Source organism: Strongylocentrotus purpuratus, unplaced genomic scaffold (genome assembly GCF_000002235.5).
Source record: "Strongylocentrotus purpuratus isolate Spur 01 unplaced genomic scaffold, Spur_5.0 spur5_scaffold_20, whole genome shotgun sequence".
Lineage (NCBI taxonomy): Eukaryota > Metazoa > Echinodermata > Echinoidea > Camarodonta > Strongylocentrotidae > Strongylocentrotus > Strongylocentrotus purpuratus.
In genome coordinates, this window is record NW_022145606.1 from 31,714,356 (window position 1) to 31,854,131 (window position 139,776).

The 139,776-nt window shown below is 38.3% G+C and overlaps 4 protein-coding genes across 6 annotated transcripts; 3 read left to right on the forward strand and 1 right to left on the reverse strand.

Annotated features, from left to right (window-relative positions):
• Nucleotides 1-4,211: 4,211 nt before the first annotated feature.
• On the reverse strand, nucleotides 4,212-30,860 carry LOC586792 (monocarboxylate transporter 7). Its single transcript, XM_030993198.1, has 4 exons — nucleotides 30,510-30,860; nucleotides 17,433-17,573; nucleotides 8,555-9,562; nucleotides 4,212-4,911 (listed from the first exon to the last, which is right to left on the reverse strand). Exons 1-4 carry the CDS (start codon nucleotides 30,703-30,705, stop codon nucleotides 4,772-4,774), a joined length of 1,485 nt encoding a protein of 494 aa, XP_030849058.1. The 5' UTR covers nucleotides 30,706-30,860; the 3' UTR covers nucleotides 4,212-4,771.
• A 19,575-nt stretch (nucleotides 30,861-50,435) lies between these two features.
• On the forward strand, nucleotides 50,436-56,589 carry LOC115927691 (ankyrin-3-like). The gene is made up of 7 exons (XM_030993859.1): nucleotides 50,436-50,770; nucleotides 51,924-52,101; nucleotides 52,538-52,614; nucleotides 53,286-53,447; nucleotides 54,715-54,936; nucleotides 55,535-55,628; nucleotides 56,339-56,589. The coding sequence occupies exons 1-7, from the start codon at nucleotides 50,528-50,530 to the stop codon at nucleotides 56,587-56,589; spliced, it is 1,227 nt and encodes a 408-aa protein (XP_030849719.1). The 5' UTR covers nucleotides 50,436-50,527.
• Nucleotides 56,590-58,938: 2,349 nt separating this feature from the next.
• LOC589219 (transient receptor potential cation channel subfamily A member 1 homolog) lies at nucleotides 58,939-81,230 on the forward strand. The gene is made up of 17 exons (XM_030993199.1): nucleotides 58,939-59,130; nucleotides 59,895-59,992; nucleotides 60,760-60,909; nucleotides 61,702-61,816; nucleotides 63,341-63,486; nucleotides 64,224-64,339; nucleotides 65,669-65,812; nucleotides 67,021-67,133; nucleotides 67,622-67,723; nucleotides 74,728-75,048; nucleotides 76,294-76,449; nucleotides 77,092-77,200; nucleotides 77,523-77,614; nucleotides 78,124-78,336; nucleotides 78,929-78,997; nucleotides 79,487-79,672; nucleotides 80,425-81,230. Exons 1-17 carry the CDS (start codon nucleotides 58,963-58,965, stop codon nucleotides 80,611-80,613), a joined length of 2,487 nt encoding a protein of 828 aa, XP_030849059.1. The 5' UTR covers nucleotides 58,939-58,962; the 3' UTR covers nucleotides 80,614-81,230.
• Nucleotides 81,231-87,876: 6,646 nt separating this feature from the next.
• LOC574702 (CCR4-NOT transcription complex subunit 4) lies at nucleotides 87,877-109,361 on the forward strand. 3 transcript variants are annotated; one of them, XM_030993200.1, is made up of 21 exons: nucleotides 87,877-87,940; nucleotides 90,279-90,423; nucleotides 91,237-91,305; nucleotides 91,928-92,040; nucleotides 93,200-93,289; nucleotides 94,055-94,115; nucleotides 94,522-94,614; nucleotides 95,662-95,826; nucleotides 96,631-96,698; nucleotides 97,667-97,882; nucleotides 98,831-98,989; nucleotides 99,585-99,798; nucleotides 100,650-100,869; nucleotides 101,535-101,669; nucleotides 102,650-102,802; nucleotides 103,574-103,746; nucleotides 104,570-104,723; nucleotides 105,571-105,681; nucleotides 106,484-106,606; nucleotides 107,325-107,426; nucleotides 108,194-109,361. In XM_030993200.1, exons 2-21 carry the CDS (start codon nucleotides 90,397-90,399, stop codon nucleotides 108,199-108,201), a joined length of 2,454 nt encoding a protein of 817 aa, XP_030849060.1. In that variant the 5' UTR covers nucleotides 87,877-87,940; nucleotides 90,279-90,396; the 3' UTR covers nucleotides 108,202-109,361. The 3 variants fall into 3 exon arrangements, with proteins under 3 accessions (XP_030849060.1, XP_030849062.1, XP_030849063.1); XM_030993202.1 differs by having other exon boundaries at nucleotides 104,600-104,723; XM_030993203.1 differs by lacking the exon at nucleotides 105,571-105,681.
• Nucleotides 109,362-139,776: the final 30,415 nt, after the last annotated feature.

A 139,776-nucleotide genomic window follows, 5' to 3' on the forward strand; every position in this document is an offset into this window, starting at 1 on the left:
GGGTTTATGAAAAACTTTTTTGCCTAGTTTTCTGATAATGTAGGCTTATTATCATGAAATTTACATTATCTTTGTTTATTCTATTTTGTAAACTGTCTCAGCCAATAAAAAGTTAAACACATGAATATATACTTGCCATATTACACACAGCACACACTCATAACAAGAAGCTGTATACAGAAAACTGCAGAAACTGCCTAGGAAATGTGGTCGAATTTTTGCTGAAGTGTAATATCACTGGATCCAAAATGACACTCTGTTACTTTATCCTTTTCAACTCATCAAATATTGTACAAATATCACACTTTTCGTGGCATATTCAAAATATATAAATGCAAATACCAAGATATGCCTAAGATTTCAAATGTTTTGTTTATTTGGTGGTGGACTCGGTTATGTCTGAGTATTGTAAAATGGTTTGCTGATCTTAAAGCCCCACTGTCCTACTTGTAGCTACTTGCTCCCTCTATATGAAAAACTTCCCCAATCGGTGCCTGTTGGTCCCCCATGATCCTCTTTTTTTATGTTAGTTGAGAGCTGAGTTAATAAGAAAGCCACCTGTCAGTGACCTTGATGTGGTCTAATCCCTTCTGGGCCAGTAGTATTGGCGGTCTTTAAGATAGGTGAAGGATACACCTTGTAGGGGTGTTATCCGTGTTTAACCCATTGCTTACGGGAACCTGGTGGTCCCTGTGTTAAGCCTATGGGAATAAGATAATTCAGTAGTAAACGGGTTTAATAATGTGTGATTGCATCAGCAAAGTGTATCTTTAGGGGAAGTGTCTTTGGATCCATAGGTGACTGATATTCATCAGCTTATCATATCTGATTAGACCTACAAAAACAGAGGTACAACAAATATATATGTAATAACAAAAAATGGGGGGGGGGGCTGGTAAAAGAGAAAAGGGGAAAAAGTTGAGGGAGAGAGATTAGAGAAAAACAGAGAGCGACAGAGATAGAGAGAGAATGGGGAGAGGGTGGCATGTGAAATAGAGAGGAAGGGGGAGAGGGAGAGATATTGGGGAGAGCGAGAGAGAGAGAGAGAGAGAGAAAGAGAAGGAGAGAGAAAGAGAAGGAGAGAGAAAGGGCGTGATAGGGAGATATATATAGAGAGAGTGAGAGAAAGAGAGAGAGAGAGAGGAACATAAATATATAACTGGTATATTTATGTAATACGAAAGAACAATTTCATAGAAAAAGGCTTTACGTTCAAGTTTGTGGAAATGCATTTCAAAGTAATTTTTTTTTTTAAAGCTTATCTGCCGTAGTTTACAGGAGGGATTAGACTGCCCTGCAAGGTCACTAGACAGGTGGTTATCTCATCGACTCAGCTCTCAGTTAACATAAGAAAAAGAGGATCATGGGGGACCAATGGTCACCGATTAGGCATTGTTTGTTATATAGAGGGCGCAAGTAGCTACAAGTAGTGCAGTGTGCCTTTAAACTGAGGGGAAATGCATTTCTGCATCACTATTGCAGACATCACCTCCAAATGGCTAGTTTTTATGTTTTGAAAATTTGTCAATGATTCCAATAATATAGAACTTGTAAACATATATGATGAAAGAAAGCTGTTGTACGGGATATTCATGTTTAATTCATATATAATTGGCGGAATGACAAACAAATATATTATACAAAGGCAACCATAATTGTCAGATAAACAAAAAGCCCTAACTCAACTGTGTATATTTCATTGTGTAACAGTGATTACCAATAATCCCAAGTAATCTTTTGAAAGAAATCAGAATTTCCCTCTTATCTGGAATCCCTCTCAATATTACACTAAATTGAATGCACGTAGTAGGAAATTGATCACCAAAAAATGAAATTGAATGCACGTAGTAGGAAATTGATCACCAAAAAATGAAATTGAATGCACGTAGTAGGAAATTGATCACCAAAAAATGAAATTGAATGCACGTAGTAGGAAATTGAGCACCAAAAAATGAAATTGAATGCCCTGGACGGGCTCATCGTGAGCACCGCGTTAATTTGAATGCACGAAGGAGGACATTTTACGAACTTTCGTGAATTTGATTTCACCGAAAATGAGAGTGCCGACAAATTAAATTGATTGCTCGGATTTTAATTTGAATGCCCGAATTCACCTGCGAGCAACCTCTATGTGAATTTGAATGGCCGTCCACGAATTTGAATAAAAAGAGTGTGAAATTGGCCGCAAAAACCTATATATAGATACCCCCCCCCCCCCCCCCCCATTTCCGTTTTCTCTATCACAAATTAGAAGAAGAAAAAACATTCAGATACAAATTGATTCCTGATATCATACAAATAATCAAGTTTGAGATTAGGAGAACCGGTTTACAACATTTAAAAAACAGAGTTCTTGGAAAATGGAATATTAAAAGACGTTTACGGCAGGGGCGGCTGTAGGATTTTGCAAAAGATAAGCGCGGACAAAATTGAAAAAAATTGGAGATATGCAAGCAAGGCCAAGCAAAACGAATAATAAAATAAAACAATTGTTCAGGTACTACAGGAATTAATATAAACATGAATAAACAAATAATATAAAACCGAAACCTAAAAGGAGGAGGATTAATGTTTAAACTTAAAATTTAACTTTAAAATCCTTATTTAAGACACAACATATTTGTATATTTAATAACAAATAATTATCAAGCAGACGCCAAAAGGCGGCGCCAAAGTATAACAATTTCCAAAAACATAACCACAGTGATATTGGCGAACACTAAATATTGGCGAACACTAAGTCAATAGCCGATGTGTGTAATATAAGTCTAGCGCCACCTACAGCACAACATTGTACACTGTTAGAACAAGTATTACAATTTTTAATCAAGTTGGTTAAAATTTTAATCAACCACGGATTACCAGGTGAATCACACAATCGTTGGTTAAACTTTAACCAACAGCCTGTTGATTAAAATTTAACCTGTGGTTGATTAAAAATTGTAATCAATTATTGGTTAAAAAAAATTGCTCAATGTTGGTTAAAATGGTGTTGATTAAAGTTTAACCATTTGTTGATTAAAAATTTAATCTTTTGTTGGTTATTTATGCTTTGTTTTGGGCTGATTCACATGATGTTGGTTAAACTTACATGTGTCGTTGGTTAAAATTGTAACCATTGTAGGTTAATTCTTTTTTGATTCACACGATGTTGGTTAAACTTTAGTGGGTTGTTGGTTACAGTTATAACCACTGTTGGTTAAACTTACGGGGGTTTGGAGGTCTTATCCTCGTGTTTGCAGGTAAGAAATTGTTTAATATGATTATCATCAATGCTAAGATTGTAAGGAAGAAGTGAAATAAGGTTCTTGCTCAAATTAAAAACGCTTTGTGTCCCGGCCCGTAGGTTGTAGCTCAGCCAGTAAGTATAACGGATGAACTACCCAAATTGCATGCATAAAGACGTTTCACTTTATGATGACATCTTATTTTATATTTAATTGTTTTAAACAATTAGATACAATTAGATTTTAAAAATAAGATTATTATTCATGCATGCAATTTGGGTAGGTGATCCGTAATAGGCCTACACTTCTCCTTCTGTAATTGGGTCTGCCTCCTTCACGGTTGAAGATTCTTGCAGACTGATGAGTGTGTGTGTGCTTACGAGAGAGCCAGGTGCACGGTGCAAGTAAAATGTTACTTATTGGTTGAGCTACGTACAGCCTAGGGGACACAAATCGTTTTTGATTTGAGCAAGAACCTTATTTCACTTCTTCCTTACAATCTTAGAATTGATGATGATAATATTAAAATAATTTCTTTCCTGAAAACACGGAGATAAGACCGTCCAAACCCCCATTTCTCAGGTCCTCGCGACAACCTCCATTGTTAATTTTGTCGCACGCGTAAACTGCATGTACTTTGCATGTACTTTGTATGTCGAGCGATCGCTAGCTACGCGCTTCGATATCGTTCCGTTGGGTCACGTGACCAGTACTTTAATCAACATCGATTAAACTTTAACCGGAAGGGGAGCTATCATTACTGTCGGAATTTTGTTTTTAATCCATGCTGGGTTACAATTTTTGCCAACGACTTAGACTTAACCAACACAGGTTAAAAGTAATAATTTTGATCAACACTGTTTTTAACCAACGCAAGATTAAAAGTAATTTTAATCAACACTACATTTTTAACCATGGTTGAGCGTTTTTTAATCAACAATTTTTTAACCCGCAGTTTTTTAATACTTGTTTTAACAGTGTAGTAGCTCTACACAGAGCGAATTTATTTTTCATTTCTTTTCACATAATATAAACAATGACAGATAATAATAAATGTAATGTTATAACAAAAATGAGCATTAAAATACTGTTTACAATGTTTTTGGTCACTGTAATGCAAAATGATTTGGTTACAGGAAATGAAAATTAAAAGGGGGTAACACGATGAACATGACGGACAAAGAAAGTGGACAAAATATACAGTTCCTCATTCTACCCTCAACAGTTGTTGTGGTAGACAAAGGAACATCTCTTCACTGCTATTATGTAAACATGAGTAAAACAGGTGTCACATTCATATTCATCTGTTCTACACAAATTTGGCCGATCGGTATTTCGTTTCTTCAGCTTTTTTGGGTAACCCATTACCACAATTTTTCTTTTTTATAAAAAAAAGGGGGGGGTCCTCCAAAACACACACATAAAAAAAAAAAGGGGGGTCAACTCCTCCCCCCCCCCCTCCCCCTGCGTACGCACCTCATCTTAGGTTCCCAAAACAGAGGTAGTGGGGATGTTTTACCCCCTCCCCTAAATCGCCCTTGTGTTCAAACTAAAAGCTCATTTCTCATCCGTCGTCTCTTGATGAGGATCGCTACGATGAAGAGATGGACGACCATGACGGCCCTGATGAAGCCGCCGATGACGAAAACCTTCGTGAACGACTGGGTGACATCAAACAGATAACCTACAAAGTGATCATAAAAGAATTAGAATTATCAGTCAGGGAGTTCTAATGTTAAATGACAAAGCATACTAATATACAGTTTGATCATAACCTATGAAAACATGCGTATAGGGGGAGCGAATATACATGTAGTTTATAATATAAACTACATTTATGAGTTTTATTATATTATAATAAAACTCTTAAAGGAGCTACACAAAGACAATTCACTAACAACTGATAATTAGAACAAATTACATATGGATGGAAAGATTTTCTCTTGAAATGAGCGAATAATTTGTTTAGAAATCATATAGATATCATGGAAAGGCGTAAAATGCAATTTTTCAAGACCCTTCTTAGACCCCTAAGCGCCCCCGAACGTAAGCCAAACACACGAGCGTAACGAGCTCTGAATTGTGACGTCACACACTGGACAAACAGCTCAGTGCCGTGTAGCAGTATGCAGCTAGCCAGCCGTGTCCCGTGTGTGACGTCACAAATATTGACGCTCTACAAAGGATCGCTGAAGGCAGAAAATCTGGATCTCAAAACTAACATTTTTGAGAGTTGATTACTGCGGGCCCCAAACATATTTTGAAGAGGAGAGTTGTTGTATTTGATCAGTAAGGCTTCCCCTTCGCAATGATATGAGTTTTGCATCAATTCCAAACATTTTTGCTTCTTAGTGTGATTCCTTTAACAGTTTCCTGCTAGGTTAATCTTTACGACAGGGTACGAACTATCAAAGGCTGCACGAGTTGCCTGACTAAGTACGAGCTACTTCCTTAAGCAGGGCTTTCACTTAGCCGAGTTGGAACCTCGAGTTGTGGCGAGCTGGCGTGATCTTATGGCTAGCAGTTTTATCATTAATACATATTTCTTGATATCACGAAATCAAATTCTTGATATCAAGAGTTACCATTGCTTTACAACATAAAATTATTTCTTGATATCAAGAATTGATTTATTGATATCAATTAATAATAAAACGGCTCGCCATAAGATCGCGCCAGCTCGCCACAACTCGAGGTTCCAACTCGGCTAAGTGGGAGCCTTCTTTAGACGCATCTTGCTCAACTGGCTATGATTTACATAAAGAATCTCGGTCGAAGATAAATCCTAAAACCCGAGACTCATAAAAGTCAGAGTGCAACACAATTTGCCTTTTGACTGAGTAAAAGTAAATAAATAATACCAGAAGACATGGATTGAAGAAATAACAATCTGATCTTATGATTACAAAGAACTTTGAAATATCACGCTAAGAAAGGGTAACTAGCCTCGTGCTTTTGATATGTGTGTGTAGGTCTAAAAGATATTCTTTCTATGTCTATTTACTTGGAAGCGGTTGGGTGACAATGAAATCGACCTTGACACACTGGTTTCTCCATAACTTTCTGTCATCAGCATTTCTAGTTAGCTGCTAAAAAGCCATTCCAGTACGCTGCTTAATGTTGTCGGTCAATACTCCGACAAAAATTTATAATGGAAGTTCATGCAATGGGACACAGCCGGTGAAGCAGGGGGCGTGCAGGGGTCAAAGCCGCCCCAACACTTTTTCAGTTCCCCTAAAGTGCCTCTCTTTACGTCAGGAAGGTGCATCCATTTACTTAAGATAAGCTCCCTCATTTTATTTCTCATAGGTGCCCGTTCCATGGTCTTTTAAGTGCCTCTCACCACCTCTAGTAAGTGCCCCTTCACCGATTATAATTGCCCTTATTTGAATTTGAGAGATGCCCTTTTCTTTTGTAATAAGTGCTTTTTCCCCTTCTGATCGGTGCCCCTTTTCATATTTTATGATTGAACCTTCTCACCTCTCATAAGTGCCCTCTCTTTTTAAACGCCTCTTTTCATTCTGATAAATGCCTCTTTTCTTTTATTAATAAGAGCCACTTCCTTTTCTCATAAATGCCCCTTCTCACACGTCTGGTAAATGTCTCTATTAAATTTCATAGGTGCCCCTTTCCTTTCGACAAGTGCCCATTTCTTTTGAAATAAGTGCACGTTTCCAATCTCAGATGAGAGCCCCTTTTCAGGTACAGAAATTCCTCTAACCACCTCAGATAAGTGCCACTTCACCAGGGCTCAAATTAATTTTTTGTCCACGGGGGCTCTCCCCCCCCCAAAAAAAAGGCTCACGGGGGCTCTTTTTTATACAAATATCCATTGAATTGGTACCTATGATACTCCTCAATTGTTTGCTATTTCATTATTATTATTTTAATCAGCGTTTTCCCTCTTTCAAATTTACAAGCTACATAGCTGTTACTCACTTTCATCCCCTGATGACATTCTCTCGATTTTTTCCCGTTCTGCACATTATTTCCTCCTCATTATTCGGAGCAACCTTTACATTCTTTCTTTACTGAGCCGCGTAGCCGCGAGGCGATTTTGTGTGTGTGCTATTTTGGACAGGCGCGGATCCACGGGCCGATTCTACCGGCCCGCCCCCCCCCCTAACCTCCCAAAACGGTAAAAAAAAATAGAATAGTAACGTAAATTTTACCTTAAGAAATAAAATTAAAAAACGCCCCCCTGACCTGCCAGTGACACAAATGCGGCATCAAAATATTTGTGCTTCTCTGACCGTAATTAAATGCCTAAAACCCTTAAGCCCCCCCCCCCACCCCCACATCAATTTACGCTCGCTACCCTCTACCTGATCGTAAATACTTTAGCCCCCACTTTGATAAACGTTCCGCGGGGCCTGTGCATATAAAATATACGCATACAGCACTGATCTTTATGATGTCTTTAACGTGACATATCTTCTTCTCCCCTTGCAAACGAGAAAGAAAACAAAGTCATTAAAAGGGATTAAGCGACATATAATGATTGTGATTCAATTTAATACAAATATTTGTTTAAATAAGCACTGCTATTCACCCGAATCTTCTTTTTAAAAACAACTTTTACAAATCGCAGCCATGCTTACTGAGTTGAGACCAGGGCTCAAATTATTGTTTTGTCCACGGGGGCTCTTCCCCCCCCCCCCCCAAAAAAGAGCCCCTTCTCACGGGGGCTCTTTTAGTACTGACGGGGGCTCTTTTTTTATACAAATATCCATTGAATTGGTACCTATGATACTCCTCAATTGTTTGCTATTTCATTATTATTATTTTAATCAGCGTTTTCCCTCTTACAAATTCACAAGCTACATAGCTGTTACTCACTTTCATCCCCTGATGACATTCTTCTTGGGGGGGGGGGAGATTCCCTAGTGGACAAAAAAATAATTTGAGCCCTGGTTATAACAGAAAAGATAATCTTTATTTTATAATTCCACGGGGGTGATTTTTAATTTTGCAATCGCCCCCGTGAGCAACCTGACGGAGGCGATTATGTAGCTCACGGGGGCGAATTGCCCACCGCCCCCGTGTATTTTGAGCGCTGCCCTTCACCTATTATAATTGTCTCTATTCAAATCTGAGAGTTGTTCCTTTTATTTTGACAGTTGTTATTGCCTCTTTTCATCTCCGGTGATTGCCCTTATTAAAAATGAGAGGTGCCCCCTTTGAGCACCTCTTTTGACCTATGATAAGCGCCCCTTCTATTTTTACACATTCCCCCATCCTTTCTAGTGGTGTATTGTCCTTGAGTTCATTTTCAGAGTTTCTTGCGATCACGTTTGAAGATAACAAGTAGACTACAATTTACGCACCTGTGAATGTCCCAGCACATGTCGCCCCTAGTCCTCCCGTAAAAACACTGAGAGCTATGGCCATGTCAGCATTTGTCTCGTCAAAGACTGCATCCTTGAATAAACTGGTCGGTATGTTATCCTCGACGAAAAAGGAGAACCCTTGGACAAATGCTAAGGTAGCTAGCACCTCGTAGGCAGAACTGATAAAGTCTAACAGAAAGGATATCGTGCATATGAGACTTAAGGCGATGTAGATAACATAGACGTTGATCCCTTTGCGGACGAGGATAATAAAAATGGTTCGACCGATGAAGCCACCTAAACCGCCGATTGTGGAGAGGAAGATTGCTTTGGAAGGAGGGATGCCAAGGTGTTCAGCGTGGGGGACCAGAAAAAGCATCCATGCATAAATGCTGTAATATTGCAAGAAAGCAATAGGCAAGGAGAAGAGAAAGAGAGGTTCGTTTAGGAGTCCGCAAGACCCGTTACAGGTCTGAAAGAAGGGTGTGGTCCAGGATGAGGGTGCATTCGCTGATGTCTCATGCTTACTTTTGCAACGGCTATCGGTTTGAATCAAACCTCTTTGCTCCGAAATGCACTCTCCACTATCCTCTTCCTCCTCCTCCTCCTCCTCCTCCTCCTCCTCTCGTTCATCCCCTTTCTCATCCTCATCCTCCTCCTGTTTATAAATCCTGTCTTCCTTTATCTCCAATAATTCCTTTTTAGAATGGCACTTTCGTTTCTCCTTCACTTCATCATGAATTTCGCCTTCATTCGTAGCTACGTTTCTTGATGACTTGCGTATCGCTGCACCGCAGGCGACAAGGTTCAGAGCGATACCACCAAGGATAATAAACGCCCCTGCATAGCCATATGCTTCAAAGGACCTTTCCGTTACAATAGGGAGCAGCATGGATCCGGCAGTGTAGCCATATAACGTGAATGTGTTCACCAAAACGAATTTTTCCCGGAAGAAATCATTCAGTGCAATGAGTGTGGGCATGTAAGTCATTGACAAGCCAGCACCTGTGGAAAAAATAGTGATGATGAATATTAACAATATTACTAGTAATCATTGGTTTCAGTATTGTTCGTCTTTAAACTGTTTCATATTTCATTTTTACTTTTTTCTTAACTTCATGATTCCACACAGTAAAGTGTAAAAAAAGAAGAGAGAATATTGCAACACTTAATATATGCAGTTGCATTATGACTATTGAAATACTATAATTCTTATCAGGTGAATGAAATAATTTGTATTGAGGCACTTCACAAAGACGTATGCATTAAATTTGGTTACATTACGAAACTGGTCTATTGCTGTGGGAGAACATCCCTTCACTGCTATTATGTAGAAATGTGTAGAACAGGTGAATATGCATGTGACACCTGTTCTACACATTTTTACATAATAGCAGGGAAGGGGTTTTCCTTTGTCTACCTGAGGAACTGTATATTGTATGCGCACGCGGCATATACTAGTACCGTACTAGATTTAGGAAAATCAAGGTTTACGCATTCTCGATCGCCGACTGAGACGACGTGACGCATGCGCAGTGCCTTAAAATGACGTCACACGTTACAGTCAACGCTGTTAACGTGGCAAGTTACTTTGCAGCTAGGCAGGAATCTTTTGTCTACATAATCTGCAAGGAAGATCCAGTTAAGCTCATGCGTGACATATTTTCAGAGAATACTTCACACCTGTGTGCAATGCTTGTGTATAAAGAATAGTGAATACATAACTTTCATGACACGTTTATGGTCTTTGTGTATTCAGGGAGGTGACATAATAACCCCTTGGTGTTTTTCATAATCTGGTCTGCAATGACCTTTATCTGCTCATGCTCAGACTGCAACCGTGAACTGGCTTATAAGAATACCGAAAGATTTCGCGATGCCAGTTTCAATCAGAAGTACCACGAATTGCAAACAACAATAACAAAGAAATACCACACGCTAGAGCTTGCTTTGACAGGTTTACTCTTGACGCAGAAGTATGATTATTCCAATCCAATCCAATGTATTTTACAGTTTAGGCCTAGCGCTCTTAGTATATAGAATGTGTAACAGGCGACAAGGTCCTATTACGCAATGGACGCCTTATAACATCATCTTTACCTAATGTGTGACGTTAAATTGGGGCACTGGTCGGATGGGGTTGACAGACGTGCCTTAAACTGTACATAATATATAGTCAGGTTAATATACGGTAAAAAAACACCCCAACCCCAAAAAATTGCAACAAAAGGTTTCTCAACGGTTTCTAATAGTATTTGACCTCAGGAATAACAAACTAAAAGTATACCAAAATCGACGTTTCAGAAAGGTGTTATTTTCAAGATGGCGTCCAAGATGGCCGCCGATACCTAGAAATGGCCATAAATCGCTTATTATCCATCCTAGAGACATAATGTTGGTGTCTATCCCATTGTTACGGGGGTCACAGGATCCACTAGGATAAGTTAGAACGTTTAAGCAGTGGTTAATTCAGGAACCACGAAATCCAATATGGCGTCCAAAGGGCCACAGGGTTTGTGATGGTCTAGGAAACCCCAAAATCCAAGATGGCGTCCAAAATAGCCGCCATAACATAAGAATGGCCGTAAGTCACTTATTATCCATCCGAGAGACATAATTGGGGTGTCTATGCTATGGTTTTGGGGGTCATAGAATCCACTAGGATAAGTTAGAACGTTTAAGCAGTGGTTAATTCAGGAACCATGAAATCCAATATGGCGTCCAAAGGGCCACAAAACCACTAAGATTTCTAAATAGAGGGCGCACTTTATAAACAGGAAATGAACTTGTAATGTTTTTCTCTCACCCTTATGGTGTCACCGCGACCCCCTCCCCCAGAAAAAGGGTCAATTCAACTAATGACAGGTCATTGTCAACACTAAGGGAGGGTTCCGAGAGAGGGGGGGGGGTGACAAAAACAAAGTAACAACTTAATGATAATATCTAGACACACATTCATTATACCTATCATACAATTAAAAATGTTTAAAACCTCGTGTTGTTCATGTCATCTTATAGCGAATACACATTTTGATGAAGAATGTACTTTAGGAAGGAAAAATCATCTTCTGCTTCACTATCAAGTGCCTCGTGAAATGGATTGTGGAATACATCAAGTTGGCAAGGTCCACACGGTAATCCGTAACATCTGCAGGTATAGCGAGGAGTGCTACAAGCAGTACAAAAGTCGCAATGAATCAACTTAAGAAGATTACTAGGTGCAGCCTCCGTATTTGACATTAGTAAAACCAGATGATTGTCCTCTAATTTCCAGCCCTAGTCTTTGACGTACATGTCTTCTCACTCGTCATCCATGCCATAACTTGGTAGCCCGGGAGGGGGGGGGGGGGTAGTCACGTGTGCCGCTCTAATGAGTCACCTTTTCACCAAGAATCCCTAAACATGGGTCCCATTGTTAACAAAAATATCCCTAAACATGGGTCCGTGTTTTCAAAATTTCCAAAATTTTCGGGTGTTTGCATTGTGAAAAGTTGGCTTTAATACTTCGAAAAAATGACCCCCTAAATATAGGTAGGGGTTTCTAATCTAATTCACCCCCCCCCCCCCCCACCCCCACCCGGGCTTGGTAGTATGTTCTGAGCGAGAGCATTTGGTGGAGGCTGACGTAGGAGGGAGTTGCTAAGGCAATTTTCTTGACGAAAAAGTTGTATCGTAATGATGCAACTGTGTCATTACAGCGGCCACCAAACATGACAGACATTGCTTTGATACCAAGTTCCTCTAAGTTAGTTACTTTGGCTGTATTGGTAGAAGGAAAGTACTAGCACAGGATTCCAAAGTGAGGTTGCTTTTCACAAGCTTCTGGAAGACTGCTTTCTTCCCTATTCCGAACATCCGGGAAGTCGAATCGCAATCATTGTAGGCATCCAGAAAAAGTAGTTGTGAGCACAGATCGCGTACCAAGGTCCACTTTCAACTGCTTACAGTTCTATATCTTTGGAGCCTTAGCTGCATTGTAAGAGTGGAAGTATAGTTCCCTGTTATCTATTCTAAGGATTTTGCGAAGTCCTGTTCCTTTCATGAGGGTACCGATTGCTTTCAGCAAAATCATGAAGGTCTGGAAGCAACTTAATTGCAAGTCAATCCCTTTCAGTGGTCTATTGTACATCGCTGATTATAGCTCAGCGGCCTTCCAATATGCTATTTTAATAGTCTCGTTCAAAAGGGAAGACAAAGCTAAGAATCTGGGAGAGATTTCGAAAGTACAAATTGTACCTAAACAAAGCATGAATGCGGCCTTGCTTTGATTTTTCAACAGTTCCTGGTAGTTTAAAAAACAAGGGAACTTGAGGTAGCAGAGGTGATGAGTTTTGAGGTCAGTCTGTTCCTACCTACACTTTTCGAGGCTATGAATTTATTTCGGAAGGCTGAGAAGCCTCAGCTAGCTCATGTTATAACCGATCATGGAAGGTAAGTGTCGGGTGAAGCCGTGAAAGAACATAGATGGTATGTCCTTGATGGTGGTTCATTGGTGCATCGGATACCATGGAAGACAGGAGACAGCTTTGGCAGAATAGCACGATCATATCCTGATTTCACACCCCCCCCCCCCCCTCTCTCTATATGGTTCTGTAAATGTAGTTTTTGACGGCTATGGTGGAGGGCCGTCAATTAATGATAAATACATAGGTACCGATTCAATGGATATTTGTATAAAAAAGAGCCCCCGTCAGTACTAAAAGAGCCCCCGTGAGAAGGCTCACGGGGGCTCTTTTTTTTTGGGGGGGGGGGGGGAAGATCCCCTGTGGACAAAAAATTAATTTGAGCCTTGGTTATAACAGAAAAGATCATCTTTATTTTACAATTCCACGGGGGCGATTTTTAATTTTGCAATCGCCCCCGTGAGAAACCTGACGGGGGCGATTATGTAGCTCACGGGGGCGAATCGCCCACCGCCCCCGTGTATTTTGAGCGCTGATTACGATATAACTTGTTTGTCAAGAAAATTGCCAATGCGACTCCCTCCTACGCCAGCCTCAACCGAATTCCACTCCCTCAGAACATACATCCAAGTCATGGCATGTGTGGAGAGTGAATCGTAAGACATGGCAGGGGCTGGAAATTAGAGGAAATGTATTGAATACGGAGGCTGTTTTAATAATCTTCTTAAGTTGATTCATTGCAACTGCTGTACTGCTTGTAGCACACCTTGCTGTACCTTCGATGTTACAGACTACCATGTAATAGTGTGTGTGTGGACCTTGCCAACTTGATTTTCAGGTGTATGCCACAACCATAGAACAAGTCACTTGAAAGTGAAGCAGAAGATGATTTTCTTTTCCTTAGTACATTCCTCATCGAAATGAAGGAATATGAAGATCTGCATGTGTATTCGCTATAAGATGACAAGAACAGCACGAGGTTTTAATTTTTTTAATTGTATGGTAGGTATTATGAATGTGTGTTTAGATATTATTATTAAGTTGTTACTTTGTCTTTGTCACTTTCAAGTTCATTTCCTGTTTATAAAGTGCGCCCTCTATTTAGAAATCTTAGTGGTTTTGTGGCCCTTTGGACGCCATATTGGATTTCGTGGTTTCCTGAACCACTGCTTAACTTTCTAACTTATCCTAGTGGATTCTATGACCCCGAAAACCATAGCATAGACACCCTAATTATGTCTCTCGGATGGATAATAAGTGACTTACGACCATTCTTATGTTATGGCGGCCATTTTGGACGCCATCTTGGATTTTGGGGTTTCCTAGACCATCACAAACCATTTTTAATGGTCTCAATGGATTCTGTGACCCCCGAAATCATGGGATAGACACCAAAATTATGTCTCGAGGATGGATAATAAGTGATTTATGGCCATTTTTAGGGATCGGCGGCCATCTTGGACGCCATCTTGAAGATAACACCTTTCTGAAACGTCGATTTTGGTATACTTTTAGTTTGTTATTCCTGAGGTCAAATATTACTAGAAACCGTTGAAAAATCTTTTGTTGCAATTTTTTGGGGTCAAACCATATCTTGACCTAATAGGGAGCGGATTACATGAAAAATCAACGTAGGGAAAGGATAGGAGTAAGCCATTGTCATGTTCGCTCATTTCCAAAGGTGACCCTGTAAGGGGCTTGAAATAGATAATATGGCTTCTAGCTGTTGGGCAAAGGACTTAAAGGTAAAGGCCAGTATTGGAAATGCCCTAATTTCAAAAAATGAAATGGAAGCTCTTATTACCAATCATGTGAAAGAATATGTTTTGAATATTACATGACGATACAAATTTTGACGGGGAACCGCCTACTAATTGATATATTTGGTAAATTAGTATATCTATATACTGTTGAGAGATACAAATGCACGTGTCGCGCACGTGTGTGTAGTCCCATATACATCTTTCTATGTACAGTGCTTCTAACTTCACGAAGACTTGGCCACATTTCTTATAATTTTGATGATTCAAGAACCTTGCAGTACATCTATGCTAGATGATCAACCTTTTCTGATCGATTTCACAACGTTTCTTTCACTATGCAATTGCATGACCATAACTGGTCTTTAGCTTTAACTCCGTTTCGTTGACGATCAGCAATGCACAAAGAAGACGAAAGACTTGGTGCATAGCTGATCGCCAACGAAACTCAGATACCGTCCCCAAAATGACTTTTTGGTATCCTTTCTTCAAATTGATTTTAATCAATCATGCGTGGAATATGCACCATATGAGCAGCACAAAGTGAAAGAGGAGGATCTAAGCTTTACGTATATTAAGTTATGATAAAACATCGATAATTCTCGGTGTTTTTTTTTTCTGAGACGCACTATATATATATATATATATATATATATATTGTAACGAAACCGGAGCTCTGTCGAATACTCCCCAGCAGCTTATCTTGTCAGGATGCCTTCTGCTGGTATGTTTTCCTAGTCCGGTACCAATTTCGCCGTGGATCCGTTTGGCAGAGATATACTGCCCCGTTGACCTTGCACCACCTCTCGACCACCGTCCAGTCGACACTACCAGACCGTTTACAGGTCTGTACTTCACCACCGTCTTCTACCAACCGTTGTACCGTCGTGTACCACCAGCCGACTAAACCAGTCCGCTGCTGCACCTTTCAAACGTCTATACTAGTCTGCTTGTGCATGCAACTCCAATTGGCCGCACCAGTTTGCTTCCTGCACCTTTCAGACGTCTATACCAGTCTGATTGTGCATGCAACTTCCATTGGCCGCACCAGTTTGCTTCATGCATGCACCTTCAAACAACCAGACCGTCTGTCTTTGTACAGTCAGCTTACTCGACCATGCCACTGGCTCTGCTACGCAGTAAGTCCCTACTAGCCGTCTACTCCAGACCACCGAAAGAGCAATCCCTGGTATCGTCTAATGCTAGAACGCAAAAGACCCAACAAACACAACCTAGATCCTAACCATGGTCGTCACCTAAGATCAGAAATGAATCTTAGGCTTCCTCATGGAAAGACATGCAAACGATCATTTCAATCATTTCGTTTGCACGCAACATTTATTGGGCAAATATCCAAACATAGTCTGATCACCTTTGCCCGGTGGGCGACGGCAATCATGTAGACTATGACAGGAAACTCCTCGCAACGTGAGCCACTTGATTTACATACACATTTCTTAGACATTTGTTATTCTCGTTAGGTTTCCAAGAATTACATAAACATTGATATAACTTCTTTTTCCAATATCAGATTGAAACAAACCATATATCAAATGAAAGCACTAGTTTTAATCTATAAAACTAAACAGAAGAAAACAAGTAATTATTCATGGTAGAAAAGTAATTAGACTAAAACTGTCGAAAACATGCACGATCAAACATTCTTGAAATTTACACGTGACTATTTTTTTTTTTTTTTTTTTTAATGATATTTTATTTCCTTCCTCATAATTTCACATAACAAGAAATTCACATAACAAGAAATTATCATTTTTTTTTTTTTTTTTTTTTTTAAATGATATTTTATTTCCTTCCTCATAATTTCACATAACAAGAAATTCACATAACAAGAAATTATCAAATTAAGCAATATAAAACAAGATCTTTGATACAAGACATTTCATGAGTTACATGAATCAATGAACATAGAAAAAAAAGGGGGAAAAAATTCTTGCATGTAACAGTGTATAATCAAAGTAACCGTAGAGGAAGGTTTAAAGTGTAGATTTTTTTGTTTTAAATGATATTTTATTTCCTTCCTCATAATTTCACATAGCAAGAAATTCACATAACAAGAAATTATCAAGATAAGCAATATAAAACCAATTCTTTGATACAAGACATATCATAAGTTACATTAATCAATGAACTATAGCATCGTTTATTTAACTTGAATTACGCCATCTACGCCGAAATAGCTATCTACGAAATGAAACCAATTTCGTGACAATATATATATATATATATAATAAATTGATAGATAATATGAGTCATATAGCTATTTTTCACCATTGCAATTTGCCGATGTGTGTCGTCATGAGTCCAGTTTTGTATGCATTGTACACGTGGGACTATGGTGATGTCCAGGGTTCAAACGGAGTATGGTCACACACATAGAAAACATATTTCCTAGCTCAAAAATCCTCTCAAATTCACTTTAGGCAAGTATGATGATGATAGTTCACTGATCTGAGCCATGTTGCATAAAACTTACCACTGATGGTAACTTTGCTTTCGATGACAACTACCCTGGTAACAGGGCTCAACAGCCAATCAAAATCAAGGTTCCCAGGGTAGTTACCATTGATGGCAAAGTGACCATCACTGGTCAGTTTTGTGCAACGGGGCCCTGGCTCTCTACCAGGTATGGCACAAAATGAGCTACATATTAATATTAAATTACATAGCTAAACTATAAAATATTTAGCTTACCTGATACAGCGAAACAGACTCCTACAGTAACTGTGTTGTTGAAGAAAGCGCTTGCAATAATAAATGATCCACACAACACTCCGCCTAACATAGCGACAAAACGATGGTTGATCTTCCGCAGAACGAGTGTTACAATTGGACCTGATACATTGACAAATAATGAGAACAAATACAAAATACAAATATGAAAACAAATAAGGTAAGCACGTGTAGAAGGACTGTTTTCAGAAACGTTCACGAATTCCCCATCATCTAAATGTTAGAATTATGCTGCATTAAAATACGATTACACCCCTCTATTGTATCCTTCCTTCGCTATTTTCGTCGATCGTCGGTACTGTGAGTCTGCCCAAGTTCCATAAATTTCTATAGGTCGTTGGTGTTCTTAAATTTTGTCAAACAGATTTTGCTGCCCGAATATAAGGTGACGATTAGCAAAGTGTATTATGGGGAATTCAAAATTCAAGGTGGAAGAGAAGGAGTGCAGGGAAGAGGAGGGCCAGGATAAGGAGGATGAGGATTGGAGAGGAGAGAAAGGGAGAGGTTGATGAGAGACGGGGGCGGTAAATAGTAGTCAGGTGGGGTCTGCTCGCTATTTTTTTTTTCTCTTATCCTCAAGCGAGGTTTTTATTTCCATAATAGTAATACATTTGTACATTAATAACTCAATGATTGAGTGGAACATAACATAGGCTAAAAATTAAAGTACATTCAAAAATTCTTCCAGCTTAGTATTATTTTCTTTGCTAACACATTCATATCTTAACAATAATCTTATCAACGACTTGAATTAAAAAAACAAAGTATGTGGGTAGTAAACAGAACCATTAACAATCTTCTTAACGTAACATTTATAAATTGCATATTGCGCATAATTTAAAATAACATTCAGAAGTGAATATTTCTTGTTTCCAATATCCTTACCTACAACTATTATATTCTGGTTTATTTGTGTTTCTATTTGGAATAGATTAAATATCAAATTACATATTATTTTCCAAAACAAAGTCACATCCTTGCAATATAACATAAAATGAAAAGTTGAGTCAACTTGTCCACAAGAGTTGCATAAATTATTATTAATAAATTGCCATTTATATAAGTTTTCTTTTGAGGCAATAAACCTATGAATCATCTTGAAATTAGATTGTTTAACTTTATTATTACGAATTTGCTTTAATTTAAATAAAAATACATCCTTTCCAAACAAAGTCATTATCCAAATCTAAAAAGAAATTCCAAAAGTAAATGATATTTGATTCCTTTGACTTTTTACTTAATAACAAACGATAGTAATCCTTCACTTTCATAACAAAAACATTCACTTTATCCCCTGTTTCTATTTATATCATATTCGAAATATCACATTCTTGTTCAAATTCATATCTTAATCTATCCAACCAACACTGTGGAAATGCTTTCTTTAATTTTGTATATTTAAAATCAAATAAGAGCTGGTGTGCTTTCACCTTTGTATTTAGTATTGTAGAATCATTCCAAATACCATTTGTAATCAAATTGTGAATTTTCAATAAACCGGCCTCTTGCCATCCTCGATAAAACAGTATTTTTTTTTTAAAGGTGATGTTACTATTTTTCCAAATAATTTCATTTGGAATATTTCTTACTTTAAACATATCAATGAATTTTAGTTCTGACCAAGTACAAAAAAGATCTACATAGAATTCTGGCAAATTATGTTTAGAGCATACACTCTAAACAAAAAACTGCTCAATTTGAGTCAAAATGTTACTCTTTTGGGTGGTCAAAAGGAAACCACCCGACTTTTGAGTAAACTTTACTCAGCATGTGTTGAGTAACAAATCTACCCATCTGTTGAGTAAAAATATTACTCAATAAAAGACTAAATCTCTACTCAGTTTGAATGAGTCAACCTTTACTCAATATTTACTCTTTGTTTAGCGGTTTCCTTTTTTACTCAGTACTGGGTAGAAACGTAATCAACTCATGTCGAGTAAGAATTTAACTGCTCATGAGTTGAGCCAAATTTTACTCAATTAACGAGTACATGTTTTGACTCAAATTGTTTGAGCGATTTTTTTTGCTCAAATATTGAGTATGTTTTCTGGGTAACGCTTAAGCCCTAGTCCCATATAAAGCCGGACCAGCACGGACCAGCACGGACCACTCCGGACCATCCCGGACCATGGTCTGGGGTGATCCGGGATGGTCCGGGATGTTTTGTTCAAAAAAGTGTGATGCTTTTAAGCTACAGTCCCATATACGTCCCGGACCGTCCCGGACCATCCCGGACCCCATCCGGGGTGATCCGGGATTCGGTCCGTGTTGACACCGTGTTGGCACCGGGGTGGTCCTGGATGGTCCTGGATGGTCCTGGGCGGTCAATAACTCACTCCCGGACTGCCACGGATCAACACGGACCGCCCCGGCGCCACTACGGATGACCCCGGACCCAGCACGGTGGCTACACGGATCACCCCGGATCAAACTATTGTCCCGGACCGTCCCGGACCACCCCGGCAGTTTTTGACCGTCAAAAACATCCGGGGTCGACTCCCGGACCGCCCAGGACCATCCAGGACCATCCAGGACCATCCAGGACCATCCAGGACCACCCCGGTGCCAACACGGTGTCAACACGGACCGAATCCCGGATCACCCCGGATGGGGTCCGGGATGGTCCGGGACGGTCCGGGACGTATATGGGACTGTAGCTTTAAGACCAGTAATGGTCATGCGATTGCATTGTGAAAGAAACGTTGTGGAATCGATCAGAAAAGGTTGATCATCTAGCATCTAGCATCTGCAAGGTTCTGGAATCATCAAAATGATAAGAAATTTGGCCCATTCTTCGTAAAGTTACAAGCACTATACACAGAAAGATGTATATGGGACTACCCTATCTCTCTCACCAGACCATGAGAGAAATAAGTTTACCAAATATATGAATTAGTAGGCGGTTTCCCGGCAAATTTTTTATCATCATGTATTAGTCAAAACATATTCTTTCACATGATTGGTAATGAGAGCTTCCATTTCATTTTTTGAAATTGGGGCGTTGCAAATCATGATAAATGTATTTTTATGTGAACACGTGGAAAGTAATCATGAATATGCATGCAAAATGCAAACTTTTATTTTGCACCCTCTTTTGGTCGATAGGGTTCATTTTTGTGGGAAGGGTGCAAAATCTTATATTGCACCCTTTTTTTAACCCCTTTTCCCTCAATAGGGTTCATTTTTATGTAAAGGGTGCAAACTCTTATTTTGCACCCTTTTTTGCACCTTTTTTTAAAGAGTGTATCTCAGTTCTTTCGCATCTTTCTGCACGCGCACATGCATGCACGAGACATGCACATGACGGACAATGAAAGAGTACAAAATATCCAGTTCCTTAGGTAGACAAAGGAACATACAGCTGCTATTATGTAAAAATGTGTAGAACAGGTGTCACATGCATATTGACAGCTAGTTGCACTTTCCATCGATCCAACTTTCACTCGCACCCGAGGTAAATTCGGGTAAGAGATCAATGTTGATTTATTTATCACCTGCCGCAGCGTAATACCCAACCGTAGTTTACTCAAAATTGATACAAACGAAATTCGTACTCAATGTTGAGTCATTGATTTACTCTTTATCGAAGGTAACAAATTACTCGGGTGACGAGTACCACTAAAATCAAGGTCTTACTCCAGCTTGAGTACTGAATTGCTCATTTTGTTACTCAACTTGTTTTACTCGGCACAATTTACTCGCTGACATTAAGAGTGTAATAAATTCATATCCTTTATGTTACAATTGAAATGTAAACATAGTGGCAAACCCCCTATTTTGTCGGACCATTATCTAAACATATTTTTCCAATAAGAGCCATTATCATTAAAAAACGAGATATCCATGCCAAACGAAGTGAAGATATTTTACTAGCAATATCAATAATATTCAATCCACCATTTTCAATATCACTTATAATTACATTACGTTTAAATTTATCTTTTTCGGAGTTCCATAAGCAGGGCTCAAATTAATTTTTTTGTCCACGGGCGCTCTTCCCCCCCCCCCCAAAAAAAAAAGAGCCCCCGTGGGCCTTCTCACGGGGGCTCTTTTAGTACGGCCGTCAGATGGTAAAACGGTCTATCTAGAAAATCGCAGTTTTGAGAAAAATGACTTTGAAGTTTAGAGGTTTGAGCTTTTTTAGGAGATGGGTATAATCCATGTTTAGCAATGGAACAAGAAGACGCATACTAAACACTGATAACTGAAGAATTTTGTGCTTATTTGGGATTTTTAATTATAAAATAAATGAGATATTTGTGCAGATAGACTGTTTAACCACAGCACATGACTACACTCCCACTACACATCATAAAATGGTAAAATGGTCTATCTTCTAGATAGACCATAAACACTATTGCCATACTACTAACTCGAAGGTAGACCATTTTACCATCTGACAGCGATGATTAAAACATCTCAGTTAAGAAGGTAAAAAGGTTTATGTAAAAGATAGCTCGTTTTACCCCAAAACGATATTACCGGCAATGGGCTAACTCAAAGATAGACCGTCTTACCATCAAATCTGAAGGAAAAATTAAAAAAAAGTACCAAGATAGCGGAAATTATCTCTAAAAGAAGACACGATGGGATTTTCTCGATAGCAACGTTAAAAAGAGTGCCCTCACATTACCCGGAAAGTGAATTTACCTCAAAAAGCCAAATTTTCGAGTTAGACCGTTTTACCATCTGACGGCCGAGTACTGACGGGGGCTCTTTTTATACAAATATCCATTGAATTGGTACCTATGATACTCCTCAATTGTTTGCTATTTCATTATTATCATTTTAATCAGCGTTTTCCCTCTTTCAAATTTACAAGCTACATAGCTGTTACTCACTTTCATCCCCTGATGACATTCTCTCGTTTTTTCCCGTTCTGCACATTATTTCCTCCTCATTATTCGGAGCAACCTTTACATTCTTTCTTTACTGAGCCGCGTAGCGGCGAAGCGATTTTGTTTGTAAGCTATTTTTGGACAGGCGCGGATCCACGGGCCGATTCTACCGGCCCGCCCCCTCCCCCCTAGCCTCCCAAACCGTTAAAAAATAGGATAGTAACGTAAATTTTACCTTAAGAAATAAAATAAAAACGCCCCCCCCTGACCTGCCAGTGACACAAATGCGGCATCAAAATATTTGTGCTTCTCTGACCGTAATTAAATGCCTAAAACCCCTGAACCCCCCCCCCACACACACACACACACACACCAATTTACGCTCGCTACCCTCTACCCGATCGTAAATACTTTAGCCCCCCACTTTGATAAACGTTCCGCGGGGCCTGTGCATAATATATACGCATACAACACTGATCTTTATGATGTCTTTAACGTGACATATCTTCTTCTCCCCTTGCAAACGAGAAAGAAAACAAAGTCATTAAAAGGGATTAGGCGACAAATATTGATTGTGAGTCAATTTGAGGCGAATAGTTGTTTGAATAAGCACTGCTATTCACCCGAATCTTCTTTGTTAAAACAACTTTAACAAATCGCAGCCATGCTTACTGAGTTGAGACGTTCCATTCAATGTAAAATACTCATTAAAGAATACACTTCTCCTAATCTGAAAGTGATCTTACAACACAGTGGCAGATTTGCATGGCTGTGATTTGTAAAAGTCGTTTTTACAAAGAAGATTCTGGTGAAAAGCATTGCTTATTAAAACAAATCATTGCATCAATTTGAATCACAATGATTATTTGTCGCATGATCCTTTTATTAAATAACCTTGTTTTCTTTTTTGTTTGCAGGGGGAGAAGAAGCTATGTCACGTTAACAAATCATAAAGATCAGTTGTATTATGCGTATATACATTATGATACCAGAACAAATGTTGATTATCAGAATGTCATTTTGGAATACCTCTATACAAATACCACATTGTCTTAAGCCCGTATCAGTATTAGTATGATCCAATATAAAGCTATTATTCTTTATTCAGTTCATTATAATGCTTTTCCTCAAAAATAGTTTTGCTATTTTTTTTAGGGTTGAGACGCTAAGAAATGGTTTCAAATGTACATTACACAAACCCTGAACCATTGCAAAATGATGGTGGTTCCCTCTCTCTCTCTCTTTTTATTTTAATCATGCATAATCAACTACATATAAAGCAGCAACCAAAAACTTAGGGTTATCTGAGATAGGTGAAAGTAAGAGTTAGAAAGAAAGTCATGCTAAAACGGCGCTTCACTTCCACCCCCCCCCCCGCCCACCGCCCCCGTATATTTTGAGCGCTGTCCATAAGAAACAAAATAATAGTCTGTTCAATATCTGTGAAACATGTTTTGGTACTTGTACAACAGTTGCGGTATATACATTTTGTGACGCCGCTAACATTTTCAAAACAATTATTCTGCCATAAAAAGTAAGATCTCTCATTTTCCACATATTTAATACATTTCGAATTTTATTTATTTTTACATTCCAGTTTAAATCTTGTAACAATTTCTTATTTTCGCCTACATATACTCCTAGATATTGTACAGATTGATCAGTATATATAATGGCATTATCATGAACAAAGTTATCTACAGTATTCAGTTTCATAACTTCTGTCTTATTCCAATTTATTTTCGGACCTGCATAGTCTCCAAAATCGTTAATTTCATTCATAATATATTGTATATCATTAACAGATTCCACAAATAATGTTGTGTCATCTGCATATTGGGAAATTTTTAAACTATCAATACCTAAATCAACACTGAATATATCAATCCCTTTAATGTTTTTATTTTGTCTTATTTTGCATGCTAATATTTCCACTACTATGTTAAAAAGTAATGCCGATAATGGGAAACCCTGGCGAACTCCTCTTCCAATAAGTAACTTTTCTGAAATCCATCCGTTATTCATTACACGACCGATGGCGTCAGTATAAAAGGTCTTTATCCAGGATATAAAAGATTCTTTAAAATAGAATTTACGTAGTACATGAAATAGGAAAAAATGAGATACATTGTCGAATGCTTTTTTAAAATCCAAAAAGAATATAATTCCCGAACTATTGGATGTCTTTAAAAAGTCGATTACATCTTGTACTAAACGTATGTTTTCTGCTGCGGATCTTTTCTTTATAAAACCTCTTTGATCAGTTAAAATGATACCTGATAAAACACGTTGAAGTCTTTTAGACAGTACTCTTGCCGCAATTTTATAATCATTATTTAATAACGAAATTAGTCTCCAATTGTCTAAATAACCCCTATCCCCTTCTTGAATAACAACGTAATAAGACCCTGCCTTTGGGAAGAAGATAATTTTTGTTTGTGATACCCCTCATTTAAGCTTGCATTAACTAAATCTTTAATTTCTAACCAAAAAACCTTGTAGAACTCAGCACTAAGACCATCACTTCCAGGGGCTTTGTTATTACCCATACATTGCAATGCGTCTTTACATTCCTTTTCACTTAGCAACCCTTCACACTTCGATGCCTCTTCATCGGTCAGAGTACTAATAATTAAATCTTTGAAATAGTTATCAACATGAACATTCGTGCATTCCTTAACATACACTTTTTCAAAATATTTCTGAATTTCCTGTAAAACCTTATCATCATCCTTAATAGTTTTTCCATTCATATATAAACTTTCTATTTCTTTTTTCTGCCCATTGCGCTTTTCCAACTGTAAAAAATATTTGCTTGCCTTCTCACCCTTTTCAATCCATTTTGACCGCGATCTTACAAACGCCCCTTTACATTTATGTGCTCGCTATTTATAAACACAACGATTTATAAAAGACAGCTATTCATTTAGTCGTGCGTTATGATTTGATTTTATTGTATTTTATTTGCTTAATTGGTTTCTGTATCATATTTCAAACAAACATATTTTAAACATACATAAAGATAATGTCCATCCACTGACTTATTCTCAATTCCATACAATTAAGTGAGTTATAAATGTTCGTAATATCACATGATTTTCAACAAAATGGTCATTAATTGGCCTTAGTGGCCACTAACAGTAACGCTAGTAAATAACCGTATTTCCAGTTTAGCGAAAAATCTGGATACCCGTATGTCCGGTCTGCGTATTTTTTTATTTACACGCTAGCGAGGGGAATTTTTTCGATTAATTCCAATGAAACCGCTCGCGAAAAGCCTGGACTGTATTTTAAACCTTTACACGTACGTACTGTACTGATAGTTTGATAATGTACTGAAATTGTTTTGTCGGTGGGTGTTAATTGTGTGTACATGTGTGTGTATGTTCACGCTCGCTGCGCTGATTTCAGCTCTCATATTCAACAGCAAATTGGAAAATAAATACCAATATTTTTGTTTAATATCTGTAACTGCTCGGAATCTGTTATTGTGTTCAAATGGTTTGAGTGGTATGGTATCAACTATGAATAACTTGTTTCAACCATACTTTTTCCACAGGACGTCCCTCCCTTCTCTCTCTCTCTCTCTCTCTCTCTTTCTCTCCCTCATAACTTTTTCATCTCTTTCTCGATCTCTCTCTATCTCCCTACTCTTTTATTTGGATGAATCGCTATGACATTTGAATATATATATTAATTATTGAGTGGGCTTATTGTGCTTTCTAATGGATCCCTGCAACATGGCAGATCCACTGAGGGGCCTAGCAGAGCAGAATCCCAGGATGTTCTCGAGTTTATTTGACTTTCAAGAGAGAATTTTTTTTTTTTTAGAGAAAAAGAGGTTATTTCTAAAATAAAATTAAAGGGCTCTTGAAAGTCAAATAGCCCTTTCATTTCCTTTTAGAAATAACCTCTTTTTACCTCTTAAAGACAATTTTATGAGATGGAATGTTCAATCTGAGGGCTTGTTGTGCTCTTCGAAAAGAGCACATAATGGGGGCAGTGCAATGTGAACTTCAAGGGATGGATTATATAGTTTTTATCGCTCTTGAAAGTCAAATAGCCCTTTCATTTCTTTTTAGAGAGAAACTCTTTTCCATCCCTTGATATTTAAATTGCACTGCCCTTATTGTGTGTTCTTTTTAAAGAGCACAAAAAAGCCCTCAGATTCGGCGGCGTATAGCAGAAAACGCCCTTAATAATGGACTCAACATTCAATGGAATGACGCCCACATCATTGAGTTTGAAACGCACTTCTGGTCAAGAATGGTAGAAGAATCATCTGGATAAAAAGGATAGGGATTATTACTATACATTGTTACCTTTCTTCGCTCCAGTGAGCTCGAGGCAGCCGACAGCAACGCATTGACATTGTGTAAATAATAAAAGGTCCAACGGAGTGGTTGTTAGAAGCTTTAACTACATAAAACTCACACTCTCTCCAATTTTTGACAACAAAAGGTTGTCTTGGGAACCACTTTGATCTATCTTTACGGATGGGGAGCAGGGGGGGAGCCTTTGCCGACAGTCTTGGGGCGGAGCCCCAGGAAGTTCTTGAATTTTAAAAATATTAGGAAATTCAAATTAGTCGTCACAAGCGATAGAAATTGTTAGTTCCTCCTTGAAAGTCACAAAGCCCCTTTTCATTTCATTTTAGAAATAACTTCTCTTTCTCTCCTAAAGACAATTTTATAGAACTTCTGTTTTCGTATTGTTGTACTTTCGTCCGCACATGTCGAGCCAACTCATCTGAAATGTAATCTGTAAGGGTAAATTTAAGGTTCATGTTCTTCCTTTTTTGTCTTTCTTTTTTTCTTCTCTCCCTCCCTCTCTCTGTCACTCTCCTTTCCCTCCATCCTCTATCTTCTTCTCTCTTTAAATTATTCTCTCTTTCCCTTCTCATGTTTTCCTTTTATCGTTCTTTCTTTTTCCCATTTCCATAAAAGAATACAATTTTCTGACTTATGATGGCAAAGCCATATCATTATGGCTATGTCATCGTGAGTGACATTACATATGGCATGTGTTCGTAGTTTGTTATGGGCGATATACTTTTACTTGTTAGTATGTCCCCCTGTGAATAAATATCTGTTCCATTATTTTAAAAATCCAGACAAATCGACATTTCGAGTTATTGTGTGCACAAATCAAAAGGGAGTTACCCTAAGAGTGTGTGACATGCGTTACGAGTACGTGTGACATCGCATTTAAATGCCAGTTGGAGATTCCCCATCTTATTACATGTATTGATCTCAATAAAAAAAATATATAACTTTCTCATCAATTCTATATCTGATTTTTCTAATACTTACACTAATTTCCAATTTTAAAAAAAAGAGAGAAAGAAGGTAAGGGCAGTTTAGTTGCGATTTTCGCCGCCAACAAGGTATAGATCGGGGGGGGGGGGGCAATGGCGTACTGATTGGGGGGGGGGCTGGGGGAGATACCCCCCAAATACAATTCAAACGTGGTTTATTTCTAATTCGATACCGGTGATTTACAAATGTTGATGAAATGACATAATTTTCCGAGATCTTTCCTCAATCTTTAGTAAATTATACTTTATATGCGTTTGTTGGGAAATGGCAAATTTCTAAATAGAGAAAGAAAGAATAGTGACCTGCCTTTATCACAATTAAATTCAAACGTGGTTCATTTCTAATAAGATACCGGTGATTTACAACTGTTGCTGAAATGACATAATTTTCCGAGATTTTTCCTCACTTTTTAATAAATTATACTTTTTTATGCGTTTGTTGGAAAATTACAAATTCCTAAATTTACAGTCAGACAAGAAATATGCTTATTTAGAGGCCTACATGGCAGGGCCCGCAGAACGACGGGGCTCCGGGGCCTCGAGCTCCGCCCCCACTTTTTTTTGAAAAAGTATACTAAAGAGAAATAGAAAGAAAGAAAAAAAAATAGTGACCTGCAAGTGTCACAAAATAATGAGGTATCAAAATATGCTCATCTGACCGTGATTAAATGCCTAAATCCCCTGAGCTTCCGGGGGCTCCGCAACTGGACCCCACGCCAATTAGTGACCTGCCAGTGTCATGAATAAGGTATACAAATATGCTCATCTGACCGTTATAAAATGCCCCCCAAAACCCTGAGGTTCTGGGGGCTCCGCCCCCTGGACCCCACGCCAATTAGTGTCCTGCCAGTGTCACGAATAAGGTATCAAAATATGTTCATCTGACCGTAATTAAATGCTTAAAACCCCTCAGCTTCCGGGGGCTCCGCCCCCTCTACCCCACCAGGGGGCCTAAGGCGGGCCCCTGAATGCTCAATGACCGTTATAAAATGCCTCAAATCTCTGAATTTCAGGGGGCTCAGCTCCCTAGACCCCACGCCAATTAGTGACCAGCCATTGTCATGAATTAGGTATCAAAATATGCTCATCTGACCGTAATTAAATGCCATACCCCCTGAGCTTTCGGGGACTCTTGACCCCTGCCGGGGCTTTGCCCCTAGACCCCACGCCAATTTACACTTCACTCTACCTGATCGTAAATACTTTAGCCCCCCCCCCCCCACCTACTTTGAAAAACGTTCAGCGGGGCCTGCATGTTGTTGTTGTTGTAGGTAATAGTTTAATGGCGTTCATTCAGTATACGCCATATCTTTAATTTTATAAGAAAATCAATTATACATAAGGAAATTGAGGATAAAGATTTGTAATGATATAATTAATTAATCAGTAACGCAATTTATTAGGAGTCTCTGGATGGTTTGCAACTTCGTGTTTCTGCTTTTTTTAAGTTTAATCTAGTCAGCCCGGTTTCGATTGCATTAAAACTAGCTTTGCTCGATTTGAAACGGGCTTCTCGGCTACTCGGCGTACGTGCGCAGTGATCTTTTAATTTTGTAACGCACGGTGCCTAGACCACTCAGAAACACAGAAACACTAAATTGATACACATCGTACAGGGGCCTGCATTTAAGAGTGGGGTGATGTGGATTTTTTTTGTCTGCCAGCCCCCCCCCCCCCCCCCCCAAAAAAAAAAAAAAAAAAAGCACAATTTCAAAGCACAATACATGATACTCATACTGTATAGAACATAGGCAATATATTGGAAAACATTACTCATTTTACAATTAAAGAGAAGGTTGAGTTCTGGGAAGAGGTGAAAATAATTTGTGAGCGTTATCATTCTTATTATGCAAGTGTGGAAGAACATCAGATAAGACATGTTCCCTGAAAAGCATGGCTCTTCAAAATTTAATGCCTTCATATTCTAAATATGTCTTGTAACATCGTAAAAATCCAGGGTCGGATTTTTACACCACATGTTCGTGTAGTCCCATATACATCTTTCTGTGTAACTTTACCAAGACTTGGCCAAATTTCTTATCATTTTGATGATTCCAGAACCTTGCAATACACACAAGTTCTTATATGCTAGATGATCAACCTTTTCTGGTCGATTCCACACCGTTTCTTCCAAAATGCAATCGCATGACCAGAACTCAATTTCATCTTTAACATGATAAGGGAGGGTACAGCGTAATCATGAAGCTTGAAATGCTTGCAGCCCTCGATTCCCGTAAAGAAACGTAAAAAGCCAAAACCGGCCAATAAAGGTCCTAATGAACAGGGGTCCTTGTGGATAGCGGGCTTGACCCGACCAGGTAAACCCCACCCAGTAGAACGATTGATGATGAGGAGGATGATGAGGAGGATGATGAGCATGTATTATATATATTTTAAGATAATATAATAATGTCCTTTGGAAAGATATCAATTTACATTTGCCACCCTCCACCAAAGTAATTCGTGGGTACCTGATATAATCAGGTTATATAATCAGAATGAAATATCCGTCGTCATGTTTTCCATATTAGCTTGCAATAACCAGTTTAAGTCACTATTATAGCCCTACTGATAATGTAGGCAAATGCTACAGCAAGAAAAGCAACAAACATAGGAACATCAACCAATATACTCCTACTACTACCATGCAACAACAACAGCTACAGAATGTACTATGGATATACTGTTAATGTTGACCAACGATGATGATGTTATTGGTCTTCTTAATCAGCATTATTATTGTTATCATGATGAACTTCATGGGGATGATTATGATCACATCATTGGTAGAAGTTTAATTATCATTATCATCATTACTACTAGTAGTAGTAATACATATTACAACTACTCCCAAAAGTTTGTTTATAAAACAAGTTTACTTACATAAGAGGTACATAAGCGTTGCAGGCGAGCTACATATATATCCGATCGTGGCATAATCTGACTCCAGACGCTCAACCATTGTAGGAATCAGAACACCGAAAGATTTCGCCAGGCCAGTGTCAATAAAAACTACCACGAATTTGCTCACAACAATGACATAGCCCCAAGACCACACACTAGATCTTATTATGGCCATTTTACCCTCAAAGTAGAAATATGGTTCATCCAATTCCAATCCAATCCTAAAAAAGCATTTGATGTGTCATCATTGTAGTGATTCAGCCCGAGCCCGTATGGCTCTGGCGCATATACGCGCGAGTACCGCATTCGGCGGCACTCGCAGATAGTTTCCTGGCTATATATATCCCATACTGGATATGGTAGATTTGAACTGAGACAGCAAGCGTGCAACACCAGCCGTCTGCCCTTCTCATTGGATCTCGAAGCAACGTAGCTTCAAGTGGAGCTCCACACGTCGCACAGTGGGCCAGGGAGGAACCAAAGTGCGCCAAAACTAAGTTTGGGTGATTTATTTTTTTCAATTTTTTTCTTGCCCAGTTAAAAGGTAATACATAGAGGAATACCTCAGTAAAATATTTAATTCGGGTATGCACAATAAGGGTATAAATTTACTACTTCAAACAGCAAAATCCTCCATATTCACAGTTTTAGTGCAAAAGTGACTTATTTTATAAATCTTTCAATTCAACATGAATTTTTTAAGTTATTGATATGAAATTGCTCTCACATATTCCTGATGGTTCATTTCGTTGAATGAATGGGTTAAAATTAATAGAAACACAATCTTCATGACATATTATAGGGTAATTCACTGAAAAATTGACTAATTATCCATGTTTTTTATAAATCCAGAAGAAATGTTTAAATCTCCGCGGTGTACCGCTTAAATTTTAATATCACCATTTTTTCTGATGTCTAAGCTTCAAGTTGATACCAAATTTGGCTGCCCGATCTTGCCCGTTATTATGTTAGATCCGATTTCCCTTGCCACATTGCCCCGAAAAATGTGGGTTTTCGGGGTCCGCGGCTGAATCATGAAGGATTCGTGGTCATAAATCACGGCGCGAGGGGGCGCGTGACACTTGTTCTGACACCGCGGACCAAAATAAACACATTTTTCGAGGCAATGTTGCAAGGAAAACGGCTCTAACATAATAACGGGCAGAATCGGGCAGCCAAATCTGGTATCAACTTAAAGCTTAGACATCAGAGAAAATGTTGGTAATAAAATTTAAGCGAAAATCCCAGGAAATCCAAATATTTCCTCTGGATTTATAAAAAATAAATCCCCAAACATGAGTTTTGGCGCACTTTGGTTCCGCCCTGGCCCACTGTGCGACGCGTTGTCATGTCTAATGTCTTAATGGAAGGGCGGCGTTCTGCTTTCTGCAAGACCCTCCGGTCAAATTTAGTCCGCTGTTTTAAACCACCCTTCTGAGCAGGTTAAAAATATGACGTAATATGACGCGATTTAGCCTGGGTTAAATCTAAACTTCCTTTGTGAATACCAAAATAATGACCCATGGTCTAAAGCTCGGGGTTATGACGTATTATGACGCGATTTAGCCTGGGTTAAATCTAAACCTCCTTTGTGAATTCGGGCCATATTGTGTATCTCAAACACTCTAAAATATAAGATATCTATGTATTTCTAATGCATGTATGTTTACCGTGAATGTAGCCACGTAAATACAAAAAAATTATCAGTACACATATAGTTACAAGCTAATCTTCTCTATATAAGTAATACGCTAAGGCTCCGCGGGGGGCGCGACGTCTCGGCGAGCCTTTGTATTCTATTGTTTTTTAATGAGATCGCCGACCGAAGTTGGTGCGGCTATCTCCTCCTGAACCCTCCCCTCGGGGTACCCGTGCCCGGTGCCATCGTCCGCGGGAGAGTCTACTCTGTGGAATTGGCTATACTCCGACCGAGGTCCTCCTCCGTGTCGACGTCCAGGGCGAAAACAGACGCGACATGCATAATGCAGGATATGCGTGACGACAGAGATACCTCATGGATATTCAACATGACATCCGTAGACACACGACCGATGACCATCCACTCACATTAAGTTGCGTATTAAATGCACTATGCACAGGGTCGGGCTTACCCGAGTAAAGCATCTTTCTATAGGATATCCTTTGTAGTAGCTGCACAAGCCACAGAGATACACACGAAGCTTCCCGTCCACGTCCAAACTTAGAGACCTATTTCCATCATTATTGCCGCGATTTGTATATGTTTTCGTGAATGGAGGTATGAAATCAAAGCTTATTTTGTGATTATTACGGCAATGTATACTAAAATTTGATTATCATTTTCTAAAGGAATGTTTTCACAAGAAAACCATTGGACTGACAGTTTAGTCGCAAGCTGCCTTCAGTCAACACAAAGTGCAGTGCTGCTGTGTAGTGTGTGTGAGTTGCGATGAGCTTGCAGGAAGCTCCAACACCCGCACCGCGCACCGTAGGCGTGCGACGCCTGCGGCCTGGAGTTACGCTGCAGTGTGTGTGAGTTCACCTAAGCTTGAGTCGAAGAGATTTGACACTTTGAAATTGTTATCTGTTGGTTTGCATCATTATTGCCGCGATTTCAATATAGTTTCGTGAATAGATTTACGAAACCTGAGCTTAGAATTAGTAAAAGTATTACTAATGTCTACGTTTTTAAACGACTGTCTGATTTTCTTGTGAAAATTTTACTTTGAAAAATGATTATCGAAATTAGATCTAATGGTCAGATATAATCACAATCTAGGGTCTATTATGTTACAGTTCTTGCGTCAAATCAATGCATGAAAAATTAGTTATTGAACTAGAAAAATGTTTTTTTTTTAAATAGGCAATTATGAAGTAGGAAGCCTGAAACCTTAGCCTACTAAACAAATCTCAACAAAGTGTAGGCCTATCCTTTTATGAATTAATGAAAAAGTAGCCCCAGAAAAAAGAGCCCCCGAAAGTTGAAAAAGTAGCCCCCGAAAATTTCCCAAAAATTTGAAATGGAGCCCCCGAAATGAAAAACTTAATTTTTTGCCTGTGCCCCCTCTAGAATCCCGTGGATTTCCACGGGTCCTGAGTTGCGTGTATATATAATATAGGTGTGGGGTCCACGGGTTTCAAGGGGCCATAAACCCCCAAAAGCTCGGGGGTTACGTTCTTCAAAGTTGGGGGGGGGGAGAAATCAGATCGCAGCGAGTTGAGTGTATATGTAATATAGGCGTGGGGTCCACGGGTTTCAAGGGGCCATAAACCCCCGAAAGCTAGGGGGGTTTAGGCTTTTAATTAGGGTCAGATGAGCATATTTTTAATACTTTATTTGTGACACTTGCTGGTCACTAATTGGCGTGGGTTCAATACGTCGAGTTGCGTAGTGTTGCGTACCAACTACGCTGGCCTACGTTACTATATGCTGAGGGACGGAAAGGGGTACGCAAGGTGAACGAAAACAATTCAACATGTTTAATTTTTTTTGTGACTTTCGGCGTAGAAACTTGACGCAGAAATTACGCCTTTTTACGCAGAAAGTCCGCCTTTTTACGCAACAGTACGCTACCCTACGCCAGATCGACTAAGCAGTAAAAGCTTTCCACACAGTAAGCCTACGCATAACCTACGCAGGGACTATTTTCCTATTAATACGCAGCCTAATTTCTGCGTAGTCGGTACGCCACACTACGCAGTTCCAGTGGCTTAAAGAATAACTACCGGTACAGTTGGATTGTTTTTTAAATTTAATAAAAGGCCAAATTAAAAAAAAAACATGCTTATAGCGTCCTGTTTTTTTGAAAAATGGGAAGGAGGAGGCACTTTTTTTTTTCTTCTTTTTTCTTTCAAAATGGCCGCTCCGTACATTTTCCCTGGCATTCGGGCTATTTTTCAAGATGGCGGCCGACAATTTTTTTTTTTTTTCTTTTTTAAAATCAGAAATAAATTTTAGCAGTGCTTTTCATGTTTTTTTCTTTAAAAAAAAAAAAAAAAAAAAAAAAAAATAGGAGGCGGCCCCCAAAAAGGAAGCAGGCGGGGACGATGTTTTTTTTCTTTCAAAAAAAAAAAAAAAAAAAAAATCAAAAATCAAAAAAAAATAAAATAGAAGGCGGCCCCCAAAAAGGAAGCGGGCGGGGACGCTAAACATGTATATTTTTTAATGGCCTGAATGGCAAATAACGTTCTTGGTGGTTTTAATTTAGACATTCTCTATATATCTATTTACACCCCCCGCCCCCTCTAGAATCCCGCGGATTTCCGCGGGTCCTGCTAGTCAAGTGTATAATGGTATTATAAAATATACAAATCGTGATTTCGTATGAAATCATACTAAATATTTTCGACAACACTTTAGTACAACCTAACAGATTAATAGTGAAACCTAAAATTTGTAGTAGAGACTAGTAAAGCAGAAATGAGAGTAGTATTATTTATGCCATTCTTGCTTCCTCGCCTTCTTCTCTTCTTTGTCTTCTCATTCTTCTTCTTCTTCCCTTTTCTCCCTTTTCTTCTTTTTAGTTGTAGAAGCAGTAGTACGTGTAGTAGATATAGTAGTAATTGGAGTAGGAGTACCGCTACCGCTACCGCTACAGTAGTAGTGCCTATGAGACCGGTAATTTCGGTCTTGTGGGCTTTTGAACCACTTTTCAGAGTGTTCGCTACACAGACAGCCCACATTGCCAACATCTTTCTGTCGTTTTATTTTTCCCCATCTTTTCTATTTTTCCTGCGGGGGGGGGGGGGGTGGTTGTTTAATTTGGGGTTTCCTTCGGTCCGATGGTCCCCTGGGCTGTTGCGCAAGTGACAGCTTGTGGACCTTTTTGGAACTTTTTCTTTTATACATTTAATTTCAAAACCTTGAGCTGTCCGCCTCGTGGAACTTTTGTCATTGCGATCGATCTCATGGGCTGTCGATCTACTGCGACGGACCCCGGCCATCGTCATTACATTTATATATTATAATGTTTAGGAAACTTATTAACTACTTCGTAGATAACATAATGAACATGGGCAGATAAAGGTCTAATGTACCAAGCTATAAAACCCATCGAAAAGGATACTATATTATGTTCGTTCATAAAGTCAATGTTCTGATTACTTATTATTCGCATATGTAGGATCGTACAGAGCAGTAAGAAAAGCGATGTTGACGGTCGAGAATCGTGAGGAGAAAATGATGAGAATACACCAGTTTACAGTTGTGTGCGCCATTTCAAACAAAGCCAATGACCTAGAGGTCATGTATTTATGCGTAAATTAAGATTGCGCCCATGCAAATTTTGATGATATCACTGCCTACGCGCTGCGTTGTGCGCGCAAATCATTATTTGCATGGGCGTAATCTTAATTTACGCATAAATACCACTGGTCAAAGATTATTGCAAGAGAGATAAATTAGTATCGATGGAGATTAGTAAGAACAAAGAGGCACTCACCGAATCTGATTTTATTTTATTTTATTTCTGCATTTTTCCAAATATAATTACAGAATAACATATAAACGTAAGGTATAATACAAAATATACAAACAATGATAACTTCATGTCTATTTTTTTTTTTTTTTTGTACATAGGCCTATGTACATATAATAACGAAACTTAATATTTCTATAACATATTATTATAAATTTAAGGTATTATCCAACTATCAGTTGAAAAAGTGCAGGAGACCGCAATCATAAGCGAAGGTTGACTAGGATGGCGGCCGGCCTCAAAAAAAAAAAAATAATAATCTTAACCCTAAAAGAAGCGGGCTATTTGAGGTCGATTTTAAATTTTGTCCCGCATGTACGCGTCCACCGTGACGCGCCCAAACGTTCATCTTATCGTCGTCTCTTGATGAGGATCGCCACGATGAAGAGATGGACGACCATGACGGCGTGGAGGAAGCCGACAATGGTGAACACCTTCGTGAATGACTGGGTGACATCAAACAGATAACCTAGGAAATGATCATACCATAATTATAAGAATTTGTCAAGGATTTGTAATGTCTAATGGCAAAGCGTGCTAAGAAACAGTTTTGACAATAACCTATATAAGCATGCGTATGGGGTGCGAATATCGTTTAAATAAAGAAACTCTAATATTTTCTTCCCAGGTAAATCTTTATGACAGGGTTCGAACTGTTTTAAGGCTTCATCAGTTGACTGACTTAGTACACGCAACTGCCATTGGTTATGTAGAGGTGTTGTGGCGTAGTGGATAAGTCGTCGGACTGTGAATCACAGGGTCCGCGGTTCGAGTCCCGCCGCGGCACTAATGTCCTTTGGCAAGACATTGATCTACACTTGCCACTCTCCATCCATGTGTTAAATGGGTACCGGTAGGAAGGAATTCCTTGAAATGCTGTGAGCGTCGAAATTGGCAGCCTAGCATAGCCGGGTAATGTTGGAGCGCCTTGAGGACCTTGCAAGGTCGATACGTGCGCTATATAAGAATCCAATATTATTAATATTATTATGACCCAATTTTTAGAATCTCGGTCGAAGCTTAATCTTAAAACCTAAAACTCACGAGAGTCATAGCTACTTCAATCTAAACCTCACCCCCCCCCCCTTATGGAATTACGCCGGTCGTCTCGATATCCATGTATTCACTATGATGCGATTTGCCTGTTGACTGAGTAATAGGGTATAAATAATAACACTGAACATGAATTTAAGAAAAACAAATCTGATCACATGATTTAATACAAATAACTTCGAACTATCAAGCAGAGATAATTTAACTAGGCTTGTATGTATTCTTTTGAAATATGTGGGTGTAGGTCTAAGGACATACTGTATTCTGTATATGTGCCTTTACTTAGAGCCCGGCCCCCCCCCCCCCCCCCCCCCCCACTCAGGTTTCGGAATGACCGCATGCGTGTTGCCAAAATGTCCGGTAAAGGGGTACTTTTCGTGCGACAAAGTCCGGCCCGAGAATTGTAAAAAAAAGGGGTGTATTTGACTTTTCACCCGGATATTTCTTTAAAAAGGGGGTGTTTTTTTTTCTTTTCTCTAATCTCTTCGGACTCCTAAGAAATTATTCCGAATTTAGGGGGGTACATTGAGCATTTTTTCTGATTTAGGGGGGTCTCCAAGGCAGGAAAAGCCCGCAAAAAGCCCGCGAAAGGGGGGTTCGGAAATGTTGGCTGTCCTCAGATAGGGGGTACTTTCAAAAAGAGGGAACGAGCATATGCGTACCCTAAATAACACTGAGTGGGGGGGGGGGGCCGGGACTTAGAGGCCGTTGGGTGACAAGAAAATTGACTTTGAGACACTGGTTTATAACAAGTGGACTATAAATTACGCACCTGTAAATGTTCCTGCACATGTCGCCCCTAGTCCTCCCATGAAGTTACTGAGAGAAAGGGCCATATTAAAATTTCTATCGTCAAAGACTGCTTCCTTGTTAAAAGTCACCGGAATTGCATCCTCGATGAAAAAGGAGAACCCTTGGACAAAGGCCAAGGTAGCACGCACCTCGTAAGCAGAACTGATGAAGTCTAAAAGAAAGGATATCGTGCATATGAGACCTATGACGATGTAGAAAACATAGACGTTGATCCCTTTGTACACGAGGATGATGAAAATGGTTCGACCGATGATGCCACCCATACCGCCAATTGTGGAGAAGAAGATTGCCTTGGAAGGAGGGATGCCCAGCTGTTCAGCGTGGGGGACCAGAAACAGCATCCATGCATACATGGTGTAAAATTGCAAGAAAGTTATAGGCAAGGAGAAGAGAAAGAGAGGTTCGTTTAGTAGTCGGCAAGACCCTTTACAGGTCTGAAAGAAGCGTGTGGTCCAGGATAAGCGTGCCTTCATTGACGTTTCATGCTTACTTTTGCTACGGCTCTCGTTTTGAATCAAACCTGTTTGCTCCGAAATGCACTCTCCACTATCCTCCTCATCCTGTTCATCCCCTATCTCCTCCACCTCCTCCTTCTCTTCCTCCTCCTCCTGTATATAAATCATGTCTTCTTTTTTCTCGAATAATTTCTTTTCAGAATGACAATTTCGTTTCTCCTTCACTTCATCATGAATTAATTCGCCTTCATTCGTAGCTGCGTTTCTTGATGACTTGCATATCGTTGCTCCGCACGCGACAAGGTGCAAAGCAATACCGCCAAGGATAATAAACGCCCCTGCATAGCCATATGCTTCAAAGGACCTTTCCGTTACAATAGGGAGCAGCATGGATCCGGCGGTTAGGCCATATAACGTGATTGTGTTCACCAAAACGAAATTTTCCCGGAAGAAATCATTCAGTGCAAGGAGTGTTGGCATTAAGGTCATTGACAAGCCAGCACTTGCGGGAAAAAACAATGATGATAATAATATTAGCATTACTACTAATAGTGATTAGTTTCGGTACTGTTGGTCTTCATACTGTTTCATATTTCACTTTTAACATTTTTAAATGATTCCTTAAAGTAAATGGTACAAAAGAAGAGTGGAATGTTGATGGACCTATGGTGAAAGCTATGCTTGTGAGTCATAGGGCCCGTAGGGTAGCTAACTTTGTAAGAGTCTTTCAAAATAGTGGGAACGAGTAATTGATATCAATCACAAAAATAGCATTCGGATTACATGTTTTTTAAGGCTACGATAGAGTAACTTTTTTATATAAATACATTTAAATATTTACATTTATTTAATTTAAATAAATTCGCATTGCCTTTATAAACTGGCATTACATTTACGCTTTGGACTAATTAGAACTTCCAATTTAAAACTAACCTGAAAACGAAAGGGCTTGGGAAAATACCGACCATTAGTTGTCGAATCGACTTTAGTGATTGCAATCCATTTAGTAATAGTCTGATTTTCAGACCCTTGTACCGAATAGTCGTACGTTTTGTGCTGCGTAGAGATTCAATCAGTTTAATTTTGGCCATTACAAGAATTAGGTTATTGATGTAGACAAAATAGTGCTCATATGCCCTTTACAGCTTATTTTATGTATGTTATTACCAAAGAAAAAAGAAATCAGTCAGTCACTCAAAATTGACTCAATAGTGTCTGACAATGGAATCTAGAAAGAAAACCGGTTTCCTTGCATAATCTGAATATTAGGACCAGGAGCAGCGATCCCGGGGCAAGTCCCCCCTCAAAATTTGAAAAAGTGCAAACATAAACAAATGTATAGCAAATTCTGACTAAAGACTGCAACACACTTCTGGGCTCTGGAGGGCCCAAGAGTGCAGCGTTTAGACAAATAAAAAAAGGAAAAATCTTCGCATTTGGTAGCTTCGCTCCCTCGCATAATATCCTTCAAAATGTACAAGTAAATACCGAAAAAATTGAAGTGTGAAAAAGTATATTGCTTGTTTTTATACTATAGTTTTGCTAAGGACTGGAATTTTTAAATAAAACAAAATTTCAAAAACCTGTGAGGGGGTAGTCACTTCCGTCACCTTCAACCCTGTCATTTACCATGCTCCCTCGCACTTGCGTACTGATGGGGGTAGGGGCTTTGTGGCAGTTCCCCCAAATTAAATTCAAACGTGGTTTATTTCTAATTCGATACCAGTGATTTAAAAGTGTTGTTGAAATGGCCTAATTTTCCCTGAGCTTCCAGAGGCTCTGCCCCTAGACCCCACCAAGGGCCCTTAGACGGCACCTGGATGCTCATCTGACCGTAAATAAATGCCTAAAACCCCTGGGCTTCATGAGGCTCCGCCCCTTGACTCCCGCCTGGGCTTTGCCCCTGGACCCCAAACAAATTTACGCTCCACTTTGCTTTGCTCTACCTGATAGTAAATACTTTAGCCCCCCCCCCCCCCTACTTTGAAAAACGTTCCCAGGGTCTGCGTAAAATGCAAGAGTGGTGGTGATGCAGATTTTTCCTGCCTCCTTCCCCCCCCCCAAACGTTTTTGCTCATTACGCCACTGCTCCCTCGTCCCTCGCATTTCGTCCCCGCCCCCCCCCCCCACCGGTTATGAAAAGAAATCACCGTCCCTGATTAGGACGTTACCAACGTTAACAGTTCACAGATAGGACAGACATGATACATGTATATTCAAAATTCCTGCAAAGTTCTACAGAATTTGATGTTGGCTGCAAAAGGAACATAATACATTTAAGGGCAATTTCAATACCCTTTTATATTTCCTATAGAAATCGAATCGGGAATACGCCCAGGCGCGGATCTACGGGGGGGTTTAGGGGGTTTAAACCCCCCCCCCCCCTTGGGCGGCCCAAAAAAAAAAAAAAAAAAAAAAAAAAAGGAAAAAAAAAAAAAAAAAAAAAAAGAAAGAAAAAAGAACGCACGCTGGAGAGAAACCCTTTCAAGTGCAAATATTGTGAGAAGATATTCAACTCATCTGGTAACTTAACCAAACACATGATAACTCTGGATATAACTGTGTATTTACTGTTACTTGATTTAAAAAGACGTTATCATGCACTGCTTTTTATGGTCTCCATTGTGTTAATAGATGCCAGGAAAACATCACTTACGGAGTTCAAATAAACACCCCAAAAAAAATCGGCTCGCCGCTTCGCGGCTCGTGGACGATGCTCCGCATCGTCATTACTTTGGTCAAACCCCCCCCTTAGCAAAAAGCTAGATCCGCCCCCTGTACGCCATTGTCAAGTTTGTAGGTTTTGACACTGAGGTGACCTTATGGGGCTCAATATAGATATACGGCTTGTGTAGGGCAAACTCTGAGAATGTATGGCTCTTCACCTACCAGGTACGGCACATAATGAAATAATCGATTACATAGCTGAACTACGAGATATTTAGCTAACCTGATAAAGCGAGACAGACTCCTACAGTAACAGTGTTCTTGAAAAAAGCGCTGGCAATAATACATGATCCACATAACACTCCGCCTAGCATAGCGACAAACCGGTGGTTGATCTTCGGCAGAACGAGTGTTACAACGGGACCTAATATATTGAAAAATAATGAGAAAATATACTTAATTAAAGATGAAAAATATGAAATCACATAAGGTAATCACGTGTCAAAGTAAAAACTGTTTTCAGAAACGTTCTAAATGTCAGAATAATACACACATGGAAATATGACTATACCACATTGCTGCCCGAATATGAAATGGCGATAACCAAAGTAAATGATGGAGAATTCAAAATTCAATGTGGAAGAGAGGTAGGAGGGAAAGGAGGACAAGGGGGGAGTGCCAGGAGGATGATTAGAGAGAAACAAGAGAGAGAGAGAGAGAGAGAGAGAGAGGGAGAGAGAGAGAGAGACAGACGGGGCAGTGAAGCTTAGGTAGGCCTACCCCCGCTAAGTAGTTTGATGATCAAATCAAATCATTTATTCACTCAATATAAAAACAGATACATAGAATTGCGAATTAAACGCATACATGTATAACAAATATTAAAAAGATGGACATAGTAAAATCAGTAGTTGACAGCACAAGTAACATAAATTGAGTGGAGATCAGGTTGAAGATTTATTTAAAGATCTTGTGAATTTGACCCCATTAGTATAAATTGCATTGTATACTGTTGCATGTATAACAACAAGAGAGAGAGAAAACATAAACAGCTGGGTCAGAGAGAAACAAAATAAGGAGATAGAGAGAGAGAGAGAGGGAGAGAGAGGAAGAGGAAGGAATATGGAAGGAGAGAAAGGCAAGATGAGAAGTAAAGCTAATACGATGAAATTAGACCCAAGCAGAATAATAATAAATACAAAATACAAAATACAAAATAGAAATAACAATTTTAAAAAAACACATAAAAACCAGGGATATAACAATTAACATTGACATAGACAACAAACAACAGGTGACTCAATGTGAATAAGATTGTAATAGCCTTTCTTTGTATTGTCTCTTGAAAACATTTTGAGAGCATGCATATATTAGATTAGGTGGCAATGCATTCCATAGTTTGGGACCTGCATAGTAAATAGTATTTTGAGAAACTGAAGTTCTTGCATATGGGATATGAAAATCTGCATTTGATCGAGAGTGGATTGAAGAGTTAATGGAAAAATAGCGTGTCAGGGATAATGGCAAGATCTGTCTCTGACAAGAGAACATAAATATGGCCAGTCTAATTTATACTAATCGAATACATTCAAGAGTTTTAATTGAGTAAATAAAGGTATAGTGGAGGCAAGGAAAGGCATTTTACAAATTATTCTCACTGCTTTTTTTTGCAATATATATATGGTCTCAACATTTTTTCTTGAGAAGCTGAGGCCCAGACAATATTGCAATATATAAGAAAAGGGTAAATGAGGGTATAGAGCAGGCCTTCTCAACTTGCGGTCAGTCGGAAAGGCGCGCGACTGTTGCAACAAAAAAAAGGAGGACAAAAAAAAAAAGAACAATAAAATTGTATATTAGAATTAAAAACTCAGCAAAATCAAAAAGACCCAGTCGAATTTGAACCCAAAATGTCTACTTAACAAACAAGGAAAAAGGGTTATTTAACCTTTTTGAACTATTCTATACGACTCTTAAACTATCCTGAGCTCTAAACAAAAATAAGCTGACGATGTGCTACCAATAATTATTTTAACATTGCCAATCTCTGGAAAAATCTTGTTTCTGTTTGTTTGATTTTCACTTAATTTGGACAATTCCTGTTTGTATTGCACCGAAATAACTACATATAAATTTACCTCCAGTGTGAATGTACCCAGGAATTGTAAAAGAAATAGAGATCGAAATATTTTGGAATAAAAAAGGTGTTAAAATGCCACATCTGGACCTTTAGAAAGCCCTAAAAATCAGCTTCAGGGGGCTTTGCTCCCTGCACCCCCTTTCGTTGTCGAATCGGTCGCTACGCTCCCTCGCAGCAAAATCAAACATACAGGTTGGCACTTCAACTTAAAATTCTTTTCGTTTTGGCACTTCTAATAAACTAGTTGAGAAGGCCTGGTATAGAGATAACAAAATATTTCTAGGCAGATAGTTTAGTTTGTTCATTACACCAATATTTCGTGAAATTGTTGTACGTATGTAATTTACATGGTCATGCCAACGCAATTTGTCATCAATTTGAATTCCTATAAATTTTGTGTTAGATACTATTGTGATTTCAGAGCAATTTAGATATACCTTATAGTTGGAAATATCAATATTTCCTGTGGTGAAAATCATAATATGAGTTTCGTTTGCATTAAGTAATAGCTTGTTAAGTTTGAACGAATGGACGACATGTTCTAGTTCATGGTTTAGAGTTTGAATGAGGGTTTCTTCATCTTTGTTTGATAAAGAAATTGTAGTGTCATCTGCAAAAGAGGACATAACTAAGTTTGGAAGAACATTTATGAATATCATTTATATATATTAGAAAAAGTAGAGGACATAGAATTGACCCTTGCGGAATTCCGCATGATATTTTTTGCATATCAGATTGGTTTTTATTGTAAACAGTGAATAGACCAGTTCACGGTTAGCACATTACTGCAATGACCCCGAATGTCCACAGATCTTCAATACATGAAGAGGTCCCACTTTGAACATTTTAAAATAATCACTCCTACAGCGATGGAGGTGCCATATAAATAGCCTTTGGTTCACCTTTTCATAGAATACTTCCGTCTGTGTATCATGGAGTGCACTGAATGTGCATAAATGGTATGAGCAGGGATATGACTGGTATGAGCACGTATCCAGTATTTTGTCTCCGTGTATTTCAAAATTTGTTCTGCAATGACCTTTATCTGCTCATGCTCAGACTGCAACCGTGATTTGGCTTAATAAGCCAGTTCTCTGAAACCATTTCAAAGGGGTACATAATGATGCCTAAACAAAATAGTTTTGCTAATAATAGTTCATGATTTTAATAATCAAATGATGATGATGATGAAGATGACGATGTATTGAATTATTTTCCTATCAGCTATAGTAATGTCCTTTGGCAAGATATCAATTGAAATTTGCCACCCTCCATCCAGGTGAAGTTGATGGGTAACTCATAGTTATATAATTCATAGAATAAAATATCATTCGTCAATCATGTGTTCCATTACTTGGAGTAACTATTTTAAGTCGCTATTAAATCCCTACTGGTAATGTAGGCCTACAGCAAGACCATCAGCAAAAGCACAAATAACACCTACCAGTACTACTACTACTACTATTACTACTACTACTACTACTCTGCAGCAGCAACAACTACTATGGTTTTGCTGTTGCTGTTGACCAATGTAAATGTTGATGATGATGTAACTGGTTTTCTTTTTATTAGTATTATTAGTAGTAGTGTTATTAGTATTATTATCATGATGATGTTAATGGGGATGATGATCATCATTATCATTAGTAGTCGTATAATTATCGTTATCATTTTTATTACAACAAATACTCCCAAAAGTTTGTTTAGAACACAAATTTACTTACATAATAAGTACATGAGCGTTGCAGGCAAGCTACATATCAATCCGATCGTGGCATAATCTGACTCCAGACGCTCAACCATTGTAGGAATAAGAACACCGAAAGATTTCGCCAAGCCAGTGTCAATAAAAACTACAACGAATTTGCTAAAAAACAATAACATAGCCCCGATACCACACGCTAGAACTTGCCATGGTCACTTTATCTTCAAAATAGAAATATGGTTCATCCAATCCAATCCTGAAAAAGCTGCCTAGCTCCCGAACGAAATAGAGAGTACGTGTAACAATTCGGTGACATCATCTTCACATTCAATTTTACGTTCAACTGTTGGACCTGGATATATAGGAGTGGAAGTCACGGGGCAGACAGGCCATGTACAACTGGAACCGTGCAAACAATTAGCAGCTAGGGAGCAGATTGGGTGAAAAATATAAATATCCTATTGTATGTCCCATACAAATATGTTTCGGACTGGGCCATTATTATGTTCGCAAATTGGTACCCCTGGCAGTTTTTGATACATGTTATGAGTTGCTGGCTGGTTGGATTTTGGGCGTTCAGTCAAATTTGACTATCATACTTCTTGTCCATTTCTTAAGGTAGTCGCCCGGGGGAGGATATGGTTTGGACGGGGATGTGCCGCTCAAGCCTTGAAATCCCTACCTATTATTAGGAGTCATTTTTCTCGACAAACAAACAACTTTCCACAATTTTCGGGTGTTTTTCACCCGAAATTTTTGCAAATTTTTGAAATACCTGAAAAATACCCATTTTAATGTGGGTTTTTTTGGTTAAAAGTGAGACCCATGTTACACAGTGTGCTGCAATACGATTGAGCTCCCTTGAGTTCCCTTGTTTTGGCCGATGTCGTTCTGTCAAGAACGAGCAGAGCACATAACACATAACAAAAACAAATCATTCACACTTATGCACAGAGTCGACACCGCCACAATGTGTTAAACCACACAGTATTCATATTGTGAAATTCAATTTTACAGTGTTAATGTACCCGCAGATAATGTGAAATTATTTCACAATGTGGCTACTCTGTGGAAAATATTTCATAGTGGAAAAATAGAATTCGCGTTGTGTCCAGACTGTGGTCAATATTTCACAGTGTGATGCTTCTATCAGAAGTAAATGACTCCCAACCAAGGCAAACAATGGAGTATTTAAAGAAAAGAGACGCAGGCATACAAAAGGCTAGTGTATTACGCCTGGTTTTGATAACAATAGACCAGTTCACGGTTAGCACATTACTGCAATGACCCCGAATATCCACAGATCTTAAAAACATGAAGAGGTCCCACTTTGTAAATTTTGAAATAATGACTCCTACAGCGACGGAGGTGTTACATAAATAGCCTTTGTTTCCCCTTTTCAAAGAATACTTCCACCTGTATATCATGGAGTGCATAAATGAATAATGATTACATAACTTTCATGAGCACGTTTCCAGTATTTCGTCTCCGTGTATTTCACAATTTGTTCTGCAATGACCTTTATCTGCTCATGCTCAGACTGCAACCGTGAACTGGCTTATTAAGGGTTGGATTGAGGGATGGATGATAGGAGATGATCATACTGAATATGTCACTTAGAGAGAAAGGTCAGCAAGTCTCGAGCGTAGGCGGGAATTGTAGTGAATTTACTTTATTTTCAAAGTATAAGCTTGAAATTATGAAGTTACTTTAGCCATAAGTACATCGTACACTTATGAATATCAAAAGTTTGCTGCACTATGAATAGCTAACAGTGACAATGTGTTATTTGTACAGTGTAGGCCTACGCCTGCTGCAAGCACAAAGGAATTGCTCAATGAGTGCGAATTCGCTCACATGTATGGAATATTTGACTCTTTGAATAGATACTTTGATTTTGTATAGTAAGATGTGATATGAAGAGTTTAATTCCAAAAGGACCTAAATCCATTTTTGTAACTGCAGAGAAAATAGAAATAGTTTACGAGATTTTGTACAGGCGTATATAAAGTCGAAGTCGTAGCTATCAGCTATATAGCTTGGTGTAGGCCTATAATGGTGCACAAATTCGCCAATTCAGAATTATCTCGTTTTAATGAGATAAATATGTCGTTTTGATAAGAAAATTATCTTATTAAAATGAGATATTATCTCGTTTTAATGAGATTAATATAAGATTAATATACATTTTATAGGCCTAACGTAATGTGCTAAGTAATCATTAATTGGTATTAGTGATTTATTGAAAATAAATTATGATTCATGCTTATTTTCTACCATTCCGCATCGTGCGCGTCGTTCCAGTGCTGCGCATGCGCACATCGAGCGCGCAAAGCGACGCGGCTAGGGTCTTTTTGTAAACAACCTAACGTACCGTACCTAGCCTAGCCAAGCGCTGCGCTGCATATTAATTTGAATAGGGGCTAGACTCTAGATCTAGGCATAGGGGCCTAGATCTAGACCTATATGAATATTTGCGTTGGTGGTACGGATCAAAAATTAAATCGGCCAGATTCTGGACATAGCCAGTGCTCGGTAGGCTAGACCTGGACTAGCTATGTCATTCGTTTACGGTAAGCCACCCGATTTCCTCGCAATGTCATTCAAAATCAAATTTAATTTAGTCTAAAAAGTTAGACCTAACAGTTAACGTTAGATCTAGGCCTAAGATCTAGACCCTAGTCTAGAGGTCTATTTGTAATTTTGTATGAAATTAGATCTAGGCCTATTTGATACATTATCGCATCGGATTCTGTGTGCGTGCGTAGATCTAGATCTAGATCTAGGCCTATCTAGATCTAGACTATCATGAATAGGGTCTATTTGGCCCGTGTTCTGAAGTCAGATCATTTAACACCGGTCTAGATCTAGACTAGATCTAACCTAGGTCTAACTTGTTAGGCCTAGATCTATACTATTATTGTGCAAATACTGTTTATGTAGAGTAAAGGAGCCCGTTTTCGGCCACTTAAGACAAAATCCTATTTTTACTTATTTTAGGACTCTTTACTTCCTATTTAGATCTATTATCATTTCTTGTTCAAATCATGAAGCAAATATTATTATTATTTAAACAAAAAAAGAATCCCAGAAAAAAATCACGAATTGCCATGACAATATTCATTTCAATTTTCACTGTTTTGGAGCCCGTTATCGGCCGAGCGTTTCAGTTTACGGCCGCATGTACAAAGTCAATAGGAAGCGCTCGCGCGCACCGTGCGTTTCCGCGCTGATGTACAGCACAAGCGGGCGGAGCAGGTATCCCACGCCGGAGCTCCCTGATGCTCGCCTGGCCGAAGACAGGCACAGCGGTGATCGGAAGTTGGAATCTGAATTAGACAGAGATATCGTGTGTGCGTCGCGGTGTGCGGCTGCATTGATTTAATACATGCGATGACATACTTTTGAGCTTGCGACTAGCACAAAATCGGGCTCTAAATCTGAAAAATACTCGAAATAAAGCTCATTTTATGGTACCCATATTTCTTACAGACACGCGTAAGATACTCGATTTTTCAGATTTGGGTAGCGGGACCGGCGATTACATCGCTAAAATGTGATATTTTAGGATATATTTTCCATTGCAAATGTGGTTCTTCAGTGACACTGGCATGGTATGGTATGTGTGGGATATGTGTTATGCTATTATGCGATGTATTTTAGAGTGATTTTACCTTGCATCCAACCAATCGGCCGAAAACAGGAGCTGGCCGATTACGGGCTCCTTTACTCTATGTCGTGTAAAAGAAAATTAGTAAAGGAAATGGAAAACTAGAATTATTTAGGGTCTATTTACCCGCAGAACCTTTTTTTTTCATTCCGAACTTCGGACGCACTTGCCAAACATCGGACGTTCATGTATAGCGCACGTATAGCGCATGCGCACACGCTAAAGTGGAGATAGAGTAAAGGAGCCCGTTTTCGGCCACTTAAGACAAAATCCTATTTTTAGGACTCTTTACTTCCTATTTATTATCATTTCTTGTTCAAATCATGAAGCAAATATTATTATTATTTAAACAAAAAAAGAATCCCAGAAAAAAATCACGAATTGCCATGACAATATTCATTTCAATTTTCACTGTTTTGGAGCCCGTTATCGACCGAGCGTTTCAGTTTACGGCCGCATGTACAAAGTCAATAGGAAGCGCTCGCGCGCGCCGTGCGTTTCCGCGCTGATGTACAGCACAAGCGGGCGGAGCAGGTATCCCACGCCGGAGCTCCCTGGTGCTCGCCTGGCCGAAGACGGGCACAGCGGTGATCGGAAGTTGGAATCTGAATTAGACAGAGATATCGTGTGTGCGTCGCGGTGTGCGGCTGCATAGATTTAATACATGCGATGAGATACTTTTGAGCTTGCGACCAGCACAAAATCGGGCTTTGAATCTGAAAAATACTTGAAATAAAGCTCATTTTATGGTACCCATATTTCTTACAGACACGCGTAAGATACTCGATTTTTCAGATTTGGGTAGCGGGACCGGCGATTACATCGCTAAAATGTGATATTTTAGGATATATTTTCCATTGCAAATGTGGTTCTTCAGTGACACTGGCATGGAATGGTATGTGTGGGATATGTGTTATGCTATTATGCGATGTATTTTAGAGTGATTTTACCTTGCATCCAACCAATCGGCCGAAAACGGGAGCTGGCCGATTACGGGCTCCTTTACTCTAATACGCATTCATCGGAGCGGAGGTTTGAAACAGGATCAAAAATCGTAAAACGGGGGTAATTTTGACTGCGTTGATTTCATGAAAAAAATATTATTTTCTCGTGTTTGGTAGATTTAAGTTAGGTAGAACTATAAGAAAGCTGTTTTCACAACACTCGCTCAATATTTTGGTGCTAAAATCTTACGAAAGCGCTATTTTTTCGTAGAGTAAAGGAGCCCGTTTTCGGCCACTTAAGACAAAATCCTATTTTTAGGACTTTACTTCCTATTTATTATCATTTCTTGTTCAAATCATGAAGCAAATATTATTATTATTTAAACAAAAAAAATCACGAATTGCCATGACAATATTCATTTCAATTTTCACTGTTTTGGAGCCCGTTATCGGCCGAGTGTTTCAGTTTACGGCCGCATGTACAAAGTCAATAGGAAGCGCTCGCGCGCGCCGTGCGTTTCCGCGCTGATGTACAGCACAAGCGGGCGGAGCAGGTATCCCACGCCGGAGCTCCCTGGTGCTCGCCTGGCCGAAGACAGGCACAGCGGTGATCGGAAGTTGGAATCTGAATTAGACTGAGATATCGTGTGTGCGTCGCGGTGTGCGGCTGCATTGATTTAATACATGCGATGAGATACTTTTGAGCTTGCGACTAGCACAAAATCGGGCTTTAAATCTGAAAAATACTTCAAATAAAGCTCATTTTAGGGTACCCATATTTCTTACAGACACGCGTAAGATACTCGATTTTTCTACAAAACCAAAAAGGGGTAATGATGTTCCCCAATTTTTCCGTGGGAGAAAAAAATAAAAGAAGATTGTTCGTCCTACATAGTACATAAAATGTTCCCATCCTAATCAAATGAATCGTGCCCTCCCTGCCCTGCGATAAAAAAATAAAATGACCGCTAATCTGCTCTTTTTTTTTTTTTTGCTTTTTCTTTTTTTTTAAAGGAAGAATTGTGTAGGCGGGTATTTAGTCTATTTTTTGGAAATCGAATTGCTGATCTAGCCTAGAATAGTGGACTTGAAACATGGTGAAGCGACGTTCGAGCCACTTCAACAACCACGTAACATGGGAACAAACCCCGTCTGACGATGATGATGATGATGAATCGAGCGACAGTGACTCAGTCAGGCCCCGGTCTCCCACCTGTACAGACGAGGGTTCGGGTAGCGAGGAGGAGGGTTCGGAATCGGAATCCGAGTCCGATGTGTCATCAGGAGGAGGGAGTTCTTCCATGGCCCGCCGGATTCGGGGTACCTCTTTGATAAAGGTAGTTCTGTGTAAGGAATAGTCTATTATAAACAATCAAATGAACAAAAGACAACGAAAATATGCAGTAATATCCCCCAAACAAAAGAAGAACTAGATGGAACTTCGACTGCGCGCAGTCGAAAATGATGCCTCCGTCATAAAGCAATTTTTCAAACCAAAACAGAAGAAAATTTTCAAATTCATGTTTAATTGTAATCCATTAACAGGTTCTCAGAAAATCGTGATAACAAGCAATTTCTCATATACATATATGACTCTTTGATCTTTGACCTCACGACCCTAAAATATACTCAGTTCATTGGCTCTGCAAGATGTCCTGATTTAAATAGTAATCCATCTGTCTGTTCTAATGATAATGCGATCACAAGCTATTTTTGCATACATAGGGAGCCGCATGACCTTTGACCTTTAATTTATGACCTCAAAATCTAATCAGTTCATCGGCTCTGCAAGTAACATACAATAGTCATGACCTAAGTTTGGCAGGAATCCATCAATCGGTTCTTGAGATAACGCGATCACAAGCTGTTTTTGCATACATAATGAGCCCTGTGACCTTTGACCTTTGACCTCGTGACCCCAAAATCTAATCGGTTCATTGGCTTTGCAAGATACATACATGACCAAAGTTTGGCAGGAATCCATCAATCGGTTCATCAGATAACGCGATCACAAGAACGGGACGTACGGACGGACGGACGGACAACTCGAAAACATAATGCCTCCGGCTACTTCGTAACGGAGGCATAAAAAGAAATTACACACACACACACCAACACGCGCCCACAAAAATCGGCGTACAAAGTTTGAAAAGAAATATATATTTGTCAACACGATTGAGCAAAATTTCGGTAACTGCATAGTCTACATGAAATTCCGCACCAGAAAGTTTTTTTAGGAAATTTCATCGCTTGATTATTTCAATATTTGTCAGATTATTGATAAGGTAGATTATAGAGTTATGAAATTATGAAGATCGTAGTTGGTAGTTGACACTTGATAGCCTGTTTGTTTTCATTGTGATGTGTCACAACAAATTCCATCCATCTTTTTTCGATTAAGGGAATGACACTTTGAAATGCTTGTCCAGATTTTCAGAGACAAATTCCTTCATGTTTTCTTCTTCTTTTTCTTTTCTTCTTGAATCTTAGCTGGTGACCTCTAAATATCCCGGTGTGAAACAAGCCAGGATTCTCTTGGGTGCTCTCACACCGGGTGAGATTGATGGGGAGCTGAGGGCTACAGACGGACGAGGCAACAGCGTCATCCACTATGTCTGCATCAAAACACTCCTACCTTGGCTTGAACTCATCATACAGCACGGTGGAGGTACGCCGATTTATGATGGTGAAATCGACCTCTTAAAAAAATGGCTAAATAAAAGATACACAAATGAAACAAAATATCTTGCGAAATGATGCGCATTTCAATGAATGTCGCCCCGTATCCAAAACCTATATCTACTTTGATATTTACATTTTTTTTAATTTTTTTTTTAGATGGGAGGGGGGGGGAGGGGTGGAAGTACTTTTCTAAACCAAAATTGATTTTGAAATTTTCGCAAATTCGACTTCACAGCCGTAGGTCATGCTCAAGAAAGCCAAATATTTCTTGATCATGGCCAATGTTGATTTCAGCCATCAATAAACAAAGTATTTTCGGTCGGAATTAAAATCTCTTGATATGGACGATGAGCGAGGGTTCACTTCCAAACTCGAGATCTAAATATTTATTTTGTGTTTTGTTTTAAATATTTTTTTTTTAGATCTGGAGGCGAAAGGAGCAGGCGGAAAGAGACCGATACATCTTGCACTCAAAGAAAGAGCAAGGAATGAACGCCAGGTAAAGCCTCGGACACAAATGCCATTACGAACTGTTACGAACGCCGTACGAACGTTTTTCAAACAATGGAAAAACAGGGAGATTCGCACGAAATTATCGTTCGTACGAACCTTTGTGACCGTAGCATAAGCCTGAAGATGTCATCCCTTTCAATACAGGATTTATATTTGGGGCTAAATTGATCACATATTGATCTTCAAATTGGCAACAATAGTAAATTTCTTTTATAGCTACATTGTTAAAATAAAATGTTGTGTCTGTATAAACAATTGATATGGGCGGGAATGTTGGCGAAAAACTGCAAATTGCCAATTCTGATCAAAAAAATAATGCTTTTGAATTTCCCAATTCACCTTAAAGATGGATATATTTGCAATTAAACTTTTGATTTTTTTTTTATCAAATGTTGTCCTTTTAAACAATATTTTGTGACAGAACGGTTATTCACAAGGAGTGACATGAACAGTTAACAATAAAATCATTCACACCCCTGTAACTTTTGTTGGTTGAATACTTTTAGATGTAAACATTTTTGGTAACATTTTCAAGAAACGTAAACCGGGACATCAAATTTCACTTCAACAAATCCAAAACTTTAAAAGGGTACGAATAATTTAGTTCTTAACTGACATGTATGACCCTAAAAAGCAGTGTTTGTTGTACTTTGGCAGACCCGGGACAAAGCGCGTATGGTTGAACTCTTGGTAGCCAAGAAGGTAGAGGTCAACAAAGAGGATAATCAAGGTCAAACGCCATTACAGCTTGCCTGTAAGTTTGGGGGACAGAAGACCGTGATCCGAGCCCTCCTGTCACATCCAGACATTAGAGTCGATGTAAGTATCGCTGATGGTAACTATATATATATATATATATACCAGATAGACTATTCAGAGAGAGACAGAGAAAGAGAGAGAGAAACAAATTCGTCAGGCTTGTCAAAGCTCTCTTGTTTTCCCACTCTCAATTCCACTAGCTCCTTAGAGACACAGAGAAAGAGAGAGTCACAGAGGCCCGAATTCACAAAGGAGGTTTGTCGACATATGCGCGTCATTTGACGCATTATATGACGCACATAAACGTACAAACCTAGGTTTGAAACGCGTCAAATGACGCACATAAACCTAGGTTTGTCCACAAACCTCCTTTGTGAATTCGGGCCACCGAGTTTGATGGTCAATAGATCGCGATCAATGAGACCCCTTCTACCGCATCCAGACACCAAAGATGTCGATGTACAGTATTGAGTCCTAACAGCCACCTGTAATCATTGCTAAACCGATTGGTATGCCTACTAAAAGGCGAAGAATAGCACTGACGAGAGACATAATTATTTTTCTTGCGCTCATCAGGCGAGTGTAAGAGCTTTTGCTTTATGATCACATTCAACAAAAGTTGGTTTTGGCCGGGGAGTCTTTATTGAAATTTCGAAGAAGAGCAGTAGTAGACCTGTGGGGCGTTTCACAAAACTTGTCATATTAAAGTGACAAATTACGGTTTTTGTTTAAAGCTACTGAAATCCTTGCCACTGATTTTTGTCATTTGTCATTGAAGAAAGGCTTTGTGAAACGGCGGGCCCCTGATGAAGTAATCTCTATCACCTGTGTGTGTGTGTGTTTCCAAAGATGCACTTCGGAAACGTTTTCTTATATACCTGTGACTTTTGGTTAAAGGATGCACTTTCCTCATTTTAGGGTTCAAAATATGCATAGTCATTTTAGGCCAAAGTAGATGCCAAACTTTTAAGAAAGGAATTAAATGAGTCCATGCGTCTGAAGATCTCATGCCCTAATGATAAGTTTAAGAATTGTATTCGGGTGCTTGAACACGCTGCTCATCATCTTGTATAGGATGGTGCAAGGGACACACCTTCCTGTTTTACTCTCGGAAAGGGTTTCTACAGCACTTATTTACACTATCCACCGTATTTTACCTTTGATATTATCCTCGGCAACCTGTGAAACATGAGATGTTAGAGTCAACGATTCTCGATTTTTTTTTCTGTACAAGATGGCGCACATGACACACAGCGTTGTATACATGTAAGGAAATTAATGTACATGTACTTTAACAACCTAATATCACATTTGATAAATTTGTCAGCAACCTGTAAAGCACGGAAGGGTAAAGTCAACGCTTCTGAACATCTCCTGCCACAACAACCAGTTTGAGAACGCTCTACTTCTGCTCAAGCACAATGCTAATCCTCTAGCAGAGGATGGCACCAAAGACACGCCTCTGTACACCATACTCAGGAAAGGGCACATGAAGTATGCTCTACGTTTCTTGACAACATGTCAGAAGAAGGGCCATGACATGCGACAGGTATTGTTACAAGACCTCTCCGTTTCGCCTTTATAAGGGCAAGACAGCAAGTCCAAGATTTTTGTCATTTTCTATTCCAAACGTTGCCAAGAAGAAAGACCGATACAAGCTCTGTTAGGTTGCGTGAACGACGTCGGTAACATATGGGACAAGTTACTTTGGACTTGTCCATTTCAATCGTCATCTTAAAGACATCTTCGCCTAAATATTCGTTCAGTAAAGGTTTTTAAACCAAAATACCATATTCATATTTGTCAGAATAAATGTGTCTCCCGAAGAAGAAAAAATGGAAAATGCCCCATCTAAGAGAACTCGCCTGATTTGGGGCGATTGTCTTTTTCTCTATCTAACGCAGGTTGAAACAAAATTAAGCTTGTCTATTATCATATATTGTTTTCCTTTTTTGACTACCTTTTGAGATCCTCAAGAATACAACAACAAAAAATGATTTTACCGCCTTTCATTTATTAATTGGTATCGACGTTGAGACCGAGACTTTTATGTTACTTCTAGACAATTGATGAAAAAAACATTCTCTGACAGCATTAATACATTACTAGTGTTAGGTCATTTGGCATGTATAAATATTTCTCTTCAGATCTTGTCGGCCAAGAACGTTTACAATAAAACTGTTCTCCACGAAGCAATTATAACGGGACATGAGCTGCTTGTCAAATTCTGCCTCGATTGTAGTAAGTATAACTTCCAGGGGGGGGGGGGTGTTTCACAAAGAATAAGATCGACTTTAAGTTGGACTTAACTATGACAGGCCGTTCATACCACTGTTTTCTCTCACCGTTTACTGACATTGGTCTCTCAATAGACGTACAAATCATGGTCACAAAAACTACAAAATTTACAGTTTTTGATAATTCATAATTGAAGGAAAAAATATCTAATGGTGATGGCAAACAGTTGCATGAATGGCCCGCCATAGTTAATTCCAACTTAATTTCGATGTTATTCTTTGTGAAACATTCCCTAGGTCAGAAGTGTAATCTGTAGAACATGCTAGCTGAAGAAAAAAAAATCATATAACCTTTAGAAGCAGCATGACTGATGTGTCCGTAAAGAGTAGATTAAACAGTTACGTTGATCATTGTAATATTCTTTTTACGTATCATTAAATAATGTGGTATCCAAGTACCTGCTTTTTGGTAGTAAAATCATGTAGTGTTTCATATATATACCAAATTCTTTCAGTTAAGTTAAATAACTTTTTTCTTAAACAAATATATATCTTTAATAGTAACAATACAAATAGAATTGGAAAATCCGGCGCTAGGACAGCAGTCATGTTTAACTAAGGGGGCAATTTAAGAAAATTCGGTCTAACTTCCTGCTTAGGACCATAGTACATTATTCTAATTAATATCACTATTTCATCGTTCAAATCCTCTAGTGACCCCTAGCAATCAGTCTGATGGGACAGATTCCAATGACTATCTTCTCAGCGTCACGTCAAGATACAATACCAACGTGATGCATTCAGCATGTATGAAAGAACACCTTGCCATCGCCATTCTCCTCTATGATCTGTGCCCCAAGCTCCTCGATGCAAGGACCACCAAGGGATGGACGCCTCTGCACTATGCATGCAGGGGCAACTATGCCGAGCTGGCCGAAGAGCTCTGTTCCATGTTACAAAGGTAATAATAATAATAATAGGCATTTGTATAGCGCCGTCTATCTAGACAATACTATTCCGAGGCGCACAAGAAAAATAGGAAGAATGAGAAAGTTTGGACGAGAAAGTTCGGATTAGTGTCACAGTGCCAAGTAGAGGTATTGTTAAAAAAAGATAAGATTTCAGCTTGGATTTAAAGGTTTCTAAGGAAGTTATGATTCTCAAATTAGATTGGAAATTATTCCAAAGACAAGGTGCTGCAGATGAAAAAGCCCTTTCACCACAGGCTACTCGTGTCTTTGGGATCTTAAAAAGATGCTGGTGTGATAATCTTAGACTACGAGCTAGTGTATGAGGCATAACAAGGTATGTTGAAGTTTGTCAAAGGTAAGTCTAGACCTAGTTATCACAGATCCGCACGAAGCGTCATGCATGTTGATTCAGTCTTTACGGAAAGACACCTTGGCGTCGCCGTTCTTCTCTACATAACGTTTGTTCTCAGCTTCTAGATACGAAGACCAGTAAATCATGGACCCTACTGCATTGTAATGAGGTAGAGTTCTGCTCCATGTTGCAAAGGTAAGTCTAGTCCAGTTATCCCCGTCGCACATGAATTATTAAAAAAACGTCATGTTGCTTCAGCCTGTACGAAAGGACACATTGACTTCACGGTTCTGTTTTATGATGTATGCCCTAACCTCCTGGGTAAAAATACAATTAAATGATGGACGCCGGCTCTGCACTATGTTAAAAGTTCTACTACAGGTTGCAAAGGTGAGTCTACAAAGACCAGTGATCTGCGTCGCACATGAGACGTCATTTCGCTAATGCTACGGTCACAAAGGTTCGTACGAACGATAATTTCGTACGAATCTCCCTGTTTTCCCATTGTCTTCCCGAATTTCCATTGTCTGAAAATCGTTCATACGGCGTTCGTAGCAGTTCGTAATGGCATTTGTGACCGAGGCTTAACGTACATATTGGATTGCGTCAGCGGTTATCGTGGTCTTTGATGGTAGACTATGTTAGCTTAGCGTCGGACAAAAAGCTTTTTAACTCTGTCATTGATCAGGTTTAAAATCCTCAAAGTACAGTGAGGTTTAGGCCAAGAATCTGGAAAAAGATCTTAATTGATTTTTAAAAATCTTTTCTTTCTGTTAAAACTCACGCATTTCCTGTCGTGAGACGTGTATTCTATCAATCGTATCTTATGTTTAGCTTTGAGCTTTGATAGGGACCTGAAACTTACTGTGGATGCTAACGAATGAAAGTCCATCTGTCCTCGTGTTTACAGCTACAAAAGAGAATTTTTATGCCTCCGTTACGAAGTAGCCGGGTTGTCCGCCCGAACGTACGTCCGTACGTCCCGTTCTCGTGATCGCGTTATCTCAAGAACCGACTGATATATTCCTACCAAACTTCGGTCATATGTAACCTGCGGAGCCGATGAATTCATTAGATTTTTGGGTCACGAGGTCAAAGGTCACAGGGCTCATTATGTATGCAAAGATAGCTTGTGATCCCTTATCTCAAGATTCCTGTCAAACTTAGGTCATGTATGTATCTTGCAGAGCCAATGAATTGATTAGATTTTGGGGTCATGAGGTCATAGGTCAAATGTCACAGGGCCCATTATGTATGCAAAAATAGCTTGTGATCACATAATCATTAGAACAGATGGACAGATTACCATGAAACACATGTATTTATTTTGTTGAGGCAATGAGCTGATTAGATTTTGGGGTCATTGCTCTTTGACGGAGGCATCACTTTCGACTGCGCGCAGTCGAAGTTCCATCTAGTTATTGTATGATTGTCCTCAAACTAAAGAAAACAGGCCAGACCATCTGGAAATATATCTTTCACATAAAGTGCCGTTTTCCTTTAATTTTCATGCAATATCTCGTCTGAGTTTTATACAGTTGAACCTGTCTTTAATAGAGGCAATCTCTATATAGTGGCCATGTATCTTTTCCCTCTTGAGATAGAGATTTGTGTTGTAGAACCTGATTAGCAAGGCCACTTGACCACTCTTCAAGTTTCGTTTGGTGGCGTTTTATAATAATAATAATAATACTATTGGATATTTATATAGCGCACATATCCACCCTGCAGGGTGCTCAAAGCGCTCCAATATTACCCCGGATCTGCTAGGAGCTACCGATGTCGGTGCTCACAGCATTCAATGAATTACTTCCTACCGGTCCCCATTTACTTCACCTGGGTGGAGTGTGGCAAATGTAGATCAATGGCTTGCCAAAGGACATTAGTGCCGCGGTGGGATTCGAAACGCGGGCCACTCGTCCACGACACATCTACATAGACATGTTTGACTGTATTGACAATTGTTTACGTTCAAATCTTATTTCAGTCACGACGAAAGAGGCTTACAGTTGACAATGGACAACAACGAAGCAGATGGAAGCCCACCACTCCTCAAGTTCACAGCTCTTAAAGGATCCACCGACTGTCTGGTTGTTCTCCTGAAACACGTGAAGGAACCATCCACCGTCATTGAGCTCATAAAGTGGGTTTCTGCTGAAAAGAACTTCTCCAAAGTCCTTGAGGTATGACGTTAAACTTGAAACTTTCGCTATAAGAAATTGTTTCATTAGATCAATTGGTAATTTGATTTACTATTAGGCGAAGAATATGTCCGCATACCTGCCAACCCTTCCGAATAATCCGGAATATTCTGATTTTTAGGATTTATTTTGTTTGTGCTGAAGCCGAATTAAGCTTGTTTTGTCATGTGCCGAGATGTGAGAGTTCACGTATTGCGTGCGTTCAATGGCAGCATGATCGAGCAGCTAATTTGTGTTCCCTTTTTGGTATAGATTTACCGCGTATTGCCAGTTACACTGCCGCTGCAAGTGCGATTTCTTATTTTCGAAGGCATACTGTGCTAAAAATTCCTAACTCTCATTTTCAAATGTTCGCAGGTATGTGTCCGGTATGACTTTTTTTTCTCCGTTTGTTTCATCCAAAAGTAGAATATTCTTTGTATAATTCCAAATTGACTAATGATTCGTTTTTGTATTAATTATTAGCATGATTATTCAATAATCGGATCAAGATTAAATTTCTAATGAGAAACATTGCTCAGATTTATCCTACTACTTTTTTCTAGATCTATTTCATGAGTTACACGGCCATATTAAATAGTCTTATCCCCCTTTTTTTGCATTATTATATGTAGCAATACGATGGTTTATTTTCTTAATAATAATATCACATCGTTATAACACTTACGTTGCTATACGATGTAATTAATATCATAGAGTAACTTATTGAATTTTACAATTTTGGGGTCCTTTCCTTCCTCAATTAGGAGTTACTCAGCCGATTTGACTACATCTGCTCAGGGAATTTCGAGGCGATTGATGTAGAGAAAATCATACTACTGTGTGCAGCTAGGGGACATACAGAGTAAGAGACATATTGTAATATCGGAACCGCACAAAGACATGTATTCACAGCATATATAAATCGCAAATAATTTTTTTCAATAGTTTTTTTGTTATTGATTGCAAACAATACAAATTAATCTTAGAAATATGATACAGTTGTTTTTCATCTTGACATGATTCGAAACATTTTCATTACAAAGATTGTACGATTGGTGAAAAATAAAATAAAATCAGTTGTAACCGCATAAACACATGTATACGGGCTTAAAATCGCACACATACGCACATCCAAACACGCCCTAACACACGCACGCACGCACACAACCTGTAGGGTGGTTATCTCGGGGCATTAATTATCGTTCTTGTTTTCTCGAGACACTTTTTTTTTTTTAAATGACATAAATACAATGTAAAATGATGGAGGGAAAACAAATTGCGCTTTATTATGATTCTGGCATGGGATTGTGCCTTTTAACTAGTTTTGCAAGAAAACAATTCGTCTTAAACCTAAATTAATTTAAACGTGAGTGATAACTTAGAGTATAATGCTAATGTAGATCACTTTACAAGCTTGAAGAAAGTTTTATCCCTCTTTTATTATTTCATGTTTCTCGGTCATTACAAAGTCGGTTCGAATTGTTATTGTGTCTTTTTTAGATATTTGTACATCCTGCAAACAGCATATTTCCTTATACAGACTTTGATCATGGTCGAGGCCTTTAAAATACTCAAAATTTAAATATAAATGTATGTCTAATTGTATCACTTACGGTACCTTATGCACAGGAGTCTTCTGCAGTTCATTGCCTGGCACAAACACTCCGTGGCACTGAAGGATGACAACGAGAATACTGTTCTGCACCTGATCGCTGAGGGCGGGCACTTGGACACGGCTAAAGCCATAATCAAGAAGGACAATGCCGTGTTGAACGAAAGGTTTTTGTTTTTATCGTAACTTATTTCACATTAGTTTTACTTGTCAATCATTGTGCTTTGATGTTAATATGCTTTATTTATTCAATTTGTTGTCTTTTTCTTCCTACTGTTATATGTATGATTTTATTTTGAGAATTTGTATATATGTGTATTTTTAGTTTTTAATCTGAATGAGATACCCTGTATAAATATGTGAAATAAATATAAATAAAAGGTATGTTTTTTTTCTTTTCTAAACGGTTTCCTAATGCAAGAATTCGAGGAATTTGGGAATCCTATATGTCCAGGTCAGGAAAAATTATTTCCTTTCTTGAGGTTTAACCAAATACTATCATAGGAACATAATATAGGTACACAAATTAAGCTGAAGATTAATCTTATATTGCTTATTCTTTCGTATCGCTTACGAAATTCTAAACCGTAAACGTGTCAGAAATTTCAATGAACTATTTGGAAGAGAACGATATCTAATTTTCTCAAGAAATATGGTCATATCAAATTTCTCAATTTAAAGATATTTATTACTCTTCATTTTTTCTGAAACTTCTGGTTAATAGTCACCAATATACCTTGTTGCTCAATACCATCATGTTCAACACAGCGATTTTCCCTCACACTTCATTTTTAATCAAGCTACTAGAATGATTCAGATATTATGTTTTCCAATGGGAACAGAACTTAAAAAAAAGATTTGGATGATCATTTTATTTAGCACAAAGGCCCCGTCTGTTAAAAAATGTCACCACCCTTTTACATCATAAATTTCCTTTTCATACTTTTTTCATCAAACAGGAATAGTTTGGGCCAAACTGCGCTTCATCTTGCAATTAGAGAAGGTCACAAACAGATGACCAAACTCTTCTTGAAAACCGAGAAGTCAATGGCTGGTGTGCAAGATGACAACGGAGTGAGTGAATAGGGACTTTTAGATTTGCGTGGACTGATACGTATGACGTCCTTTCAAGGCAGTACATTAAAAGGACGTCGATCGTAGCAATCCACGTTGTCGTTCGGCAAATCTAAAAGTCCCTATTGATGAATGTACCCCACTGGAAATAAGCTCTCACTATGAACATGACGGACAAAGAAAGAGGACAAAATATACAGTTCCTCAGGTAGACAAAGGAACATCCCTTCACTGCTATTATGTAAAAATGTGTAGAACAGGTGTCACATGCATATTCACCTGTTCTACACATTTTTAAATGATAGCAGTGAAGGGATGTTGCTTTCTCTACCTGGGGAACTGTATATTTTGTCCACTTTCTTTGTCCGTCATATTCATAGTGTCTCGAGCTTTCGTGGGTTATCCTGTTCAAGCTGACTTATTTTTGATCTGTTATTATTGTATATTGTTGTATGTTGGAAGCTTGTCGAATAAAAATCAATCAATCAATCAATCAGCAGATAGGTCTGTTTGAATGGTTCCTTTCCATGTCATTCAACTGTTCAATTTGGAACATTAATGATGATTAGGGCCACAATCAAATGACCAAATTCTTCTTGTAAACAGACCGGCCATAGGCCAGTGTATAAGCTATCAACAACGGAGATATCGTTAGTTATATCAACAAATACATTGTTGGTCTGTTTGAATGGTTAATTCTTTAGACATTCACCTCTTCAATATGCAAATTTGATGATGATGAGGGCTGCAATCACGTGAAGTTTTATGCTTTATGCTGAATCCCTCCTATAACTTTTATTTCATGTTTATCTAATTCGTATTGATTATGCATCCAGCGTGTGACTTACCTGTAATTCTTTCTTTATATTGTAATGTAGGCCTACTGTATAATAATCGTATCAACGTCACATCAATTCGCATTAATAAGTACGTACGAAAAGATGATGTAATAACCAATGATAGATATTAAATCAAATCCAAAGTAAATTGAAACATGTCAGATGTGTATCCGTTATTGCCATCTTTGGGTGTACATTTGGTCCTTACTCATTTCATCGTCTTTTTACACCGTTATTGTTTTGTGAGCAAGATTATGTTTTCTTTTCTTTTTCGTACTGTTAAATGTATCAACAGATACGTTGTAGGTCTATTTGAATGCTTTATTGAATGCGCAATAAGAAAATTCTAAACAACTTATGCTTTGATTTTTGTATTCATTTATTCATTTATTCTTAATAGGCCGACAAATAAAGCTCTACTCAATGAATACCATATTGGCCCGAATTCTACTGAAGGATAAACCCAACGCTAGGCTTAAGCCTTTCTTCAAAATTGGATTAACAAGTCTGATGTAAACGTTATATAGTTTAGGTATAACTGAATTACTTCGGACCATAAATTTCATATGATAACGTGTATTTTATTGATTTGTATTTCATTAAAACGCTAATAAAAACAAAGGTTTTCTTTTTCGGTACATCCGTATTAATATCCTGTTAATCGCCATCCTCATGTTACATACAGATGACACCACTCATGTACGCCTGTCAAAAAGGTAATCCGGTCATCGTGGACCTTCTTCTGGAACTGAAACCAGAAGAAATCATGTTCCGTGAGTGCGACAAAAAGGGACTGAATTGTCTGGATTACGCCATCAACCACAGCCATGAGTAGGTATCAATCTGGCATACAATTGACTGCACATATAATTCGCGAAGAAACATATTTACAAAGGCTCAAAATTAAAAGGAAACATTAAAGACAACAAATGATCATTGGTAGATCATTCTAATAACTGTTCATGACCTCCTTTCATAATCGTTTTTTTACTGAAAAACAACCGCTACGTCACATTAGCTCTCAGCTATCAAATACACAGATCACAGTATTTTCAGTTATGATTGTTTGTAATGTAATAACAGTTTCAGTGAAAACGGTTGATTAATCTTATAATTAAAGTATCTCCCATCAAATTTGATTTTTGTTTTAAACATTTTTTCGTGAAGTGGTTGTGGGCTTATAATTTAATGTTGAAAGATAAGGTTTATAATTATCTTAACATAACTTTATTAATTGATCTGGAGAGTCGTAGCGATAGATCACTACAGTTCTGAAAAGATTATTATACACTTTATCAAGAATAAACCTTATTGTTATAACCAATCCATGAAAAGAGGTAAGAAAACATTATTCCAACTTCTTGGGCAAGAGTAGATATTTTATACTTGAAATCGCATCCTTGGAACCTTTTCACAAAGCCTTTTGTCAATGTGAAATGACAAATATCAGTGACAAATCTGCTAATAACTAATCAGAAGCAAGGATTTCATTAGCTTATAACAACTAAAATGTAATTTGTCACTTATAACAAGTTTTGTGAAATGGGGCCCTTGCTTTCGTTTGGTAGGATGGTAGCTGTGCAGTTGTTATCCCAGGAGAACTGGCGCACCCTCATGACCCACTCCACCAATGAGGGAGATACAAAGACCACGCCCATGAGAAAACTGATCGAATATATGCCAGGTATACAGGCTTACATCGAAGTATCGGGTCATCGCGTCGGGTCGGATGGTCGCGTTACCCGACCTTTTGTGAAACATGCCCCTTTATTCACGAATTTTCAGGGTAATGTTTGTGAAATAAATCCCTCTCATCTACAAATGGCCTGGTCCAAATTACGCGGCACTTTGTGAAAACCCTACGGCAAATCTACGAAAGGTCGCGCCCTCAACGTGCATCTTTACATTATATTCTGTTTACCTTTCTCGAAAGGTAGTGTAACACGACCACCCGACCGGACGGGATAACCCGATGATCCGAAGTAAGCCTAAGTTGTATAAACCATATAGCTCCGTTTAGTCTCATTTCACAACGCCCCTATCGTCAGCCATACATGTTAGCCTATGGAAGTGTACACACAAAATCGTTAAAAATTCATTTTTTGTTTAAACGAAAAGCACATCCACCCGGACTTACGTTATCACTTGCTCTTTCATTTGAACCCTCATGTCCCATTAACTTTTGAAAGTTCACCCACCGTAATTTGATCAAAATAGGTTGCAAGCTCGTCATTGCATATAGTACACATGTGAAACAAGTCGAACTTTGGACTCAGTTTGCCAAGCGATTTTAAGATTATAGGTCAAGCACACGAAGGATAAGAAGCATGAATTATCATAGATCACTTCTGCTTGGTTCATTATGTCCATTTCATCCAACCCCCCACCGTAATTTTTCCATTTAGTAAAAGCAAACATTTTGCCGAGTTTAGCAAAAACTTAAATATTCATGAACGGTCAGACAATACAGCCTTTTAGTACGTAACGTAACGTATAGTGAATGGGAATGGTCGATGATCCGTCCAGGAGGTAGAGGTCAGTGGTTTCTGCTGGCAATGTTCACGCGAGCGAAAATGAGACACTGAGCAATATGGATGTAAAGATCAATTTCAGTTATACCATTTGCGGCATGTCTGGTAGATTACGATCGGTGTTTCATTGGGGTTTCTTTATCCATCATCATCGTTTAAAGTCAATTTTCTTCCACTCTGTATCGTTGAATTTTCGCTCTTTTGATTGTCTTCCCCGTCTACCTGGGTTTTCCTGAATACTCATATCTTTTTCTTATTCAAAATTTCATTAATACGAATTTGGTTTATATTTAAAAATTTACATATCCGGAGGTTCATAATCGAAGGTTAAATATTCTGAATAATAAAAATAGTCCATGATTGCCAAAATGAAATGGGGTTCGTATTTCCGGAGGTTTGGCATTTCGTACACATTGAAGAGTCTTTAATATTGTAAGGAAGAAGAATCTTGAAATAATCCCCCTTCCTGTCATTTCATTTAGGCGTTTGCAAATTTGTACTTGACAAATGCATCACAAAACTACCAGCCAGCAGTAGCTCTGACAGGAACTGCACCAAGATCAGAGTTTACTATGAGCTCCTCGAGGACTGGTTCTCCGACTGGATGGAGGATACATCGATATGGCGTAAGAAAATATATTCCCGAAATTTAAACAATATGTATAATATATATACAGTGCGTCCCAGAAAAAACGAAACCGAGAATTATCGATGTTTTATCATAACTTAGTCACATTTATAATTAATAAATGACACATATTTGGAAAGCTTAGACCCGTCCTCTTTCATTTGATGCAACGCATATGATGCATATTTCACGCTTGGGTGATTAAAATCAATTTGAAGAGAGGAAACTGAAAGTTATTTGGCGGGCGGTATCTGAATTTCAAAGACAAAATCACATTTCTAGAAAGTTGAGTTTCTGCCCTTTCATATGACACCTCAATCAGCAAAACTGAGCAAGGAATTACAAAGTTCTGTTTGTTTAAAGTAGCCCTTACATTTTCATAATTTTAGCAAACGAATTCGTTTTCATTGGCTGCCTGCCGTAGCAAAAAGCAGAATTGACAAAAGACGTAACTCCGTTTCGTTGACAATCAGCCATGCATGAAGTCTTTCGTCTTTTTTGTGGGGGGGGGGGGTCGTCGTGTTTGCAAATTTTTCTTGGGCAAAAGCATCGCAAAATTACCAGACAGTAGTACCTCTCACAAGAACTGCACCAATACCAGAGTTTACTTCGAACTCCTTGAAGACTTGGTATCTTCGACTGGTTGGAGGATACATCACTATATGGAGTAAGGGAATCTATTTTTATATCGCTCTAGACTTTTTTGATGGGGGGGGGGGAGGGTGTTTTTCTTGGGAAAATACGTCACAAAACCAGCAGACCGCAGTAGTTCTGACAAGAACTGCACCAATACCAGAGTTTACTTTGTTCTCCTTGAAGATTTGGTTCTTCGACTGGATGGAAGATACATCACTATATGAAGTAAGAGTATCTATTCCTATATAAATCTAAGCTTTTTTTTTGGGGGGGGGGGAGGGGTCGATAAGTTTGCAACTTTTTCTTGGGAAAATGCATCGCAAAACTACAAGACAGCATTGCCTCTTACAAGAACTGCACCAAAATAAAAGATCCTGGAAGAATGCTTCCCCGACTGGATGGAAGATACATCACTAGATGGAGTAAGACAAAGTCGTTTTGTAGGAATGTAAAATGTCTATTTGTGTATCCAAACACCATATAGATACCACGAAATTCCATCGTTGATCTGACAATAAATATGAACCTTATAACCTTAGGAAATAATACCGCGTCATATTTGGCCTATAGGAAGAAGAATGACGCTTGATACGTTGGCCACACGTGGCTATGACATGATGCTACAGACTATCGGACATGCTGCCACAGGCGACAGTACCAACGGCAACGCCAGAGACGAAGAAGTAAGTTTTGATTTTCTTTCCTGAAGAGCACTTCTCTACAGATAGCCCATTTATCACATCAATTGAAGACTTTATTCCTCTTATTGAGATAAGCATATGTCTGTAAAGCGCTTAGAGAAATCGGATATATGAACCCAGTGGTTTTTCACAAAGAGCTCAAATCAAACTTCTCTCTAAGTTGGACTTATATAATATTGAGAGCCATTTGTAGCCTTAAAATAAAATGTTTTCAAAAGTGAAATTCAAGTATTTTAGACTTTTTATTAATTCCACATCAAGAACATGAAATCTCCTTGATAATAGAAAATATAAATGATTTGAATCAACATTTTATTCTTTTTAAAATAACTTTCACAAAATATTTTCATAGATATTTAATAACGGCTTTCCATAATTTTTAAGTCCGACTTAGAGACAAGTTCAACTTTAAAGATCTTTGTGAAAAACCCCTCAGATTATTATAAGTATTATTTTTCTTTTCTCTCTAGGTGCCTTCGAACTTTCTCCCTGATGGGAAGCTGAGGGACGGCGCCAGGATTTACGTCACCAACCCTGTATACCGCTCACATAACCATCCAGTCCGGCTCATGGTGAGAACAAATTCATCTTGTTCCCAAGAATTATTAAAGTTAAAGATAAATACCAATTTTGGAAACGCCCCCCTCTCAAAAATATGAAATGGAAGCTCTTATTACCAATTATGTGAAAGAATATCTTTTGACTAATACGTGATGATACAAATTTTGCCTTGGAAACCGCCTACTAATTGATATATTTGGTAAATTATCATATCTATTTGGACCTGATAGATATCGCGCACGTCTCGTTTAGTCCCATACACATCTTTCTGTGTAACTTTACCAAGACTGGGCCAAATTTCTTATCATTTTGGTGATTCCAGAACCTTGCAGTACACACCAATACTTATATGCTAGATTATCAACCTTTTCTGATCGATTCCTCAACGTTTTCTTTCACAATGCAATCACATGAACAGTAGTGGTCTTTATCTTTAACGTCATTGACAGTTTGACAAAGAAAACTTCCAATTACCCTTTTGTTGAAGATGAGCTCTTAAAAAATTGCAATGATAACAAGATTGTGGGAGGGTGGGAGACCAGACAAAGTAATTTTCTTTAATGCGCATATTACGCCTCTAGATATATCAACTTTTCATCTGACAGTCTGCCGCCCTGTAGGGCTTAAATGTGGCTAAACTTAGGTGCGGAATGTTACCCAACGATTAATTACCGAATCTTCTTATTAATTCAAGTCGGACTTTCTAGAGCATTCTATATATATTAAAGTTATTTTAATGAAATTTGATAATATAAGATATGGGTCTAGAAGACATTCAAATACTATCATTTAAACGACCTCGCACTTACTGTGAGTGGGTGGAGTGGGTGTTTTTTTAGGCGGGTATGTGTGTACTTGCAGGCGCGTACGCAGGGGGGGTGTTTGGGGGGTTAAACCCCCCCCCTTTGGTATTTTTATGTGTGTGAACCCCCCCTAAAAAATCCATAACCCCCCCCCCCCCCCCCCCCCCCCCCCCCCCCCCCCCCCCCCCCCCCCCCTTTGGATTTTTTTTTTTTTTTTTTTTTTTTAATTATTTAAAAAAATAAAAAATAAAAAAATAAAATTACCCCCATGGCTGACCTAAGAAAGGTGACCTTACCCCCCCCCAACGGAGCAAAATGTCAAATTTTCAAATTTCGAGACAAAAAAAAAAAAAAAGTGTCCTCTTACCCCCCCCCCCCCCCCCCCCCCCCGATTTTAAAACCCCCCCCCCCCTTGAAAAAATCCTGCGTACGCCACTGTGTACTTGTATGTGTGTATGTATGTGATGTAGAACTTAAAAACGGGTTATAAGTATAGACCGGGAGCCAGGGGGGTCAACCTAGCTGGGAAGGAAACCAATTTTCATGTGCACAGATGTAAAGATCGCATACCTTCACATAACAAATTGACCGTCTGGCATGTTCTAAGTGGTGGGTGTGGCCAGGGGGACGCCCCCAACCAAAAAAGTGGCCCTTTTGACGACAAAATAGTATTTTGTAAATAATATTTTAAGGAAACCTTGAACCACCATGAGTTTAGTGTCATATGAAAGAGAGTTAAATTATCTACATTTTGATACCAATTTTAAAGAATTTGGGATTAATTAACATCGCAAATTTAAGTAAAAAACATGATTTTTGTGTTTTTTTTTCAAAAAATTGAATTTTACCAAAAAACATTATTTTCCATATATCAAAATTGAAAAATTAATTTTTTTAATAACTTTCCAGGAATTTGCTTATGTACAACGACAATATCCTGTGCGAGGGAGAGGTTTATATATCATTTCAATAAAAAGTTATAGCAATCCAAAGTTATTGATTCGATTTCCACAAAAACAACATTTTTGCCCACATGTGTATTAACTGTATGCATATACGTGCATTAGTGTATTAAGGACCTGTTTGGTGTGTTTACATCGAGTTTTAAAGATAACTTTGAACTAAAACCTCTAATCACCATGTATTTGGTGTCAAAAGATGGATAATTAAAATACCTTCATTCTGATATCAATCTCAATGAGTGATGTAGTGTGTGAAATGTAAATTTTGAGCCAAAAAGGTGCTTTATTGTAGATATTCCTCTGATTTTGGCCAGTATATCGGTATATTAACTGGACAAAAGTGATAAGACATTTAGTAGTGCAGAAAGTTCTAAGGATTTGGAGCGCTGAGTGCAATTGATAAGTTCTTCTTCTGTTCTCTGGGATGTTTCAGGAAATGTGGACATAATTGGCAGTTGCCTCTCCCCTCCCCCACCCCCACCCCGCCCTTTCCAGCCGCTTGTCATAATCTTGCCCATGCCCAAGAAAATTAAGTTAGTGCATCGATTAACATGAATATAATATAATATTTCCATATTTGGTTTAATGGTTTATTTTGCCTGACTACTAAGAAAACACGTGTATGCTTGTAAGCAACCAATAATCCGCATAATTCCTATTGTAATTAGATTAGAATGACATAAACTTTTCTCATAAAACAGTTTCGGCTAGGTATGCGTAATTAAATACCTAAAGCCCCTGAGCTTCCGGGGGCTCCGCACCCTGGACCTCACCAAGGGCCCATTATAAGACTGGTCCCTGGATGCTCATCTCACCATAATTAAATGCCTTAAACGCTGAGCTTCAAGGGACACAGCCCCCTGGACCCTACTTCAATTTACGCTGCACTCGCTCCGCTCTACCTGATCGTTAATACTCCACTTTGAAAAACGTTCAGCGGGGCCGGCATGTAACGTGTAAGAGTGGTGGTGGTGCAGATTTTTCTTCTGCCCCCCAAGAACGTTTTTGCTCATTACACCACTGCCCCTGAAAGGTGAGCCCCCTGGAATGTTTGCCCCCTCCCCCCAATTCCGGCGCGCCTGGTGGGGGTGTCTGTCAGATGTCATTAAAATACCCCAACCTCAATATCGAGCTAGATCAGCTTTAAAGGAAACCCAAATGGAACCTATATGAACAGATTCGTCACAGGTCAAAGATACACAAATGGCCATTGCCAGACGATTTAAATGGTGGGGAGTGACTGCCATATAGATATAGATTGTTGAGAGAAACCTTGCTTGACTAATGTGAAAGGCAAATTGTACTTTAAACGTCCCTTTCCAGCACTCCTTCCTGATATGAATAAGATAAAAAAAAATAAGAGCTATATACCCTAGGCGCGGATCCAAGATTTCTTGGGGGGGGGGGCCAAATTTGAAATGATGCGAGCCAAATATTGGTACGTAATGGTGACACCGGCAGTGGCAAAAACGTTTGGGGGAGGGGGGAGGGGTAGATCAAAAACAAATCCCCATCACCCCACTCTTACATGCAGGCCCCGCTGAACGTTGGGGTGGGGGTCAAGGGGTGGAGCCCCCAGAAGCTCAGGGGTTTTGGGCAATACATTAAGGTCAGATGAGCATATTTTGATACCTTATTTGTGACACTGGCAGGTCACGAATTGGTGTGGGGTTCCAGGGGGCGGAGCCCCCGGAAGCATAGGGGTTTTGGGCAATAAATTACGGTCAGATGAGCATATTTTGATACCTTATTTGTGACACTGGCAGGACGCAAATGAGTGTGGGGTCCAAGGGGCGGAGCCTACAGAAGCTCAGGGGTTTTATACATTAAATTACCGTCAGATGAGCAAATTTTGATACTTTATTTGTGACACTGGCAGGACATTAATTGGCGTGAGGTCCAGGGGGCGGAGACCCCAGAAGCTCAGGGGTTTTAAGCATTGAATTACCGTCAGATGAGCATCCAGGTGCCAGCTATAGGGCACCAGGCGAAATCCAGGGTGCAGAGCCCCTGGAAGCTCTGGGGTTTTTATGCATTTATTCACGGTCAGATGAGCAAATTTTAACCAAATATGGCAATATTATATTATATTCATGTTGATCGATGCACTAACTTATCTTGGGCATGGGCAAGATTATGACAAGCGGCTGGAAGGGGGCGGGGTGCCGGGTTGGGGGAGGGGAGAGGCAACTGCCAATGTCCACATTTCCTTAAACATCCCAGTACAGTACAGAAGAAGAACCTTATCAATTGCACTCAGCGCTCCAAATCCTTTGAACTTTCTACACTACTAAATGTCTTATCACTTTTATCATGTCCCATTTGCAGGCCAAACAAATGAAAAAGTTGAATTCCAACTGCATTTGAAAGATAATACTAATTTAGAACTTCCCTAACAAAGGTGGGGCTTGAAAATGACTTCTAGTGGGAAAATAACGACTATTAGTTGTCAAATCGACTTTAGGGCTATAGAGCCCAAAAGTAATAGTCTTGATTTTCAGACAATTGTACCGAATATGGTCATACGTTTTATGCTGCGCAAAGAATCAATCAGTTTAATCTTGGCAATTACAAGAAGTGGCTTATTGATGTAGACAAATGCTCATGTACCCTTTACAACTCTTTTCATGTATGTTATTACCAAAGAAGAAAAAAGCCAGTCAGTCACTCAATAGTGTCTGACAGTAAAGTCTAGCAAGTAAACGGGTTTCCTTGCATAATTTGAATATGAGGACACTGCTAACGTTTAAATTTCACAGATAGGACACACATGACATATTCATAATTCCTGCAAAGTTCTACAGAATTTAATGTTGGCTGCAAAAGGGACATAGTACCTTTAATATACTGATATACTGGCCAAAATCAGAGGAATATCTACAATAAAGCACATTTTTGGCTCAAAATTTACATTTCACACACTACATCACTCATTGAAATTGATATCAGAATGAAGGTATTTTAATTATCCATCTTTTGACACCAAATACATGGTGATTAGAGGTTTTAGTTCAAAGTTATCTTTAAAACTCGATGTAAACACACCAAACAGGTCCTTAATACACTAATGCACGTATATGCATACAGTTAATACACATGTGGGCAAAAATGTTGTTTTTGTGGAAATCAAATCAATAACTTTGGATTGCTATAACTTTTTATTGAAATGATATATAAACCTCTCCCTCGCACAGGATATTGTCGTTGTACATAAGCAAATTCCTGGAAAGTTATTAAAAAAATTAATTTTTCAATTTTGATATATGGAAAATAATGTTTTTTGGTAAAATTCAATTTTTTGAAAAAAAAACACAAAAATCATGTTTTTTACTTAAATTTGCGATGTTAATTAATCCCAAATTCTTTAAAATTGGTATCAAAATGTAGATAATTTAACTCTCTTTCATATGACACTAAACTCATGGTGGTTCAAGGTTTCCTTAAAATATTATTTACAAAATACTATTTTGTCGTCAAAAGGGCCACTTTTTTGGTTGGGGGCGTCCCCCTGGCCACACCCACCACTTAGAACATGCCAGACGGTCAATTTGTTATGTGAAGGTATGCGATCTTTACATCTGTGCACATGAAAATTGGTTTCCTTCCCAGCTAGGTTGACCCCCCTGGCTCCTGTACTAGTATATATAAGTATATATTTTTGCAATGAAATATTGGATATATAGATGCAGTAGTAGTAGTGAATAGAGCTTTCGATTTAGGCACCCGACGTCGGTTACTACGAGGTACTGGAGCGTGGAGACGTTGCGCAGCTCACGTCCGTTCCCTTCGCAGTAGTGCTTTCGATTTTTCACGTCGGTGCTGTCGTCGGTCACGTGACGAATTTTTTAAGATCAGGTGATTAATCAGGTAATAAATTCACAGGGCACGAAAATCTGATACAAAGAATAACATGAGGATGACAGAAATAGTGAGTTAAAATGATTTTTTTTTTAAATAACATAAGAAAAGGTGATAGAAGAATAAACAAAGGATAGGAAGAGAAAATAATAAAAACAAAGAATAACATAAAAGAAAGTGATAGAAAGAAGAAACAAAGAATAACATAAGGAAACACAGAAAGAGAAAGTGATAGAAGGAAGAAACAAATAATAACATAAGGAAAGGTAGAAAGAGGAAGTAATATAATGATAAAAACAAAGAATAACATAAAAGAAGGTGATAGAAAGAAGAAACAAAGAATAACATAAGGAAACACAGAAAGAGAAGGTGATAGAAGGAAGAAACAAATAATAACATAAGGAGAGACAGAAAGGGAAATGGATAAAATGATATAACAAAGATTGAAACAAAATATATCAAGAGGATATAATAGAATAATAAAAACAAAGAATAACATTTTAAAAAGGTGATGAAACTACACTCACGTTGACGTTTTCACAGCGACGGCGATTCACGGAAATTGCCACCGACTCCCGTCGGGTGATTTAGAAGGGAACGTGGGCCCAGAAGCTCACGCATGCGCAGGGGATAAATATGACGTCACGCGTAGTAGCCGATGTCGGGTGCCTAAAATCGAAAGCTCGCTAGTAGTGTGTTTGGTTGGATGGGGTTATTTGTTCTATGTTACAACTGATTTCATTTTTTTCATCAATTGTACAATCTATTTAATGAAAATGTTTTGAATTCATGTCAAGAAAAAACAACTGTATTTTATTTCTAAAATTAATTTGTATTGTTTGGAATCAATAAAAAAAAAATATTGAAAAAAAATATATATATAAGTAAGTATAAATAGATACAAGTAATGGAGCAAATATGGATACCTTAATATCTAGATACACGTAATTAGCTTGAATGATGTATAATACATATAATATATATCTGTAATCTGTAATCTGCAAAGCGTTTCGGCACATCGTTGTCTCGATGTATTGGGCGCTATATAAAAGCGGAATGTTATTACTTTTATTACACCGTATTACATTTTATTTTATAAAATAAAGGTAGCAACTAAATTATTTATAACCTTACCAACTTTTGCAATTGTTCAGCTATGTGAAAATTTGATTTGTCCCGATTTATGTTTTCTTGAGAATGTAGCATTTCAAAGCTTACATCTAAAATAGTACAACAAAGGCCCTAATTCAATCCGCTCGACTTCATTCTTGAGTTACGAGAAACACAAAAACTTCAAATTTCAAAAGGGGTAAAAGATTATAATGTTGTTAAATGTAATTGCATCGTCGATGGTTGAAACAGCTCATTTTACATGTAAGCATCTCATTTCAGATAAAAACGGATGAGAGCAAGGAATTGCTGAACCACCCTGTACTACGTTTGTTTTTTCTACAAAAGCACAAAGCCACACGTCTTACCTACTGGGTGAGTTTCTTCCTCCTCCTCGCTCTCTTGATACTCGTCACCGGACATAGCCTCGTCATCCCTCCACCCTTCTACATCCGGGTCAGCCCTGAAGGCAGCAACTACACTTGGTTGGCGGACGGTCAGACCAAATGGCAGGAGAACCTGAATCCCGTTGCTCTGGTGCTGTTTGGAAAAGTTGGGGCCTGGATCATCCTGGTGCTCACTGTCATCTACTTCATCGAATTTGTAAGAAAATAATCATCAAGGATCCATGAATGTCAGTATGATTATAATAATATAGAAATTATTCACAGCAGTGAGGGCATTTAAGATTTACCCACACGAGGTACCTTTGGAACAGTCTAACACGCCCGAGGCGATAGCCGAGGGTGTTGGACTGTTTTGAAGATTCCGAGTGTGGGTAATTTTACTAATGCCCGAACAAAATGATGTGTATTATTTGTTTTATAAGATTATGTTTTATTTGTTTTATAAAATTATGTTTTATAACATGATTTTGATAATGACCTGTCATTACAATTGGGTAATGAGCGGTCACTATCCAAATTACGCGTTAGGCAAAGTAAATACCTGGTCACGTGTACGCTTTCAACCAATCATTTGATTAGCATCCATGTCATCATCTTATAATATGTCTTGTTTACCAAGGGTAGCCTCATTAGTATTAATACTGTTCTCTCTGAGGGCCCTGCAATCATATCATTACCCCGACTTAAGCCGAGCTACCATGACAAGGCGCTCAAGCTCGTGAGGAATTTCTTCCTACCGGGTACTTTTATTTAGTACATCACCTGTGTGGAGTGTGGCAAATGTGGACTAATGTTTCGCCAAAAGTCATTAGTGATTATGTATTCTATATTAACGTTACATGATAACCCTCCAATATGTTGTAGGACCTGAGGTAACATTCAGCTAATTCTCGTGTACTAATCTTCTATGCTTTACCGCATCGCGTAAGAGGCTTGCTTTTCAGCTCAAACCAGATAGGCTTTTTAAAAATTATCTAAAGTTCATAATTCTTGTAAAATGGTTTAAATCAACATGTAGTTTTCAGTCTCTTCCTGAAATTGTCTGCCTTTATTGAAAGCAATTATCGAATCTACTCTTATTTTCCTTCTATAACTAAAAATCTAACCAACAACAAAAAGATTATTGGCTTTTATATTTGGAGATATTTGTAAGTTTGTGGAGAGGTGTGTGGTCTAGTGGATAAGTCAACCGACTGTAGACCACAAGGAAAATGTGGTATGGTAAAAGCCGGTCACTCGAAGATTTTTACTTTATTGAGGCTCTTCATGATCATTTTGAAGCGCAATTCTTTCAGGGCTTCAATAATACACCAAATCACAGACGCTGATAACACGTATATAGGGCCATGCTTCTCAGATTTAGCATTGTTAAACAATGCCTTTAAGCGGTATATAAAAACGGAATATCATTATTATTATTATTTTGGTGTGTTTTGTTCAGCTATATCGCACATGGATGTACAGACACTCGAAGTACAACTCCATCAATGGAATCATGAGTATATTTCGAGAGATTGGTATCCAGATCTTCACCGTCCTCTACGTATTCCCAGGGTTTAATGATGTCATCTACGGCTATGGTGTACACTTCAAAGCCGTGAGTAGCCCGTATGATTCGGCCCTGTTTCATAAAACGTGTTACCAATAACAATAACTTCTATAACAAATTCGGTCTCTGTCAATGAGTTGCCATGATTTTGGTAGCTTATAACAGTTGTCGTAGCTTGTTATTGATATCGAGTTTTAAGAGACAGTGACCAGGATGTGATACAATTTATATCCTCAGTCTAATTGTTAACAGAATTTGTATGATATATATGCACCCTTTATGATATTTTTCGGGAGATCGTTCAGGGGAGCGGCCGGTTGACGAATCAGTCATAAGGACAAGTTCGCCAACAGCCCATATTGAAGCCTGTGTTAATTATTTGTTTGATAAACCTATTTCAATGGGATATCGGTAAGCTTGTACTCATTACTGTACCCTTTTTTTTCCTCTTCATCTTGCACTGGCTTAATGATCTCGTTAATGGTGTACACTTCGAAGCCATGATTATGTTGCTAAGAGCTCTGGTAGAGAATACCAGCATCATCGATATAGATGGAAAACATCTTCGTTGCTGGCATGGACGGGCGCCGGCTAGATTGTAATGAAAAGAAAGGCATATTTACCCCCGCTCCCGCCCCCTCCTCTTTTCAATGATCCTCCCTTAATCTTATGTTCCATTTTGTGTTTTAGGATTGGCAATGGCAGCTCGGTGCATTCGCAGTGTTCCTGGTATGGTTTAACTTCATCCTCTTCCTTCAGACGGTTCCATTCTTCGGCATTTACGTCCTCATGTTTCTAGGTGAAAATTAACCTTATGTATGTTTTTTTTAATTTTATTATTATTTTTTTTTTCATAAAAAGATTACAAAAAACAGTAAAATGCAGATCAAAACCTCATGAAAAGTAAATTTACACTAAGATGCAGACAATTACATGCACATGTACCGATACAACATTATAAAACAGCATTATAAAACAAACTTCCATTTTTGTCTCGCCTGCGTAGCAAAAAGCGAGACATAGGCGCCGCTTATCTGGTGACGGCGGCAGGGGTCATGGATGCAGAAATATTGACGCCCGATAAACTTTGTGTTACTATTCTTGTTTCTTTTTTGCGACAGAGGTGTTGTCTACTCTTCTAAACTTCATATTTCTTGCCGGCATCTTTCTTCTGGCCTTTGCAGTCGTTTTCTGCATTCTTCTCTTGAACCAGGTATTTATTTTAGACAATTTGTTAAAGATATTTTGACTGTTGAAACTTTCAGGTACAGAAAAGGTCTTTTCAAATCTAAGTTGAGGTGTTGTGGACTAGTGGATAAGTCACCCGACTGCAGATCACAAGGTACGGGGTTCAAGTCCCGCCGCAGCACTGATGTCATTTAGCAAGACGTTAATCTACATTTGCCACTCTCCATCCAGGTGTAAATGGGTACCTGATATGCTTGAGCGCTAGTTACTTTGGCAGCTCGGCTACGACCAGGGTAATATGTGTAAAGCGCCATGAGCGTCAGCACCTGGTGGATACTGGCGCTATATAAATAACCATATAATTATTATTATTGGAAATTATATGGAAATTCGGATTTCTTTATGGCAGAGACTAGGTTTGTATCGATCGTTTTAATGTCATTTTGTATTATAGGAGCTTCCTATCTATCGGTTGGTAGTCTCACAGGGCTGGCTCATAGGTCCAATGCTTTTCATTTGTTTCCTTCTATCTAGGCACCTTTTCACACTTTGGGGGACTCCCTATCCAAAGCTCTAGCAATGATGACAGGAGAGATCGAGTTGAGTGCTGTTTTCCATATTCTTGACTACTCGTACATGCCAGATCCGTCGGTAGACTTCACGAGTTTAGTCTTCTACCCAGTCTCTACGCACATCATCTATGTCATCTTTATCATCTTCATGCCCATACTCATCATGAATCTCCTGGTAAGGAGTCTAACAGAAACATTTTTCTTTCTTTTCGTGTTTTCTTATGTCATATCATGCTTGTCGTTGCTCAGCTGTTGAAGTTCGACTGATTGCTATTCAAACTCCATTGAACAAGCAATATGAAAATAATGAAGTTTAGTTATTATTTTTACTCTGCCTAGCAGAGCCGGGGTAATAGTTTGAGCGCCTTGAGCACCATGCAGGATGGATATGTGCACTATATAAATATAAGTATTGATATTAGTGTTATATTTCATTCTTCATATCAATACACCAGTAGGTTCTTTTTTCGATTGATTGTATTATCGTAACCATTCTGACTTGTTTTATATATTCCTATTGCTTTCTGACCTGTATATTATAATGGGAAAAATAATTTAAAAAAGGGTAGAAATTTGATAGAATCCTCCTTCTGTTCGTTGAAAAAGTGTCATGCAACTAAATGAAAGTACGTGTACTTGGTACAAAGTACATACATTTCTCTTTTAAGGCAAGTTTTTGGATAAAATTACTTTATACATGCATCTATTTCCATTTTAAGCTCCTCAAATCAATCGTCTTTAGTTTCTGCTTCTTCCTTACTGCTTAGACTGGTTTGGCGGTGTACGACATCGAAGTCATTCAGACGAAAGCAAAGATGCATAAACAGACACTAGAGGTACATTCAGTTGTTAAAAATATATCAACGGTTTTCTAATCAATTGTGTTGATCTGAGGAGTACATTGTCTTTATTTTCTCTTATTTATATGTCTGTGCGGCTGGCTTTTTTTTTTTTTATTGTGCGTATGAATGCAGTTTATGTTCTGCGATAAATGCATCTCTTGTACTTTTCGCAAATTGGATTGCGTTCTGAATGTGAATAACCAAAAACGGCCTAAAAAAAAACTCCATCCGGCAGGCGGAGAGCGATAACTTGTTCACACACACACACACAAAAAAAAAAAGAAGAAAAAAAGGTTAGTGTCACACTCTTCTTCAATGGCCATATGTGACAGATGTTTAAAATCAAATCCGTTTCTGATGCAGACACACATAAGGTGGTCTGCACCCGGCCAGACGGATTTCAACTAACCTGTTTCTTGAATAATGCGTCTATGTTTTTGCTTCAAAACCTTTATTATAAATACATTTCTATTTTACGTTTAGGCCAAGGGAACTCTCGACTTCCAGAACAACATGTTCCTGTTCCTCTGGAAGGCCAGTGTAGTCAGGGACCAGGTCATACCAGTCTGGACCAAGATCTCGCCCATATACAAGCTGGTCTACAAAGTAACAGGATATAAGGAGACTTATGATCAGCTGGTCACGTTCCTAGAGGACCTCGACAAGACGGTAAGACTAGAGAGACTAGACCAGAGATTGGGCGCTTATTAATGGCTTGGATAATCTTACTTTATCCTTATTATGTTATGTTTTTATCATGGAGGTACCTTTAGGTCACATCCCTATAGAGGACATCGAAAAAGGCCTGAATAATTTGTTCTATCCAAAGGCTGCGAAAATATCCTGCTTTCTTGTAATGTTTTGTATTTTATCGTGAAGGTATACCCTTTTGATGTTATTCATGCCAACTATAGTCACATCATTCACATGTAAACATGCGTGTCATGTACAATTGTATTTCTTATAAATGTGTCAATTAGATTAATAAACCATTATTGAGTTAAATTGAAATTGTAAACAGATGATTCTCTGTTGTTGATGTTGACAGCCAAATCTTGATAATAGAAGTAATACCAATAAATTGACCTGATGAACATGTCATAAAAACGAGGCCCAACATCATTTTAAAGGTAAAGACCAGTTTTGGAAACGCCCCCCGTCTCGAAAAATGAAATGAAAGCTCTTATCACCAATCAATAATGTCTAAGTATATGTATGAAAGATATCGCGCACGTGTCGCGTAGTGCCATATACATCCTTCTGTGTATAGTGATTGTAACTTTACCTCGGCCAAATTTCTTATCATTTTGATGATTCCAGAACCTTGCCTTAACCCATGCTAGATGATCGATTCCACAACGTTTCTGTCACAATGCAATCGCATGACCATAACTGGTCTTTATCTTTAATCTTTGTTTCAGGGTTGTGTCGAGTTCACCAAGACAACTGAAATGAAACTAGAGGGTATGGCAGAGAACATTACTGATATAGCCAACAGGCTGACTGTGCTCTCGGAGAACGCCGTTGATGAAAAGACTCGGCATATAGAAGCGATGGGTGGTATTCAGGCGCTGAAGCAGCAAGTGCAGGCTTTGCATAATAAGTTGTAGATGGACGTCGAGAAAATAATCACAACCAAGAAAGAATCGCCATAACGACGCCACCAAGAGACTGGCTGTGCTCTAGGAGAAAGCCGTTGATGAGAAGACTCGTCATCTGAAAGCGATGGGTGGTATTCAGGTGCTGAGGCAACAACTGCAGACTTTGCACGTTGCACATGGATTTCGAGATGATATCCCGAGCACAAAGAATCATCAAAGATACACCAGGGGGGAGATTCACAAAACTTGTGATCAGTGACAAATGACAGTTTTTGTTATAAGCTACTGAAATCCTTGCTTCTGATTGGTTATCAACAGATTTGTTACTGATTTTGGTCATTTGTCATTGAAACGGGTCCCAGCAAAATACTAAGTGTTACTCTGGGAGAACGCCGTTGATGTGGCATCTGGAAGCTTTGCGTAGCTTTTGGGGTTGATGCATCACATACAGGATTTGCAGTTGTAGGTGAATGTCGATATAATGTCACAAGCACCAAAGAATGTGCTCTAATATAGCTTAGTTACTACGACATGGCAGAACAGTCAAAGCGTGTTTCTGATATCAAGAACAAACTGAATATACAATCAAACCTGTCTACAACGACCGCCCAAGGGAAACACAAAAAGAGGTCTTTGTAGACAGGTTTCTTTAGTACATGTTTAAATGAGAAACCATTTTCAAGGGAAACAAAAAAAATGTTCTTGTTGTAGACAGGTGGTCACTAAAACAGGTTTACTATACTGTCATTACGCAAAATGTCTAAGTAATTGGAAGCAGTAAAATTACCCTAAAGGCGTGCTTTGTAGGACAATTTCGATAAAATAAATGACAATGTCAGAAAAAGCCACATTTAAAAAATGTGTTCAACTTTTTACCAGAATCATAGGGCAAATTCATAAAGAAAAATAAATCCTAGGGACAATCTTCAAAAAAGAAAATGTCGTTTATCTCAAATAATTGTGTTTCATATGAGTGAGTTTCTTTTGCCAGTTTGTAACGTAACAACAATACCATTAGTATTACTGCTACTATCACTCTCATTATTCTCTTTCGTTTTCTTCATATCATTATAAATAGTATTCAAAAAGTATTATTAATTTTATTTATTTATTCATTATTGACCCTTTTACCAGAACTCAATCTATTCTTTAATCCGAAGCCTGAAATTGTTGATATCCATGCTTTAGAAATGCATTGTGTATCTGTATTTTTCTGACCAAAGAGTATTTCAAAATCTTAAAGTTTTTAATTCTGCAACTATTTTCTTATACGGCTTTGATAACAAGTTAGTAATCTGTACATTTATCATGGTAGTACTAATCAGTGTTTGACTTTAAAAGTGTTTGTAAATCAATGGCTATCAACGTTCAGGTTTGACTTTATTGTGATTTGTGCCATTTTTATATCAGTATTTTTCTGACCAACGATAATTCCTAAAGCCTGGATTGATAATCTATATTATATCCAAATTGTGTAGTAATATTGTGTTTTCTTCCTGCTAGTGGTTTTGACAAATTTTCTCGGAACGATGGGCCTTTTTCCCCTTAAGCGGGACTGCACTAATTGTAGCTTCTTGCGCCCTCTATATAGCAAACAATGCCTAAGAGGTACCCGTTGGTCCCCCATGGTCCCCTTTTTCTTAAAAACATTTTTAATGAAACGACATTTTTGTACAAATATCGCGACTTTATTAAGATTTAGACATTTTCAAAGCAACTTCAAACGTAGTGTAGTACTCGAAATGACAGAAAAAGAGAAAGGTAAATAATTACTTCTCATCTTCACCAAAAGTCAACCTTAATTTCAAGAACAAATGTACCGTCTTTGGATATGCAAAATAATGAAAATTAGCTCTTTTAGAAGGCGTGTTAGGGCCATGGGCGTCAATCCTGGGGGGGGGGACGGGGGGACACGTCCCCCCCACGAATTTTCAGGACGTGAAATGTCCCCCCCCCCCCCCCATGATTTGGGGTTTAAAAAAAAAAAAATCTTCCTTTCTCTCTTTCTCTCTGTGTTGAGAAAAATCAAGCCAAATCAGGCGATCATATTTTATTAATAGAAGCGTCATTAATATTACATTCACATTACCGGAAGTTCAAAAATTGGTTTACGATGAAAATCCTTTCACCATCTAAACAAAAAATCAAGTTAATCCCTTGTACCTTCCAAACCTTATGGCTGATTGTTCAATAGAAACGACAAATTCATCTATCTACCCCCCCCCCCTTGCATTCTTGTTCCTGTTAGTTGAACTTAAGACTGTTTTATTTTTAATTTGGCAAAAATTATGCCCCAAATCAAGCCATCTTTCCATCAATTTAAAAAAAAATCTTCAACTTCTGAGGGGGGCACACCCCCTAGGTTCTACTGTTTTCTTTTAAATTTGGCAAATAAATGCACCAAATCGAGCCATCTATCCATTAATTTCAAACAAATCTTCAACTTCTGAGGGGGGCATACCCCCCCCCCCCCCTCAGACACCCCCTGCGTTCTACTGTTTTTCTTTTTAATTTCGCAAATAGTATGCACCAAATTAAGCCATTTATACATCAATTTAAAACAAAATCTTCAACTTCTGAGGGGGGCACATCCCCTTCAGACACCCCCTGCGTTCTTGTTCCTTGTTAGTTGAACTTAAGACTGTTTTCTTTTTAAATTTTGCAAAAAGAATGCACCAAATTTAGCCATCTATCCATCAATTTCAAAAAAAATCTTCAAATTCTGAGGGGGGCACATCCCCCCTCAGACACCCCCTGCGTTCTACTCTTTTTGTTTTTTTAATTTGGCAAAAAGAATGCACCAAATTGAGCCATCTATCCATCAATTTCAAAAAAATCTTCAACTTCTGATGGGGGGCACATCCCCCCTCAGACACCCGCTGCCGCTCTACTCTTTTTCTTTTTAAATTTGGCAAAAAGAATGCACCAAATTGAGCCATCTATCCATCAATTTCAAAAAAATCTTCAACTTCTGAGGGGGGCACATCCCCCCTCACACACCCCCTGCGTTCTACTTTTTTTCTTTTTAAATTTGGCAAAAAGAATGCACCAAATTGAGCCATCTATCCATCAATTTCAAAAAAATCTTCAACTTCTGAAGGGGGCACATCCCCCCTCAGACACCCCCTGCGTTCTACTGTTTTTCTTTTTAATTTGGCAAAAAGTATGCCCCAAATCTATCAAATAAAAAAAAGAAAATCAACTTCTGAGGGGGGCACATCCCCCTCAGACACCCCCTGCATTCTTTTTCATGTTAGTTGAACTAAAGACTGTTTTCTTTTTAATTTGGCAAAAAATATGCACCAAAGCGAACCATTTAAGCATCAATTTCAAAAAAAATCTTCAGACACCCCCCCCCCTGCATGGCGCGCCCATTCGCCACCCTAACAAAATAACCTGGTGCCGCCCTGTCTGAACTTGTGTCCCCCCCCCCCCCACGGTCTAATTTGGATTGACGCCCATGGTTAGGGCCAGAAATTATTTCGTTCATGGAGGTGCACCAATCCACTCCAACAATATTGTGGAAGTTGCCAATTTCGTAGCGCTTTATATTACTCTTCAGAGAGTCGAGTCCGCTATTTTGTGCGTGAATTTCCACTCGAGAACGAATGATCGCTGAATATGATTTAAGGGTCGTCTGAAAACTCGTTCACTCCCTTCCAGTGATCATATATAATTCAATTTGATGCGTTTTTAATAGTGTAGAGTTTCCAATTAATGTTGCTTTATTAAATTCTGCTCTGATATGTATCCTACTACATGTGCACTTACTTACTTCGTGCATTTCTCTTTATTGATACTTTTTAAGGACCTGTAATTAAATGTACGCTGGTAATTTGAAAATGTGTTACTTGTTTACTTATTTTTTTATATATTTTGCATTTTCCTAATTATATGTAGTATGATATATCTATCATTATAATAAACATTTCCATATTCCCTATCGTTAAGTATCGTTAAGGAAAATCATATCAATATTCGATACTACTACGTAAGACGCATAGAGACGTAATGAGTACTGTGCGTAATTATACTGTATGAGTATATTTATCTTGAAAGCCATATTTTTAACACAAGCACTACCTTTCTATAAAGGGACGCTACTGCAAAATAGTGTCCCTTTATTCTACTGCAAAATCCCCTCTAGTGCCATCTCGGGTCATCTTCATAGTTCCTGGGTCTCAATATTACCTTCCAATAATAACAAATGCAATATAAATATATGTTTTTAAATGATAACAAATGCAATATAAATATATTTTAGGCAAAGTGAATAGAGAAGGGTTAAGGGGAGGGAATCATATGCTTAGTATAAAAGGGAGTTGAAGACGATTTTAAGTATATAGCCGTCATGAAGTGACTTTGTAAATGCTTTAGTTTTTTCTCGCATATTAAATTGGCATTGCAGAAAAGGAGAGAACAACTAGAAAGGAAGAAACAAACAAACTCACTAATAAACAAACAAATTGAGAAAGATAGAAAGAAAGCAAGAATGAAACAATATTGAAAAAAGGAGAGAAAGATAGAAATGAAGGAAAAGAGGTATCTTTTGCCTTTGGCAAGCTCTGTATCCCGTACAAAAGTGGTTCACGCATATAGCGCATGCGCAGTAGCTTTGTAAGGTAATATTGAGACCCAGGAATTATCCTCTACCAGTATTACTTTCTCACAGAACTGAAAATTAGACGTATATATCCAGCTTTGTTGTATGAGTCAATGAATCCTCTGTCTGCGAATAGGTTTTTTTTTGTTTTCAATGATATTTTATTTTCTGCTTTTCACAAACAAGAACAAAATTTATAATAACAAACAATAACAAAATCAATACATAAAATAATCTGCATGTTCATATTATTCCATAGAATATGATTTTACATTCACAGCTAAATAATACAAAAGAACTTTTACTATTTACATCGATACTTACACCAATGTTCAAGACACTCCTATAATGTTTTAAACAAAAGATGGCGCTAGACCGCATTTGACAAGTTTTTTTCCTTTTCTTCCTTTCCCCAATAATATTTCATTTTCTCCATTGCTTTTCACAAACAATAACAAAATCAATACATAAAAAAAATCTGCATGTTAATATTATTATATAGAATATGATTTTACATTCACATCTAAATAATACAAATGAACTTTTGCTATTTACATCAAATAAAGGATGAAACATGCATGCATGAAAAAGGCATGAACATAAAAAGACATTTAAGAGAAGAAAAAAAAATGAAAAAATGAAAAATACTTACATACACACATACACACACGTGCACAGACACCCACTTAAAACATGCCTACATTTTGTGGGAATCTCGACCATTATATCAGCCATGTCCATTCCATTGCTTCTATTCGCTTTCCTTATTTTATCTATTCTGCACGAAGCTATTCTAAATTGTCCCACTTTCTAAAATGATATGTGAGTGTACCTCGGTCCCCAGCTAATTTCTTCTCCTCCTTTCTATTTGGGGTACACTACTCGCAAGTTGGCCACTAGATGGCGCTCTGCAAAGGGACACTAAACAGGACATTAGGGACTTTTAGATTTGCGTGGATTGATACGTGAACATGACGTCCATTCAAGGCAGTGCATTAAAAAGACGTCGATCGTAGCAATCCACATTGTCTTCGTGCAAATCTAAAAGTCCCTATTGTCGTTTGGAACTTGTTTCATGCACAGTTAATTGGGATATTAATATATAGGTTGAATTCACACATCGATTGTTGTGTATATTTTCAGTTTTCTTTTACGGATAAGTGATTTTTCTTATATGGAGTATATATTCAATACTGAATGAACGCCATAAAACAACAACCAGCAACAACAACAACAACGATGGTTAAAAAAACACTCATTATTAAATCCATGTCGCTAATTGGGAACCGTTGACATTTTTTCGACAACTTAACTCATAGAGTGGCCAGTGGACGTATATGCAATACAACATCTTTTTTTTTTTTAAGTGCCTAACCAGGAATATTTACGCATGCAAGATGGGTTATGATGGTGATGATGATGATGATCGAGGGGGGGGAGGGATACGATGCCATGCTTACTAACATTAATAATAACTTATGATCATCGTGTTGATAAGCATAATGGTGAATGATAGTGATAACCAGTGGCGGATCTAACCAGCGGTGAGAAGGGGGGGGGGGGTGGCTCGATTCGTGAGAAAAAAAATTAGCAGCGAATAAGCCGAATTGTGGTTTCAATCTTCTTCTTTTTCTTTTTTTTTGGGGGGGGGGCAAAGGGTTGGGGGCCCGTTTTTTAAACTTTTTTTGCCAGGGGGGATGGGCCCGTCGCCCCCCCCCCCCGTAGATCCACGCCTGGCGATAACGATTATGACGATGATAATAACAATGATAATGACGGTGATAACGATGATGATGATGATTTAAACATAATGTTTAAAGACGGTTTTACAACAGTTTTTGTTTGATATGGTAAAAATTATGAGGTCAAACATAAATCTGAAGATAATGATGCTAATGATGATGGTAATAGGCCTATAGAATAAGATTAAGAATTAAATATACAAAACCTTTCAATAGATAACATAAATGTGCGGTCAAAGTAATTTATATAGGCCTTAATGCAGAATATAACCGGGGGGGGGTGAATTAAGAAAAAAAAATGTATGCAAAGACCAAAATATTCAGCTAGGGAAAACAAACAAGCGATGAAAAAAATAAGCAAACCAAATTTAAAAAAAATGGGCCTAATAAATGATAGTACAATAGTAGGCCTAATAAATGATAGTACGATAGTATATAGGCCTAATTATATTGCTAGTATACTACTAACATTATACGACATGTAATACTTCTAGGCCTACTGACTACTAATAATGGTGATGATGGTGATGATAATAATTAAAAAATAATAACAATACAAAATAATATCATCAATAATAAAAAAAAATAACTATAATATTGAATGGCCCAGTTATAGGAGGAATAATAGAGCAATATTACAAAAATGAGGAAGGAGTAGAATCTAGCCTACAAAGTGGTAATGAGGAGATAATTGTATTATTTTTCAGTGACCTTTAGGGATTTCACAGAAGATTTTAGCTGTTAATCCTGCGCCTTATTCGTAGCAGAAGATTTCTGTTCATACGTGAGTACATGTAATGGTTGCAAGTATAATATATACAGTATATAGTTCTTTGAATTATGAATCATAGTATTCGTATCCCACAATACAATACGTATCACTATTACATCCGGGACATCGACATTTGTCATATCTGCGCATGCGCTGTTTGCGCAATTCATCTGAAACGAATCTGTGTATTTCCCTGCGATCATCACGGAGAATTTAGTTGTAAGTACCACTAACTCTATCCCCTTTGTAAACCTGTTTATCGATTCCTAATAATATATTGACCAAATCATATTTCCGATGTATAAGATTTCGGGAGTCATTGAATTATCGATTTTAGTGGAAGCTCTAATGGAGAAAATTACTTGCGAAAACGGTGTTGCACAGTTTATTTTGGGCGTCCCTCCATTGAGTTTACATGTAGCGCATATTGTTTGCCTGAATGAATGAGTCAATACGTTTTGTAGTTTGTACGCAATCCCATTTGCTGTTGAATTGCATGCCAGTGTTGGATGACTGATGAAGTAAAGTTAACCCAACAAGTTACATATGTGACGGTCGTTAAACCTCCCTTCCTAATAGTGAATAAACAAGGACTTAGTTTGGCCTAGGCAGTTTTATATGGATGCCCTATCTTGATCTTGGTGAGCAACACAATAATAAATGGCCAATTCCTGAAATGAACTGTCATTCACTCATTCAAGTCATTAAATTTTAGTGTCAGTTGTGCAGATGAAACGATGATGCCTTGATGGACAATGAGAATGACAATGATCAGTAGGGCCTACAGTAGGGGAGCTTGTCCGAGAATAAAGATTGTCCCCATAAATGAGAACGAGGATATCATCTCTGTAAATGCGGACGCCGGACAGATGCATCCTAAAAAATAATGATCGTCTGCATTAGCGCACAATTCTTATTTCGGAACCGCGTTTTGACGATGCAAAAACCGGTGCTTGATGCATTTCACACTTAATTTGTACAGAGACTTTCACATTAATGAACAATAAATCCTTGAGAAGATGGTCGGCCCATAAAAGTAGACGGTGAACTGGGGGTATATTACGCAGAGTCTGTTTTTCGCATCCAGCTGGGGAACCCTACAGGCTACACCCGCAGATCACCAAAGAAAAAATATGGACGATCCTTATTTTTTTAGGGTGCGATTTGTCCGCATTTACGAGTGTGAAAGTTCTCTGTGTGTTTGGGGTTCCTTTGCATGAAGGGCAATTTGCAGTAGAGGCACCTGGCCAGGAATGGTAGACTGTCTCTCATATCAGAATCAGATACTTTTGTAAAGATTTTTGAGAGCCTATTGCCTATTGGGATACCAATTTCCATTATTTATTTGTTCAGATATGATGCACGTAGACTAACTGCAATTTTTTTTCTTCTTATTTCTCATTTCAGTATCTTCATTTAGTTTATTTCCATTTCCAACAAAAATAAAATATGATAGGCCTACATAGGATTGCATTGTACATAGGGTCTAGTAAAACAATGAAATGGTAAATGGTCCAAAGTGTACAACAGTGTAAAACAGGTCTGTTATGGAGCAGAGGGGACTGCTGAAAAGCGAAGGCTTGTAGATTGCAGCCCCCTATAACTTATAGTTGCAAAAATAATACATCAAATATATCTTATGACGCAGATCTCTATGAATACTTCCCGAATTTTTGTTGCGTCCAATTGCCATACATTTATACGAAGAAACAAATCTGTGGCAGGTTTTTGTGATGGTTGAGCATGTCATATTTGAACGAGCATTAAGTTGTACAGTATGTGTCAGCAGAGTGTAGACAGCAGAAAGTTTTTAATATATTTTTTAATTTTACTATGACCATATTATTTGAGTACGGGTCAGGTTATATTGTAACATTGGATATAAAGTGAGACCCATAATGTTACTGGGTATTGTGGTTGTGTCATTTGAGTCGATTTTGTGTATTCTGTACATAAATTAAAAGTTTTTTTCCATTTCTGCATGCAAGCTTTAAGCTAATTAAGATAGAGAATTAAAAACCTGTAGTTTCTTTTCTGGGTCTTCAGTGTTGAGATTTCATTACAGAAATTATTAAGTTTCATTATCAGTAGTTTTTGTGCGGGCTGGTTATTATTTTTTGATGAAGTATATTTTCTCATATTTTTAAATGTGCTAAAATTTGTTATTGATTTATTTTATTTGACTTACATGTATGTATGACTTCACTCTCTTTTTGTTTTGTTTTCTACTTTTTTATCATTTTATAGTTTTAACATTATAAAGAAGTGTAGAATAGCGTAACGAAATCGCAATCAGAGACACAATTTTTCATTCTAGTCAGAGTCTAAAGGGCGTTAACTCTTTGTTAAAAGATACCTATATATGAGGAAACGTGCTTCTGGCTCCAAAAGATTGTTTTTATAAGAATAGTTGAGATGTATAATAATATAATAATATTTATCTTTTATATAGCGCTTATTACAAATGTCTCTAAGACTTTACAAATATACTATTACCTCGGTCATTGTATTACTATAAAATGTTGTTTGATCATCATTTTCATTTTTATCATCACAGTGTTTTACATAGACTGCGAAGCAGTCAAATTGAGATTACAACTGTTCGTTGCAAACCGTCTTGCTGTCTTTCTTCTATTACCCGAGCTTCTGTTTCTCTGCTCTTCTATCAAATCACCATGTCGACCTTCGATGACCCAGCTGAGGTAAGGCCGGTGAAAAAAATACCCGGGGGCTCGGGGCGAAATAGCCCCCGAAATGTCCAAAAGAGCCCCTGTAAATTTGCATAGAGTTCAATGCAAAACAGAATTTAGAGTGTTAATTTCATGCAGGCAAGCTTGAAAAGTAGCCCCCCAAAAATTAATATTAATTTTTTTCCCTGGGTAATGCTATGTAGCAAAAGTAGCCTGATCATGGCCGAGCTTCGAGTTTTTCACCAATTCTGCCCGGCGGCTGCCCGGCCACCGGGTGGCGGCCGCCCAGGCACCGCTCGTTTTTAGGGCATTGCTCGGTCGCTGCTGAAGTTTTAGCGCGGAATTAAAATTTGGGCGGCGCCTGCTCACTTTTCACTCACCGCCCGAAATACGCTCGGTGCCTGGGCGGTCGCCGCCCAGGCGGGCACCGACCTTATCGCTGGGCGATGCCTAAATTCCAACAGCGACCGAGCAGGCTACTGACCGGTCGGTCGCTGCTCTGATTTAGGCTCGTTTACGTTTCACACCTTTTCTGTGAACAGTGTATATTTTTAATTATCAGTCAAACCTGTCTACATGTATGTGGCAAACTGTCAATAGTGGCCACTTTTTTATTTTTGCCTGGGTGGCCTTAAAAGACGGGTTAGTTGTATACAAAATAAATTTAAGTGAGCACACATAAAGCAATTGTTGCATTAAAGTACTTTTTTCTTCTTTTTTTCACCTCAGTTGTGTTTTAATTACTTTCTTTTTCCTCAGGGCAATAGTATTTACCATGCCCCTCTAAGGAAGTCAATATTTTTTGTTCTTATTCTCTTTCTACAGTGCCCACTATGCATGGAACCTTTGGAATTGGATGATGTCAATTTCTTCCCATGCACATGTGGTTATCAGGTAAGACAGTCTTATTAGATATTATTGTCTATCTGCACTACTTTGGCCAGGAGGGATTAGACCCCCCTGTCTGGTCACTGACAAGTGGTTATCTCATCAAATCAGCTCTCAATTAACATAAGAAAGAGGGGACTATGGGGGGACCAACGGGTACTGCTTAGGCATTGTTTTCTATATAGAGGGCGCAATTACCTACAAATAGTGCAGTCCCGCTTTAAAGGAAGATGGTAGTCAGTTTCCATGTGCAGTAGGTCATCATATGCTGACACCAGACTTGGTGGAAATACCATTAATCAACCATCAAACCTGTAGTCCCATCAAGAAATACCCCCCGCCCAATGATATGTCCATCGAGTTTCAAACATATTCTAGTCAAGAATTACTGGGTTAAAAACGTGATATTAGCTCTAGGGTTGCTAGTAGCTTGCTGTATTCACCTTGTAGTGCTACTACTGATGGGTACGATTTATGTCAAAATGCCTGTTTATCCAATGGCTGTGCTCATGGTATTGAATTCAATGATAAATACAAAAATTAAAGAATTAAAGAAGGAGGGATCAAATGAAGAATATTTTCCTGATTTTCTCTTAAATATATTTTTTATAATTGTTTTTATTTACAGATTTGTCGGTTCTGTTGGCATCGTATTCGTACAGATGAGAATGGTTTATGTCCCGCGTGCAGGAAGGGTTACCCTGAATGCCCTGCAGACTTCAAACCACTCTCAGAGGAACAGTAAGTCCTAAGAAATGATACCAGTCTTTGTGATATCAACGGGTTTAACTCTTTATATGCCACACAAACAATCTCCCTCTGGTACATTGCTTTTGCATAGATAAGACAAAGGCTTCCAGATTATTCAGTTACTTTGAGTGCTAAATTAATCTATACCGGTGTTAAAAGGGTTGTCACCAAACTAATCAAGAACAGAAATAGGTAATTTTGCAAAGCCAGGGTGTTGCTCAAAGCAATCACTCCGTCAACTGGTGCAAATTTTTTTGTACAAAACTGCTTGTATGGAAAACAAGCAACCTTGCAAAGAAATAAAGAAAGCAACAAAGATGGAGTCTCATCTAACAACGATTTATGCCAACATTGAGGTTTATGCAATTAAAGATAAACTTTAGTACTGGTAATGCGATTGCATTGTGAAAGAAAAGGTGTGGAAAGGATCAGAAACAGTTGATCATGTAGCATGTAAGTATTGGTGTGCACTGCAAGGTTCTGGAGTCATCAAAATCATAATAAATTTGACCGAGTCTTGGTAAAGTAACAAGCACTCACATAGAAAGCTATATATGGGACAACACACATGGTGTCGGGGCTAGTACTACCTTGATTTCCTTGTCTTTCTATGCTCATTACTCAGCCAGTATACATTTTCTTCCAAAATTGTTTGGCACATGTCATTTATTTGTAATCTTGAACATTCAGTGTAAGTTTCGTTTGATTCTGTGAGAATATATTAATTTTTTTTTTACCAGTACTGGAGTTTATCTTTAAATTACTGAACTGACTTAATTCCTTGGTGTCTGCTGTTTGATGCCGCCAAAGTAAACAAAAGAGGTTTTTACATTTGAAAGTTGATGATGTACTGTTAATTTCATAGATCAAAGAACACTGAAAGTTAATGTGCAGTTGTCATGTAAATAATTGCGATGCCATTCTGAAATTCCAGTCGCTCAGAGTCAGTATAAAGATTTTTTAGATAAAGCCTTGAAAGTGCCACAAGTAAGAACCTCTTTAAGGAAAACTGAAACATTTTATGCAAAATTTTGATTTAATCCAGGCAGCATAGACTGGTTTATCATCTGTACCGAGTTCCATTGTAAATGATCTTCTCTTGATATTTTAGCCCTAACCGTTACGTCTTTTGTATTTTTTTTGTTAACAGGTTGCATCGGATAAAGAATGAGAAAAGACAGAAAGATATTCAGCGTAAGCAGAAGATCACAGAAAACAGAAAACATTTAGCCAGTGTAAGGTAAGCTCAATCAAAAACAGTCCGGGATTTCTTCTAACTTCCAACTCCCGAAACGACGTTCCACAGTTATGTATGTACATGCTCACCTTAGTTGCAAAGGACCAGCTGATTGTGTATTTTCAGTGCACAGTGTCCTTTTTATGAGGCAATGTGCTTGTTGAATCACAGCTACCAACCATTCCTATTTGGAGATATGAATCCTGTTTTGGGCTTTCAAGCTATTGTTTTGAATCCTAGATTCCTCTCTATTTCTAGAATATTCTGTGTGAAAAGTATACAAAATAGACTGTATTCCTAATTTTGCCTTAGGAGATTCCTAGTTTTTGCGGTAAAAGTTGGCAGGTGTGGTGAATACATATTAACCAGACATAGAATGTAGCTAGACATTAAAACTGTGACTGTTATGCTTGCAAAAGATATACAGGGTTTGCATCTTGATACATTTTTGTTGGCTTCAATATCCATGTTAGTAACTTAGATGAAAAATTAAAATTGTATACATTGATATTTCAAATCTAACAACACCAACAAAACAACAACAAAAAAGAAGTGGAAGATGAAAAAAGTACACATGTGAATGATGTGATTCTCATGTTGCACGAAGAGAAATGAGGGAATTATTAAACTTTTGTTGTACTTTGGGGTATAATAACATCTCTTGAAAGTAGAAATTAGATACTTTCTCTCAAAAGCTTCTGAAATGAAATGATCTCTCCTTTAGGGTTCACTCATTATACATTATGTCCTATTTATTTGTTTTTGCAGAGTTGTTCAGAAGAATCTAGTTTTCGTTGTGGGCCTGTCACAAAGATTAGCAGATACCGAAGTAAGTCATCCTCTCTGCACCATTTTATCACAGTGATTTTGTTTTGCAATGGACCTAGATTAAAAAAAAATTAATGTAAATTGTGCTCCTTCTCATGCATAATGATTTATTTCCAGCATCTATTACAATATAAATTAAGAAAATTATCGCTAAATATATGTTATAAGAACTGTTTTTTGAAGAGTTCATAAATGCAGATGAGGTGGTAGCTAGTTGTTATAAATTTATCATCTCTTAATATCTCTTACTCTGCTTTCGAAGAAAATGCGAGCACTGCCATTGTGATTTTATTTTAAAGAAATCAGACACATTAATATTAAGGAAAGACTGTAGTGTATATTTATTTCACAAATAACAACAAGACTATGAAAACTGATTCATTTTTATTTTTTCTCCCGTTTTCCAGATTTTGAAAAAAAACGAATACTTTGGGAAATTTGGCAAGATTCTCAAAGTGGTCATCAACCAGAACACATCGTATGCAGGCAGTCAGTCTCATGTAAGTACAAAGGGTCAAACAATGAAAAATGTTGGGATTAGTGGAGTGAGAGAATGAATTGAATGTATCAAATGAAATGCATTGCATTTGCTTTTTGCAGAAGCAAACCCACACACACACACACACACGCGCACAAATGTCCGTTGATATTTGATATTCAATATTTGATATGTGTGGCATGATTAATTTTGTTAGGGATTTTATTTGGATCTGCAAAGACCGAATTAATACCCAAATCCCAATTGTTTTATTCAAACATCACACAATCAACTTTGGTGCAAATCCATTTTTGCAATCTCGCAAACAATGTCTCCTGTTCATCCAAGCGTAAACACATACCACACAAAAATGATACCAAACGATTTGGGATAAAACACTCTTTCATAAGATTTATAATCATTTACTGTTCATTGATGATTTTTAAAATAATTAGCCATTTTCCTAGGCGTAAACTTTTTTTTGACTCACACTGTAGTATACATGTACATATATCACTTCATCGTATTAGTCTGTAGCTCAAATGAACAAGCTACATTTTTTTCACTGTGCCCTTTTTCATTCTGGGGCCCGTTTCACAAAGCCTCTTTTCAATGACAGATGACAAAAATCAGTGACAAATCTGCTGATAACCAATCAGAAGCAAGGATTTCAGTAGCTTATAACAAAAACTGTCATTTGTCACTAATTACAAGTTTTGTGAAATGCCCCCCAGGGGGGGGGGGGTGTTTCACAAAGATCCTAAGTTGAACTTACAAATTATGGAGAGCCATTTGTAGCCTTGAAATAAATATATTAAAAAGCAAAAAATTCAAGTATTTTAGACAGGTGATTTTAGACTTTTAATGAATTCCACATTAGAACATGAAATCTCCTTGAAAATATGAATGATTTGAATCAACATTTTATGCCTTTTCAAATAACTTTTACAAAATATTTTAAAATATGCTAACGGCTTTCCATAATTTTGAAGTCCAACTTAGAGATAAGTTCAACTTACGATCTTTGTGAAACACCCCCCTGTACTGATATTTCTGTGTAAACCTACAGGGGCCGAGTGCCAGTGCGTACGTTACGTATCAGAGGGCGGAAGATTCATTACGAGCAATACAAGCAGTCAACAATGTCCACGTCGATGGCAGGACGTTAAAAGCATCGTTAGGGACGACCAAATACTGCAGTCATTTTCTGAGGAATTCACAATGTCCAAAGCTGGTAAGTTAAAACTCGATGTTCAGTCTTTCATGACGTGAATTAAACATATCCTGGGTCTAAGATCACATTTCATGAAGGGTAAATTAGACCTCAGACTTTGTTTTAAAGGAACAGTTTAGTTCTTGTTTAAGTCTGCAAATGCCTTCAAAGTGCATGGTTATTGCTCTTATTCTTATTTATTACATTCTAGTGTCCTTTTAGGAATTTTAGACCCCCCAAAAATGTGATATTTATATTAAATCCGATCATACCTATTCAGCTCCACTTTCTAAAAGATATGGTGACTTTTAATTTAATTTGATTTAATAAATACAATACACGAGCAGCTGGTTTTGCGTATTATAACCAACATGTAAAAGCCAGCATTTGAATTGGCTGGAATAAAACGTATCAGGTGCTATCTCATTTTTTTTCAACGGCTGGTTCAAAATTATAGAAAATTTGTGGGGTCACACAAATATTAGAAATGCTTATATTTATGAATATTTCAGCCGTCTCTGAACCAATTTAGTAATTTAAATTGTACGCTTTTTCAAATATTATTTTTAAAATACTATTTTTCGTCTAAAGGGCAGCTTTTTGCGTCACCGCCTGATTTAGGGGTGTTCGCTACAATTTAATAAAAATATACCTCTGAAATATTGTGGATTATGATAACATCTTTCAATAAACAAGGTGTGCTTTGTGTGTTAGTGGCAGGCAAACCTCTCTTATCTGACTTTGGCCCTTCGCTTATAACTCGATCTTAATCGTTATGAAACACTCCCCAGCTCCATTAACTTTCAATGTTCTTCTCTTTTTTAGGACTGTATGTATTTACATGAGTTGGGTGACGAGCATGCCAGCTTTACCAAGGAAGATATGCAAATGGGGTAAGTTCAAAATGTCGCCTTGATTTTCAATCTTTCTACTTATTGTTTAATAGTATTTCACTCCTTTTCAGACTAGGCATATTGAGACCGTTAATTGCTCGATTATTTTTCATTTGTGCAACGTGTAGACTGTGGGATGATGTCGTTGCTACCGTATGAAGAAGAAAAAAAAGACAATAAAAAAATGCATTTGGGAGATTTAAAGATTTAAAGAATGTTGGTTGCATCAGCAAATCTTGCAGATTTTGGCATTAAAATCTCGACATAGAATTTTCTTGAATGTCAACCATATGTTGAAGCGGAGCTTTTTTAAAGTTTGTTCCATTTTCCATGAAATGTAGCTTTTTCTTGCCTTCGATGTATACATGTATAGAAATTTAACAAAAAGTTAAAGGTAATACAAAGTTTTGGTATGGGGTCATGAATTTGGTTCAAATGAATATATTGGAAGCATATACGATCCTACAATATTCAGTGATCGTTGTCGCGGTCGAAATCGACTCTACAGTTATGAAATTGTAAATAATTAACATTTTATGTTGAATAGCTTCCTCTCAAGGTCAAGATATTAATTAAGCTATAAAACAATGCTTATTGACTAAAATCGACTGATTAGCTATTGTCGTTCGGAAATAATATACCACAACTACATACTCTGAGAGTTTCATGGTCGCAGCTACCATTGTACGGCCGTAGGAGCTATTTTAAATTTATCAAAATTTACCGGGAGCACCGGTAAACCTTCATATTCAATTTTTCTCGAAAACAGAAGTGTTTTAGGGGCTAAAATTTCTGGTGTTATTAATACATCCACAGGGGCATCCAAATATATCAAAATTGTAAAGAATCACTATCCACCCATTTTTCAAAATTTCCCAAAACTTTGTATTACCTTTAAGGCCATTGTCTCTATTACTAGAAAAATATGATCAACGCATTCATTCTTTTTAAATTGTTTTTTCTTATAGGAAACATCAAGAATATGAACAGAAGCTAATGCATGACCTCTTAGGGGGTGGTAGCAGCCACAGTCCAGGTTCCTCTACCACTAGTACCACACACAACCACACAGTTGCTACCACAGCGTCAACATCAGCAACAACTAACTCATCAAGTGCTGCAAGCAATGCTGCAACGTCATCGTCGTCTGGCGGAGAGAGAACAAGGTCACAGTCAAATACAAGGTGGGGCAATGTGGTGCTACATGTTACTAGTGTCTGTGATATGGTGTAATATTGAAGCCCTAAAAAAATCGCGCCACAAAATGATCAAGAAGTGCCTCAAAAAAGTAAAAATCTTTGAGTGACCGGTTTTACCATACTCGTTTTCCCCAATAGACTGTAGTGTTATGAAAACCGTCCAGTGAACGGTTTTCGAAAATTGTTATTCCAATCATTAATATCTTGATAATCAGACAAGCGATCGGCTTGTAAAAGTCATGGAGTTCTGACCTAAAGGTTTATAATTTTCATTGCAGCATGAGCTAAATCAAGGATTAATTCTAATGGATCTAAGACTTGGTAACATTGTTCAGATGAGAGAGTGGTGCTAAGGTAGTGAATTCAATGCTGGATGTACAATTAAAGATAATCTGAAAGTTCGAGTGAAAAAAACCCATTATTAATGATAATAATTGGGAAAAACTGATCTGATTGATTCCTTAATTCTCCCAACTATATTTTTACAATTTAATTACATTTTAGGTGAATGTAAATTTTCACAGAGCAATGAATCGCCTCTTTAAACCATTCCAGACATCTAAGTGTTGAAAGATTTTTAAAAGCCTGTCTTTTGTCTTTTTTTCATGAAAAAAAAAGAATTTACTGTTAGAGGGTGTCGCACAGTGACGCCTTCAAAGAAAACCATAAATTTCTTTGTGGCTTGAGAAATTTTCCAGGATTTTTAGCACGATAGAGGGTTAGTACAGTAGGAGAAATATAATATGTAACATTTCATACAAATATTACACAGTTTTTTATCGAGTCACTTTAAAGGGTGTTATAGAGATTTAACGATGTAATCTCAAAAATTGCAACAGGGTAAAAATGCTGTAAGATTTCCAGCCTGAACACATTCATACCGTTGCACACGGCTAACAATCGTAAGCTTTTTTTGTTGTTGCCATTTTGCAGAAAAAAGCAGCCGTCACCGCCCACCACACAGAAGTCCAACAGTAGAGGGAGCCCTAGCATACCGACCGATTCCTGGCCATCGTTATTAAGTAAAACCAGCAACGCTGAGGGAGGCGATGATACGACACTAGGGGAAGAAACACACTCTACAGTAAACAGGTTAGCCTTGAAAACAAATAAGTGGGGATTGGTGGGCTTGGGGCGTAGCTGGTTGAGAGATAGAGTTGCGCCACCTGCTGTTTTTTTTCTACAATTTTATGGAGCTCCAAATAGTGTTCAATGGATATAAGAAAAATCACACTCGACAGTAAACAGGTCAGGCTTGATAACGAATAATTGGGGATTGGTGGGCTTGGGGCGGAGCTTGTTGAGAGATAGAGTTGCGTCACTGGCTGTTTTTTTTCTTCAATTTTATGGAGCTCCAATTAGTTTTCCATGGATTTAAGATTCAAGATTCATGTTTTATTGCTACCTTGTAGTATAGACATTTGTTGTCCAAATGGTGTTACATGCAACATAATCATAGACAAAACACATGTGTTGAGAGCCAGAAGTGTGTTGAAAAAACTACTGAACTTTTTATATATTTCTATACTTCTAAGGTACTCCTGCAAGTTATTCCATAAAACAGTGGCTGCATACAAAAATCACCTTTCCCTGTTAGATTTTGTCATAGTTTTAAAGATGAATGATGTCGTATATTAATGTCGGCAGTGAACTTACCTTTTTCTTTCTTCACAAAACTCCCCAACAGCCATACAACAAGAGAAACACCATCAGACATAGTGGACACCACAGACCCGCTGCCTACACTCTTACCGCCCTCAACCAACGGTCTGACGACAGACCTACACGACACCCTTTCACATCCGAACAACAACGCGGCGCCCCCTATTGATATACCCAACAAGAGAGTGATGACGGAGACGAGTAGTCTGAACGGCACACCTCATGAAGCCTCACCACAGGTCAGTCAGTCTATCAGGGAAAAAATTATTTAAAAAATTTCGGGGGCTACTTTTCGACCTTGCCTGCATGAAAATACCACTCTTTAATTTGTTTTGCATTGAACTCTATGCACATTTTGGGGGGCTCTTTTATGACTTTCGGGGACTCTTTATGGCATTTCGGGGGCTAATTTGCCCTGAGCCACCGTGAATTTTTTTCACTGCAGTCTATGCTTTGATTTGATTTGAATTGGTTTCACTTTTCTCTCTCTAAATATGGCTTTTTGTTAGTGTGAGTCTCTCTAGAGGTTTTCAAGATTGAACAGTGAGGGGGTGGGGGACAGCTTGGCCAGGGCAATAGACCAGTTTGTAGATACAATGTGCAGATTAAGGTCACTTGTACAAAATTGTAAAACCCACTGAGACAAATACCGGATACATGCTTACAACAGTTATGTAATCTTTATCCATGCATGCACCTATGATACATTCTATTGATCACAGGTGGAAGTAGTCCTTTCAAAAGGGCAAACAAAGAATCACCTCCATGACTTAAGATGTGATTATTCCAAAAGGCACAAAGTGGGATTTATCTATGTTTAAAAGATCTGTGGATATTTGGAGTCTCTGAACTATGTGCTAGCTACGAACTGGTCTATTGCAGCTAATACTTTATTCTGTCTGCAAATTCATTCATTCAATGAGAATCTTTGCATTTTCAACTTGGTAATTATTCTTAATATATTACGCTGTACATCTTTGCTTTATACTTTTATGCTTTTCTAGATATTTATACATGATTTAGTTTTATTTAATTTTCGGAGGAAACAACAGCAGTAAGCTTTATATCTTTGCCTGTCTGTTTGGAACAGGTGCAATCAATCCCCGATCTGGCCCCACCCCCGGTGACAGACACCAGGCAGCAGCCCCCGTCAGGTCCCTCAGGACCCCCTCCTAACCTGCCCCACCCTGGTAGAGGTGGCCCCTTTGGGGACATCTCGCACCTCTTTGGAGGCAACGGGTTCATCCCCCCGACCAACCTGCAGAGACACATACCCGCTGTGCCAATACCTGGCATGCCACAACAGAATGGTATGTCTGGGACTGTTGACGATGGTGGTGGTGGTGATGATGGTGGTGATGGCACTGATGATAATGATGATGGTGGTGGTGGTGATGTTAGTGTCGGCGATGGCGGTGTTGATGATGGTGCTGTCGATGGTTTGATCAAGGATGATGATTGTAATGATGATAATTGTTATTGTTATTATGTTGATAGTGGTGGTGATGATCGTGCTGTTGCTAATTTGGTTAATGACGATGATGGTGGTGATGAAGATAGTTACTTTGATGGTGATGGTGACTATAGTATTCATGATTGTTATGTCACAGATCATAATGAAAGTGATGAGGTGGTAGAGGAGGAGGGAAAGGAAGATGATGGTGGTGGTGATGATGGTTATGTTTAGGATGATGATGATAGTTTAAATGAGGAGTTAAAGGAGGAGGTAGAAGAGGGGGGAAAGGAAGATGGCGATGATGATGATGGTTATCGTGATGGCTACTATAGTGTTGACGAAGGTGATGATGATGGTTATGTTAAGGATGATGAAAGATAGTTTGAATGAGAAGACGGGTGGGAGAAGGAGGATGGTGATGATGATGGCAGGTATGATAATGACAACAATATTGGTGTATTCCTATTGACATTAATAATAAAGTCACATACTACATTTTTACTTTCCTGTTTGTTTTAGATTGGAACAATAGTGGTTGGACGGCTCCTAGTGAGCTCTTACCTATGGACGGTCATACTACAGACTGGCAGGCTGCCTTCGGTTTCGCATCAGATCCTAAAGAAACTAAAGAGAAGCACAATGATGATGATCTCGGTAGGCTCAAGTCCTTATTGCAAATGTTGATTAGTACGATGTAAATAGCTTAAATTTCAATGTTCTTTTCATACAATGAATGTAAAACAAATAATCACACTGTGTGTGATCTAACCTAAGTTTGATTTGATTTGATTGATTTAATTCTGTTTGATTTCCTTTTTTTCTTTTGCATTTTTACAAATATATAACAAGCAAACATTGCAAATTTACACATGACAAAAGAATATATGTAGAATAAAGTAAGGCTGGCTGTAACTAATCGAAAACATCAAACAGGAGGGTTGACAAAGTAAGCCAAGCTTGATAGTATGACTACCCTCAAAGGATACATAATAATACAAGTATGGAGGGGAAAAAGTGGTAAATGATTGAGTAATGTCACTTAGATACTTATCATGTGATGTGTTAACAGAGAAAAGTACTTGTGCAATTTGTTGTGTGAAAGAAATGGATTTTCTGTTGTGGAAGATGGTCATTTATCATAGCTCCCATGTGTTACCAAGGTACACATTGAAATGTTGATGCAGCATTTTTTTTAATATTTGGAAAGTTGAAGATAAAATTGAGTTTTGGTAAAAAAAAGAAAATGAATTCTCACAGAATCGAACAAAACTTACACTGAATGTTCAAGATTACAAATAAATATCATGTGCCAAACGATTTTAGAAGAAAATGTACACTGACTGAGTAATGAGCATAGAAAGATAAGGAAATCAAGGTATGGTAGCCCCGACACTATTTGTGTAGTCCCATATACATGTACATCTTTCTGTGTGCAGTGCTTGTTACTTTACCCAAGACTGGACCAAATGTATTATGATTTTGATGAGTCCAGAACCTTGCAGTACACACCAATACTTACATGCTACATGATCAACCTTTGCTGATCGATTCCACAACGTGTCTTTCACAATGCAATCGCATTACCAGAACTCACCTTTATCTTTAATTATCGGTCCATGTTTTGTTGTTTACAGGCTTCGATCCATGGCAGGAGTCCAGCCAGGGTTTAGCGGATCTGCTGGAGAAGGAACTTCAGTTGAACCAACCCATGAGGATCACTCAGCCACCTCCTGGATTCAACAATCACAGCCAACCGTTTGTTCCCATGCAGAGACACGACAGGCCAGGTAGATATCTTGATATGGATTAAAAGAGAGTGATTAAGTGAAAAAGAGGGAGAGATAGAAAGCGATGAAGTGAGAGAGAGATTTTATTAATGGAAGAACAGGACCGTTTGTTCCCATGCAGAGACATGAAAGGCCAGGTAGATATCTTGATATGGACATGTATTCATATAGGGATTGAAAGACAGAAAGAGAGAGAGAGGGTGATTGAGTGATAGAGAGAGAAAGAGAGAGAGAGAGAGAAGGAGATCTAGGAGGAAGTGAAAAAAAATCAAAAATAAGATGGGAGGAAATAGAGAAGGTAAAGATAATAGAGAGAGATGGAAAGAAGGGGAAAATATGAGAAATTATATTTACAAGATGAGAGAGGGGGGATTCATGATACTTTTTCCTTGAGGGGGGGGGGGGGGGTGGGAAAGATGATTGGAAAAAATGAAGATAGGATCAAGAGTGAAAAGGCAAGAAAGAGCAGGGTAAAACAGAGGATGGAGAAAAGAGGAGGTAAAGAGAGAGGGGGTTGGAGGGGGGGGGGGGGTGATATGATTGTTTGTAAGACATAGAATGGAGAAAGAGAGAGGGGGTTGGGGGAGGGGGAAATATGATTGTTTGTAAGACATAAAATGGAGAAAGGGAGAAGGGGTAGGGGGAGTGAAACTATTGTAAAACAGAGGATAGAGAAGGAGATTGGAGATGGAGTGTGCTGATGAGCTGTCTGCTTCTTTGTTCCTTACCTAAACCTTTACTTATCCCTTACCTATCCATTCTCTTTTGAAGCCGGTAGAAGTAAAATCCTACCCTGGGTACACAGCCAGTCTTCGCCCACATCAGAAGCCCCGCCCACCGGCCAGACAGGACCCGCCCATCCCCCGCCAGCCAATCACATGCCAAGGTTTCCTCCCCCTCGTTCATCGATGCCAGCCCATTCTCCTCACAATTCAAACCCATTGGTAAGAGTCATGCATTGGTCTTACCTTACCCTGCAGTTATAAACCCATTGCAGTTCAGTTTTCTTAAAGACCCTGTCCATATTGAAAAATGAAATGAATAAGTTATAAGTATATCAAAGAAAAGCTTACAAGCCATTGACTACAATAAGACCAATGATATGCTACTTTAGTGCCTGTCAGACGAGTAACAGCTCTATAAAAACTTGAAATCTAAAGCTTTGAAAATCTGGAGTTGTCAACCTCAAAACTAGCTATCGAATTGATGACATCATCTTATGTGGAGTATGGATATTCACAATGACTTTGCATTAATTAAGCACCGCTCATCGCCTCAGCTATATAGGCAACCCGATCAGGTGCACATATTATTTTGTCACTGTAACTGAAACAAATTTGACCCCTGTTGACCTGTCATTTTGGATAGGTGCAGAAAATAAGGTTTTAATTGTTTTGGGGTAATACTGAAAGGGAAAATATTTTGAATTCCTTTATATATATATGTATTCTATGTTGATTCAGCTTTCCATTGATAAAAAGTTGTATTTTCATCAGATAGGGTCTTTTAAGTTTATAGGAATCAAGTTTCCTCCTCAAAGTCACAATTATTTGCACTTTCCACTCTTTCAAAGTTAAAACAAATTAATATGTAGATGAAACGGTGTGAATTAAAATTACAATGGAACCTACAAGAAATTGCCAGTTTGTACCTGAAATTTGTGATTATGAATATCAATGCACTTCCAATTAACAAGAAAAAAGACCTAACAACAGAAAAAGTTTCTGCAAAAGGTTAAACCCCTAAACCCCAAATTGCTTGTTTCAGACTGATAATGTTCATCTTAAAACCTGGCAGGACGGGTTGAGGGCGCTATTACCCAACATCAACATCAGCTTCGGCCAATCACAACAACAGCATCAACCGCCGCCGTCCTTCCTTGGGGACATGACAAGGGTCAATGCACTACAACAAAATGAAGGTGAGGTCAAAGGCCGAGGGTATAATTTATGTGGTCGTAAAGATGGGCCCCGTCTTACAAAGAGTTGATATTAATCGCAACTTATTTGCAATTGATATCAATCGCAACTATTTACATAAGAGATAGGAGACGGCAAACTTGCGATTGATTCGGATCAATTGGGACTCTTTGTAAGACGGGGCCCTGGTGTACAAATGATTCATGTTTGTAAGTGAATTATTGAATATGCACATCACGCAGGTTAGGTCACAATCGGATGATGAACGTGACTTGTTGGGTTCAAGATGCCTTGGCCAAGTGTGACTAAACCGAGAGCAGCGCATATCACTAACGATCAAGCTTCGAAACATGAATTATTTGTTTCATAAATGATGTCAACGATATGAATATGAAGTTGAGAAAAAAAAGCAACAAACCTACTTCTTAGCCATGCATTATCACTTTTTGATCGGAACCTTTCTGAACAATAAGCGTGGTAGGAAAGGATGATTGCATGGTCACGTATCATTTGACCAATTAGAATGCCTACATTCTAGAACCCGTTTTTATAAATGTGATAACTAGACTCTTCAATGATTGATGAAGGTTGCCTAATGATAATTTCCGGTTTTTTTATAGGCAAATTGTGATAACAATCTCCTCCTCGCCCCCCCCCCCCCACCTCCCTCCCCTTTAATTGGCCAATTACGATTGCACTTTAGGATTTGCTTTCCTCTGTTGAAAATCAATTTGCTCAATGCTGATTGGCTAAATGATGATTACTATCTCCTCTGATTGGCTGAGAATAAATTTGCTCAATGCTGATAGGCCAAATGCTGATTACAATCTCCTCTTGATTGCCTTCCAGGTGATTCATGGGTGGGCTCTCCTACTGGGTCATCATGGGCGGTAGAAGACCCAGCAATACTCAGTATCCGAAGCCAGCTGCCAAACTCAGCCGAGCCTAACGGCACCGAGGGTAGGTCCCCAAATCATGCACCTAAATTTCCCATACTAGACCTTCAGGTCCTGCCCAAAATCCTTGTAGATTATGGCTCTGGTGGGATTTTGTTTTCCTTGTGTGAAAGGCGTGTAGCGATAACAGAAAAACTAGCTATTACCATCAAAGCTCCTGCAACTCCCACTATCTTTGTGTGTTATAAGATAGGAAAGCGTATCACCTTGCATCATCATTACCATGTCATATGAATGAGCCTATGGTCTTTCAACCGGAGTGTTAACTCAGTCAGTAGAGCGTCCGCCTCACAACCGGGAGGTCGTGAGTTCGAACCCCGGCCGCGTCATACCAAAAGACTTTAAAAGATGGGAGTTGTTGCTACCTTGTTTGGCGTTCAACAATAAGGGATAGAGCAACGTCGATCTGGCGCTGCTCAGTGGCTGCCGGGCTCACGATCAATTGGGCAAAAAGAATTTCTGTTTCGGTTTAATAAAATTTGGAGTGGACTATTAGGCTATTATTATTATTATTATTATTAACAATGTGATATTTTACATGTTCATGGTCACTCTATGTTTTTTTTAATATTTAACATGATTTGTTAACCTTGATATACATTTCCCTTTCTTTTGCTCCCCCCCCCCCTCTCTCTCTCTCTCTCTCTCTCTCCTTCCTTCCCTCATCCCTCCCTCCTTCCCTCTCTCTCCCTCCCTCCTTCCCTCTCTTTCTCTTTCTCTCCCTCCTCCCCTCCCTCCTCTTCCCCCTTCATCCTCCCCCTCCCTCTGTCTCTCTCTCTCTCATTCTGCCCATTTGTATAATCCAGGTGAAGAGAAGCCCCACTGGTTTGAATCCCTACAGAACCTCACAGAGACAGACTCCCCCACACACACACCCACACAACAACAGACAAATCATTTCTTCCCGACAGATCACATACCCAACAGGGGTAAGTCTGTCCCAATTTCATTGTGTTTCTTTACATATTTATTTCTCCAATTGCCACCTGCCCTTCATATCTTGTTCATTGTGACTTTTCTTTGACTTAGATTAAAAATAAAAACTTATACAATAAAATATTTTGTTTAAAGTCTGTCCTGTATGTTTAAGTTTTTAAAAAATAGGAAACATAACGATATGCATATATAAATGTAGGCGGATATATACAGCTCGCCTGGTTAAAATATGTACCCCTTCCAGGATAATTTTACCATTCAGAAAATGCAGCCCCTTGTTATTGATATTGTGTCTAATATTCCTACCCCTCCCCCTAAAAAAAAAAATGAATAAATAAACAAACAAAATGATTAAATTGATGGATAAAAAAATATATTTAAAAAAAAGTAAGTTAAGAAAAAAAATCTTGTCCATATTCAAACCGGGTCATAACTTTTTGTTACAGTTATGATTGTATACAGTAGGCTTATAGTTGCACCACTTAAGAGAGGGGGGATTGGGGAGTCCTGAAAGGGCTGTCAGTTATCTTTCAAGACTACACACACACTCAAAAAATAAAGATTACCGACAGTCCTTTTCAGGACTCCCCAATTCTCCCCCTTCTCTCACATGGTGCAACTGTAAGCCTACTGTATATCTACATCACCATGCAAGCCGATACTTATAAGCAGCATCTAATTATGATTTTTGTTTTACTTCTTAAAATTCAGCGGGTGTTTCATGGAACAGCCGTCTTCCACCTCCAGGTTTCAACCCTTCACAAATCAGACCGCTAGCACAGAATACAGCTGAGCCACACACAATTACAGAAAGTAAGTTTCCCTCCATTGACCTAATGGATCAGTCCACTCCTGCATGGAGGTAATTTGTTGATGGGTTAGTTGATTTGGCTTTATAGGGGTGTTCGTTGATAATGTTCACAAATCAGACCGCTAGCACAGAATACAGCTGAGCCACACACACTTACAGAAAGTAAGTTTCTCCCCATTGACCTAATGGATCAGTCCACTCCTGCATGAAGGTAATTTGTTGATGGGTTAGTCAATTTGGCTTTTTAGGGGTGTTCAATGATAATGTTGCAAATCAAGCCACTAGCACATAATACAGCTGAGCACATAATTACAGAAAGTAATTTACCCTATTTACCTAATGGATCAGTCCACTCCTTCGTAGACGTACACTGTTGATGGGTTAGTCAATTTGGCTTGTTAGGGTGTTCAATGATAATGTTGTAAATCAAGCCAGTGACACAAAATATAGCTCAGCCTCACACAATTACAGAAAGTAATTTACCCCTATCGACCTAATGAATCAGCCCAATCCTTCATAGCTGTTTATTGTGCTTTGGTGTGATCCATTTTCGTATATAATACAGCTCAGCCTCACACAATTACAGGAATTCATTTACCACTATCAGCATAATAGTATGACACTTCATAAACATACATTGTTGATGAAATTTGTTTGATTTTTGTTACAAATCAACCTTTGTAAACAAATACAACAGTTTGACTAGTCACTTCTAAGCGACGTCATTAAAAGAAGTCTTCTTCTTTTTTCCTTGTTATTTTCTCCCCAGATTTGTAGCATCTCAACAGTAATTTATGACAAAACAAGCAACGAAGCCCAAGTCCTCCACGACGACGAATATTATATTTATGCGTGCAGATGTCGACTGCGAAGGTCAAATGGAGTGACCTGTGACCCCTGATGCCATACCTGCTTCCAGTTATGAATTGTGATTCTTTATTTAATCTATTTTATTTCTTCTTCCGTTCGTACGTACGTGCTATTCGTACAATGTGATTTATACCTGTATGATTTCTAGTGATTGGCGATTCTGTGCAATGTGTCCCGTACTATACAATGTCTTTTTCCACATATTTCGTCCAGAAATGTAGAATTTTCTTGATAAGGCCACTGACTAATGGTACTTTCTAATATCACTAGTACGATAAAGGCCTGTTCAGATATGGCACGATAAACCGCCGCAAAGAGACCACCACATCTTTTTTACTAATGTATAAAATGGATGGTAACTGCGCACAGCAAATGACTTGCACGTATTCACTGAGCTCTTTGTTGAAAGATTCAGAGATGTGAAGATTATTACACCTTACTTCATCCTAAAAAACTGCAGTGGTTTTGTTATGTCATATCTCCATCGAGCCGTAAGTCAAAGTCAATCAAGAGAGTTTTATTCATGTATTAAAAAGTGGATATTTGTCGTTAGTCGTACGGAACACATTGTACTGAATCGCCCTAGTATGTCCTCTGTCATTATGTTCGAAATATATAACCTATGTGAAGGGTCCAGTATTTTTGTATGATTTACATATCAACCTTGTTCTCTTATGTATTACCATAGCTTTCAGTGTCCAGTAAGGTTTCCTAAAAGTTAAAGTATTATCCCAACAGACAGATATGTGTCTGTTAAACTAAAGAAAACAAGGACACATCATTGGTAGGAGTACCAAAGTGGTACCTTTTTCCCTTATGTATTACCAAAGCTTTCAGTGTCAGTAAGGTCTCCTCAAAGTTAAAGTATTATCCCAACAGACAGATATGTGTCTGTTAAACTAAATAAAACATTGACACTTTATTGGTAGAAGTACCAAAGTGGGCCATTGCAACCAGTGAAAAAAAGGAAATTTCATATGGGAGTGGTCAGCAATTTATCCCCGGAAAGCTCTAAAAACTCTAAATGAACACTGTTAGAATGCATGAAAATACTTGGAAATTAATGCCAAAAAATGCTCTCATATACTGCAGTAAATCGAACTTGTGCACCCATGGATAGAAAATTGATTTGTACTCTGGTTAGCGTCATTCTGATTAATTACTTACTAATTGCTGTATGGGAATTAAACAACACATATCCAATATTCTGTTAACATATTTATAAGAAATAATGATAATGTGAAGCTTGTTATCCCTCCAGTCCATCCATTTTACTGAGAATAATATCTTTAAAGGTTTACTGTAATTATTTTTTTGAGGGGGTTGCCCTGCAGCGAGAAGCTTAAAAAATAAAGCCCTTTTATTATCTGACACCTACATGTACACAACAAACTTTGTTCTAAGGACAGAAACTGTGACGGTGTACACGTCAGTTAGCACAAATAGCATATACATTGCATGTCCACCCATTTCAATAATTTCTTCATGAAAAAAATCATTTTGATTCTAGCATGCCCAGTTGTTCTTCCTCCAACATACGATACATGCTGGCTCTCATTTTGAGCAGTAGATTTCTTTACTACCATTTTCTTCGATATTCTGATTTCTGTAATTCATCCTTCGTGCAGGCCTCCTTCACGTTATATAACTCGTATATAAACATACAGCATCGTTTTATATTTTGTCCATTCGTAGAGTATGGCCCTTGAATCTGTACTTCATCCTTCATAAATACCTGCTTCCCATAATATAGCTAGGTTTACACATGTCATAAACATGACCTATCTTTATATATTTAGTCTACAGACATGAAGTTTGTTAGAATACGGTCCCTGGTTTCTGTAATTCATCCTTCATAATTGCCCTCTTTTCCATAATAAAGCTAGGCCTTAAAAAATCGTCACCACTACTGGGCCAGAAGGGATTAGACCACACAGAGAGCCATCGAGGTCACTGTGACAGGTGGCTATCTCATTAACTCAGCTCTTATTTAACATAAGAAAAAGAGGATCATGGGGGACCAACAGGCACCGATTAGGGAAGTTTTCTATATAGAGGGAGCAAGTAGCTACAAGTATGGCAGTGTGCCTTTAACATACCCTAGTCCTATTTTTATATATTTAGTTTCCAGACATTTCGTCCCTAGTTTTGGTAATTAATCTTTCATGATTACCTTCCTTTGTTGTCTATAGACTTGTAGTTTGTTAGTATGGGACTCAAACTACATGAATTTCAGGCAGAAAGAAGCAAAAGCGCAGATCATTTTGTCGACTCGTTCAACGTACATGTATAGACATATCGTCAAATATATACAGCTAGGAAATGGTATCAAAAGTACAGGAAGATTCACCCAGAAGAGAAATTAAAGCCTAACTGCACTAGTTTGGTCAGGAGGGATTAGACCTCCCTGGTGGTCACTGGCTGGTGGTTATCTCATCAAATCAGCTCTCAGTTAACACAAGAAATGGGGGACCAACGGGTACAGATTAGGCAATGTTTGCTATAAAGAGAGTGCAAGTAGCTACACGTAGTGCAGTCCCGCTTTAAGGAATATACTATAAGGATTGTCTCTTTATGAAGGAGAAATTGATAATAGAGACATGATTTTTGATTTAATTGTAATACAGGAACATAGATTTACTGACAGTATGTATCAAATTTAGTTGTATTTTTTTTTTTTGGGGGGGGGGGATTGGGAAGAAGAGGTTTAGGTGTGTCATATCAAACATTTCATCCATCTTTGTGGTGGCCATTTTAAAACGTGTGATGTTACCAGAAAAGAATGAATTATATTTTTCTGTGCCTTTGCTATTTCCTGTTAGATCTTATATAACCCTAGGATTTAGTAGGCAATTCAAATAACTCATTAAGGTTTCATGTTCAGGAGTGGTGGAGATTGTGCCCTTCTTGATCTCATATTCATGAATGCAGTGACAAAAGGGCACATGTTCATTGTCTAAATTTAAATTCTAGATCCACTATTCAACTTAACCTTCTGGAGGATTTTGAACCCAATGATTGAAGTACATAAACAAGGATACCAGTTTTCATGCAAAAGCTTGAATTCAGGCCCTGGCAATTTTTTCTTTCTTTCTTTCAGACCATAGTTAAGCTCATTGTAGGTGATTTTCAGGCCCTCTGATAAGTTCTAACTGGCATCCCTGCATAAAGTAATATGCTATGTAAGTGTAAAGAGGATAAACACATAGAAGCTCAAGAACTGCAGTATTACTATGTCTTATTGGCTCATAGCAGAAAGGGTGTTAGCTATGTAAATGCTCTTGTGCTGAACTGAAAAAAGTTATATATTATGATTGGTTGTGTTCTTTGAAAGCATACTAGTTAATCTTGTCCCTTTCTTATTTTGCAATAACGTGCATTGGACTTGTATGAATGCAAAATGTTGCTATTGTTTTGTTGCAGTTTTAGTCAACTCTCAAAACCAAATGCCCCCTACATCCTATCTTGTTAGTCATCAAATTGCGAACAAAGGCTATATGATTGTTACATTATGGAGTGCAGTTTGACTAGCGCCCTCTTGGCCTTAGACTATACCGGCTGTGTTCTTCTTGCAAGACTTTTCTCCTTTTTAACTAGTGGGAGGATGTGTCTGGAAACTACTGCAAAGTGGTCTATTTTAAGGAAATATAGTATTTTTTCCAATTATAACATATCCCTATGTATCAGGAAATAGAATCACATTTATAACATTTAGCTAGTGGTGTGGCTCTTGGGGTTTTAATGAAATGTTAAATTTTTATTTTAGAAATTTGATATTTCAATCTTATTAGGAATGGACATAAGGTATGTCATTCGAAAGCTGCTGTGAAACTTACTTTGGGTGTCATTTGTCATAAGATTATCTGCGAAAAGTGAAGGTACGCTTTAAGCCCAACTAAATTTTGGAATAACCAATGGCTTATGTTTGCTTCATAAAGCAAATTATTTCTGTATTTCTTTGTAAGATCAATACTAACCAATATTTTATCTTAAAGATCAATTTGCATTTAAATACCTTTTTGTCTTATATTTTGACTACCGGTAAATAACAATTTATTGATGCTGAGTATATTTGAGTGCATAAAGACAACGTTGTACGGATCCTTCTTTGATAAGCACTAAACATGAACGGAATATTGTCATTATTATCATTGGCTCTCCCCTTCTGAATCTTTGTGGAAAATGGATTGTTTTTGGAGACTGGACGGACCGATAGAATTTTAAATTATTCAATGACATATGATTGATATGTTCTATTTATCTCTATGTATTCTTTATTAATGCATTGTAGTGAAATGGTGTCATTTTTTTTAGCATGCTATATTAAGAGGACTCTATAAGTTGATGGTATGAGATGCTACATAAGTAATGTGAATGCATTATAAATGTGATGCATTCACATTTGATGGCATGATGATAATATGGGATGCTACACAAGTAATGTGATGCATTCACATTTGATGGCATGATGATAATATGGGATGCTACACAAGTAATGTGAATGCATTCACATTTGATGGCATGATAATATGGGATGCTACACAAGTAATGTGAATGCATTCACATTTGATGGCATGATATAATATGAGATGCTACATAAGTAATGTGAATGCATTATGAACGCAATGCATTCACATTTGATGGCATGATAATATGGGATGCTACACAAGTAACGTGAATGCATTCACATTTGATGGGATGCTACACAAGTAATGTGAATGCATTATGAATGTAACAGTGTCAAGAGAGAAAAAACAAAACAAGAATTCTATGAGAATGAAGACATATTAAAGAGAGAACTGGGAAAATATGACTACATTTGTTTCGGTCCTTGTTTTCATGATTATGGCGTATCATGTTTATAATTGATTTCATACAAACTTTCTGGCCTAACATTCAGTTTATTGCACAGCGCCATATATAGGTCAACTTGACAACATGGCGTAACCCAATACATAGTTTCAGCTTTGCAGACCGAGGACTCAGGTTTGAGAACCAGCAGCACAGCAAGTTACAGGAACAAACAGCTGACCCGACATGGTGCTAGAGGGGGTTTTGCTTCACTGATGTACAGTCATCGTTGATGTACAAACTATTGCCTCTTTATTTTACTTATCATTTATTTTTTCGTTTTTTTTTCTCTCTCTTCCTCTCTCTCTCTCTCTCTTTCTCTTTGAATTGCTTTTTATGTACATGCAGGAATTTTGTACATTTCTGAATTGCCTTTCCACTTAAAGCTAAGAACTAGAAGGAAGAAAAAGAAGAAGAAAAAAAAGAGCGAAGTGTGTAGTTATGAATCTCGAGAGAAGGGTACATGCGCGAGAAGAAAGAAAAGATACGAAGATTTTCCAACCCGTACTGATAGTGATGTAACTTGTGGGAATGGCTTTTGTTAGTGGTGCGAATGAACTAGTATCATTTTTGTTATCACATCCTCTCCTGGACTTTGTAAGCTTGAAGTGAGAGAGAAGTGTGAGAAAGGGAGAGACAGAGAAAGAGTGTAAGAGAGAGACAGAAAGAGAAAAACAATTTTTGACCTTGTTATCAATTACTTAATTTCATGAATTTATGTTGTAATCACCAGTAAGATGAATAGATTGCTTCCAGTTATCACGAAACCTAACCGTATTACACAGAACACAGCTACTTTGATTGATAACATTTTTACAAATTGTATCCAAGCTGATTTAGATTGTGGTCTTATTTGTTCAGACCTCTGTGATCATTTTACTCTATTTTGTATTAATCTTGGAAAGAGTGTTGATTTTATAGATAAAAATATATCTGAACAGAGGAGGTTAATAATTGATAAAAGAAAAGGTCACTTCAAACTAGGATTGCAGTTAGCTAACTGGAATCAGGTGTATGGAACTGTAGAAACCGAACTATGTTTTTACCCTTTGAATTACATGATTCATGTTTCCCTTATATTTATTTTTCAGTGAGACGTAAGAGTAAAAAGCCATGTATTAATAATGGTATGTTGAAGTCGATAAAGAAGAAACAAAACAATAATATAAATCTTTGAACAGTAGTAATGAAAGTCATAAACAAACTTATATCGATAAAAAAAAAGATCCATTTGGTTAATATTATTCGTCTGTCTAAAAAAGAAAGATTTGTATTATGTTTCAGAGAATGAAAGGAAATATGAGAGAGGCATGGAAGCATATACAAACAACTAGTTAGGGAGACAGAAAATGTATTCTTTCCCGGCAAATATGTATTTTCAACATGTACCATTACTACTAACTGATAAGCAGAAAACTGATATGCTTCAGGTTAGGTACCAGATAACTTAAAAGGTGCCATGATAGTGCCAGTTTTCACGAAAAATGACAAAAGGAATATTGAAAATTACAGACCGGTTGCTCTGCTACCATATTGTTTTCCAAATTACTGAAAAAGATTATTCATGAACGATTGTATAACTATTTTTAACAAGATAAATTTTTGTTCCAGAGAGTAAACTGTCATGAATAATTCAGGCATGCATAATTACAATATCATAATACACATTACCATTATTTACTCTTCTTTCCTGCCAAATGGAGCGTTCGGAATGTCACGTTTATATTTTTAAAACAAACTAAACTGTAATAGAAATCTAGCAAGATACACCTTAATGATGTTGGCATGCTTTAATGTCCACAGTGGTACCATTCCTTTTAATTAACTTAATTGTTTACCCCGAGTGTCAATATTTCTGTAAAAGGTTATACCTTTATGGAACTTTTATTTTCATAATTTAAAACCGTTATTGCTCCTTTATGTCAACAAGGAAATAACAAAAATACATTCATCGGCGTTTTAAAAATTATCAGCTTCCATATTATAATACATGTAGAACATAAGTCAGAATCATAAATGTGAACAAAAATGGATGAAGGCAAATGAAAATGAGTAAGACGTTTTGAAGAAAAAAAATTTGATAGCAGAGCAGTTCGGGTTTCGCAAAACCTCTTCTACTGGTATGAGTGTTTTTAATTTAACTGATATCATTCAGAAAAATCTTGAATTTTAGTCTTGGTATATTTGTATACCTGTCAGAAGCATTTGACACCATTTATCACTAAATACTCCTCAATACAATATCGCTATATGATGTAAGAGGAATAGCCTTGAATTGGTTTCAATAGGCAACAATATGTGGTGGCCAATGGTGTCAAATCTCAATTGCAAAATATTAAATGTGATGTGCCACAAGGCTCTGTCTTGGGTCCCCTCCTATTTCTTGTCTATATTAATGACATTATAAATTCGTCAGCATTATTTTTGTATTCGTTGTTTGCTGCTGATACAAGCTTAATAATGTATCATCAAAAAATGAATTAATAATAAGCGTTATAAAGGCGTAATAGAGGACATTCCTGGTTGTGAAAGTAAAGAATCTTGCACTGGAATTTGGAGTGAATACAGTCTGTCTTGCCACTGTCTGGTGAGTCCAAATAGAATAGAATTACAAAAAAACCTAACCTAGATGAGATTAATGCATGGATTAATTGTTCACATACGTGTTGAGTCAAATATTAGTAGGACCGATAGTAGTAGTGGAAGTAGTACATGTAGTAGTAATAATAGTAGTATATATTAGTAGAAGTAGTATAGGCCTAGTAGTATTACTACTGACATCTTTAGCAACAAGACATGTATCAAATCGTATATTATCTACGCATCTACTTGACCCGCGCAATGACATGCCTGTATGTTACGGCGAACGTGCCTTTTTGCCTTTCCCCATGTTCTCTATAGCTCACTCTACTACTCTTCCGTTCCAATCGAAAGATTTGATTTCGGAGGGGGGTGGGGGAGGGAGGCGGAAGCTTTGCAAACATGGACATCTTTCACAAACGTGCAAAGACTCATTTCGTAACTATGTAATTTTTCCGTAATATATTTGGTTTGGAAGAACTACGAAATTACTGAACATTGTCAATTAGAGATAATTTCAAAATTCATGGTCAAAGTGAAATTACAACAACACTACCTAAAAGTGCATACATGTATATGCTAGTTGTTGTGGTAAAAAATTAATGGTGGTACTATAGTACCGGTATACCCTATGTATTGTTATTATTATTACTATTCTTTTCGCCGTCGATCATTGTTTTTTTCATTAGTATTATTTTAAAAACTATTATTATTATCATCATCATCATCATCATCATCATCGTCATTTTTGTTTACGTTATTATTACCATAATCATAAATATCCTTATTATCACCATCCTCACCATTCATATTGTTGCTTTTGTATTACTTTGGCACTACAGTGGTAGAAGAAGCACTACATCCAGTAATATAGATAATAAGGATTTGAACTAATATTGGTAGTATTGGTTGTGATGGTAGTAGAATGGAAAGAAATGGTTTGTAAACGACTATATAAACTGGCAAAATCCACTTGAATAAGATATTTAGATTAGGGGGTTCCCATATTTGAGCGTAAAAACGTTGTTATAAATTTGTACTTTGTTTGTGGAAGCATTCGAATACAACACTTTAACTTACCCCACCACCCCCCCCCCCCCCCCCCCCCCCCTCCTTGTCTTGAGTAGACTGCCAAATGAGAGGGGCAGGTAAGTGTTTGAGCGAATTTCGATTGAAAATAAGACAGTTATGATTCTTCTTCTTTTTTTGCGCTCAAGCAAACACTGTTTGGCAACTTTGCGATGTGTCCTGCAATTAAGATTCAAGATTCAAGCTTCAAGATTTTATTGTCCATAATATAATACAGAAATTTGTTTTCCATTGTAACATGTAATACATAAAACATAAGATAAGGACATGGTGTCGTGTGCTGAAAGCCAGAGGGGCGTCAAGACTCTATAAGAAAAAGTCTATGAGCAGGTACGGTGCTCCGGCTTTCAGCACAAAACATGACAAGACAGTTATATGACTTATACATAGCGAGAATTTTAAATAAATACAATTCTGAATCACATCGTGAATACATTCAGGTATGAATATAGATGTGAATATGAAGGTAGAATAGGAGCAGCATCACAATCGAAATACGAGCAGAAAAAGAAGGAAAAGAGAGCTAAAGCTCGAAGGACTGATAAAAGAGTGAAATATAGGGAGAGTTGGTAAGGGTCCAAAGGGAAAGGGGAGAGATAGCGAAGGAGAGATGGCATAATTTCCAATCAGATTATAATGCATGATAGAAAAATACAAAAAGATCAGCGGCAGAGCTAAACAACGGATGTTTTTGACCCACAAGGTGATAAGGTGGAAAACTTTCCAACCCAATCCCTACAAGTTTATTTACTGGGTGGGTAGAGAAAAAGTTAACAATAATCAAAATCGCTATTATTTCGCTTAAAGCTGAGAATTGCGTGTTATTTGTGCATTATAGATGTGCAAGGAAATTGGAATAAAAGAATTTCTGTATCTGGCTCTACGGGTAATTGGTACACGCAGGCGGATTCCTGAGCGGTTAAAAGTAAAACAAGAAAATAGTGGATGTGATGGGTCTTTCATACTAGAAGTTATTTTAGTCAATAAGCGATCTTCAAACAAAACTGATAGGGATGGTAATTCAATGCCGAAAATACGTTGATCAATTTTCAGAGGACGTTCGAGTTTAGTTTTGTCTGCTAGTGTGAGATTTCCATAAAAACAAATGAGATTGAATAGAAGAACACTTTGAATGATAGACTAATAGAGAAGATGCAAGATCGTCCTGTCAACGTTAAATTTGTTGAGCTTCCTTAGAAAAAACATCCGTTGATTAGCTCTACTGTGTACAGCGTTTGTCAATCAAGGTACCAAGATACTTATATTCATGTACGTGTTCGATTGCCTGTTCGTGAATATACAAAGGGATGTGATTAGCGTCACCACGTCGAAAGTCTATAATAATCTCTTTGGTTTTTTGAACATTCAAATATAGGTTGTATCGATCGCACCATTCAACAAACTGATTAACTTGACAAAAATACTCATTCTCACTATTTCCTCCCTTAATGAAACCTGTGATAGCAGTGTCATCAGCATACTTTATAAATGAACAATTTTGACTGGTACTAATGCAATCACTGGTATACAGTGAAAATAACAGGGGAGAAAGGACGTACACACCCTTGTGGAGCTCCTGTATTGGTAACCAAATTTAAAGCAGGTGATTTAATATTTCCAAGTCTTACTGATTGTTGTCTATTTGTTAGAAAGTTATGAATCCAGAATACTATTTTAACATCAACCTCCATTTCTATCAGTTTTTTTATTAAAAGGTGAGGAGTTATGGTATTAAAAGCACTAGAGAAGTCAATGAAGGCACATCTTACATATGATTTGGGGATATCTAAATGACTATATATTCCATGAAGAAGGACAAGAAAAGCGTCCTCAACTCCCCTATTCTGTCTATAAGCAAATTGAAAGGGGTCAATAAATGAGCCAGCTTGACTCAATAGATGTTTAAAAATCAACCTTTCCAAACATTTCATGACATTAGATGTGAGTGCTACAGGGCGGAAGGCATTCAGATATGTGCTACTACCTTTCTTATTCCCTTTTGGAACTGGTATAATCGAAGATGTTTTCCATATTTGTGGTATAACACCTAGATCCAAAGTTAACTGATATAATCTCGTAAAAGTAGGAGATTATTGTTGATAACAAGTCTTAAGAACCCGATTTGAGATGCCATCAGGTCCAGTGGCCTTGTTTACCTTTACTGTTCTTAAGATGTTCCTCACATCTAACTCTGATAATACAATGCCAACATTACTTGTGATTTTACTTAAAAAGGATTTACTCAAACATTCATTTTGATCATGAAAATCATTGCAATCACCCTTCCTATTTGCTCTGTACTAATAATCGGGAGCGCCAGGAGGGTTAAATCTGACTGACATGGGCGCTATACAAGAACCCATTATTATTTATTTATTTACTAAAAGTTGAGACATTTTTTATTTCCCTCCAGAAAAGTTTCATACATGCATGCTAAATATAGTTATTGCAAATAATTATGTTCATGTTCAACCCATATATGAAAAAAGTCTATTCCGTTATCAATAACAATTAAAAGAAAGCTTAATTAAATTGTATGTAAAGAACATATTGGAGGGAGGCTTAAAAGATTCGTCACATTGTCGCCAATTGGTGTTTGATTGATCGCAACTCAAAATGTTCATAACGTTCCTATTGTAATCGGAATTTGCTCGGAATTTGCTAAATGGTTGAATAAATTGAAATTTAAATTGAAAAATTGCCCATCAGGACCGACTCACTGAGCGAGAGATATGTATTCTTTTGTTGTGTAATTGGTGTGCTCTAGTTATATAACTGGGCGAGGATACGGCATTTTGGCTCTGGTAATGTATCGAATATCATCTTGATCGAATCGGTTCCCCCAAAATCCCCGGTAATCAACCTGAACAGGGTATTTTCATTGTAGATTTGATGTTGTTGAGGATCATGGGGATGATTCGTGATCTCATGTCGTTAGAGACCAATTTCAATGAGCGAGTAATGTTGGGCGATTTGCTTAATTGCATGAACATTTGAGCCCAATGTTCCATGAAGATGCATGATAGGTGTATTTCAGCTTCTGAAAGGAGTAGGATTCACTTCTGATGTTTACTTTGTAATTTAATGTCATAGATGTTGTTGAAAAAAATAATTATAGTATTTTATACAATTAACATATTGTTTGATCTGTTATGATAACGGCCTAATTACAGTCACGTCACCCCTACGTTATGACAAACAAACAGATGGCGATAGCTGAGGGTCCTAGGGAACAGAAAATCATCATTTAAGATTATGCACACATTTGTGTAACAATATATTTATTAGTTTCAGGTTATTTTTCTACAAATATCAAGTTTGTGCTCACTCTTTCCATAGCAACAGCAATTGTTTAACACGACTGACACATGTAATAACTTGCAGTTCTTATCAAGAGAGAAGCTTTAAGTACAAGGGTCGTTCTTTATTTTGCTAACTCGGCCGAGGCCACGGTCATCATCAAGCATTTACGCTTACGACATTGTGGTCTCCTGCTTTTTCCTTTGCAAGACACTTGCTAAACATACATAAGATATGCATTCTCCCCCTTATTTCTTATTTTTATGCAGATTATGTTTTCATGATGGCTTGGCACCAATCAATATATTGTTTTTTGCTTGTATTTTAACTAGAAACATATTTTGTCAAACCTACATATTATTCATTATATTTATTTGTATGATGTTTTGTTGTATTGATATGAAAAAGTGGAAATAAAACAAAACATACAAATACAGACCTGTTTTCAATGTCTTTTTAACTTTCTAAATTCCAAATACATGTTTATGCCTTTTTCTAAAATTCTAATGATCTTGGTGATAGTCCTAGTTGTCACAATCGCCACCAACTTTAGGGCAAACAAGCACATTCTGATAGCTAAAGGTCCTTAAGGCCGTATGAAATATCTTAGTAGGGACTTTTATATGTGCACAACGACAACGTGAATTGCTACGATCGACGTCCTTTTAATGCACTGCCTTGAATGGACGTCACACGTATCAGTCCACGCAAATCTAAAAGTCCCTATTCTTCTACGATATTGTGACATGAAACTAAGAGTGTGACAGTCCGTATATCATGGTATGACTAATGGGGATCGGATATAGATATATGGGATTTCAAGGCAAAGTCACCCTTTTCTCTCTCTCTCTCTCTCTCTCTCTCTCACTCTCTATCTATATCTCTCTCTTTCTCTTTCTCTTTCTCCCTTCCTGTCTCTCTGTCTCTCTCATTCTCTCTCTTTGCATTAAAAAATCCAGGGTCCATGAGTAGACCCATATCGTTTACATAATATAAACTAAAAAGAGAGACAAAATAACACTACACAAACAATCAGTTCCATTAAAAAAAAAATTAGAGAAGAAAATTCGTTAGGTTATGACAGAGTTTATTTGTAGAATCGTCAAATGCCGGGTGATGATTTTGTCTTCAAATTAACATAGAGGGTCACCTTCCGACATGATGTAATAATGGTGTAATTTTGTTATGGCTATAGTAATTTTAAAGAATGTTAAAAAATAACCCTTCTTCCACGTCAACATGGTCTGTCAGACCATGTCCTTCATACTAATGATCTACTTCAAGCCCAATCTTAAGTTGATTCACCCCCACCCCCCTCCTACAAAACTAGTCAAGTAAGTAATTGCCCACAATGCCATTGGCAGACTAAAATATAATAATGAATCTTGCATGAATTTCCATCTGAAAAGAATGTCAAAGGAAGTCTGGATTCGATGATCGTTTGCTTTTTTTGGTAACAGCAAAAATAACAAGTTTACCGTATAATCTACACACGCAACCACCCACACATTAGGCTTTTCCGTAATTTTCATATTTCTTCAAAATATAATTCTTTTTCATCATAATAACATAATTCGATTCACTTAATACATATACAATTCACAGATTACAATTGGTTTCTTTGTAAGTGAAATCAGTTATAATATTGAACAAATTATATAACCCATTCCCTTACTACCCTACACAAAACAAACAATCACCCCTACACATGAAAAATAACACACACACACCCCTTTTTTTATTTACAATTTTGTTTTATTTATCCAAATGTTTAATATAAACCATAACATACAGTTGAATAAAATAAACGTGTTCAATATTGATGCTTTTACATAAGCATAATTAAACACAAACTTATTTGCAGTATATATAACTTAGCAACAAAGTAAACGTATAAGTACCTAAACATAATATGTCAATTGTAAATGTTATTTACTTATATATAAAAAAAACTTAAACAAATCTGGAGGTAATTTTACTGGAACAATCCTACCCCCTCCCTGCCCCCTCCACCACACAAACATACTCACCCACCCACACACATACTCACCCACCCACCCCCCCCCCCCCAACACACACCCACACTACTCACTCAGTGGATGTCTGCTAACATTCTCAACTCAAGACAAATATACTAAATAAGTTATCCAGGCCGCAAAATAGAGTTACCCTTTTAACAGGCTCACGGTGGAGAAGAAAACAAATCTTAATTAATCTTAAGCTGCTCCCACTTTAAGAAATGTGATCCCAGCTTTCCCATTTTAATTGCTATTTTCTTTTCCTCATCCCTATACTTAAAAATGTTCATCTTTTCTAAAGTTAGTACTCGCCCCCCCCCCCCGATCTTGACATAAATGTAACATACTTCACCATGAAAATGATAGTATTACACATTTGTATTCTATATGAACTACCTACCAACCCAACAAATATATCTCGCCATTCTAAATCTTTAATTTCATCTAACTCAAAAAGTTGTATTAAAGCCTGCCATATCCTTTGAACGCTCTCGCAAGATAAAAATAAATGTTTGTATGTTTCTATTTCCTGCTTACAAAACGAACATAAATTATCACCTTCAAAACCAAATCTATGAAGATGCTCATTAGTGTATATGGCTCCACACGCACACGCACACACACGCACACACACACACACACACCACATAAATGCGTTCTCCTTCACACACACTCACAACCACAATGGCTGGGAACTAAAAATGAGAAAGAAGAGACAAAGTGTGGCTAGGCCTACATTACGCTACGATATTTTTTTCTGCTTTATTCGAATTTATGAATGTTTTCTAAAACATTGTTAGGCAGTTATCGTACAATTTGATTACTTAATTTTTGTCAAAATTTCCTTAAATTTAGATAATAATTAGAAAACACATGTATAATGAAACGAAACTCGAATGAAAAAATCAAAACATATTCATATGGTGACTGGATAACCCCTGCCTGCCATACCCTTACCCCCCCCCCCCCCTTCCTAAAAATTAACATGTTTACATTTGCAACAGAAGATTTGAAATTATCTAGATTCTCTAGTGTAGTAGATTTAAATCAATGAATTGTGGGAAAATCACTCAGATGCAATGGCAGTTGTATATATTGAAGTACCCCTCCCCTCCCCCATCCATTTAAAATAGTTTCTTTTCTTTTTTTTATCGGGGAACAGAATCATTTGTTGAGGGGAATGTCCAGGCCACTTTTATTACATGATATTGTTTGCATCAAAATGCCCATCAGGACCGGTTCACTGAGCGAGAGATATGTATTCTTTTGTTTGGTTGGTTCGCTCTAGTTATCTGCATTTTCCTCTGGTTTCACTTTTTGCCACATGATCCAAATTACTTGCATCATTTACCTGCTTAATGTCACATCGCCAAACGGTTAAATACAGACTTACGCAGCCTATGTCTTTCATTTCATACGGGTTACTCGTAACTTCTACATGCAAATGTGATGGAACGAAGCACATTTGTGCAAAGGGAATCTGCATTAGATTGATTTCTAGATCATTTTCTTCGACACACTGCATGTTTTGGCATCTGTCAAACCGGATTCATGACCCAGAGACAAACTCTCCTCTTATCTTGCGAAAGAGATATTGTAAACGCCTTTATAAGACGTTCTAGAAGAGACTTCTCACGTCAATTGTTGCCAGTTACTTTTATTTGAACTGTGTAAGATAATGTTTGCAACATTTTAGCGCGGCTATAATTGGATAAACATTTCTGAGGAGAGGTCTTAACGCCTCATTCCACGATTCATTTCGTATTTAGCAGGATCTAGGCAAACAGTGAGTATAAGTTTTACTCCTAACTCAAAAGTCTGTTGATCCAATCAATAGCCACTATATGAGCTCATTGGAACAGAGTTACATAAATCTATGTATATATTGCACAACCCCTATCCAATCCAATTACGTTATTCAAAATAATCGGATTATTCTTTGGTGATCCTTTTCAAGTTTTCATTGCAATCACTGAAAATAAAGTTCACGTGCATGGGCTGCATCGGAATTACAAACATATTAATGGCTGTGATTTGTGGCACAAAATTATATAATTGTGTTCATTATTAAAGGTAATTACACTGTCGCTCATATAGTTGGAATATTTTTGTTTTACCCCAATTTATGGAATTATTTTTAAAATAATTTAAAAATAATAGATCTAGATAATAGTATACATTCTCAGATTTTATTGAATAATAATTTGCCAATGTGTGTTTTGCGTGACTGCTAAAGCATGTGTATGCAACTATGCTTATCAGCTAGGGGACCTACGCCCTTAAGTCATAAATGACAGTAATGAGGATTAATGCCCCACAAAAGGGCACTAATATAGCACATCGACACGGTTTTGATCCTGGGGGCTCACAGTTACGAGGCCATTGCTTTGTCACTGAACCATGACTGTACGCAGCGAAGGCTAGGGTAGGGGGCAGTTTCCATGAATTAAAAAAAAAAAAAAAATGCAATAAATTTTCAATAATTTATTGCATTTTACCCCGGTTCCCAACATTGAAAAAATCCTCTGTGTGCCCATGCCTTGAGCCATAATGCATGGCCGTCCAGAGGACTTTTTGGTTGACTTTTTGGTTTCCTCTCTTCAAATTGATTTTAATCACTCATGCGTGAAATATGCATTGTATGAGTTGCACCAAATGAAGAAAAAAAAAGCTACGCTTTCCAAATATGTGTCATTTATTAATTATAAATGTGACTAAGTTATGATAAAACATCGATAGTTCTCGGTTTATTTTTTTCTGGGACGCACTGTAGATATGAGGATCACTGACTTATAAAAGACCGATTATGCTCTAATAGAAACAAATATTATCTCATTATTCCCTCTTCATCCTGCTCTCTCTCTCTCTCTCTCTCTATTCCTCCTCGATATTCAGTTAACTTTGATAAAAGCAGAAAATGAGAACAACTTACGAGTGAAAGTTCGTCGGAAGTCAGATAAAGGATAAAACAGTTATCAAGTTTCAAATTTGAGATCGATCAAACGGAAAATTGGTAAATCTGTGACGTCAGGAGCTGTTCTGTTTTATTTTGTACCAAAAAACATAAATGTCTATTTTCTCACAAGAAATTATTTAATCATTCCTATGCCAATGATGTGGTCCATTGTTTTCTTGCCTTATAAAATTTGTTATGTTTTATTCATGTTCCTTTTTTTCTTTTTCTTTTTCTTTATTTATTTCCTTATGTATTTCTTTGTCTTTCCTTCTACTCTTTTTCTGAATATATTTCTTTGTTTTCTCCCAGACTTACCGTTGGTCGACTCATTTTGTTCGAAGTTTGTTTTTACCTTAAATTTGTTCAATTAAAAAAAAATCGTAAGCAAGTGTAGCATAATTCTTTACAGAAATCATAAAAACAACAATAATTTTGGTAATATATTTACCTCTCGGCCAGCGGGTGACTTTGTCTGTCCATTCGGAACACTTCGCAATTTCGAGGCATAGTTGATACCGAGACCGGTTTGACACATTACATCGGGGCATGCACTAAAACCTTTGTAAGCAATCTTAATTATGGAAGCAAGCATTAATTGATATGTATTATGAGCACTACTATATAGTATATATTAATTATTTTGAGTTTTGGGTTAAATTATTCGTTACAAACAGAGGGAGAAGGGGGAAATCACAAGATGGTGCAACGGGTATCAATACATAATCCAGTAAGTGGCCGGGTCTTCCGAACCACGGCTTTCTCCAGAGAGTGAAAATGAGTCAAAATTAAGATCATTTCCAGTCGTCTTGCTTTGGATTATAACTGAATTGAAAATGTCTGTCTAAAATAAGACTCATGACCTTATTCACAGGCCCATGCAGTATACGAAAATTAGAAACTAGTCTTTTAATGATCTTATTTAAAAAGACCATAAGATTAAAAAAAATAGGTCCATTTGTCCAAGATCGAAAGTAGACTATTTATCGACATTTCGCCGGAATTTAAAGTAGCTTGGCGAAGAAATTTCACATAATCACTAAAAATGGGCAGATTATACATGTCCGGAGTAGCGTAGACCAATTTGAATACACACATTCTGCTCTAAAGTCTTGTAAATATAAATGAAACGCGGTAAGAAGCTTTTTCCAAGAACCTTCTCAAAACTTCTATTCCTGGCTTGAACATAGTTCGCGCAGTAGGCCGATTATGACGTCACTGGCTGGGCACGATCGCAATTCTAGGCCTCAAGCTCGCCTCTCGCACAGCTCGTGTGCGTTATTTTGCAAAGGCCTATACGTATACATTATCTAGACTTTGCATGCTTCATATTGTTACGTGAGGTTTCCTCTACCCGTTGTCCCTGGGTCCTTTGTTCCACAACAACAGATTACACAACACAAAGTGGTTAGATTTCAAGGGCTGATCTTCATTATTGAGCTTCGTTCTTCAACTCCAAATACTAGACTAACTCGTCCTGAGGACGGTCCGTACAATGTATCTAGATTCGGTAGATACACCCATCACACAGCAACTGCTGTAAGAATACAAAAACCTGAAAGTATTTATAAGTATGAGGTCTTTGTAGATTTAGAAATCTGATAAACAAGTCAGCTTGTAAAACTATACAGTACCAGCATGCAAATGGTATCACAGCGTTGTCTAGTGGTTTCCGTTCATACAATAAAATTGAGTATGAACAGCTATAAGTAAAAACATTAACCATTCTTTTATCATCCTGCTCTATCATCTTCATCGCTGACTTTTGCATATATCAGAAGTCATTTGTACTTAACATAAAACAAAATACAATTCAAATCGCAGAGAAGTTCACCTTAAATGACCTATTAATATTAATATGTCTTCATGCTTCTTCGCAAGTTTGAATCTAAACATATTTCTTTGCATAAAAATAATACTAAGCAAACTTCAGCAACATTAAACCTGTCTGAAAGATAATATAATATAGCCTTTACGTCAGTTGTAAAAACATGTTACTATTAATCTGAAGTTTTGCATTGTAGTGTAAAACCATATCATCTGTGTTGGTTGAGCATTGAATATTTTCAAAAATAACTTTGATTACTTTATATCCATAACCAAAAATATGGTAAAACACCAAAATACTTTTTGTTCCAAAGTTCCTTCTTTTAATATATTTATCCTGCCTTGGATAAAACATATAAATCAATTTACTGTTTCTGTTTTCATATATAAACATGCACAGACAAAATGATGACTCACTAGGCTTTCTAGTTCCTTGTGTTTGTACCAAAAGGGTTTTAACACAATAATATTATCATGCATGTTCAGATTCGTCAACGAATACGATAAGCATATCACATACATATATAAACTGGTTTACAGACATCTGGAAAGCAAACATAAGAAAAATACATTTTTCTGTGAGTCCAATAAACAGTTTCAATGAGTCCAATCAGTCTATGTTCACAATGCTTTGTGATTATTAAAGAAACCATCAAAGTTAAAAGTTCTGGTTCCCTTTCTCACATAGTATTCCAATCTTCTTCTTATCGAGTCACTACACAAGTCCCGTCCAGTGGTCCACACAGGCTTTAGCACGGCAATTAACGGCTTCCAGGTCATCTTGGGTGCATGGCTCTGGCAGGAGTGGGCAGACTAGCAGGTGTTCCATTGTCTGTTCCTGGCCGCATTCACATGCCGTTTGTTCGTCTCCTAGACCCCACCTCTGCATTAGGACTCTGCATCGACCGTAGCCAATGTATTCCAATGAATACACCAAAGTTCAACTGTTCAAGTATGATGCTTCACTGTAAGTGTTCAACTGTTCACGAAATATGGTTCACACAAGGGTTGCTCACTTTTGTCCATTATCACACACTTTTGTCCATTATCACACACTTTTTATACCGTATCAGTATTCCAATGAATTCACCAAAGTTCAACTGTTCAAGTATGATGCTTCACTGTAAGTGTTCAACTGTTCACGAAATATGGTTCACACAAGGGTTGCTCACTTTTGTCCATTATCACACACGAGATAAAGCGTCCGCAATAACATTGTCCTTTCCTGGCACATGTAGAATGTCCAAGTTGTATTCTTGGAGCAGCAAACTCCATCGCGTCAGTCTTTGGTTCTTGTTTTTCATTCTGTTGAGGAATGTCAGGGGGTTATGATCAGTTAGTACCCTGACTGGATGTTGAGATCCACTGACATACACGTCAAAATGTTCAAGTGCAAGTATCAAAGCCAATGTTTCTTTTTCGACAGTAGAATAGTTCTTCTGACTTGCACTGAATTTCTTTGAGAAGAATGATATGGGTCTGTCGATACCTTCAGCGTCTGCTTGAGTAAGAACTGCACCAGCACCCACATCACTCGCGTCCACCATCATGCTGAACGGCTGGTTGAAATCCGGAGCCATCAGTACCGGATTGGTAGATAAGAGGGCTTTCGCCTGGTTGAAAGCACTCTCGCAGTCGATTTCCTTTTCAAGATTTTTCAGTTTTGTTGGGTTTGCACGATATGGTGCCTGTTTGATTGGGGTCATATCTCCCACACCTACATCATGCTTAACAACATCAGTTCGAGAGGGAACATCAGCAAATAACTGTGGATATGCACTAAACAGCTCTTTCACGTCGCTCCTCTCCTTCACAGATAAGTGTGTTAGTTTGTTATTGATGTGTGCTAGAACCTCTGAATTTTTCAATTTCACACATGGGTTCTCTCTCTCAATCTTGCACACTTCTTTCTCAACTTCACACTTTGAGTCACATTCAACAGCACTCAACACTGGTTGTGCTTTACTCTCGTCATCTCTTCGGATATATGGCTTAAGCATATTCACATGACACACACGTCTCTTCTTCTGCCTATCTGGAGTATTGACAACGTAGTCGACATCACCAACTCTCTTAGCAATAGTGTACGGCCCAGAAAATCTAGCCTGCAGAGAATGACCAACTATCGGCAGTAAGACCAAGACTTCATCTCCTACCTCGAAATTCCTCTCTTTTGATTTCCTGTCATACCATGACTTCATCTTCTCCTGAGAATCTGACAAATTCTGTCTGGCAACCTCCCACGCCTTATGCATTCTCTCACGGAAAGTACTCACATACTCCAACACATTTGTTTGTGCATCATCACACAACAGTCTCTCTTTCAGCAACTTCAATGGTCCACGTACTGAGTGACCGTATACCAACTCAAAAGAACTGAAACCAAGCGACTCTTGTACAGCATCCCGCACAGCAAACAATAACAAGGGAACTCCCTCATCCCATTGTTTCTCTGACTCCATACAATAAGTTTTCAACATATTCTTCAAAGTCTGGTGGAATCTCTCCAGTGCTCCCTGGGACTCTGGGTGGTATGCACTTGAAACTACATGTTTTATGCCCAGTTCCTTCAACACCTGATTGAACACCCTAGACATGAAATTTGACCCTTGATCAGATTGTACAGTTTTTGGTAGCCCTACAGTAGTGAAAAATTTCACTAACGCCTTTGTCACATTATTCGCTGTAATGCGCCGCAGTGGTATCGCTTCGGTATATCTCGTCGCAGTGCACATTATCGTCAATAAGTATTCATTACCTGCCTTAGTCTTTGGCAGAGGACCTACACAATCTACTATGATCCTAGAAAATGGCTCATCGAACGCCGGTATTGGCTTCAATGGTGCTGCCGGTATTTTCTGATTCGGTTTACCTACAACTTGACATGCGTGGCAACTTCTGCAAAAATTTGCAACATCTTTTTGCACACCTGGCCAAAAGAAATGAGAAAGAATTTTCTCCTGGGTTTTGTGAACCCCTAAATGGCCTGCAAGTGGAGCTTCATGAGCAAGGCTAATTATGTCCTGTCTGTATGTAGAAGGGACTACGATTTGGTGGACTTCTTTCCACACCTCATCTGCAGGGATATCTGCTGGCCTCCACTTTCTCATTAGCACACCTGCTTTCTTGTAATAACAAACAGGCACAGTCAATGCCTCCTCCTCAGAAACAGCTCTCTCATTCAAAGAAATCAACTGAGGATCTGTCTGTTGCTCCTTTAGCAACTTACTCTTTTTCAAAGATAGTGGTTCAGATGTTTCACTTTTTCCTACACTATGATCCTTTCTCGCACTCTCATCCACATTGGAATCAGACTCATCTTCAACCAAATGACAAAAGAAAGAATCTTCCAAGTCAACATCTACGTCATTAGACTTCTTCTCCGACTCAACTTTCTTTGCCATTGAACGAGTTACAGCACATGCTGGGAACACAACAGGAAATTCTGCAACCAACTCATCTGTCTCAGAACTTTCACAAGGACTAGAACTTACTACTGGACATGATACGACTCTGTCACCAGCGAGATCATTACCTAATATGATAGATACCTCTTCCACAGGAAGTGATGGTCTAACTGCCATCTTCACCATACCAGAAACAAGGTCTGACTTCAAGTCTACCACATGAAGGGGTGCTTCCACAAAGCTGTCTCCAATGCCTTTGAGCAAAACACTAGCACCAACAGAAGAACTATCACAAAAGGGCAACGCACTTTCCAAAATCAAGGACTGAGAAGCACCAGTATCCCGCAAGACTTTCACTTTTCTTGCTACATCACTCTCTGCTACAGATACATATCCTACAGACACAAACGGTTCATACTCTTTCTGAATTTTTTCCATGTTCGCTGGTACAATTCTACTTTGTGAGTTTGACACGGTTTGTACGAATGCATTAGGATGTGCACTACCTTCCTTTTTCTTAGCTTGAAGCGAAGGACACTTTGACTTTATGTGCCCATACTCTTTGCAAGCATAGCACATTCTTTCCTCTGTTACAGGTCCTGTCCTTGCTGGGACTGCGGTTTTATTTCATCCTTTTCTTGTGATGAACTAGTTTTCTGGCTTTTGCTCCAGTTTCCATTTTTCTTAGGTTCTACACTCACTTTGTGTGAGATTTTGTGCGTGAGCACGTAATCATCTGCAATTCTTGCTGCTTCATCCAGCGAATCGACGCGCTGCTCCTCGAGATGTATACGAACATCCAGTCGCACGCTGCGCTTGAATTCCTCAAGTAGAAGAATTTCACGCAATTTATCATAATCATGATCTACATGGAGAGATGAGCTCCATCTGTCAAACAATTGCTCTTTTTGTTTTGAAAACTCCATATGAGTTTGCGATTCTTCCTTTCGCGCTTTGCGAAATCGCTGCCTGTACGCTTCGGGTACAAGTTCGTAAGCTTTTAGCACGCTCGATTTTACTTTATCGTAATCCGACACGTCGGCCATCGACATTGCTAAGTAGGCATCCCTAGCCTTACCGCTAAACTTACTCTGAATCAGGTGAGCCCACATTTCCCTAGGCCACCCCATGCTTTGAGCTAATTTCTCAAAGTGTGGAAAGTACTTTTCCACCCCTTCCTCTTCGAATGGAGGGACCATTCTGACATGCTTTGCAACGTCAAAATGCCTATCAGCATTTCTGCTCTCTTTTCTGTTCACGGCAACAAGTTTCTCTCTCTCCAACTCTACTCTGGCCCTCTCTAATTCCAGTTCCTTTATCCTCACTTCATCAGAAACTGAAGACCTAGCCTGAGAATTTAATTCAGGAGACCGTGACCTAGACCCTGGAGGAGTCACACTGATACCGTCCGCCGCCTCTGAAGACAAAACCTCTTCAGCAACCAGAAATTCGACAATTTTGTTCAAAATGTCCGACTTCAGCATGTACCGCTTGATGCCCACAACCTCGTAATGAGTTGCTACATCTAACAATTCAACTTTAGTCAACGAGCTTAATCGCTCCGCAGACGGATCCCTAACAAACTCCCCCAACAAGAACTCGCTAGCCATCATGCAAAAAACCTAGCCTCCTAAATAACCTAGAAAGAACTAGAGCCTGGCTGTTATACTCCCCAGCCAACCTTACAACACCTAGATTCTACAATATCCGAGAAATCGAGACAACCTGACTGTTATAACCCTCAGTCAAACCCTGCAAATCCATGCAGAAACATGAGAAGACAACAATGTTTTTCTCACCACACACACCACGAATGCTCGAACCTGAAACGGCTACCCCAGCGGTGCCCGACGATATCATCTTAACGAACCGACATCGACAACACACACACACAGTACACACCGAACAGTTCGCTCATAAGGAACGTGTATGTAACTCGTCGCACGCAATGTAATGCAACATGCCAGCGCTAATATGATCACAAAAATCACCTGAAAATCATACTTTTCACTTTATATACCTGGCCGAGCCCCCATTTGTTACGTGGTGGGGTTTCCTCTACCCGTTGTCCCTGGGTCCTTTGTTCCACAACAACAGATTACACAACACAAAGTGGTTAGATTTCAAGGGCTGATCTTCATTATTGAGCTTCGTTCTTCAACTCCAAATACTAGACTAACTCGTCCTGAGGACGGTCCGTACAATGTATCTAGATTCGGTAGATACACCCATCACAATATCATGACCAGAAAGTGGAATAACAATCTCTAGAAATCATGTAATTACATAAAATATTAAGCAAATTTATATAACGAGGGGTGAATCGTATGTGCACTTCGATTTGTCCAAATACCCTTCCGTTCTTTGTAATTTGCTGAAATGTTATAATTTGTTCGGTCATATCATATGCCTTGGCGCTGGCGTGATAGTGATTGGTGTTGATTATATAAGGAGACCGTGATGAGTGAATCGCGAGCGTCCCTTTGCATTTGTATGATATCCTGCAGCTGCAGTTCTTTTTATGAATGGTGCATATTTGACATTGATCTCACATCTAATCGTCTTTGTTTTGTTATCCGTGAAATTTGCCAAAAAGCCCTACACATCCCGAAAAATAAGAAAAAGTCTCGCCCAGTCAGCCCAGTGATAGGGTGCATGACAGATCGATCGCCAGTTGAGCAGGGCCGGCCGGGAAAGCTGAGCGGCAGCTGGCAGCTCAGCCAGCTCGCGCTGATATGCTATCACCTGACCTGCACCAGCATCGACGCCGTCTTCTCCGAATTGTTCTCTTTCTTCCATCTCTCCTACATCCCCATCATCATCATCGTCACTATCACTATCACTACCAGTACCACTGTCACTAGTTATGGAGCTGTGCTCATCAACTTCGAATTCTAAATCGAGTCAAATCTCTTCTTCGAGCTCGGACATTTTGATCAGATATTTAGCGTTCGAGTGGCGTTTGAATACGTATAATGCATGCAGGGGAGAGTTGTGTGAGAGCTCTTGGGAGCACTCTCGCGCTCATGTGCCCAACCTCATACGTCACAAACCGTACGTCACAATAGCGGGCCGATCAAGGGCGGAATAATCAGGTAGTAATTTCACCACTTTTAATAGCAGATAAGTCAATTCTGTAATAATTTTTGAAAACTAAATATAAACCATTATAAAGATTGTACCATTAACTTTGCAATGATACCAACATTATTAAGGTTAAAAGCCTTTTGACACCTTCGCTTAGCTACTTTAAGACTTTGGTAAGATCATATTAAAGCCCCTCTCAAGTGTTGGGGGCCCTAAATTCGCCGAAAATTTGAAGAAAAACTATATTATTATTTGTCTCTTTTCTTTCGCTTTACAAAGAATCTATTTAATAAGTATGATGAAGCGGCGTCCGTACCGCTTACGCACTCAAGCAATCTGGAACCATAGTCAACAATCCGAATCGCCCCAGGATTCGAGCGACGAGGAGGAGGGGTCGAGGGGTACCCACTCGCCCCCTTCCACGAACGATGACTCCGGCAGCGAGGAAGAGTCGGAAAGCTCGCAGTCGGAATTCAAGCCCGGACTGACCGGGAAGGCGAGTTTTAGAAATCTAGCCTGGAAAGTCCGTGGTAACTCACTCCTAAAGGTATGGACGTTGTGTTTCCGGGCGGCTTGTGTATCTGGACAGATAATTTGAAGAAGAGTAGTTTACTTGCAATATTTCATAAGTTTTTGAAGATTTATGTTAGACATTATTAAAAATGACAAATATGATAGTGCTATTTGATGCATACTTTTCGTTCAATCCAAAGTAAAAGCCAAGTTTATTTGTGGTGAAGCATCCAGCCACACGTCCCCCACGTTCATGTATAAGATGAAGCCAATGTTCCTTTCTTGTTCAACGTGGACGGTGATATTGAAAATGCTGTAAGTCACACGCAATGCACTCTGAAATGGGTACATGCAAATTGGTAAGTGAATTGCTGTTTGGGCTACGACCAGTTCGTCTACTATCGACATGGTATAATCATCATTTCATCTACTTATCATTTTGGTCCAATAACCATTTAAGTTAATAGACTTCTTGTACTTCGATCAAATACTTCTGCTACAGTATGGCTTTAATTGTAATTTTCATTTGAATCAATATGTAATTCCCCTTCTGCTGTTTCATTTCCGCAATCACAGTTAGTGAACTCCAAGCAGCCCGATGTAGAACAAGCCAAGAAGCTCCTCTCCGACTTAACCCCAGAGCAAATCTCGAAGGAGATCGCCACCAAGGATGGATGGGGCAACAGTGTCATCCACTACGCTTGCATGAAGGCACTGGTACCATGGGTAAAAATGCTAATACAACATGGGGCAGGTATGTTTAATCTGGTGCTTTGAGAGACTGTTAGAAGAAAGAAAATTGGACGTGTATTGCTGTTTGGTCTTTTCCTTACTTTCCTTTCTTTTCCTTTTCTTTCCCTTTCCCTCTCATTTTTCCACCCCTTTTCTCAATTTTCCCGACAATATCCTGACAGGTGGGAGGTGTCGCACCCCCCCTCCCCCTTTAGCGACGCCCCTGCATATATGGCGCAGTAAACCGCCGCAAAAAAGGCATCGCGGCTTTAAGGCTGGCAACTGCGCGCATCGAAAGGACTCGTCGGTATAACTGTATTTACTGAGTTCTAAATTGTTATAAGATACAGAGATGTGAAGCGTTGTGGCGTGCGCCTGTTAGCCAGCTAACAATGGAAGTTACAAACTGATTTAGCCGAGGACGCAGGTACGAAACTGAGTCACGTCTTTCGGATGGTGACGTTTAAAGGTCGGTCCCCATACGTAAATAATCATATCTGATTGATACACGTCTGTACAAACCCAATACGCACACACATACACACGTGTTACACATTACGTCATCAAAAGAAAACCACAGCGATTTTGCCGCGTCATTTCTAAACGAGCCTTTTGCGCTTCACTGTTGATACCCCAGGGTAATCATACGACTGCTTTTATGGCGCTCTGATATGCCGACGAATCAATTTTTGCCAGGTACCCATATACTTCACCTGAACCCTGTACCTCGTGATCTGTATTCCTACCTATTAGAAAGCTTTGATTTGTATGACCAAATTGACCCACGACCCATGACATCTACTGGCCTCTAAATCCCCTTCTTACAAAAAAAAAGTTTTGATGTCACGACTCGACGGCACGGGCCTGTTCATGTGACCATAGTTATCAAGACATGGCAAGACATGGCAAGACATTGATCTACATTTGCCACACTCCACCCAGGTGAAGTAAATGGGGACCGGTACGAAGGAATTCCTTGAATGTTGTGAGCACCGAAATCGGTAGCCTAGCAGAGCCGGGGAAATATTGGAGCACTTTGAGCACCTTGCAGGGTGGATATGTGCGCTATATAAATATCCAATATTATTATTATTATTATTATTATTATTATTATTATTATTATTATTATTATTATTATGTCACCCAGTCTTGGAGATATATATGCAGCTGAAGTACGCCTCACACTACAAAGCAGATCTACCCCCGAATGCCGTTGTACATGTAGGATCAAGCCAACTGGGCAATCTTAAACTTGACGCATGTGCAGAAGGTCTCAGTGTGCAGCGTCATGTCGTAGATACGTCTTTACTCAAACTCTCTATTCACCCTTACACAACACCTTTACAAATTTACTCTTTCTTTTTTCTTATCCAATAATTTAGATCTTAATGTTAGCGGAGCAGGAGGAAAGAGGCCCATTCACTTTGCAGTCAGAGACAAAGTCAGGGGCGAAGGGCAAGTAAGTTTAATGTTATTGGTCCATACTCTATTATATTATGTCATCAATGTGTTGAATAATTATTGTCTCGTTATTTGTTATGGAAGTGTGGAAATAAATCAATTCAATCAATTCAATTCGAGTCAGTTGGAATAGATCTTAGCTATGTTAGCTATTTGTGCCATGACACGCCAGAAATTTGGGCAAATCGTGGCATCGACTTTCCGTTGTGAGGCAAAATTTGACTCGTACCCTTTATTTTCGACGATTTCTTTTTCTTTTTTTTTTTTGGTTCCTATGTATTGTGCCTGTCGTGAGTGCGACTAGAAGATTTTAGTTTGTGTGTGTCGAACAATCTTACGACTGTCGTAAGAGGCTCGCACAACATCGGCAAGTCTGTTGTGTGTTATAGTCTTGCAACAATTTTCGTTGGGAGGCATCCTGGATAAAAAAAAAAAATTGGACGCTTGCGCGTCCCACGCGCATCCCACGACCTTATCACGTGAAAAAAGCAGCCCCCAACAATGGTCCCTTGATTGTTACACGACTGGCTTACGACATATGTTTTTTTCGACGCGTCCCCATCGCCAAACCTTCTTTAATATGCCAAAGCCCATGTGATCACTCAAAATAGATTTTCGGGAAAGTTGCAAGATCTGGCAACGACAAATATTTTGTCGGTCTACCACGACAAAATTTCGTATTATCCGCTGTAACCGGGCTTACAAGCATACACAAGCTTTGCTCAGGTGAAAAAACACCAACAACCACATTTATTCATATTTTATTTTGTTTTGTTAACACCAGGCTCAGGATAAAGCTGAGCTGGTTGAACTCTTGGTAGCCAAGAAGGTACAGGTCAACGTGAAGGATAATCAAGGTCAAACACCATTACAGCTTGCTTGTAAGTTTGAGGGACAGGATATCGTAATCTCAGCCCTCCTCGCTCATCCAGATGTCAAAGTTGATGTAAGTATCGCCGATGGTTATTCTGGACAGATTGAAGGTGATAAAAAGCCCCTGTCCTCTATTTCCACTAGCACTCCTACCACCTCTATAGAGAGAGAGAGAGAGAGAGAGAAATAGAGTTGGTGTGTTAGTTTGATGGACAGAAGTCTGTGATCCGAGGCCTCCCCCCCCCCCCCCTCCCCATCACATCCATATATCACACTTGATGTAACTATCTGTGAAACTGTGGCCGTTATTCTGTAGAGAGGTTGAAAACCCTCTTGCTCCACCCTCCATCTTTTCAAATATGATAAATCTTGCAGCAACCTTTGAAGTTTGGAGGGCTAATGCAGCAATCATCACTCTCAACACTGCACTCCACAATGACCAGTTTGACTCTGATTTTTTTTTTGGCCTACTGAATGGAAGTCATGTATGTGGAGGTGTCATGGTCTAGTGGATATGTCCCCGGACTGTAGATCGCATGGTTCGGGGTTCGAGTCGAGGAACTTCCTCCCTTTATCTCCTCAAAACTCAAATCAAGTATTTTTTTGTCCATATCAATATTTCCATGGGATTTTGATAAAGGTATACTACGTCGGGTATTAATGGGTACAGTACTCAATGCAATACATGTGATTTCGCTCAACAAATTTAAAAGCTAAACAAATGTGATATTCCTACTCAGTGTAAGTTTACGATTGCAATGTTAACACATTCAGTCATATTCAACATCAATGAACCAACACTTTAAGCGCTATACAAATGTGACAATTATGTACTTGTTTTACAATTTTATCTTTGGCCTTTCAGCAACCGGTGAAGTCTGGCAAAGTTGATTTAACTCTGCTCAACATGTCATGCCACAATGGTCAGTTTGAGGCTGCCCTCCTGCTTTTGGAACATGGAGCTAACCCTCTTGCTGTCGACGCTGCGGAGAACACACCTCTCTACATCATCCTGAAGAAGGGCAATAATAATAATAATAAAAACAGTGCTTATAAAGCGCTTACTACCGATGTCTCTCAACAATTCCTGTCAATCTGCCAGCAAAGAGAATGCGACATGCGGCAGGTGAGAGTCATTCTTTTCCAGGAATATTGTGTCTTGAAGGGAGAGGTACCATGTGCACAACGCCATATTTCACTGACACCAGACTTGGTGGAAATACCAATAATGAGTGTGTAAATACCCCCTCCCCACTTTCTCTCTCTCTCTCTCTCTCTCCCTCTCATTTAAATTTTAAAAAATGTTTTGGGGGAGAGGGGCGGCAAGGCCCCCTTGCCCCCCCCCCCCACCGGATCCGCGCCTCGTCTAAACCGATACAGAGTTGGCTGTATTTCTTTACTTGATATGATTTGAAAGATTTGATTCTTTTGCCTTTTTTATATTTTCCATTAAAAAGACAGAAGCCAAACAATCTTTTGCAGTCCCAACACAGTTGACTGTATTTCATTTACCTAAACAAACATGTACGAGTTTAAAGACATAATTCAATTCCTCTTTTAATTTGTTTGGATACAAATGTTAAGGTTTCCAAGATTAAATATAAATACTCAAATACAATGTTTTCCTGTGTTTTATCATTGCAGATATTGTTATTTCAGAACATATATCAGAAAACTGTCCTTCATGAAGTCATCAAGACCGGTGATGAGGAGCTCATCAAATGCTGTTTGATATGTGGTGAGCCAAGGAGAATTCTCGCTGAATAGACCGGTTTACTGACATATTCAGATTTATGGATGTTTTGCTTCGTTTCAAGTTGGCAAGAACAACCTTTGTCTAAAAGTTCGCATACATTTTGAATATATTAGTAAACTGTTTTTTAATTCAAAATTTCAGTTCAGTTTAGTTCAGTTTGCTTATTCCATGATCCGAAACACACAGCAAAATCAATTATACATAGACATCAATGCAAAGCACTAGCATACATGTATTTATACATGTACACTCCTTATAAAAAAGTTCGGCAATTCAAGTTTGAGTGTGGATATCTCTCATTCGCCGTGTCCACACGATGGCAATTTTGGTCGGCGTAAAGGTCGTGTTAAGAGCTATTCGGCGGAGGTATGGTAATGTCGACCTAAAGGTCGGCGTAGTGACCGTCTGAACGAAACTCGTGTTAGCTATGCCGACCTTTACGCCGACTGATTTACTCCTGGATCTCCTAGAGTTTTTCAGGAGTAACGCGCTTACACGACTAGAGGGTAGCGTAAGTTGATCGTGTGGATGCTCTCAACTTGGCACTCGAAGTATCTATGACCTTTCACAAGGGTTTTATGACCTGACATTTAAAACTTCTGGGGTGTTAATGTTAACCACATTGGAGTTTTTCTATGCCTTTAGAGAGATTTTCTGAATGGTTTAGGAATATTTTTGTTTACGATCAAAAATGAAAATTAGATTTCGCGCAGTTTAGATGCGGAAGCTTGGTTGAGGTCGAGTAGTGTGGGCGCCACCACTTCCGCCTCTAAACCGCTCGAAATCTAATTTTCATTTTGATTAGTATAGTTATAGAAGGTGTGCTCTTCATTGAATATTAGTCGTAGAAAGATAATAGTTATGCGTGGACAGATCGAGCATAATTTAACAGTGAGTGCTAGAACGACGGCGATGTGCATGGCAAGGTGATGAAAGAACATTGCTTTAAGAACTCACTTTAAGAACTCGCTTTTAGAACTCGATCGCTTCAGGTACTAATTTCAAGAACTCTCTTCATGTATTTATTTAAAGTTT

What these genes read in the sequence shown, in the direction of transcription:
- LOC586792 (XM_030993198.1), bottom strand. Translation starts at nt 30,705, where the DNA reads ATGGCCATAATAAGATCTAGTGTGTGGTCTTGGGGCTATGTCATTGTT. An exon ending in AACGCTTATGTACCTCTTAT is followed by an intron (nt 17,574 to 30,509) that starts GTAAGTAAACTT and finishes TCAATGTATCAG; the next exon opens with GTCCAATTGTAACACTCGTT. An exon ending in ATGTGCTGGGACATTCACAG is followed by an intron (nt 4,912 to 8,554) that starts GTGCGTAAATTG and finishes ATCACTTTGTAG; the next exon opens with GTTATCTGTTTGATGTCACC.
- LOC115927691 (XM_030993859.1), top strand. Translation starts at nt 50,528, where the DNA reads ATGGTGAAGCGACGTTCGAGCCACTTCAACAACCACGTAACATGGGAA. An exon ending in ATCCAGACATTAGAGTCGAT is followed by an intron (nt 53,448 to 54,714) that starts GTAAGTATCGCT and finishes TAAATTTGTCAG; the next exon opens with CAACCTGTAAAGCACGGAAG. An exon ending in AGGGCCATGACATGCGACAG is followed by an intron (nt 54,937 to 55,534) that starts GTATTGTTACAA and finishes ATTTCTCTTCAG; the next exon opens with ATCTTGTCGGCCAAGAACGT.
- LOC589219 (XM_030993199.1), top strand. Translation starts at nt 58,963, where the DNA reads ATGGACAACAACGAAGCAGATGGAAGCCCACCACTCCTCAAGTTCACA. An exon ending in ACTTCTCCAAAGTCCTTGAG is followed by an intron (nt 59,131 to 59,894) that starts GTATGACGTTAA and finishes TTCCTCAATTAG; the next exon opens with GAGTTACTCAGCCGATTTGA. An exon ending in ACCATCCAGTCCGGCTCATG is followed by an intron (nt 67,724 to 74,727) that starts GTGAGAACAAAT and finishes ATCTCATTTCAG; the next exon opens with ATAAAAACGGATGAGAGCAA.
- LOC574702 (XM_030993200.1), top strand. Translation starts at nt 90,397, where the DNA reads ATGTCGACCTTCGATGACCCAGCTGAG. An exon ending in AAACATTTAGCCAGTGTAAG is followed by an intron (nt 93,290 to 94,054) that starts GTAAGCTCAATC and finishes TTGTTTTTGCAG; the next exon opens with AGTTGTTCAGAAGAATCTAG. An exon ending in TGGCATGCCACAACAGAATG is followed by an intron (nt 100,870 to 101,534) that starts GTATGTCTGGGA and finishes TGTTTGTTTTAG; the next exon opens with ATTGGAACAATAGTGGTTGG.